This window comes from Natator depressus, chromosome 7, assembly GCF_965152275.1.
Source record: "Natator depressus isolate rNatDep1 chromosome 7, rNatDep2.hap1, whole genome shotgun sequence".
NCBI classification, from domain to species: Eukaryota; Metazoa; Chordata; order Testudines; family Cheloniidae; genus Natator; species Natator depressus.
In genome coordinates this window covers 83,249,090-83,370,985 of record NC_134240.1, presented here as the reverse complement: position 1 = coordinate 83,370,985, position 121,896 = coordinate 83,249,090, and the positions used below count along the sequence as shown (strand labels likewise).

The window sequence follows — 121,896 nt, the reverse complement described above, 5'->3', positions numbered from 1 at the left end:
CAAGGAAAACCATTCCAGTCTTGTCAATTTGAGATACAACTATTTATTAATTTATTTTTAAAATAGGTTTCTAAACCAGTCTATTCTTTGCTATTGATTTGAGATCTTGATTTAGTAAGAGACTGTTTAACAAGCTCTTTACAATGGATCTTTAATGCCCTTCTGCAGGGGTGAGAGACTAGTAGAGGGGTAGGCAACCTATGGTACACATGCCAAAGGCGGCACGCGAGCTGATTTTCAGTGGCACTCACACTGCCCGGGTCCTGGCCACCGGTCCAGGGGGCTCTGCATTTTAATTTAATTTTAAATTAAGCTTCTTAAACATTTTAAAAACCTTATTTACTTTACATACAACAATAGTTTAGTGTTATATTAAAGACTTATAGAAAGAGACCTTCTAAAAAGGTTAAAATGTATTACTGGCACGCGAAACCTTAAATTAGAGTGAATAAATGAAGACTCGGTACACCACTTCTGAAAGGTTGCCGACCCCTGGACTAGCAGTTGGCTGGGGGAGGTAGGGTTGGGAGGAGGGGAGGAGGAAGGGAGAAGTCTTACCATTCGATTTCCTTTACGTGTAGAGTACAAGACTGGAGACAGTTTAAAAGAGAAGTCCATGTAAAACTGATGGTCAGTGAAACTTAGGCTCCAAAGTACTGCATCCATTGGGAGGATGCAGACTGCCAATTGTCAGGGAACTAGGGAACAACATGAAAAGCTCTGCTGAATGGATCAGCAAAACCTACTGAAGTGTTTGAAGAACAGACCTTCATTGGAAGATTTTTTTTTTTTTATTTTCAGCAAAAACTAAAACCTCAGCTAACGTACAGTACTGCTACTGCACAGCACCTTTTGGGTTTTAAATAGGTAATTGCAGGAAGAGCAGAGGTGCTCATCTGCTCTCAGATATGCAGCTACTCGTCCCCAAGCTGCCAGCAGATCTGCCTCTTTATATATAATTGAAGGGTCTTTCAAGTTTAACCTCCTTCTCCTGCTGAACAGGGAGAATAAAAGCATTTTTAAATAGGGCTTGAATAAGCAGGATTTAGCAGAATAGAAAGGGACGTAAGTGTAACTGACACCATAATTGATATTTCAGGATCCTAAAGAATATTTTAAAAATATAATGGGCAATCCTCCTTATCTCTGAGGTATTTTTGTATGATTGACATTTCTCTCCCCCATGAAAGATTTGCATTTATTCTGCTCTCCACTTGATTTTCTTGTGGGCAATTTTTTTTCTTTCAGGTACTTATATCATTGATTATCACTATTTTTTTTTATTATGGGGGCCCAAATAGAGACTTCTTCCAGGGACCTAGCTTTCAGAAAGCACTAAGCACCTATTGTCTGAAACAAATCAGGCCTTTTTCAAAGGGCACCCAATATCATGAGTCACTTTGGAACTCTGGGTTTTGTTAGTTAATTTCTTACTATGAAACCAGCTAAAGGAATATACTGTTTGTGGAGTAGCCCATGGAAAAATGCTTTTTTGAACGTCATAGTAAAGGACTTTTGTATTTATATTTGGTGTGCCACATTTGCTAATGTACACTGTTCCTTTAACTCTAGAAGTCATTTGGACAGTTCATTAGTCCTGCTACAAACAACATGTTGGGGGAATTAGTTGCGAAGATAGGCGTAATTGGAGAGCATGTAAACCGTCATGTCTGTGCATGTTTTACTCTTTTTACATCCCTACTTTTCAGCTGACATGCTACCATCAGCACTGCATTTGTTTACAGCCTGTGCTCTAATCATAAAATCGATCACCCCTTTGAGCTTGATATAATGTTACTTGCTAGGGAGGACATCCTAACAATCATATAAGATGCTCTATCTACCAGTGTAATCTATACTCACTGCGTGCAGATGCACACTCCAGTAACAAACACCAAAGCAGACAGAGAAGTCAGTGCCAGAATCATTTTTCATTTGCCAGTACTCTGTTCTCAAAAGCAGAGCCACAGGCTGGCAGTGCCTCTCATGAACACCATCAGACAGCTGGGGAAAGTGCTGCTCATAGATGACAGGTTATATACGGGGAGAGACCTACCTCCAGCCCTCCCACCCAAGTTTACTGCTGCTTTGGACATTGCCCTTCCCACCTCCCCCACTACCTTCTTCAAATGGAAAAATAGCCTACTTCAGCAGCTCTCAGTCCATACTCCATGGTACTGTATATACCCTAATGTAGGGCACTGTATGGTGATACCGATTTCCTCTCTAAAGTAGAACAAAATAATGGTCATAATTGGACTCCTCATGCTCCAGGCTCAATTAAGTATCCCAAGAATAAAGTTTCAGATAATAATTGTTTAGTCAGCTGCAGTGCATAGTGAAAGCTTGTTATTTTTGTAAATCTACCAAGTTTCTTAAGAGGACAGTTTAGAGATGCACAATAAGAATACTGTATGTCTTTGTTTCAGATAAATTGGTGGCATAGTGGTTAGCATAGATGGTCTTACAATAGATAACATTTTCCACCCAGCTGAGCCTTTCTACCTTTTTAAGAGGAAGGATGGTATTATGTTTAATTGGTTTCAGAGTAGCAGCTGGGTTAGTCTGTATCCGCAAAAAGAACAGGAGTACTTGTGGCACCTTAGAGACTAACAGATGTATTAGAGCATTGGACTGAGTCATAGGAGATATGGGTTTAATTCCCTGCTCTGCCATTTATTTCCTGTATGATTAAGGGCAAATCACTTAATCTGTGACTCAATTCCCCATCTGTAAAATGGGAATAACAAAGCTTCTTTTTCCCCACCTTTTATCTATTAGATTGTAAGCTCTCTAAGGCTGGGACTGCCTTACTGTGTATGCACAGCACCTAGACACGTCTCAGCTGGGATCTCTAGAGATTGCAACATAGTTTTGTAAGTGCTGCTTTAGCTTAGCAGATAGGCCTTCCAGATTCTTCTCTTTTCAGCTTCATAATAAAACTCTTCTCTGCTATCTGTGGCAAATATTGCCATCTTCAAGCCTCCAGGGGATCATTTTAAGCTTCAAGTTCCTTGTGTTTTTACACAAAGGTTCATCTGCCTCTGACAGTTGATGTCTAGTGACTGAACTTCTCATTGGCTGAAGGGCAGCTGGGGGTAAAAAAGAATCGATTACTTTGAAGTAAGAGTTTCCACTCCAAGCGCAACATGCTCCAGGCAATTTCTGAGAGATGGGCAAAACTGGGGAGATTTGGATGTGGGTCACAGTTTTATCTAAACATCCAAGTTCAGGAGGTAAGGGTGTTTTAGGTAGAAGTATTTGTCCCTTTGTATGAAGGATAATGGGCCATGTTTCCTCTCCGAGTAAAAGAGGGAGTTCCTGCAGCCACTTTAAGGCTATGTCTACACTAGCACTTTTGTCAGTAAAACTTTTGTTGGTCGGGGGGGGGTGGGGAAAAAACCACCCCCTCAGACCAACATAGGTTTCACTGACAAAAGCACCGGTGTGGACAGTGCTATGTTGGTGAGAGATGCTCTCCCGCCAACACTGCTGCCACCACTCATTGGGGGTGGTTTAATTATGCCGACAGGAGAACTCTCACTCACTCGCTACATGGAAGACCTTACAGCAGCGCAGCTCTGCAGCGGTACAGCTGTGCCACTGTAAGGTCTGTAGTGTAGACATGGCCTGAGAGAATCAAAGCTCATGTTTTAGCGTGAAAATTAAATTCGAAAAGCTTCAAATGCAGTTACAAAAATCCTTGCTCCCCTGTGTTCTGAAGAATTATGAGAGGCATGAGTCACCAGTCCAACTCCCACTGCATTTTATGTATATTTTCACAATTAAACAGGTTGATAAGATTCACATGAAAGATACAATTTGAAACCACGTTAGGCAGAATCCTTTAAACACCTTTGGTAATTTAAAGAACATCGAGACAACAGTTTACAGGGACAAGATTAAAATAATCAACATAAACATGCTTGTTACCATAAGTGTCTCCTCTTAAAAGTAGCTTGAGCATAAACATTCATTTAATTCAGGAGCTATAGAGTTTGACAAATCCTCATCTGAACTATTGAGACTATTCCCTGTCAGATCTCTTTCCTGTAGCGATACCAGCAACAGCAATTAATCATATATTAAGAATGCGTTCTTCCCTAGTGTTCACCAAAATTTAGCTGAATATGATATCCAATTACATTGATTCTCATCTAAGAAGCATTATCGTCGTCTTCTGTGCGTCATGAGTTATATTTGCTATATTGGGAAATGGGGCCAGTATTATTTGCAGGCTATAGTGCAACCAATTTTGTGGCTCAGAATTTGTGCATTTTTTGAAAAAATAACTAATATTTGGTGATAAATCCCTCAACTAGGTGAAGTGTGTATTTAATCATCACTACATGCCAATACATCTTTAAGCACTAAGACATAAGAACTGCTAAAGTAAATGTAAGGCACAAGCTATGATTATTTTTAAGTATTTATGAAATATTATTCCAATTTCAAACTACAATAGGGAGGAGCCTGTTTTTTCAGCTTCAGTAGCATTGTGACAAGGTGTAAAGGCTCTCTGGCATGTGAGGGGTTACTAGATTCCTGCCTGTCAGATGGTTGATATGGGCAGAGTTATAAAAGGAAAAGGGAAGGTAGGGTAGGGGAAGTTACCATAGGTGTACTTCCTGCCCCAGAGAGCTTGCAGTCTAAGGAACTGGTACTGCAGAAGAGCTCTGCAAGGTTGGCCGCCTTTGGCTCCAGTGAGGCTTGTTGCCATGCAGACTTCATTGCTGGATCAGGGCCTTAAACCAGATGTAAAAAATGTGGTTACCACACAAGAAGAGGAGGGTAACCCTGATATCTGGTCTATAACTACATACTTCTAAGTGTATCAGCGGATAGTTCAAAGTCTCTTAAGGTTTTTTTAACTACAACAAAATCCAACAATTTAACAAAAAGTTCAATCTCAGCAATCCTCACCGGCCATCTACCTAGCAGCAGGTAACCCTAAAAAACCCAAAGACCACTACCTGTCCGAGGGAAAACTGCAAACCTTCTCCTGGCTCTTTTGCTATGGTGAGCTGCAATGAAAACATCTGCTTTCTGCATAGACTATTCCACACACACCAGGTATGTTTAGAAAATGCTGGATTGTTTTGTCACAGTATATTTTATTATGTAATAAAATAGTGATTGCTATGCTGCCTCTTACTATTGGTATTCTGAAATATAGCTTTCCATGTTAGCTCCAGTGATGCTGTATGCTGCAAAATGCTTTCACTGGAAATGGAGCTTTTATGGGAAAAATGAGTCTTGCACACAAAGCTGGATAAAATAGCAGGGATCTATGGTTCTTTTTCCTCTTCTCACTTTAAATTTGGAACTGTCTGCTGCCAGGCCAGCTCAGCTCTGGAGAAGTAGTACTTCCATACTGAAGTTTCCCCTTGCTTCCTGGAAATACACTATTAAAGTGTATATATTAGCACCCTGTGTATAATTAGCTAAGCAATGAAATAGTGGTAGTGTAGTGTCTGTAAGCCAGAACATCATTTACTATGCAGAAAGTAATAGCTAAAAATATCGTTGGCTGTTAAAACCCATTTTCCCTTACTCTTGAGTAGGCCATAGGATCTTTGACAAGAATTAAGCAAAATAAAGCTACCAATTTTGCTCGAGGGTGAGGATGGAATAAGGGTTGACTTAAACATGACATACTGTTTGGTTGTCATTGTTCATATTCCTTTTAAAAACATCTTATTCTAAAATTTGGTAGTACCACTAGAGTTAAGTGTCTATCAGCATTTCTACTACAAACCTCTCTTTTGCAGGTTAACTCAATTAGAAGAGTGGGGGATGTCATGTTCCTCTGAGAGAGTTCAATAAGTTGAGTTTAGCTGTTCTTGAGTTACACCAGTGAGAACTAGAGCAGAAGTTTCATACACTTGTATAACCAGGTGTTAAAAATGAAGTTCCATAATCTGCAGTAGGAATGTGGCCTTAAAGCTAAATTAATTTGGTGTTAATATGATTAAACAATAAAATCATTACTGTCTTCAACTGATCAGAACCCTTAATTTACAAAAATTTCCTCTGACGCCCACCACTACTATTCCTAGCAGAGGATGAGAAGGGAAGATGATGTGAGTTGAAAGACCCAATCTGATATCTTATAGGAATGTGTACCACCTCTGTAGTATTCCCAGCCCATGAGTGGAGAAGAGGTCAGGTTTTTCATTTGTCACTCATGTGACAGGGCATTGCCAAACTAGGCCAGACCTAGTGTTTTACTTTGGAATCTGACCTACTGTTACACTGAGTGTAACATTAGAGACATTCCATCATACTTAGCCCTGGTCTACACTAGGACTTTAGGTCGAATTTAGCAGTGTTAAATCGATGTAAACCTGCACCCATCCACACGATGAAGCCCTTTTTTTCGACTTAAAGGGCTCTTAAAATCGATTTCCTTACTCCACCCCTGATAAGTGGATTAGCGCTTAAATCGGCCTTGCCGGGTCGAATTTGGGGTACTGTGGACACAATTCGACGGTATTGGCCTCCAGGAGCTATTCCAGAGTGCTCCATTGTGACCGCTCTGGACAGCACTCTCAACTCAGATGCACTGGCCAGGTAGACAGGAAAAGAACCGCAAACTTTTGAATCTCATTTCCAGAGACTGCAGGAACTGTGGGATAGCTACCCACAGTGCAACACTCCGGAAGACGACGCTTGCCTCGGTAATGTGGAAGCACTCCGCCGAGTTAATGCACTTAATGCACTTAGAGCATTTTCTGTGGGGGGACACACACTCGAATATATAAAAACGATTTCTAAAAAACCGACTTCTATAAATTCGACCTAATTTCGTAGTGTAGACATACCCTTAGACAAACAGAAAGAAGCAATGATGGTTTGAAGTATTTACTACTAGTGCAGGCAGGCTTATCAGAAACCACATTTTCCAATTTAACAAAGTGTTTTGCAGAGTCAAGCAGGATCATTTGAGAATCTGTTCCCAAAAAGCCACAGATCGCTGACATCACAATATTAGAAATGTGAACACTCATGACTCTTGCCTGCAGTTGGAATGATAAATTTTTTGATAATTTTGATAAGTTTGTACGTTATAGGTAGATTCTGTGGAAAAATTAAACACTTAGCTACTGATATAATAGGACCAAATCACATCCAATTTAATTTGCTTTCTAAACAAGACAAAGATTTTCCTGTGCTAGAGTAAAGAGATCTAAACTACTTCACCCACCACTTACTTTTGGAATAAAACTCCTAGTTGGTATTTCTGTAAAAGACAGATGGCGAGCGCCTCTAAACCAATTAAATGATCTTCTCAGCCAATCACATAATTGCTTCTAGTCAGTTGATGAAGCCTCCTTGCACCAAATACTGCCTCTAGCAGGTGAGGACAGATTGCTGTCCTTAGGCTCTGGCTGATTTGTTGACATGACTGACTGAGGCTATTGTTGCATTTACTCTTCTCAGAACATGGAAGTTTGTGGAATTATGCCAAATTGCATCAGACCAGGAAGAGTATGAGAACTGGATACTCATCACAATGAAATGCCACTTATAGCTGGGGGTGTCTATACAGGATGGCCACTCAGTTAACTTGTAAGAATGAATAATAGAGGTGCAAGAGACCAACTCAAACACCTCTGACCTGACATACTTCTGCACACAGGTGATTACAGCTGTGGAAATCAGCTGTGCCATGTCAGCCACATGACCTGGAACCTGGGTAAGATGCTCTTTCACTGTAAAAATCAGCTTAACTTATTACTTCCAAAAACTCACTTGTGGCTTCTTCTCGCTGGACAGTTTATTACTGTGACTGATTATGGTTGGAATTAGTCTGCAGTGCCAGAGTTGTTAATGTTTGTTTTCATTGTGTGATCAGGAGAGTTTAGAAAAAATGTCTTGATAAGAAGTATTCAAGAAACCATGAGGGTGGAGAGGAGATTCTGATACTGATGACTATTTTTAATAAATGGCAGTGGCAGAAGTCTCTCAATCACTATTCTATAACAATGTGAGCCCAGCTGTCAAGGCGTCATAATTAACAAGGTTCTGAGCTCCATGGTGTTACCACAAAGGATCAAGGGTCCACCCCCATCCACCTATCTAAGTTCCCCTCCCCTTTTCCCCTCAGTTGATACCTTGAATATATAAAAGGTAAACTGGACATAAATGTCAAAAACTGACTGAGGGTCAGATCTTTCTTTACACCTCCCATAGATGCAAAGAACCCTGAACACAGCAGGACCAGTGTGGTTTCATTGTGGGCAAGTGCCCAGAACATGGGGGAGCAAACACAGGAGCCAGAGATTTGCAGGGGATCTTTGTAACCCAGTGTGTACAAGAAGTTTTTTGGGGGGCAGTGCAGATGGAGCCATGACAATGAAAATCCATGGGCAGTTCCACCTGTAGAACGAGTGGCTGTGCTGCTGCCCCCTGATCTATGACCTTCTCAGTTGGTGGCCCGATTACTCAGGCTGGGAGCTGAGAAGATAATTTGGCTGTGTTATTAATTATGGTAGTGCCTAGAGACCTGATTGGGGGGATCAGAGCCCCATTGTTCTATATACTGAACACTCATAATAAAGAGTTCCTGACCTGGAGAGTTTATAATCTATATATGTTTCCATTCTGTCCTGAGAGACTGTGGGAAAGCTTCTTATTGATACGAAGCTTTGAAGAAACCACTGGGAAAAGTTACAGTGCTGCATTTTAAAAGGTGAGAGTGACAAATGTCGCATCATTATAAATTCAGAACCACAGTACAATTTTTGCAACAATCTAAGTGTATGTTTCTAATCACAGTGTTTGTCTCCAGAATCCTGTGCTTTCATGTCAGTGATGTTAATGTCCCCAATACTATCAATAAGAGGATGTGCTTTTATCAGCAGAAAAAAGTTGAAAACTTGAAGTGAGTACAACCTAAAGGCTCAGAAATCAGAAAATAAATACAAAATATCCCCAACTCTATTATTTGAAAAACAAAACTTCATGATCTTTTGAGGGCCTGACTCATGAATTTTGAATGCTTGGGGTTGACAGTGGTAATATTCTCATCAACTGTATAGTAATATAGTGGAAAAAGAGACAATGGCAAAGAGACAAGTAAATCTAAACCCAATTCACTTTCTCCAACATCAATCTACTGCAATTTACATGGCTCATCATGGGCTGACATTTCATTAAATGATGCTCGTTCCTGAGCACCCTGGACAGCTTAAGGTGTTGAACCCTTTTTACTTCTACTTTCATATCTACACTTGATCATTTTGAAAATTTTTACTGTGTGTATATTTTAAAATGCGTTGTCAGTGTTTTACTTCTGTTGTGTTTTTGCACTCGTCAGATTGTCATCTATTTGGAAACCAAAGGCAGAAAATTTATTTGAGAGGAGGTGCATGTGGCTCTAGGAAACTGAGCAGAAATTTTTTTTTTAGCTATTTTTTTTAAAATCAGGAACTAAACTTATACCTGTTTTGTCTTTTCCTGGTACATGACTATAATCTTTAAACCAATTCAGGTCTTAAATTCTGAGGAAATATTAAAATTTATCTTTTTTTTTTTTAATTTCTGGGGACTTTAAATATAAATATTTGAGCTACCTGAATGTTGTATTTGTTTTTAATCCATTTTTGGATGAATTTCATTTCAGCACCTTGAGCAACTCATGAGTCCGGAACTGTGGCACAAGGAGGAAAAACCTAAGTAGAAAGCCTCAACCTTTTTAAAAAGCCACATTTATTGCTGTTTTAATCACCCACCAAATATGGTTACTGAAATAAGTGGAATTCAAACTGCTAATAGCGAAAATAGTTATAATGCTCTGTTTGTTTTTAGTTATAAATCAAACACCAATCAGCTGGAAGATTGTAGTTAAAACAGATTGAGTGTTGTTTGCATTGTTGTGTTAATCAGCCATAGATTTTCATTAGAGGCCTTTTGGTCATCTTAAAAGATTTTATTCCTCCAATTAGAATTAGTCCTACCTAAACTATGGCCATGCTCATGCAAAGACTAACACATTTATTTAACTTTATGTGCTGTAAGTAGTCCCTTTGACTTTGCAGTACATAAAGTTAGTCACAAGCCTAAATGTTTGCAGGATCAGGAGGACCTATATTTGCCTAATCTGAATGCATAACAATTGTGTAAAGAATTAAACTGTAGTCCTGCAACTGGTTTCCTGTGGACAGACGACTCACCAGCACAGAGACCCATTGACCTCAATGTGGTTCCATGTAGTGTGGCAGTCTGTGAGGATAACAACACAGGATCTGAACCATAGGGTGGAGGAGGGAATGAGGAGAAGTTGAGCATCAATGTATCTTGCTCTTATAATCAATTACTCCTTCCTCCTGTCTTCCCCAAGATTGCATAATTACACTGACAAAACAAATAAACTAAATAAGAGGAGAACTGCAGTGTTTTGAGTTAGGTTAGTTGGATTGACTTCATATTGCGAACATTCTATTCTAGATCTGTAGAAACCATTTGCAGTGAACAATTCATTCAAATTAAATATGATCCTTTATCTTTCCTGAATTTGTCACTTTAAATTTAATCTATTACTTGAAATTATTCAGATAACTATATAAATTATATTGCAGATTTTTGTGAATAAATTTCAATCTATGAATTGTTTACAAATATTGTCTGCCCGCGGTGTTCATTAGCACTTTGGTCACATGATATTGTTTTTGTTCCTTGATTGGATAAGTGAAAATGTTATAAAGGGTATATGTTTGTGTGAGATCTAGTCACTGGACCTTTGATTCTCTCAGGAAAATGGGTCAAAGAGGTTCGGAGTATCTGTAGGCCTCACCTGAGATGACACTACGAGGCAATATATTTTAATATTGGCTCATGTTAAACTTAAAACTAATGTTTTCTTGTGGTAGTCAAACAAAATAATTGTGTGTGGTGCCAATTGTAAAGTGGGTGTATGAACTATTTAACTGCATCTGTGCCAGGATCCTAGTTCTGAAGGATGTAATTACATACTCTTGACTTCTCATTTAAATATTAGTGCAAGGGATTTAGCCAACACAGGAAATCCTTAGAGGTCCAGCTCGGCTGACTTTACAGGTTCTTTGTGCTACCAGAGTAGCTCACAGTGGCTGTAGCTGGGCTGGATCAGCCCCCGAGACACACACACTGTAATTTTAGTCAATCAATGTGGAGTAAATTAAAAGGAAATGGGGTTGGTGTGACATATGACACACTCATAATGTATTTTAAAAAGCCAACACATTCCTCACTCACATCTCCTACAGGCTATCATTAGTTGAAGCAAAGGTTGCAATTCCTGTTTGTAATCAGATTGTGGAGCCATGTTTAGCATTGGGAACATGGGGTTGAGGAGTATGCATTATGTTTTGAGAATTATGCCTGGATTTTGTTTACTGATGTCTTAATTGTTGATTCCCATTTTTTTAATGAGTTGGTATTATGCTTAGGTTAGCAACACTAACTTTCTACAGTACTGGTTTTTGTTTTTGAATTATCCTAAACTTGACTTTGACCAACATTTGTTTCTAATTGTAGCCTGAACGATTTGATGCTTGACTGATGTAACTCCAATTGCTTTGTTGTGAGACCTAATGTTTCCCTCAGTAATTACTATTTATTATATATCACAGTAATGGCCAGAGGTGCTAGCTAAAATTATGGCCCCATCATGATAGACACTATATAAACACAGAATAAGAGACAACCTTTGCCCCAAAGAGTTATACAATCTATAGAGATGAGACATCTAAAGGGATGGAGAATCAGACACAGAGAAATAAAGTGACTGGTCCAAGGTCAGTGGCAGAGCCAGGAATAGAACTGGGGTCTCCTGATTCCCAGTCTAGTACCCTTTCCACTATACACTGTTGTGTTTTTTTTTTTAAATCCATCCTTATAGATTGAACAACTGCACATCTTACTGCTTGCCACTTCTCCTTCCCTTTTTTCTCCTATCTTGCCAGATTTATTTTCTCGTTAGAGTGAGCAGGTTACCTCTGATATGGGATCTTGATGTCACCTTCATGATATTCTTCAGCAATCTCAAGCCCCTACATACAATCTCAAAAGAATTGTAGAAGGATCAAGTGTTACTGAAATTTCCAGTTTCAAAATCTTTCTTCTAAACCTTTCTTCTTATAAAAGCATTCTAAAAAGGGAGAGGGGTATTGTGATCCAGGAACCTGTTGGTGCCAGCTGGCAGAGGGAGTGCAGGATTTTAGAGGGATCCCCTGGGTCAGATATATGCATAATAGTTCACCAAAGGGTGACATGTGAGGTCTCTGACAGCCAAGAGCCCACTGGTTGTCATAATCAGAGTGAAATGTATGTTTGGGTAATATTTAAGGAATTATATATCTAAACTAAAAATTACATTAAGGCCTGAGCATTGGTAGCCCCATCTCAACTCTCTATCTTCCTGTTAGCTCTTCAGGGATGTGGAAACAGACAGGAAAGGGCTAAAAGGTGTGGCGCACATGCATATTCTACCAGGCTCAAGAGCTGGGCACAAAAGAAGGAAGTAAGCTGTGGAAGCCTGGGTCGGGACTGACTAGGTAATATAAAGAAAGAGAGAAGGCTGTTCTCCTGCTTGAATCCTAAAAGCAAACCACTTTTATTTGAAAGAGGGTGGATAAAGTCTGAAGAGGGTACTATAGCTATCCACATCATAAAATCCTGGTGAAGGTAAGGGTATTTCTTTGTCAGACTATTCTATCGCACACAACTGAAGGCTAATTTGTTTTCATTTGGGTGTAGACCGCTCACACCTCTGGCGTGTCTGGTGTCTGCCCAGATACTTGCTCTGTTACAACACTCTTCACCTGCCACTAATGTATTTTGTTTTAATCCACCCACTCCAGAACATTCCTAACCTCCGAATTCTGAACAGAGGATGGGGTTTTTGTGCTGCAAGATCATCCCTAACAAACCATTCCATGGTGCCATACAGAGTGGGGTCAGGATGGAGGAACTTTTTTTATTTGATTTAAAAAAAATGATTTAATGAGTATTTATAAAGGTTTCTGAAGTTCATTCCTTCTAGAATTAAATGTGGCTGGTTCACAGCTGTGCCATTACTACCGCAGTACACTCTTATGTCACTATCTACATGCCAAGCTTCAGGCTGGTGTAATCCTGTGGCGGCTGCTTCTGCCATGAAATGATCAGCTGAAAGAGGTAATGAAGATGATTGAGTGAAAAACCCACTCTAGGCACTGGCTGCAGTGGACTACTGACATAGCCTTACACAAGATTGAGTTCTGAGAATGACTTCAGGATTCCGAATTCTAGTGCTGGTTCTTTTTTTCCTGAGAGAGAAGCAGTAAGGAGAGAGGCTTGAGGAGTTTAGGGAATAAGGAGGATGTGAAAAGAGATGTACTTAGAGCGATGTTGTAGCATGTTCAGAGTAAGGCTGCAAAGGATAAGAATGGAAGCCATTGAAGGGATTCAGACTGCCCAGAGTTAGATCAAAGGATGATATGATTGTTATTAGCACTATTATAGTGACATACTAAGGGAACAAGAGGTGAGAGGCAGGGAGCTTGGAGAAGAGGAGGTCACATTAATCAAGCTGTGGGAAAGAATCTAGACCTAGAACAAGAGTTTTAGCAATGACGCTAATAGGGAAAGGGTGGATTTAGGTTAAAATATTAACAGGCTTGTGCAAGAGGCTGGATAAAGAGAAGAGTCGATACTGACAGTAACATGAATGTGGGAGATAGAAAAGAGGTGTTGAGAAGGGTGGGGAGGAGGGAGATTATGGGCCCCCTCCTGAGCTGGGCAGAGAAGCATGGTACAGGTCAGGCATGGTGTATGCACAGTGGCCTTAAGCAACCCTTGTGCTCCCTGTGTATCTATACCAGGCCAGTGCCCTTTCCAATGTCGCTTTAGTGCATTAGTCTAAGTGGGCTGTTGTAAACTGGGCCAGCTGCCTGTAGCCCCCAGAAGCTGTGCCGGCCGCTGGGGCTTGCTGGAGCAGAGCACCCCTGAGGAAAGGTCACTCAGTTGTCACCTAAAAACTTGAACATTTTCAACCAGCTGCAACCCCTGGTAACCTCCAGTCCCCGGCACATCTTCTCCGCACTGGCTGCAGGAAGAAAGGGTAGCCCCCGGGGGCTGCTGTGCTAGGTGAGGAGCCCTTGTGCAGCGAGAACCCTTGGGCGCTGCATAAAGCAGCACTGGGGCTGGCTGCAGGGGAAAAGTGACGCCAACCCACTATCCCCTCAAAGGAAAGCCAGGCTGAGGCGCTGTGGGCTCTGCGCTGTCTTGGGGCGAGGGGCTAAGGGGGGAGCCCCGCAGGGCTGCCTGAGTGTCGTCGGATCAACTCTGCCCCAACAGGGGGCGCTGCGGCCGCCTCCCTGGTGGCGGGCGGCGCCCTGTTCTCTGAGCGATAAGGCAGCGGGGGCCGGGCGAATGGGGCCATTTTCGGGCCGGCAGCGCAGGCGCAGCGAGCGGCGCTGCTCCCAATCTCAGCCCGGCCTGCGCGCCAGGGCCAGCCGCCGCCGCCGCCGAGCCGCAGCGCAGCGCCCGGGTGGGCTGAGCGTGGGGCGGGCCTGGGGAGGAGGCGAATCCCGTCCCGTTCCGAGGGGTCCCTGCGTGGAGCAGCGGCGAAGATGGTGAGCGCCGGCCCTTTCCCCCGGTAGCTGGCGGCGAGGATCGGCGTGAGCCGGCCCGGTGCCGCGGCCGCTCGGGCTGTCACCTGGTCCGGGTCCAGCTGGGCTTTTGAGGGGGTTTCGGGGGCAGCCCCGGCCCGGTGGGTCGTAAGTGTCCGTGTGTCTCTTGCGGCGGTGTGAGCAGCGCCCCCGGGAGAGGGGGCTCTCGGGGGGAGCTGGTGGCGACCGTGGGGTTAGCCTGGCTTCTGAAAGGTGGTAGCGTCTTTCGTTGCTCGGGCACACTAGGAGGTTATGCCGTGAGGTTGTACCAGCCGAGATCTTGTCCAGACATAGAGGTTGTACTGGTTTAGTGGAAATCCGGCTTTCGTGAAATCGGTGCGAGTTTCTGTGTCTATGCACGCTTTTAACGTTGTTTTAAAACCGGATGTATTGGTGTAGCTTACACCTGAAATAAACTGGGCTGAAGCCAGTATAAGTGTTTGCCCATGAAGCTGAATGAGTAGAAATTCACAACTCTTGTTAAACCAGTGCAACTTTGTGTGTAGTTGTGGCCTTAGAAGAGTAATACAGACTCCTCCTTATTTATATTGGACAAAGGCAGTCCTGTCCGGCTGCTCCAGAGTGATTTCATCTTCTGATGAGGGGTGATTACAATCGACCATTCTTGTATATTTCACACAAGGCACAGACAACCTGTGGAACTCTTTCGCAGAGAATATTGTGAAGGCCAAGACTATAACAGGGTTCAAAAAAAGAACTAGATAAATACATGGACAATAGGTCCATACATGGCTATTAGCCAGGATGGGCAGGGATGGTGTCCCTAGCCCAGAAGTGGGGAATGGGCCATGGGATGGATCACTTGACAATTACCTGTTCTGTTCATTCCTTCTGGGGAACCGGTCATTGGTCGCTGTCAGACAGGAAACTGGGCTACATGGACCTTTGGTCTGACCCAGTATGGCCATTCTTATGTTCTTAGATCCAGAAATGGGAAGTTATTGAAACTTCTGGGGCTTGTTAAATGTGTGAATAATTAAGTCATACTTTGTGAAACTACTACCCCCAAAGCACTTCTAGGGTGAGGTCAGTAAGGCAAGAGCACCTATCGGAGAGAATACATCCTGTGTTCAAGTTAATTGGGCTGGGACCCCTGCCATCTTCCTCTCTCTCCAAGGGATTTGCTTCCACGGTGTTTTCCCCCTTAAGTGTGTTTGCCTGTCTAGAGAATTAACACAGAGAAAACTGATCTTTTTCATCCATTGTTCCCCTTCTGTCCCCCACACCAGTATATATCAGTGAAACTGATCTCTTTGAAGATTGGTTCCTCTTTATTTCAGGCACACCTGCACCCTCTTCATATTCTAGTTTTATTTATTAAGTGTTGTGGGATAGTAAGCTGTCATTTGTCTGTCATGCGTTGCTCATTTCTATGGCTTGTTATGTGTGTTGTGAACTTAATTATTTAAAAGGTATAATTATGTAATGTTCCCTTATTGTAGGCTCTATCAATCTGACTGCTCTCTTGGGGCTGTGCTCTGCTGCTATAAAAGTGCTTTTCCTATAGCAACAAACAAAAGGAGTTTTGTGTGGTGGCCTAGGGAGGATCATATAAGATGATATCCAGAGGAGATTACAAGCAGGGCTAGAGTTTGGGGATTGGGGCTGAAGAACAAGCAAGCAGGTTGTTTTATAAACCTGATCGCCAGGAACTCTGTCCTAAAACTCAAAATTCAGTCTTTCTAAAGAAAGCTATTACTACTTGATCGTTACTCTGTTGTAGTTCAACTTATTTTCGCATACTCTCTTATGACTCTGATCTCCTTTTCTGTATATAAGGTAACTATAGTGACTGGCAGACTTGTTTGACATTATGAGTGGGATGGCTGGTTTTACTTCCCCTCAGTTGCCGGGCAGCATCCTTAAATGCAAGTTTTACAATATTCTAGGAAGAGTTTAGTACAGTGATTCCCTTGGGTAGACTGGGGATGGGGAACTCTATGCAGAAAGCAAAGAGCTCAGATGTATGCGTGCGAAGGCACTTGCTACACAAACTACTTACCTTTCAGAGAAGGTTTAAGGATTGTGGAAAAGGGATGTCTGAGAGACAGTGTGGGATTTCCAAACACTTAAATGATTTAGGAGTACATGTCATTTAGGAGTGTTTGAAAATCCAATCAATTGTCAAAAATGCATTGCACGTAGCTGTTCCCTCAGTGCTAGTGTTCTGATTGTACTATACGTATACCAGAGTATTTTGCAATAGCAGTGTCATGGGTATGCATTTAAATACAAGATGCATGACCAAACGTCATCTTAAACCAGGTTACTATGCTCTTATTTTTTAGCCATGGGTCCTTTCAAAGTCGAATATAGAGTATTACAGAAGGTGGAACAAAAGATCTTATAGTGGCTGATATGGTCCTACTTATTCTCTTCTCTCTCCCTCGCCTCGTCTTGTGATTTGATGGTCTGAGCTGCCTAGCAGGAGAGTGTGACTTGTGGTTTCTGTTTACTGTTAAAATTTCAGTGAAGTAATGTCTGGTATTGCCTATATATCCATTTATAGGATATGAGCAATACCACATTATATTGAGGAAACTTTGCAATAGCCAGGGCTGACACAGAAGTCTGGCATGTGCAAGAGATCACTTGACAGAAACAGAACCTATTTTTTTCTTTTGCCAAAAGTGATGGAGCAAGTAACTGCACCGGTTAGGCTGTGTTTGAATCAGGATCTCTGGAAAAATTGCTAGGTGTAGCATATTGCTTGCAGATTGGCGTACATGTCTGACTCTCTTCCGCAGAACTTGCATTCTAACAGCAGAACAGCATTTAACTGTCATGCTAATTTTTTTTTTTTATTTTTTGAACTACATAATCACTTCGCATCTAGACTGGCCCGGTGTTCTAGAAGCCATACTGCATGATCGAAGTCTGTTTGGTCTACGTCCCTTCCTCTAAGAGTGCATTGAGAGTACCTTATCTTAACTTGCTCTTGAAAAAGCGGGACAGAAAGGACAGTAAGGAGCTCATTCGTAATGCCTATGAGCAGATAATAAATGTGGAGGAGGAGCAAACAGAGATGTTGAAGTCCATAATCATGCTACAGCAGAGGTGGGCAAACTACGGCCCGCAGGCCACATGCAGCTTGTGGGACTGTCCTGCCCATCCTGTCAGCTCCCCGCCGGGGAGGCTAGCCCCCGGCTCCTCCCCTGCTGGCCCCCTTCCCCTGCAGCCATGCCGCCGTGAGGGCAGCACTCTGGGCGCCGGGGCTGCATGCTCCGGCTGGGGCCCATGGTGGCCAGACATGCCGCTCTGAGCAGCATGGTAAGGGGGCCGGGGTTGGGGGGTTGGATAAGGAGCAGCGGGTCCCAGGGGGCAGTCAGGGGATGGGAAGCAGGGGGTGGTTGGATGGGGCAGAGGTTCTGGGGAGAGCGGTCAGGGGACTGGGGTGGGGGGGTTGGATAAGCGTGGGAGTCCCAGGGGCCTGTCAGAGGGCAGGGGTGTGGATGGGGGTCAGGGGATGGGGAACGGGATGGTGGTGGGGGTTAGGTAGGTGTCTAACAGGGTGGGGGGCCTGTCAAGGGGCGGGGGTGTAGATAGGGAGCGGGGAGCAGGGGGGTTGGATAGGCATGGGAGTCCTGGGGGGCCTGTTGGGGGCAGGGGTGTGGATAGGGGACAGGGAGTAGGGGGTGGAGTCCTGTGGGGCAGTTAGAGGTGGGGGGTCCCAGGAGGGGGTGGTTAGGGGATAAAGAGCGGGGGGGTTGGATGGGTTGGGGGTTCTGAGGGGGGCAGACGGGGTGGGACGTGGGAGGGGGTGGATAGGGGGCAGGGGCCAGGCTGTTTGGGGGGGGCACAGCCTTTCCTACCTGGCCCTCCATACAGTTTTGCAACCCCAATATGACCCTCGGGCCAAAAAGTTTGCCCACCCCTGTGCTACAGTCAGAACAGATGCATGCTCGCTGCTGCCCCCCTGCACGTGGTAGAAAATTGTTTTGTATTCCCTCCCCAAGCTCCTCCCACACATTCCTTGCAACTTTCCAGAACTTCTTGGTATCCCGTTCACTCCACCCCTTCAGGCAGCTTCCAAGATGATAGTTGGACTTATGCACGGCTATGAGAGCCTCCAGTGCACTGCACTGTTACCTCTCTTCCCACCAAGGTTTGTGTGTGTGTTAATTGGTGTTTAATAAAAACACACTCTCTGAAAGATGACCAATCTTTATTTGTGTACTACACATAGTGATTGCTGCTGGTAGTAAAACATACATGCAGTTTAATCATTTTCTGATTACAGATCCCACTCAGGAATCATCACAAGTTTTAGGCAAAATAAGATAAGTGAAATTAATGCAGCATGGAAGATTTGTCACATTACTGGTGCTCATTATCAAAATGTTGCCTCAAAGCCTCCCTGATTCGAAGTGGGCCCCCTCTGTTGCGCCTCTCTAATAGCCATGGTATAGGTTGCTCAAAATCAGCAGTCAGGGGATCTGTCTCGGCGCTCCACTCCTGGGGAAAATTTTCACCCTTAGCCTCAAAAGATTATGGAGCAAGGAGCAGGCTACTATGACCATGGGAATGTCTTCCTCATTTAGATCTAGCCTGCCATAAAGGCAGTGCCAGTGCGCTTTTAATCTGCCAAATGCACATTCCATGGTCATTCTGCACCCACTCGGCCTATTGTTGAAGCGCTCCTTGCTGCTGTCCAGGTTTTCTGTGTAAGGCTTCATGAGCCATAGGAGTAAAGGGTATGCTGGGTCTCCCAGGATCACTATGGGCATTTCAACATCCCTCACTAGACTCTTCTGATCCGGAAAGAAAGTCCATACCTATGATTTTCTGTACAGGCCAGTGTTCCTGAAAAATGTGTGCGTCATGCATTTCATTAGGGTGGTCTGGGAAGGTGCCCCGGTGGATCAACAAGCACCTACAATACCATGGAGAAGTACCCTTTCTATTGATGTACTCAGTCTCAAGATGGTCCAGAGCCAGAACTGAAATGTGCGTTCCATCTATCGCCCTGCTGCAGTTAGGGAATCCCATTTCGGCAAAGTCATCCACTGTTTCGCGCACATTGCTGAGAGTCATGGTCCTTTGTAGCAGTATGTGATTAATGGCCTTGCATGCTTGCGCTAATGCGGCCCTGTGACGAAGTGGGACTGTTCTTAATGGTTCCTCCGAATATTGTGGGGGTGCCTCGATTTCCCTTATGCAGTTCTTAAGTATCTAGGTGGTGGGGTAAGGGTGTATGATCACTGCAGAGCCCTAGAGGGCAGGTGTGTGCAGGGGTCTGGACACAGAGAATGGCCGACACCCTGTTTCCTGGCAACTGATGGCCTGGACCCTTCCCCCCTGCAAGGTGAGAGCTAAAGGGTTGGAGAGCAAAGGAATCAGGTGACCTCCTGGCCTGGGAAAGGAACAAAGCCCAAAGGAGGGGGGGCTGGAGGGAGTTTCAGTTTGGGGCTGGCTAGGACATGGAGTGAAGGGCAGACGTGGTTGTCTGGCTCACTGCCCTCCAAAATGGACCCAGCTGAGGGGTCCTGTTCTCTGCACCTGCAAGCTCTGTTTTAGACCATGTTCCTGTCGTCTAATAAACCTCTGTTTTACTGGCTGGCTGAGAGTCCCGTCTGACTGCGAAGTTGGGGTGCAGGACCCTCTGGCTTCCCCAGGAGCCCCGCCTGAGCGGTCTCGCTGTGGGAAGCACACGGAGGGGCAGAGGATGCTGAATGCTCCGAGGTCAGACCCAGGAAGGTGGAAGCCGTGTGAGCTGTTTGCCCTGCGGACAGGCTGCTCACCGGAAGGCGACTGCCCCAGAGTCCTGCCTGGCTTCATGGGGAGCAGTTCCAGAGCATCGCCCGGGCACTCCGTGACAGGCCCCAACAGTCGACTTCCTAACTTCAAACTGATTTGTGACTGACGGGTAGCAATCTGGAGTCGCTAGCTTCCACACTGCAATCGCCACGTGCTTCTCCACCGAGACGGCTGCTTTCATTTTGGTGTCCTTGCACCACAGGTCTGGGGTGAGCTCTGCACACAGTTCCAGGGTGGTGGCTTTCCTCATCTGAAAGTTCTGTAGCCATTGCTCATCATCCCAGACCCGCATAATAATGCGATCCCACCACCCTATGCTTGTTTCCTGAGCCCAAAAGCCATGGTCCACTATGTGCAGGTGCTCCACGAATGCCAAAAGTAATCTGGTGTTTCTTTCCATGGCACTCAGTAGTCCAGCAACTCTGATCCCTGTTCATATTGGGAGCTCATGATGTACTTGCATGACGATGCGCAATGTGTTAACGCTTACCACAACAGTAGAGAACATTGCGGGAGCCATCCTTTCACACAGAGATGGCAGGTGCACAGCAAACAGGCTGCTGGAAAATGCTGCGAAAAGCCGTTGGAAATCTATGGAATGCTGGGACAGAAAATAATGCTTCATGAGTTATTGAGCCCGCACCCAGGACGTGCTGCGGTTCACTCCGCCTTCCCACAAGTCCTAGCTGCAGAAGATGGCGAGTAGCACCGTGGGATAGCTACCCACAGAGCGCTGCTCTCACTGCCCATGCGAGAGCACCAACTGTGGATGGGCTCTGCCCACAGACGGGGCATAGTGTGAACATGCATTAACGATGTAATTATGGCACTTTTTGATTGACATAAATTTTGTTGACAACTCTGTGTAGACAAGGCCTTGGTTATTTCAGCCATTACAGGGTGAAAGCAGTGATTCTCACAGGATTATTTTGTTCCTTAGAAAAATCTTTTTTAAATTGTTGAAGTGCTGCAGAACCTAATGAAACCAGCATAGACATCTCCCTTTTCCTCTTACTGCAGATCCTGTTTTGGAAGTAAGACTAATTTAGGAAACTTAATTTAGAAACTTATACAACATAATCTCTCTGAATTCTTATCTGTTTTTCTCCATCTCTTTGTAAATAATAGCATACTCGAACTATTTTAATTCTTTCCCCTTCTCTTAAGAGAGTAAAGAAACACTTTTTTTTTTTTTTTTTTTAAAGTTGCCGGTTCTTTGTTCTAGGGTATTTAATTCCCTGGCTGTTCTTTCTATAGACTAAATGCTCTCTTGGTCTTTCTATCAAATGGGCTCTTTCAAAGAACTATGAGCAACATGTTTTTGCTTTCTTCAGTTTTCTAATGAAATCTGTGGAGTGGGGAAACTGAAATTGAGGCTTCTCAAAATTGGGTGTTTTTTTGAGAAAAGCATATGGCCTGGCCTGTTGGCAGCTGGCATGAGTTTTTTGTAGTGGCTTGGTTTTTTGTTTTTGTTTTTTGTAAAAGAGCAATGAAATTCTTATTTCATAAAATGTGCATGCAAATATAACTTGGAAGTTTTGAATTTTGAGACTGTGTCCCTTCAAGCTGACCAAGAATGATCCATGTACGCAAAATGTCAGTAAGGGCATATGACCTGCAATGAGGTATATTTCAAAACCTCTTGTTGTTCTGACAGTATCAGTATTTAGAAGGGAAGGTGTTTTGATTGTCACAGAGAAGGTGGATCCTTAATGTGTAATAGTTTCATTCATTTAGCGATTATACTAATGGTTTTCCGTAACTGTACAGTATTACCTCAGAATTATGAATACCAGAGTTACAAACTGACCAGTCAACCACACACCTCATTTGGAACCGGAAGTACACAATCCGGCAGCAGCAGAGACCGCACCCCCCACCCCCCCCCCGGCAAATACAGTTTTTTGTTAAAGGCAAACTACTGAAAAAATAAAGGGGAAGCAGCATTTTTCTGCATAGTACAGTTTCAAAGCTGTATTACATCAACATTCAACTGTAAAATTTTTGAAAGAACAACCATAATGTTTTGTTCAGAGTTACAAACAACCTCCATTCCCGAGGTGTTCGTAACTTTGAGGTTCTGCTATATTGGTTAACTGTGCCAGGCCCTGTGCTAGAATTCATCAAAAAAGCACAATTACCATGCTCTAGTCTGCTTTACAATTGTCTACTACTGGATTTCAGTATCTAATGCTGCTGATACCTTTGCATGGTGCTGCATAAATGGTAAAGAGTTTATGCTCTAGAGAGCCATGAGAAAGTACATTATGATCCACAACACACACCGTGCAAACCAAATCAGTCAATGGATTTCTGCAGATAAGTCATAGAAAACAAAACTGAACACACTGGTGTTCTGTATCCGGAGAGTTTTCAGGTCTCTGCTCTTCTGTGAACTGGGAGAATGGGTTCACTTTGGGAATCTCGAGGTAGCCCTTAAATCAATCAAGAGAGTTGGCAGCTCTTACCAATATGAGGCTACCTAGAAACTCATCAATTTCTTCTTAAGAGACTTGGGGTAAAATTTTCAGAACTGCCTAAGTGACTTTGGCTCCTATGTCACTTTTTCAAAAGTGAATTAGGAGCTTTAAAAAATGTTACCGAGTCTGAGAGAGGATGTGCCACCTACAAAATCATTGCCTATCGACATGAAGCTGGGGCTTGTCTACACTACCGTGGTAAGTCGACCTACACTATACAACTCCAGCTATGTGAATAACGTAGCCGGAGTTGACGTACCTTAGGTCGAGTTACCACGAGGTCTACATGAGAAACTCTCCCATCGACTTACCTTACTCTTCTCGTCGGAGGTAGAGTACAGGGGTCGACTGGAGAGTGATCTGCTATCAATTTGGCGGGTCTTCACTAGACCCGCTAAATTGACCGCCAGTGGATCGATCTCTGAGTGTGGATCCTGGTTGCAGTGTAGACCTGCCCTGAGTCCCATTTTCAGAAGTAACTTGGGCTCTGTCCCTTATGTGCTCTTGAAAACTTTACCTCTGAGAAATGTGTGTTTTTTGTAAATACAGTTTATTTTAACAAATTAGCATATACACAGCAATTTGCCTACAATTCAGAGTAAACGCTGTCGCTTTGCAATTGGAGTGTAATTCTTGTTTATCTAAGGCAGTCAATATCTAGTCTCTTGTCAGCTTTCTAGTGGGGACAACTGTAAGGTTTCTGGGGTTTGACTTTTTGATAAAAATCTTTGGTTTGCTTGTGATATCTTAGCCTTTACTTATCTTTGTCTTGCTCTTGGATTCCCTTGGGCACTTCATATAATTACACATTCTTTAGGACTTGCTTAAAGTGGGCCCCTGTCTTGCTTTTAATGGTTTTGTTTTTCCTTTGTAAGGTGGAACTTAGAATTCTTCTGTTTTATTCTTAGTTACTGCTCTGTTTATTCTGCCTCAATATATTTTTGTGCTTGACCTATACTAGGCCTTTGCATAGCCAGTCATCCTGATTTGCCCGGGGCGGTTGGTACGTATGGGTGTTCTTTCAGTTTCTGTACCTTTAGTCTAGCATAGAATTTATCTGGCAGAGAAGTTTTCTTTCTAAATGATAGCTTTTTATATTCATTTCAGTGTAGTAGTTTTTAGAATAAATTTAATGTTCATGTAACTGAATAAGTGTCGGTTATAAAATCTAAGGCCAGAAGAGACCAACAAATGACCTAGGCTGACCTCCTGTATATCACAGGCCACCAATACCACCCAGCACCCACACGCTAAACCAGGGGTGGGCAAACTTTTTGGCACGAGGGCCACATCTGGGTATAGAAATTGTATGGTGGGCCATGAATGCTCTCAAAATTAGGGGTTGGGTTGCGGGGGGAGGGTGAGATCTCCAGCTGGGCGAGCAGGCTCTAAGGTGGGGCTGGGGATGAGGGATTTGGGGTGCAGGAGGGTGCTCCAGCTGGGACCTGGGGGATCAGGGCTGGGGTAGTGGGTTGGTGTGGGGGCTCAGGGGTGCAGGCTCCGGGTGGCACTTACCTCAAGCAGCTCCTGGAAGCAGCGGTATGTTTCCCCTCCAGCTCCTACATGGAGGCATGGCGCTGGCCAGACGGCTGTGCACCCTGCCCCATCTGCAGGTGCCGCCCCTGCAGCTCCCATTGGCCATGGTTCCCAGCCAATGGGAGCTACGGGGGGCAGCATGCAGAACCCCCTGGCTGCTCCTACACATAGGAGCTGGAGCGGGGACATGCCACTGCTTCTGGGAGCCGTGCAAAAAGCCCCCAACCCCACTGCCTGGCAGGAGCTCGAGGGCCAGATTAAAAGTTCTGACGCGCTGGACATGGCCTGCAGGTTGTCCACCCCTGTGCTAAACCCAACAATCAAGACCAAGGTATTACAGCCCACAGGACTGTTCGACTATAGACTATTATGTACCACAGGCAGAGAACAGGAGTGACTGAGGAGCACCACTCGTTTCCCTGCCATTGTGGGATATACCCAGATAATTCTGGCAAGTGACCAGCATCAGCATGCTGCAGAGGAAGGTGAAATATTTCCCAAGGTCACTGTCAGTTTGACCTGGGGGAAGACTCCTTCTAATTTCCAGACTGAATATATTCGTGGCCAGTTTATATCCATTTGTTCTTGTGCCAGCATTCTCCATTAATGTAAATAGCTCTTCATCCTCCCTGGTATTTACCCCCGATGTATTTATAAAGAGCAATCCTATCCCCCCTCCGCCGCCTTTTTGCAAGACTAAACAAGCCAACCTCTTCCATTCTCCTGATCATCCTAGCAGTTGTTCTCTGCATCTGTTTGTTTAAATTCATGTTTCTTGTACACAGCATTCCAACTGAGATTTTACCAGTGCCTTGTATAATGGCATTAATACGTCTCTATCTTTATTGGAAATGCCATGCCTGACACATCCAAGGATCACATTTTCGTTTTTCCCAGCTGCATCATGTTAGTGGCTCATAGTAATCCTGATCGACCCCCACAACCAGGTCTCTCTCCTCCTCTGTTGCTTCCAATTGATTAGCCCCAAGGTGGTAGCAAAGATTCTTATTAGATCCAAAGTGCATGTTCTTGCAGTTTGTACTATTGAATTTCATCCCACGTCTGTCAGCCTAGTCTTCAAGGTCATCCACCTCTTCCTGTATGATGTTCCAATCTCTTTGTATTGATGATGCCTCCCAGCTTAGTATAATCAGCAAACTTTACTAGCGCACACCTACTTTTTGTACCAAAGTCACTAATAATAAGATTGGTCCCAAGACACATCTTTGAGGAACTCCACTGGTAACCTCCCTCCAGATTGATAATTCTCCTTTCAGCACAACCTGTTGTCTTCTCCCCTTACACATCTTGTACTGATCCCCATCTCCTCTAATTTAACTGTTAACTTCCCATGTGGCACCATGTCAAATGCTTTACTGAAGTTCAAGGATATTAATCTTTTGCATTTTCGTTATCTTTAAAAAATCAGTTCTTTTCTCAAAGAAAGAAATCGGGTTAGTCTGGCCTGATCTACCTTTGGCAACCCATGTTGCATTGCATCCCCCTTTACCATTTACTTCTGTGAATTTGATTATTCTTTCCTTCATAATGTGTTCTAAATATCTTAAATATGGGCACAATGTTAGCTAGTCTCCAGTCATATGGCACACTGTTCAGAGTTCGGTGGCACACAAGCATGAAGTGTGCATGCGTTTCCTATCAGAGTTGCTTCATTCCTGGGAAGCTGGGGCCTGACACACCAGTTTTACCTATAGCATGTAGCCCCAGAATTAGAATAATATTACTTCCCTGGTATACTGTACTGGCAAAGCATTCCTACTATGGATGCTGCTTCTATCTTTTGCCAGCATAGCTTATTCCAGGCCTCCCCAGGGCAAAATCAACCATACTGGCAAAACTGCAGTTTTGCTGGTGTAAGCTGTGGCTAAACTCTACGGGCTTTTGCTGGCACAGCTGGTCAGTTGCAAATATCACCCCTGACCAACACAGGTGTGCTGACAAAAACTTGTAATGCAGACATGGGCTTATTTTTTAGCTCTAAATAGAGGTGACCTAGCTAATAGGGTTAATATCTAGGCCAGTATATCTTTTAAATTCTTACTCTGAGTAGTCACATCAGATGCAATGTCTGTCCAAATATCAAGGTTTGTTAAAGTGAGAAAATAAGAGGAACATGATCAACTTAAATCTTAATACTTAAACATAAGAAATGTCTGATCAGATAATATCTAAGCTTGAAAAATAAGTGAATATCATTTAGCCACAGTTTGTGATATAACTACACTGTCTTCAACATTGATCCAGCTCTGTTTGCTGCTACACCCATTAGCAGCAGCAGATGTGTAAACAAGGCTTTCCTACTTGAAAACTATACTCGGAGCATTTAAATTGGAGTTTACAAGTTGACAGGTGAGTAGCATTTTCGTGCCTGTCAAGTGTGAAGAATACATCATAGTTCAAAACAGGCTAGTTTGTAAACACAGTTTAAACTTTTTAAACTGTCATGACCAAAACTATTTATTTCTACACTTGCTGTCTTTAATTTAACCCCGAGGAGCCCAGTGACATTGAACTGAAAGATAATATCACACCAATCAAATAAAGTATACACAAAGTCCTAGGTATTACACATGGTGTAATCAAGTTAGGGCGCAATGTTCAACAAACACTGCTTCATACAACATTCATTAGGTAAAAATGAATGCAAGCTAAGTAATGTTTGTGTTAGCCATAATGTCTATTGAAACATCAGAAAATAGTATTCAGTTCCTGTTTTTCAATGTTTTGAAGAAATATTATTCAATATTTTGAGGAGATTGTAGGAATTATAAATGGGTGCTAAAATGAGATGATTTAAGTATTCTGTGTATGCCAAGCCAGAAAATGTCCTTCCTAAATGCTGAAATTGTCATTCTAATTGTATCTCCTTTTGCTGTCACGTTCTTTGGGATGCGGGTATCTGTAAAATATACAATTTGGACTCTAGAAATGGTTCTAAACATACCCTTAATGATGTAATGAGCACAGGATTTCTCTTGGTACTTAAAATAACCCTATACTTCCTTAAAAAGCTAGTCTTAGTCCTCAAACAATTTTATGTGATCCTACTGGGGGAATCCTGTTTCCTTAAGAGACCTTATTTTTAGCTCTTCCTATAAGTGAATTTAATGTTAGTAAATGCTGTCATTTGGATACCCATGGAGACGTACATTCTAGTTGTTCACTGTGGCAGCGCAGAGCAAGGTTCTCCACATTATCACTTGTGCGGTCTGTTAATCTGGTGCGCAGGGACCTACTGAAGTTTTAAACTTAATTGCCAGGAAAATACTTTTCTAGCACAACTAAGATGTCCAGTCTGGTTAGCTTTGGCTCAGATGTATGATTTTTTTTGATGGATTTTTACTGTGCTGTCTGCATGTAATTCCTTTTGAGGTGGAAGATGGTAACAGTTGTTGACATTAATATGTTTGTGATGGCATGACTGCTATATCTGGAACCAACCCAACCAACTAATGGACTTAGAAGTGGGATCATCAGGATATCTTCCCAATCTTTATTGATAAAACCGCTTCAGTGGCGCAGGCTTCTGAATGCATTTACATTGAAAAAAAAAATGTGAATATTGCAAGTACTAATGATGTAAACAATTGAATGTTTTATCAAATATTTGGATCCTTCTTTCTGGAAGGCAGGGAATAAATGATCTCATGGTGAATTTCTCCTTTAGGGGACTGTTTCAGTCAATTAGAAACATAAGAACTTATCCGTGTGCTCATGAGTTTTGTGTGACTTGGAGTTTTTAAGGCATAAAATCATCACAGAAGTTGACTGACTCACACCCTCAAATATAAGGCCTCTTGTGTTGCTCCCACAACGCGCACATCCAGTTAGAACAGGTTTTTGTGTTTTTCCACAAGGTTCTGTAGTTATATAAAGATTGATTTAAATTCTGTCCAGGCCACTGAGCTTACCCAGCCTGGAGAGTGGGTGATTGACTTCTGTAAAGCTAGAAATATATTCCCTTTAAGCACAGATGGTCAGTAGCTCCAGTGTTGCTGGAGGAAGAAGCAGCAAGAAACTAAATGCAACCTGTCTGTGAACAAGATTACAAGGGATGGGATTGTTATCTCTTGTATTCAGGCAGAGGACTGTGGTTTGCAGGATTTAATCAGTGCATCTCTGTGCCAATGTCCTGAAAATAGCAAATGGTACAGTTGTATCTGAACTTTGACCCTCAGTAAAAGTAGAACTTGATTTATTGCTAAGGATACAATTTAGTCATGGAGGTCATGGCAGTCATGGATTCTGTGACTTTACCAGACCTTTGTGACTTCTTTGGCTGTCAGCAACTGGACTTGGGGCTGGAGCTGTGCACCTCCTTTCCCCTCTGGGGCTGGGGTCGGGGCCATGTGCTCCTGCCCCGTGGGTGCCTGTGCATGCTCTCCCTCTCCCCCTGTGGCTGAGGCTGCTGTGCGAGGGTTGTGTCCCCACCCCATGGCAGTGGGACTCCAGATGTCATTCCTCCCTCTCCCCCCCCCCCCCCCCCCGGCTATTTTTAGTAAAGTCACAGGCAGGTATGGGGTTCCTGTGAATTTTTGTCTATTGCCTGCGACCTGTCTGTGACTTTTACTAAAAATAACCATGACGCAATCTTAACCTTAGTTACTGCATAAAAGACAGAATGGAAGACACCCAGAATCATTGTCCAGGACTTGTGCAAACCTGCCTCCTTGCATGCTCTGCTCAGAGGAAAGTGAGAAATGAGTGGGACTCACCGAGTGTTGCAGAGTGCAAAGAGTTAAATGGGCTGTGTGGATCAAGCTATTTAGCTAGCTTTGCTGTTAGGAAAATGGTGTAGAACTATGTTAAAGTTGAAAACAGCATTGCTACACCGACTTACAAACAATCTTGTGCCAATTAGAATGAATTAGTGTGGACTCCTTTTTTATTTTTTTTATACCGGGTTTTGGTCTTATCCTATTAAACTCTAAAATTAGTGATGCATTCTAATTTGCTGATTACTTTTGGGCAGGGAAGCCCAATATATTATCAGTTGACATGTTAAAAATGTTCAACACTTTACCATCCAAGAAGCTCAGAATTAATGAATAATGCTTGAATTACTTACTCCATATCCAGTCCCTTCCCATCCTGGTCTCCACCTGCCTCGTTGAGGTGGAGTACAGGCATCAATTTTAAAAGCCCTGTAGGGTCATCAGGAAGGGCAATGTAGTTTAGACAAGCATGTTATAAATTCGACCCAATATGGGGAATGTTGATCTAACGACGTAGTGTAGACCAGCCCTCACATTGGCAGTACAAAGCTGCAGGGCTAGAAACTTACTACTTTAAGAATGAAGGCTGAAATCATCATGTAACCCCTTGATTCCAGGAGCTGGGGCTTTAGGAAGACAATTATCAAGAGACTCATGATGAAATTCTGACAGTTGACAACACTGTAAATACTGAATACCTTCCTTTTTAGTAGGAGCTCTACCTACCTGGGACGCAGTTCAATGTCTATTTTAGGAATAACTCTTCTTCAGTGCCCTTATTCATAGTGATTTGAAAAGGTGTGGGGCGGGTTTACCTTCTGTAATATGTGTGTTTTTGTTTTTTCCCAGGACACTTTTGTTCCCTATAAGGAAATCATCCTCATGTATTTAGAAAAAGCAAGGAGCTTTGTGAATGGACAGTGTGCTGGGATTGAACCCTGGCAACTGATTGGCTCGACATTTGCTTCTACTCTGGTGGTGGTGTGGCTGCACAGTATCCTCTTCCAACCAGAGAGTGAGTACCTTGGCATGTCTCTCTGGAGTTGAGTTTCCTAGTGTGCTTGTGGGGGCAGGGTTATTTCTCATGTAAATATTTTTCTGTTTATACATTTGTGACTGGGATCTCAGTGGGGGCCAGCTGAGGTCACTCAATTAGGATGTACTGCAAAGAATGGGGCAGACAATCCCAAAGCTGGTGGATATTTCAATACTTAGATTTACCAAGCCAGCACAAAACAGCTTCTTTACTACCTCACTGGTTGCCCAGAAACTAACAACACAGTTTCCTTAAAGTGACTCGGCCTCAGGCCTCCATCTAGGTACCCAAGTAAAATCTAATGAAGATTTTCCGAAAATCTTATTTCATCATATAAAAGAAAAGGTTCTACCAATCCCAAAGGATCAGACACATTACCTCCCAGGTTAATGAATATTCCAGATATTACCCAAATACATGCTTACAGCCAATTATTATTAACTAAACTAAAATTTATTAAAGGGAAGGAGAGCGAGTATGGTTAAAAGATCAATATACATACAGACATGAGTTCAATTCTTGAGGTTCAGATACATAGCAGAGATGGTGAGCTTTGTAGTTGCAAAGAGTTCTTTTAGAATTTAGTCCATAGGTTATACAGGCAGTCCTCGGACTTATGACACAGATGGTTCCTCAAAATTGCGTTGTAAGTCAAAATGCCATAACTCGGAACCACAACGCACTCCACTGCGGGACCGAGCATCGTAAAGTCAAAACCAATTGTCCGAAGTCGAATCAGGGTGTCAATTCAGAAACGTCGTAAGTGCTGTTTATCGTAAGTTGAACGTCAAGTCGAGGACTGCCTGCCTGCTGCCCAATGTTATATTCAGGGTGTTTCCAGCTGAACTGGGACCTCAATCTTGAAAACCAAACTTCCTCTGATGAAGCTTAAGCAGATCTGAGATAAAAAGGATTGGGACCCAAGGATCTTTTGTACAATTTCAGGCTTTCTTTGACAGAGTTGAAGTCCCTCGGGGAACAATAGGGCCTCATTTCCTAAGCATAGTTGTTAATTATTCACAGAGATTAGCATACGACAATGGCTGGTTTCTCCACCATTCACAGATGATTTGCTATACATTACAAAGAGATGAATACAGTGATATCCCATGTTTACAATTAATTTAAATGCTAGGATGTTCTTTTGATCTCTGAAGTATCAGAATACAGCATAGACAGGGACTGTTGATTTACATTGTTGACCACTACCCATATTTATGTAAATACACTAAAACACAAACATTATCTCCCCATATGTCTTTAAGGGTTGAATTTAAGTCCTTCATCCTGCAGGATGTTTAACCCTTTCTGGCCATGCATCACAACATTATAAACAGGCTTCTGCCGTAACCCAGAATGTACCAGTAAAATCTCTCCTTATCATATTAAGGACAAGACGTGGCGACGTTTCAGTAGCTAAACCATTCCATATTGGGGAGTGGTGGAAGACAGTCTAGAGTGTGCCTGTGTGATGCGGAAAAGTTGATCTGCTCTTCCCCTCCCATTGGACTTTTGGTTAAACACTCATTTGCTGGTCATTCCTGTGGATCAAAAGTCAGAAACAGTCACCTTTGAGTTCTGTGCTCTGGTGAGGTTCATTATGGGGAATCATGACACAATAGCAAAACACCAGGAATGGAGGATTGTGCGGAACACCTCTTGGGCTGAAGAAGGGGGCTTCCTTTCCTTTCCGTTAATCATACACATTTACTGTCTGAGAGTCAGTTATTTAAGGTACATACCCACGTTTTCATCTGTTCTGAGTCTTTTTTTCCTTGTTTTGAAGTGTAAAAAATTAAATTGGATCTCTTGGTCTATTGCCATGCATTCTTCTTTATTGTGGCAAGGTGGTACTAAAGATCACTGGACCTGTCCGAGAGAGGAGGCTGTAGTTCCTTGTGAGTCCCATAGGAGTATGTAGTAATTTCTAGTGGCTGTTGTTAGGAGTAACAGCGTATTAATTTGATGTTTAATTTTGTGCTTTCCCACAGTTTCCCAGGGGAGGGAAAAGTACATTTGAATTGCTAAAAGCACTCTTTTTAGCAAGAATAAACAGATTTCTTTGGCTCTGAGTTTTAAGCTCACACAGTACTAGTACCTGATTTTATTTTTAATTGTTTTTTAAATACTAGCATAGTATTGGGAAATCTTAGATTAAACATCTTGAATTTTATGTAAGTATATAGTAAAAATTTGAAGAAACTTGCACACCTAGGAAAAAACAACAAACAAAAAGCAGATTATCAACAAAGTGTGTAATACAAATTCTTTCCAAAATCTAAGCTATTAAGTATTTACTGCAGAACATTAGTGCTAAAGTTAGCTGAGTTTGTATTCTCCTGTTGGTGTCTCAAGATGAAAAAAGAAGCAAAGCAAAGAAGTCATATTAGTATCAAAGATAAAGATTGTGAAATCTTTAGAGTGAGATTTCAAGATCGTTTCAGATGTTTCTTCATGAAAGTGTTATCTGTAGCTGCCAATGTTTACCTAAAAGGGTGTATAAAGTACAATGTCTTTAATTCCTCTGATCTGATCTAACCTTAAATCACTTTTCTGTGGCTAAAGGATCCATGGCATCCCTCTGCTGGATTAAATCCCGATAGCTGTCAAGAGATTGTCTTCTTCCAAAGATAGGGTTAGCTATGCTCAATACCATCATTGCTTCTCCAGCAAAGGTCAGAAACAGAATCTGGATTTCAATGAGATTTCTACATAACCCAGATGGAAAATTGGATATGTGTGGCACAAATCAGGTGACTGCCCACACCAAAAAGGAGACAGTAGTTTAGCCAGAACACGTGTCCAGTATTCTCCTGGTACCTGGCCACTTGCTCTGACCATTGACAACACAATCTCTGCTTTTTGTTGCAGAGTGCAATCACTGGCCAGTAATATTCTGCATATGAGATGGAAAAATGCTCTCAATAAGCATCTACTTCTTTCTCTACTGAATAGTGGTCCTCCTCATAGAAGTGAGGTCCCCCATAGTATTTAGAACTCTACAGACAGGTGATGCAGGCTGGTGCTATTCATGTTTGTTCTCCTCCTGTCTCACCTAAAACATGCTGGACACCTGAGGTGAAATTATGACTCCACTGAAGTCAAGAGAGAAACTGCCATTGATTTTAATAGAGCCAGAATTTCACCTCTGGTATTCCTCTTACAGCTTTCCTGTCCAGAATGCCAAATAATGCGAGAATATATGTATATGGTGAGTTAGACAAATGTCTACTAATGACTAAACAAGGCTCTTAAATCACCTTTGCATGTAATCTGAGTCAGATTTGAATTTCCTTCTCCAGTGTATTACATCTCTGCACCTCAATCCCTTCTTCATTGTTTCATTTAGCCAAGAATTCCTGCCATATATCAGCAATACTAAACTCGAGGAGGTTTTTTTGGTTTATTAGCTCAGAGCAGGTTGCTCAATTTTGATTTTTGTTTCTTGTTTATCTCAGGTTTAACATCACGAAGTAAAAAATGGTTCTTTAAAACTCTAAGAAAACTGCCTTTTCTTGGCGCCATAGTAAGTATCTGACGAGCTTTCCTCAACATTCAGCCAGCTCTGTCTTTTTGTCCTATTTGTATTGCAATGATGCCCAGGAGACTTTTGTGCAAGGCGCTGGACAAACATGAAGTCCCTGCCCCAAAGAGCTTACAGTCCAGGTAATCTTTCTGTAGCAGTATTGGCTTCAGAAAAGGGAGACGACATTTTCATTACCAGTAATACCAAGTGGCTGAGTTTCCCCAACCCCTTTCTGTATATTATCAGACTTTCTGAAAATAGCCTCAGCTGGTGGGTGAAGGCCACAGAGTTTACTCTGGGTTATTTCTCTACCTAATTTATCATTCTGTTTGTGTCATCAGTATGTAGTTAACTGAACGAATGTGGTAACTGAACCTTGTGTTATGCAAGAGGAAGAGGTTATTTTCCTTGTCTTGGATTGGTTTAGAACTCGTATCTGTGTTAGGAATGGCTTGGACATACAAGGTACAGCCCCTGCCCTGAGGACATTGGTCACAATAGAAAGACTAAATAAAACGAAGGATTCAGGGGCCAGGTTTGTCTTAAGTTTGTCTTTTGATGTAACAGATTTATGGTTTAGCACTGTGGTTTTCAACTTTTTTTTTTTTTTTTTTCATTTGCAGACCCCTACAAATTTTTTTTTTTGAATGGAGGTGCAGACCCCTTTGGAAATCTTAAACATAGTCTGCGAACCCCCAGGGGACTGGGGACCACAGGTTGAAAACCACTGGCTTAGCATGATAAAGAATGCTTTCTCTTCCAGATCTTCTCTTGGCATTATTACTGATGCATGGAACTAGTTTTAAAGCTTTTATCCAGCTCTTATAAGCTACAAGTATCTCCCTTTTTAAAGGGGTTGATGTGCTTATGCTGAAGTCCTGACCAACACATTCTGCCATCATTTGACCTGGTTGTCGTAGCCAATGAGCTGGGTCAGATGAATTCATAACTCCATATTATATTCCATTTATGTCTGTCCCTTGCTTACTGGCAAAGGAGACACAAAGTAGTTCTGGGCTCCCTACAACTGTTCCTTATTTGTATATGACCCAAACTTTCAGGATAGTGCTAGTGAGATGTTGGCCCATTGCAAAGAAATGTGTTAGTGTCTCATTTGCCAAGCACGTCCACTGATCAGTAGAGTCTGACACATAAACCTATCGTGTTGCTTACAAGAGACCTTGATGTCCGGGCATTCCAATGTTCAAAAGTCTCTATTACTGTTGCTATCTCAACAGCTATATTAGATAATGCTTCTGGGAGAGAGATCTGTGCTGCTGTGAAGGCAAGTCTGGGCCTTCAAACTGTAGACTCGGGGAGAAGTTAGTGTCTCAGTCTTATCTGTATGTTCTTTCATTGTGTTATGTTGTTGTGCAATACAGATATCTTTTATAGAGTTTCTAAATGTATATCTGATTTCTGAAGTGAGATGGTCCTAAAGTAATCCATCTTGAAACTGTAACTGGTATAAAATCAGCTTTTATATTGTCATGGGCTTCAACACCATAAAAAGGCTGAGGTAGAGGGAAGTCCAATATCTTTCTTTGCTACATTTGACAAACAAAATTATTTTCAAGACCCTAAATAGGCATTAAAGGAGGAAATTAACATGCACAGTATTTGACAGTATCCGTTTAAGAGGTTAACACAGTTCAGTGTTGAGCTTATTGTTCCAGTCAGTAGCACTGAATGTTCTGTGTACAATAAAATGTATGCACCCTGTTGTTGAAGGTATTTCATTTTCTTTTTAGATACAGAAGCAGTTTAACAAGGCCTTGGATGATGTAGCCTCTGGTTTGCACTTCCTGAATGATGGAAAGGGTTATATCAAAGCATTGCCAGCGCAAGGCATGAGCCAACCTGTACTACTAGAGAAGATGAAGGAGTACAGCTCTATGGGTATGACAGTGAGCATATACTGGTGTATATATGCAAGCAGAGGCGCTGCCTTTCTGAATTCCTGGGGAGTGCTCGACCCCCCCCCCCGCCCCCCGGCCATGCCCCTACTCCATCCCTTCCCACAAGCACCCCCCCGCCTCTTCCCGATCCCTTCCCTGAGTGTGTCCCACCCTTGCTCCTCCTCTTTCCCTCCCCTCCTCCCCAGCACCTCCTGCCTGCTGTTGAACAGCTGATCCGTGGGAGGCTCTGGGAGGGAGGGGGAGGAGCTGATCGTGGGGCCTGAGCACCCACTGTTTTGTCCAGGAGTGCTCCAGCCCCTGAGCATCCACCGAGTTGGCGCCTATGTATGCAGGTCTACTTCATAGGCCTAATATTAGAATTATGCTATATGTTTACACACCTATAAAGGTAAAATGGACCCTGGTGACTGCTACAAATAGCTTCAGCTTAAATATTTTTCTTGGTGTTCATCAAATGTTAGTTGATGCTGTCCTGTAAATGACTAATACCAATTTTCATGTTTTTGATTAACTACAATTATTAACTAATACTCAGGCATCCCATAAAAAAACTCAGGTGCCTGGTGTTCTAATGCTGAAGGTAATGGAAAAGTAATTCTGTTCCTATCATGGTGGTGAAATATAATGCAGACAATCTGGGTTTGAGGGTAATGGTTACAAAGGAAATCGGAAAGTTTTTATTCTGTTTCACTGACCAGTCTGTCACAGTAAGGAGGAAAGGATAGTCTCCTGGTTGTCTGAGGTGGGGATGGGCCAATTTGACCACTACTCTTCTTGGGATCTTTTTTCCAAAACACATATATCAATGCACTTTCCTCCCTTCTCCTCCACCTCCAATCCTAAGGGAAATAAATCGGCAGCAGCAGTTCAGCTCTAATGGGCAACCCCACGGAAACAAATCAGTGATGGGGGGCGAGGGGACACTTTAACTGCCCTTATTGAAAGAGTGAGGTCTCTCTTTAAACTGGTGCAGTGTCCTGACACTAAGTCTTTGGCCCAGAAAAGCAGGACAATTTCTTCTTGACTGACACTCGTAACTTGGAAAATATTTTGGAGTCAGGTTTGAACATGCTTCAGAGCAACCCAATGCTAGGCTCTTGCCAGAAGCATGGTTTGTTTGTTTTGTAAAGCAAAGTACAAAACATTGCTTACATGGAATTTTTCACTTATCTCCGTCACTGTGACTTGTAGTTTGTTTTATGCCATAGTGTTTCCTTGGCTTGGTTCCACGTAGACAGCATCTGAAACTTCACTGTTGAGTCGCTTCTGTCGTATGAAATCTCTACTCCAGTTAATGTACCTGCCACATTCTAATCAGAAAACTTAGGGGAATTTACAACTTCCTAAAGAGTCTGATTGGGAGGGCTGGCTAATATTGTACCTTTCCTGGCTTCGGGACTTTCTTCATGAAACAGTTTGACACCGCTAAACCTGAAATAAACAATATTGCATGTACGAAAATTTCAGTAAAACCAATCTTACAATTTTCCTATTCTCCACACTTCTTCTAGAGCTTGCTGTGTCCTCTTTTTCCATGTCTGTTTTCTATGCCCTCAATTTTCTATATATTTTCAAAATGCTTTTTTCATCTGACGCCCTCAAAGGTGCCCCACCCTCCTCCCAGTCTGTTTTTACCCTTATCGTTCACTTCTACGTTCTCCAACAGCTATTTGGGAGGGAGGCTCGGACCTGAGTCCTATGTATGCAGGTGAAGTTGACACTCCCTGAGTTATGAAAGTTTCCCCTTCCAAGTGGAAGAGGAACTTTTTTTTTAAGGGTTTTGAAAGGAGGAAGATGGTATTGGGTAAAGCGGTGAACTGAATCCTATTGAAAACGTTCCCTGAAATGGTACATTTATGTTACAGCTTTATTTTAGTGCTAGAAGGTTACCCAGTTAAAACACTTGGATGACGGACAGCGTGTGGAGGTGCTTATTGGTAAGGGCGCAGCCCTTGCTCTGCCAGACATACCCGCTATGTTCTGAAGTTGCAGTAATTTGCATGTACTTTTAGGTGAAAACAGGAACTGGAGTTTGCCTTGCATATTTTACCAGTACAGATTGGTTTGAATTGTTTTTCAAATATCTTGTAACATGGTTGAATGTTCTGTTTTTGTATAGTTATCACCTTCAGCAAATAGAATCCAGCAGTGTGGACAGGTTTTTGGAACTTGAATGGGAATTATTGCAAACTTGTTTACATATATTCTCTTGTAGTTACACATTGCTCAACTATTGCATCTTTTATAGCAATTGCATTCAGTAAAAAGTGATGGAACACTTATGGCTTCTAATTTATTACTATGAAATTTGTTTTGTGCTAATCTAATAGTGCTAATGTTTCGTGCTAATACTAGGGAAATAGGAAATATGCTATAGGAAGGGTTTAGCATTTTACATTCTGAATACTTCCATCCAAGTATAGTCTGGAAGTAACATACTAACCACAGCTCTTTTTTTTTTTTTTTTTTTTTTCCAAAGCTCTTTTATATTATGAGCCAGTTGTAGACAATCAACAGGAGGAAAAAAAAAACTTGACTTAAACATCTGCAAAATTTAGACAAACCTACATAGGACTTGCCAATCCTTAGAAGCTGCTAGTCAGTCAGGCACTCCAGTTAAGTTACTTTCTTTGCCATGATTTTAAAAAGTAAGTGTTTCCTCATGTTATTCTGAGCTATTTTAATGGTAGTATGGAGGGAATTGTTAATGCTAATCAGTAACTGAGAGGATCACACTTGTGGTATGCATTGCTACTAGGATAGATGCTATTTTTGGCACTTTTGGGTAACTTTCATATTAGGATGGCTGCTTATGCAAACGTATGCTGTTTATGCTTTTTATTTTTCAGGTAAAGTACATTGGGAGGATGGGAAAGTCTCTGGGACAGTATACAGCGGGGAAGAGAAACTCACTCACTTGCTAGTGAAGGTAAATAAGTGTTCAAGAGGTATAATTTATGTGTGAGTCACACAAATACCTTTTTGTGGGATGAATATCCATAAACACCTTAATTCCCTATTTATAATTCCTATTTATCTTGTCTTGGAAGATGGTAGAACAAAAAACATTGGTCTGAAGCCAAGGGAAAAAATTGAGATAGATATGGCTGAAGGAGGGAGAGTCCTAGCAAAACATTTGTGCCATAGAATAGATGACCAAAGGCTATGGCTGTCAAAGCACCGTCACTGTAGATATTCAAGAATTCAGAATGGGTAAAACATTTAGAATGATAAAGCAAGTAACAAGTTACGAGGGAATGGATAAACTGACATTGGCTGACTACACCTTGAATCTTGCCTGCAGCTACCTATTCCAGGATTAGGCTTCTGTGGAAGTTCTGACTGGGACAGCCTGTTAAGCTGGGCCCTGCAGCCAAGGCAAATGAAAACTTGTAACAAACTGTATAGTGCAGCCAATATTCAGACGGTGGTAGAATCAGAAGGCTGGCTTGCTTCAGCCAAGTCCCTGTTGTGTCATAGCCAGAAACTTCTCTCCTTGGGAAGGTTGAAAGAGTTCTAAACAGCCCAAAGACCTGTTAGGTTGCCTAGATCAGAAATTCTTCTCCCAGGAAGAAAGAACGTCTCTCCCTTAGTCAGCCCTGTCTTCTGGGGCTTTCTTTTATAGTAATTGTAATGAGCTCCATTTGGGTACTTAACTCAGTGTTTTATTCCTATTGCCTGTTAATTTTCCCTGCTTTCAGGTGCTTGAGTGTATAAACCCCATCACAGCTTTTCTTCAGGAAATCTTGCTAAATTCTTTGGTTCTAGATATGTGGACACTTGTTCTGTATTTTGGCTGATGATGCTGTCACTGACTTCAGCAGAATTGCTTCTGGTTCTGGCAAGTGGAGAACAGAATCAGGCCCACACTAGCTTTTGCTTGTCGTGTAAAGCCATGGTTGCAAAATACTTTGGTATGAAATGGTAGCTTTTGAGAACAGTTTTGATGCATATCAGGTGGACAGTCTTACTGCTTCAAAGAGTTTGTTTTCCCAGCTGAACTATCTGCCTGTAGTTATTCCAGAATTCTCCTCTGGCCACAAACTTGTCTGTTACTGTTGTAGATCTTGTTCTAAAGTTAATTATTCAAAGAAACGTATCAACTGCTTCTTGTACTAACGAGAGTTTTAGTCGCTTTTTTTTTTTTTAAAGAATAAAAGCTGGTACTTGTAAAAGTTGATCTTGTAAAGCAGCCATTTGTTTTCTTTTAATAGAGGTAAGCTGAGAACAGGTGTGTTTGCACCTTATAACTTATTTAAACAACATTTGTTACTAAAATAGGCCATTCCTCATGTCTTGGTTGTTGTTGCATAATTGTATCACAGGCCAGATGTGCCCCAGGGTAATTCTGGAGTTAGCGACAGTGGGTAGACCACGTGAGTGTCTCCATCACATCTATAGCTTCAGTTACTACTACATCTAAAGGCTGCAAAACACTGCTTTGGGCTGCCTAAGACCTGCTGCTGCTGCTCCTTGCTACTGTGGCTAAAAATAGCTCATTGAATTAGCTCACTTCTAAGGCGGTCTGTATTGCCATCTTTTGATTCCCACTGCAGAACTTGTTAAACAGTAACCTCGATCTTGTTCTGCAATATATCATTTATAGGTTTATGAGGAGTTTGCATGGAGTAATCCCCTTCATCCAGATGTGTTTCCAGGCCTGAGGAAGATGGAAGCGGAGGTGGTGAGGATGGCCTGCACACTCTTCAATGGGGGACCTAATTCCTGTGGAGTAGTAAGTAATCTAGAAGCTAAATCAGAGTCCCCCTTAAACATATGAACTTTCCTAACTGGACGCTGCACACTTCCTTTTCTACTAGCTGTGCTAAGATTATTCCTGTATGTCGCATTAGGCTTTTTCTACACTAGAAAGAATTTGCTGGCATAGCTACACTGGTAAAGCCTCCTAATGGAGACTCAGTTTATACCAGCAGAATTGTTTTATCAATATAGTTTTATACCAGTTCCCTGAAAGAAAGAAATTACTCTGGCATAGCCACATAGCTATGTCTTAATAGGCATGTGTCTTCTGACAAGGCTATACTGGCAAAATATTGTAAGCGTAGACCAGGCCTTAGATGGGGGAAGGACACGACCAACTCTAAAATGTAACTGGCTTGGGGTGGGGTGTTTGAGGGCGGGTAGCCTTTTTTCTTTAATTTTGCTCTAATCTAGAAATCCATCAGCATGCCAAAACTAGGACTGCAAACAATTCCGGCTGGTTGGCTTGGAGACCACGAAGAAGCAGTTGAGGGTATTAAATGGCTTGGATCAACAAGGTGTGGTACATATTGTCCTTGTCCAACTTGTAAGCTGTCTGGACAAGTTAGCTTGCATGGTTTTAAAGCTCACAGGCACTGAAATTAACAATTTGAAAGCATTGGCTGAATTAGTTACTTGCAAAACAAGTTTTAGTCCATTTCCCTCATTTCATACTTTTTAAACAGTCACACTTTTTGTTGTACTAACAAATGGATCCTTCCCATAAAAAGACAGCACTTATTTTCTTGTCTCAAAGTTAGATTGTAAATTTATCAGGGCAGGGACTATTTTTTTTTTTTTTTTAAATTTTGTTTTGTAGTTGGGTTTGTGCAGTGCCGAGCACAGTGGCATCCAGTCAGTAATTGATGTCTCTTGGCGCTACTGCAGTACAAGAAAGAAGTAGGCTGTGTTTGTAAGTTGTAGAGAACTAAATATATCGTGGGCAAGGTATTGGTGGCAAATTATGAATTAAGTTGTCGGCACCTGCCATGCAATTGCTGCTGGTGACTCTGCAACCCATGTGCTGGTTTACTGTATGGCCAGTTGAAGGTTTAAAAAAAAAAATTCTGTGACTGAAAGACACTTACTTAACCCCACCTCTTATCCATACTGACTTGCAGTTGCATAGAACATTGACTAAATTATCTGAGAAAGGTAGCTAGGATCATAGAGATCTCTCTCTACAATTGTGGTGTTAATTGGTCTCTAATAGTTGTCATGTACTTAGCAGAATTTTGCAGCACTTCTCTCGCGTTTGGAGAACTTCACTCACAAACTTTCAACACTTAAAATGGTTGGTTTTTTTAATTTTTTTTTATTGTTCATGATAGCTTTAAAAAGTGTCTAGCTTTTGGTCTAAGTGCTATTACCTAAATGAAAATACAAACCACATGTAAGGTAAATAAAAGATTCGCCAGCTGCTTCTATTCATAACTAGAAAATTATAAAAATGACATTAAACCCTCCAAATGCCCCCTAACAAAAATACCAGCACTCGTCCTTCCCCCTTCCCTAAAGCCTGAGTAGTTAAACGGGCCTTGCAGCATGCCCTGAAGCTCTGCAAATTGTGGTATAAGGCATTAGTCCCTGACTGCTTGGCTTAGGCTTCTGCTTGAATCTCAGCAGGAAGTGTAAAAACTTGGTGTGGAAGTTGCATACTACCTTGTTGAACAGTTACCCAATACGCAAGGCCAGTGGGAGAGTTAGTGGCTAGCCAGAAACTACTAAAATTGACCTAACCCTGTAATTAACTTCCTGAAACTAGTCTTGCAGGTATTGAATTCTCACAGTGTACAAGATAGATGCTTTGAAACAGCAGATTTCAAAAATGGAACTAGCAGGTTGTGACCAAGGGACTTCTTGGATCCTCACGGTCCTGGGGAAGTGTCACAGAGCTAAAGGAAGGCCCTGGAGAAGTGATGTGGAGGCCAGATGTTGTTTTGAGCAGTGAGTGTGACAGACTGTCTCAAAGGGTCAGAAGTGGGCCATGATTTTAAAACAGTAACGTCTAGGTAAGGTTTTGTACCTAAAATATTTCATCAAAGTTTCTGATGGCTCAGTCATTCCAGAGAGTTGTGCCAAACAGTTAACGGAATATTTCTTCTGAGACTTTTCAGACTTGCATGTTTCCCCCCAACCTTCTGTGGTTCAAATTAACACCTACGATCATGGTCTCTGAAGGGCCAGAGAAAAGGCATTTTTATCTGTGCTTTCACTTTGTTTCTTCATGTATTTGACACTGTTGAGCTTGTATGGGGCAGTCAGCTTTCCCTCTGCATGGCTCTTTCAAACTTAAAAGACACACATTTGAGGCGGGGTGTGAGGCAACAAAATGAGGCAGACCGTGGACAGCTGTAGTGCTTGAATCTACTTCTGTTGTTTTTTTAAACAAACTTGAGTAGTCTGAAAGTTGTTGTCCTTTTTTAATGTATAAAGTCTGATTTACTTTTATTCCACCTACAGTCTTGTAGTTTAAAATATACATTTGCTCCTGAAATTGTTGGCCATAACTGCTGTTTCTGAGACATATAGTCTGGCCATGTCTGGAGACATTACTGTCTGGTTTCTTCCATTCTGGAGGAGGTGACAACAGTTGTTACTAATCTGAAGTAGGGAATTGGGACTGCTAATACAATTTCAGTGATGCCCCCTCAGTGGTCTATTAAAGCAGGTGGAGGATGTTGGATAAACATAGTAAAAATTCAGTGGCCAGGGTGCCTTTGAAAACATAGGAAACTGTTTCTGTAACTGCTTTCCATTGAGGTCAAATCTGTTTCCTTGTTACTCTAAGAAATAAGAACTCCTGAGAGAAATCCAGTTCTAATCATGTATGACTGCTTGCATTACTTTGAATGATAGTGATGCCTTGGACGAGTGTAAAAACAAAATAGAATAAATTATCAGTGTAGTGAATGTTAAATTAGACGCACAACTTCCATTATTTATGGGAGTCTTCTTCATTCTGGACACGTTCCTAAAACTGTTTCCCCTTATGTTTTAAATACTACTATTGCTAATCCCTTGTAGGAGTTTTCAACTCACCTTTTTTCCCCGAATTACTTTTTAAGATGATGCTCATCTTTCTGGAAATATTTCAAGCTAGTCTTTTCGAACAGGAAAATGTGTTTCCAGTTTTTTCTTAATCAGTTCTCTTTTTTGCGGCACTTACTGCACCCTAAAATTAACAAGAAGACTCCAGATGGAGGCTTACAATCAGTTCTGAATCATTTAATGTTCACTTCATAGTCTGGGGATTTCTTTCTCCTATGATGCGGGGTTGGATTCTCAACAGCAAGCTTTCTCTTTTTGTAGAGGTTCTTTTGAGAATGTTTATGGATTTCCCCTGTAATTCCAGTGAAAAGGGTTTTTTCCATGTAACCTCTGTTAATGAATTTCCTCCCCCCCCCCCCCCCCCCGTTAGTCTTTAAAATGTCATGGATTTTGCTAACACTTGGTTTGGGTGCCGTGTCATTGAGGAGAATGGACCACTTTAAAAAAAACAAACCAAAACTGTCTCCGTTCCTGTCTCCCTCATGCCCAGCCTGTCCTCAGCTGGAGACAAGCAGTCAACTTAGAGCTCTTTTGCTGACTTCTGTGTGCACATGTTTTTGCTACCATAAAGTCCTGGTGTTGTTTTTCTCTTTTTTTAAAGCTTTGCCTGTGTCTTAAGTTATTTGCTTAAAGTCTGTACATGAGGCAGAAAGAGGAAGGAAAATGAGTCACCCCTGTATCTTCTCTAAAACTTGGCATGTTTGTTCCTTCTGCCATTCTCTCCAAATTCCAGTGCTTTGAACTTTTTGTCAGGTAACAGCCGTGTTAGTCTGTATTCGCAAAAAGAAAAGGAGTACTTGTGGCACCTTAGAGACTAACCAATTTATTTGAGCATAAGCTTTCGTGAGCTACAGCTCACTTCATCGGATGCATACTGTGGAAAGTATAGAAGATCTTTTTATACACACAAAGCATGAAAAAATGGGTGTTAACCACTACAAAAGGTTTTCTCTCCCCCCGACCCCACACTCCTGCTAGTAATAGCTTATCTAAAGTGATCACTCTCCTTACAATGTGTATGACAATCAAGTTGGGCCATTTCCAGCACAAATCCAGGGTTTAACAAGAACATCGGGTGGCGGGAGGGGGGGTAGGAAAAAACAAGGGGAAATAGGTTACCTTGCATAATGACTTAGCCACTCCCAGTCTCTATTCAAGCCTAAGTTAATTGTATCCAATTTGCAAATGAATTCCAATTCAACAGTCTCTCGCTGGAGTCTGGTTTTGAAGTTTTTTTGTTGTAATATCGCAACTTTCATGTCTGTAATCGCGTGACCAGAGAGATTGAAGTGTTCTCCGACTGGTTTATGAATGTTATAATTCTTGACATCTGATTTGTGTCCATTTATTCTTTTACGTAGAGACTGTCCAGTTTGACCAATGTACACGGCAGAGGGGCATTGCTGGCACATGATGGCGTATATCACATTGGTGGATGTGCAGGTGAACGAGCCTCTGATAGTGTGGCTGATGTTATTAGGCCCTGTGATGGTGTCCCCTGAATAGATATGTGGGCACAGTTGGCAACGGGCTTTGTTGCAAGGATAGGTTCCTGGGTTAGTGGTTCTGTTGTGTGGTATGTGGTTGCTGGTGAGTATTTGCTTCAGGTTGGGGGGCTGTCTGTAGGCAAGGACTGGCCTGTCTCCCAAGATTTGTGAGAGTGTTGGGTCATCCTTCAGGATAGGTTGTAGATCCTTAATAATGCGTTGGAGGGGTTTTAGTTGGGGGCTGAAGGTGACGGCTAGTGGCGTTCTGTTATTTTCTTTGTTAGGCCTGTCCTGTAGTAGGTGACTTCTGGGAACTCTTCTGGCTCTATCAATCTGTTTCTTCACTTCCGCAGGTGGGTATTGTAGTTGTAAGAATGCTTGATAGAGATCTTGTAGGTGTTTGTCTCTGTCTGAGGGGTTGGAGCAAATGCGGTTGTATCGCAGAGCTTGGCTGTAGACAATGGATCGTGTGGTGTGGTCAGGGTGAAAGCTGGAGGCATGTAGGTAGGAATAGCGATCAGTAGGTTTCCGGTATAGGGTGATGTTTATGTGACCATCGTTTTATTAACACTGTAGTGTCCAGGAAGTGGATCTCTTGTGTGAACTGGACCAGGCTGAAGTTGATGGTGGGATGGAAATTGTTGAAATCATGGTGGAATTCCAGAAGTCACCTACTACAGGACAGGCCTAACAAATTAAAAAATAACAGAACGCCACTAGCCATCACCTTCAGCCCCCAACTAAAACCCCTCCGGGGGGTGGGGGGGAGAACCTGGATTTGTGCTGGAAATGGCCCACCTTGATTATCATACACATTGTAAGGAGAGTGATCACTTTAGATAAGCTATTACCAGCAGGAGAGTGGGGTGGGGGGACAGAAAACCTTTTGTAGCGGTAAACACCCATTTTTTCATGGTTTGTATGTATAAGAACATCTTCTGTATTTTCCACAGTATGCATCCGATGAAGTGAGCTGTAGCTCACGAAAGCTTATGCTCAAATAAATTGGTTAGTCTCTAAGGTGCCACAAGTATTCCTTTTCTTTTTGTCAGGTAGTTAGCTTCCTGTTGGAAATTGGCTTTTAAAAGTGTAAAGTGAGCACTGTTCTTGTGGACTTATCTAAGGCTTGCCCGTCTGCAAATCTGTGAGGTTTGATCTACCAACGATGAGGCTGGATCACCTTGTGAAGTGTAAGTAGTGGGATTGACAGGAGGTTGGCTTTTAGCAGCCTTGTGTGATGCTGCCCACATGGAATAGCTGCACTGGACCTTGGTGTACATGCTTCCCCAGCAACAAACTACAATTTGTTGATATCGTTCATAGGGCTAGTACAACCTGGAAAATCTTGAGGATTTTTTGCCAGCTTTGTCTCCCATCTCCAAAGGTTTTATTTCCTAATCAACAATTAAACTCTGGAACCCACAATTCTGTGAAAGGCCTTAAAATAGGGGTCAGATGGGGGGTTTCTTTTTAATGCAGAGGTAAATGAAGAGGGATATGTTTAGGGTGGTAGTTCATGGTAACTTGTAAGGACCCGTAAGCTTTCCTTCCCTTGAAAATGGGACAGGGATAGAGTCTAACTCTGGTTAAACATCACAGTTTCACTTTTAAACGCTAACTTCACATGTATAAAGAGGTATTTGCTTTTGAAGTTCTGAGGCAATGGGTAAGGGAACAAATGACACATTTTAGAAAGGGTGGTGGGATTCTGTTCTTTCTTATCCTCTATTTCCCAAAACACACTCCTGTTCTTGATTTTTGCATGTGCTTTTCTGCACTAACTTCTGAAACTAGAGTACTCAGGTAGGACAAACACAAAAGCAGTGTCTGATTTTAATCCTTTCATACTGGACAACTTCTGTTACTGTAGAAGACTTTGCTTTGAAGGGAGCAGAGAGAAATATCTAAGAAGGCTGTGAGCTGGTGCTGAATCACCTTGCATTGGCCAATTGTCTAGCTCACCACAGACACTAGAAGAAGAGAGATCCTATGACGTGATTCAGGTCTTGTGTACACAAGAAACAGTCTGCCAGTATAGCTATATACTGGCAAATCCTCCTAATCAAGCCACAGCTTAGACCAGCGCAAAAGTGCTTTTGCTGATGTAGTTTATAACAGTTCCCCAAACAAAATAAGCTTTAATGGCAAGAGGACATTCTCACTGGTATATCTGCATCTTCCCTAGGGCTTTTGCTGGTCCGTTAGAATCATAGGAAACCTTTAACACCCATATCTGACTATAGGTATGCTGACAGAAATCTTAGGGACTCTGCGGCCTGGCATATACTTTGGTATGTGGCACAAACTGTACATGCAGGCAACTGTCCAGTGCAACAAGCTAAACTTCACAGCAAATAAGTATCTACTCAATTTGTCTATGGGGGTGTCCTCCCGAAGGTGAAGGAGAGACGGAAGCAAGATTGGGAGTTCCTCAGCGAAGTCTGAGAGGACAGATATGGAAGACTAGGGTTGTAAGCTCAGTTTGAAGGGTAAGGGAATTGTTTGTGTAAGTGGGCAGAAGCCCCCCCTAAGGACCTGATAGGGTAAACCACCTTGCATCTAATAGTATAAATGGAAGATAGTGGTAAATAAGTAGCAGAATGTAGTTGTTTCAATAAATAAGTCATGTTCATTTAAATACCACCAATTAATAATAAAGAGGAACAATTTTGTTAGTATTATACTACATTTAAGTAGGGAGGTCTCCAAATGTGACAGCAGTCTGTCCCCCCCCCCCCCCCAAAAAAAAAAAAATTAGGGAGCTTGCAGAAGAATTTGGGAATGACTGATGTGGCTTATAAAACAGCATGTTTATAATATTCCTGCCACCACCTGCTTGGTTAACAATAAACACAGTTGTTTCCCCCTCCCAGTTTGTAGCTTTGTTACCTCAAGCCTTTCAGTTGCTGCTTTTGCAAACTACGAAGAGCACAGTTTGTTTTCAGACCCCTGGTGTGGATACTGCCTGAAGCAGCTGTTGCTGGTTGGCACGGAGAGCAGCAGGAATAAATACAGGGGGATTTTTTGTTTCTGTGACCTTTGTTCCTGATATCTGTATGTGTTTACTCACTGTCGCATTTCCATTTAGTTTTGCAGATGTTACTTTTGGGATTTTGTAGCAGACCAGCAATACATCTTAAGGCATGAAAACATTGACTGTTACCTTTTTTCTGATTTACCTTCCATTAGTGTTGCTTGGATCGGCAAGCAGGGCTGGTGATCAAAAAGTAAAGATTTCCAAAGGCAAATTGGATGCCCCCTTCACCTTTAATTATGAACATCTAGCCCAGTTAATTGGAACCTTTAGGCCACCCCGACCCAGGGTAGCAGTAACTTTTATATGCAGCAGGTGGTCAGCAAATAACAGCTTACAGTCTGAGATGACTAATATGAAAATTAAATGATCCGTTTTTCCCACAAGAGCACCCTGGAATGTTCTCTTTAAAGCTTTGTCTATGCTTTTTCTCCCTTATACCTATTCCTCTATGCTCCAAAGTTAATGGAGGCAGAATCAACTGTATAGGTAGCTGTAGTTACACAACGATTACTGGTCTGTATTAAACAGTTTTCCCATATGATTAGCTCTTTCTCCTTTTTAGAGTGCTTCAGTTAAAGCTCTTTGTGGCACTGGTGTGCGGTGATATGAAGATCAGAAGTCTGTAGATTTTTTTTTTTTTTTAATTTTTTTTTCTATATTGTGATCGAAAAAGCACCATTCAGGTGCTCTATTGCCCTTTGTAGTTTCATTTGTGGTAAAACCATCTCTAACAATTTGTGAATGAGCAACAATTCTGCCGCCTGTCTTCCGAATGAAGACCACTTGCGTTTTTAGATACACATTTTGTGTTGTGATGGTCCCCAAGCTACTGTAATCTTTTCTTTGGTTTCTAGTTCACTTGTAGAACTGAGCCTTTCTTATGATGCTCTGGCCTGAAACCTCACTCAGAGCATCGGCATGTTCATAACCTCTCAACTCCTCCCTTCCCCTCCCACCTGCATTTCTGCAAATGCACTTAGTGTTTCATTTGTTTCTTCTATTCACAATAGACGACCTCTGGTGGGACTGAGAGCATTTTGATGGCCTGTAAAGCCTACAGGGATCTAGCCTATGAGAGAGGAATCAAGCACCCAGAAATGTATGTAGTACCTCCATGGCTTGTTTTTTCTTTCAAAGATTGGTCTGATTTTATTGTTCCTGAAAAATGATTGCCTCACAGCCCTGGCTTGGGGCAGGTGGTATGCTGCACTTTTCTCTCATTTCTCTTAATCTCTTACTCAACCCCCACTCCCCCCATTCATCTGTCAACTTTTGATGGCCAAACCTAGGACAAAAACCCAAACTGAAAGAAATAATGCAAAATAGAACAGCAAGCTTTCAACAGTATGAGATGACGTTGACGTTAACACGAACAGCATTGCTCATGATTCATCACTCCTAATTTGAATTTGAGTGCATATGTTCAGAGCATAGGTACACTTGAATCTAAAATTAGAGATAGGTGAGAAGCATCTCCACTTCCAACCCCCAAAAGCTTTGCCAATACCTAAATGCTCATGTAACCCACACACCTTCTGGGTGTGGTGTTCTGTCTAGTGGCACCAAGACCACTTAGAGAGAGAGATAAATGAGTCTGCTCTACATCCTTAACTAAGAGGCAGTTGGCTTTTGGCTCATGCACTAAGCTCCAGAGGTCCCCGGTTTGATCCCGCCCGCGGACGACCAGGGTCTGTCGGCGTTACACTCGCCTACAAAACCCAGACCGTTTCAGCTTTGGACCTCCCTGGAGCAGAGTTTGTCACCACTTTAAAGTGTGTTGGAGTTTTGATTTGCTCAAATAGAGGGGCTAGACTAAGATTACCAAAATACTTCTTGCATATGATTTTGAGCTTGAATTTTAAAGGCTATTGTATTGAGCACTACATCATCAAGCCCCAGTGATTTCTTCTTCATACAGTGCATAATCTTTTAAAGCTTGTGAAGCGACAGTAAGCGCTCCTTTGGTAGATTGCTTATGGAGGAAATATTATAATAGAGATAAGAACAGTGTTCTTTTGTCTTCTTCCAAATTTGTAATCCTGAAGGAAGGAGCTCTCTTCCTGACATTGTTGCAGACCACTAAACAACTGCAAAGTATCATGAATCCAGGTTAATCCATTTTTGGTTAATATTTTTGAGCCTTCAGTCACTGCCATCTATTGGACTTACTATAGATTGCAGGGTCAGCAATCTGGGTGCTCTCCCCCTCCCGGAAGGCCTGGGCCACCCGCTGCCACAGGAAGGCGCCCAGGTCCCGGCCCCGTACCAGCGGTTTCTGAAGCTCTGTGAGGAGTGGCTGGTGGAGGAGACCAAGTGGGGCCGGGACCTGGGCGCCTTCCTGCGGCAGCGGGTGGCCCAGGCCTTCCGGGAGGGGGAGAGCACCCAGGTTGCTGACCCTGCAAACTGTGACCAAATGTATGACAGTTTAGTCAGAATACACACCAATTTCTATAGATTGCATGTTACTTTCCTTTGGTGTACTTGCATCCCCACATTTGTATTTTGATGTGCTCCTGCAGAGCAAACCTCAGTGACATTGCACAATTTTCAACACTTCTTATAAGCAGGACTTCATTTTGGAAGAGGTGAGAACTTTATTTTAAAGAGAATTATGAGTTTTGTATTTACTTCATATAAGTCCATAAAAAGAGAGAGAGAGAGTCCTTTTTGAAGCAGTTTCCTCTAACTATCCCTTTAAAGTTTGAAGTGAATGGTGGAACATTGTATATTTTAGTTCAGAAAAGCACAGGGCCTGCGTGCCCAAAATAATCTTTGGCCCACATTTCCTGGTTTTTTTAAATCATGCCAATAGGCTGACTATCCTGCCTGCAAGGGGTCAGGTATAAAAATGCCTGCTGTATGAATTTTGGCTTATACCTGGACAGGTATTCAAATTCAACCTAAACATACCTTGGTTGAAGTATTGCCTTTCCTTCTTTTCAGACTGGTTCCAGTAAGTGTTCATGCAGCATTCGATAAAGCAGCTCATTATTTTGGACTGAAGATTGTGCACATACCGTTGACCAAGACCATGCAAGTGGATGTTCAGGTATTGCTCTTAGACAGCACTAGATACCTCTTCTGTGGAAAACTTTCAATAATGTTCCTGAAATAGCAGTCTTCTGCCTATTAGGGATGGGTTGATAGGTAGAGATGGTGGTGATGAACAGTGCTTATCAGAAACAAAAAATAAAACTGCAGCAAAAATAATTGTTGCTGCATTCTACACTGGGCCATGCTGTAAACCAGTGTTTCCCAAAATTGGGATGCCGCTTGTGCAGGGAAAGCCCCTGGCGGGCCGGGCCGGTTTGTTTACCTGCCGCGTCCACAGGTTCAGCCGATCGCGGCTCCCACTGGCCGCGGTTTGCCGTTCCAGGCCAATGGGGGCTGTGGGAAGCGGCGCGGGCTGAGGGACGTACCGGCTGCCGCTTCCTGCAGCCCCCATTGGCCTGCAGCGGCGAACCGCGGTCAGTGGGAGCCGCGTTCTGCCAAACTTGCGGATGTGGGAGGTAAACAAACGGGCCCAGCCCGCCAGGGGCTTTCCCTGAACAAGTGGTGTCCCAAGTTTGGGAAACACTGCTGTAAAAAGTTTTAGATTTAAACTATTCCTTTGACCTAGCACACTAATTTAGAATTGAATATATCCTTGTGTCTAGGCATTGCAAAAGCACTTTCAATTGGGTTTCAGACAAAATATTAGAAAACCTGGGATATAATCTTGAACTTGCAGGGGCTGGGTTAATTGACCTAATTGGTCTCTTATGTCTGTAATGGAAGTGCTGAGTGTGCTACTTCATTACAACTGCTATGAAATTGAAGTGACAGGATACAGACTACTGTAGTTAGTTACAGTAATTTAAAGTTTTTACAGAAAGCAGAAATGAACACCCCTCTACAGCCTGTGCACAAAGGTCCTCCTATATACACTGTTCATAGGCTCTTGTGTTTTGGTTTATCTTAAATCTAGTAGCTTCATTTTTTGGCAGGGTGGACAATGGCATGTGATTATCTTCTCTCTTTAAATCTTCAGGCAATGAGAAGGGCTATTTCGAAGAACACTGCAATGCTGGTCTGTTCCGCTCCCCAGTTCCCCCATGGAGTTATGGACCCAATTGAGGAGGTGGCAAAGGTAGAGTGCCCCTTGAAATATGAGGCTGGAAGGGAAGAGGGGTTAAATAAGACTTGACTATCCTGGGCAAGTGTTTTCTTTGTAGAAAAGAATGTAAATACAGAATTGTCATAATTGAATGAATCTGGTAGAAGGAGGAACAAGCTAGTGGGAAATATAGCAACTGTTTTCAAGCAGATCAGCTACTAATGAACAGTGATGAGGCTGGGAAGGGGTGGGGAGTATAGGATTGTTAGGTTTTGGTATAATTTATTACATAGGCATTTAAAACTTGCCCAGGAGTGCAGGATTTAAGTATTTGAAATGACAACTGGACATTGTTGTAAAACTGGCTATTCGGTGTTCTTTAAAACTTGAGCTGTTTCATACAGTGATATGTCATGCTGATGAGGATTCTTGCAAAATGGCAAATTTAAAATGCATGCTTCTGCCTTCAAAAGTGTATTCCACTTTTGTATTTTCCTTCTTCTGTTCCTGAAGATGCTTTGTCATAGGCTATTTCACAATTGTTTGACTTCTTCACTGCAGGACCAAGTCTGGGGAGAGCAGCAGGAGGATGAGCTGGGGTGGGGAGGTGGAGGAGAAACAGTTTCATTTAAACAAATATGGTTAGAAAGCTACTTGGGGAAAATCAAAGGGTTTAGAAATACCTTTAAGTGGGCTCATAGCTGGAGTGGTGGGAGGAGAGAATAATGAGATATATTTTTTATTTATATTTCACTTCATTTTTTATGTTACAAATCAGGGGGACTCTATCTTTTTATTCTTAATGTGGAAGACGCCTTAATAGTGTATCATGGACACCTCCTCCCATTTCAAGTCACGTTACATTCTGTGTCAATAAAAGGACATGTAATACCTTTTTAGCAGTCTCTCATAATGGATTTTTTAAATCTAGAAGCAAGAAGGAACAACATCATATGATCAGCCAGATCTTCTGCACCCTCTTCCTCCTCTTCCCCCCCGCCCCCGCCCCACCAAGTGCTCCACTGCTTGAGAATTGATGTGGTAATGCTTTCTGAACCCTTCTGGAGATTCCAAACACTGTCTCAAATGTGAAATGCAAAATTAACTCCGCTGTCCCAAGAACTCTATTAAATTCACCTCTTTAGTTTTGCTTGAGTAACTAACTAGAACCTCTTGTCTGTGTTTAGCTGGCACTGAAGTATAGAATCCCCTTCCATGTGGATGCCTGTCTGGGTGGCTTCCTCATTGCTTTCATGGAGAAGGCAGGGTTTCCACTACAGCGTCCATTTGACTTCCGTGTGGAAGGCGTGACTAGCATTTCTGCAGACACCCACAAGGTGAGAAGGGGAAATGGTTGGGGGTATCTATCTAATTAAATGGTACTGCTTGCACCGGATCCACTTTCTCTAGGCAGTTATAAGAGACGCTTACTGTTTAAAAGTGGAGTAGCCAGGCCTGCCATAATGGACATTCAAGGAAGAGTTCTAATGTCAACCCTGTCTGTAGCATTCCTAAAGCACTTTGTATTACTTCTTCTATTGCATTCCACTAGAATTGAGCTAAGAGGAGGATGTGGCAGAAGTACAACAGGAATAAAATTGCATGTGGCTGTGGGAACTGCTAGGGAACCAATGCACATGAATGAGCACCTTAGTGCTCTATATTCTTGCTGGCATTAGGGGTTGATCTTAGGAGTCTGGAGTAACATTTTTCTGCCTGGGTGTGGTCCAGTCATACTGTATTGCAACAGTATGTATTTAAATGTCCCCTTTTTCTTATGGACCCAAGTTCCAAAGCAGGTAAGAACATCTCAGATTCACTGCTGCAGTTCAGAAAAGATGTGCTTCATGATGGGTACAGTAAGTATTGTTTAGCCCCCTTTTCAGCCCTGTTCTTTAACACAAAAAGAAACCATCAGTGAAAATAAAGGGCAGTCCATTTAGGACATAAGAACGGCCATACTGGATCAGACCAAAGGCCCGTCAAGCCAAGTATCCTGTCTATCGACAGTGGCCAATGGCAGGTGCCCTAAAGGGAACAAAGAGACAGGTTATCAAGTGATTCATGCCCTGTCACCCAATCCCAGCCTCTGGCAAACAGAGGCTAGGGACAACATACTGCATCAAGCAGTATTTCATCATTCAGTGTACTTTGTGTTGAAGTTGGATTTGAACTCTTCTTTGTCTGAAAAACATATATCTAGTACTTACAAGTAGTATATTTTTATATATTTTTCTTTTCATATCTTGTAAGTTCAACAGGTAGAATGAGAATGGACAATTTTATGACCACGTAATACTATAGCTGTGTACTAAATAAGGGCAATGTACAACATCGTGGTTCAGAGAATAAGTTGATTCCTTCCTGCTATGCTTTGGCATTACTCCCCAGGTAGACCAAGTGATTGGATCTCTGCCAGAGTTTGTCAGATTTTTTTCTGGTGCCACCACTGTACCATAAAGTAGCACTGATATCCAGGAAAGGCAGGGGAAGGGGAGGTGTTAAAATGAACTATTTCTATACTTCAAAACATGAGAGGGGGTGGGAATGTGGATCCCAGCAGTGCTTATCTAATGTGAGCTCGAATTTATCTGTAGTCTTTTACCTGTGTACGTGCTCAAACATACCCATTACCTGTCGTTGTGTGTGTCTCTTGCAGTATGGCTATGCCCCGAAAGGCTCTTCAGTGGTATTGTACAGTGACAAGAAATACAGGCACTATCAGTTCTTTGTTGCACCTGACTGGCAAGGGGGCATTTATGCCTCCCCAACCATTGCTGGCTCCAGGCCTGGTGGCATCATTGCAGCTTGCTGGGCAACCATGATGTACATGGGAGAAGACGGTTACGTTGAGGCTACTAAGAAGGTCATTAGTACGGCACGGTTCATTGAATCAGGGTATGTTTTTTTGGCTTTATTTTTGTCATCCCTCTTGACCCTTTCTGGAGCTTGAACATAGAACCCCTCCCAAAATCCCTTAGCTCCTACCCTTCAGACTGAGGAAGCTAGAGCCCAAAGTCCAGTGTTACTCAATATGCTGTGGGCTTATCCAAACGCAGAATAGCCATAAGTTCGTGCAAAGGATGAGGGTGAGGAGGGGACTGGATCTCTGACAGCAAAGTTAGCAATAATGCCGTGGTTCAAACCCAACCCTTCCCTGCAACTTAGTTTGGTAGAAATTCTTACACCTTTTCCCCTCTCCCCATCCCAAACTGTTGTCCCTGAACCTTGCTTTGGGGGGTGTCGTCTTTTGTATCAGCCACTAGCTAATGGGTTATGAAATGTGAAACTTGCCACTCCCCTGGCTGAAAGAAGGAGCAACTGTTCTCTCCAAGACCAACCTTGGTACTTTGTGGCCTCAAAGGGCTAGTGCTCTTTGCTTCCCCACTCTCTTCACAGCCTCTATTTGTTTGAGCGCTCTTGATCATTGGTCTCGTAGCTTTCCTGAGTGGTTAGCAGCTGCAGCAGTGTGATTCTAGACAGTGTTGCTGCTCCCATAGGATTTGTGCTGATGATTTTGGCAGAGTGATGAACAACGATAACAGGCATTAAAGCTGTCTGTAGACTTACAACAGGAAAGTAACATGGCACCTTTGTTCATCAGGTTGCTGTTAAGCATTTGAGCTAAACTTTTTTTAAATGAAAGGTTTAAATTTTCCAGAAATTAATGTCTTGTACCAATAAAGCATCCCCTGGGCCTCTAGTGAGTGACCAAGTTGTTCCTGACTCACCCTAACATGTAACTTCCATAGTGAATTGGCTCCCCTGATAAGAAAGCTTGAGGGGGGGGAATGCCTGCCCTTCAGTAAACATCGTAAATACACAAGTTCATTTCCCCCACAAGAAGTGGCAGGGAGATAGTGAGTCGTCATCCTTATGTACCTGAGACTCTTGGGAGACGTGATTGTTTTGAATAAGGTGGGATTTGGATAATCTTGGTTCTATTCTAATGGATTTATTAGCAGCACGTGATGATGTGAATCACTAAATCAATCCATGGCCACACAAGGTAAAGTTTTTAGGCTAACTGGCTGTGTCCTAGGTACATACTGACTCCCTGAACTGTTACTCATCGCCGAGGGATTTTGATGCCATGGATGCAGTCTGTCTTTCACTCTCTGGCTCCAGCGCTATGGAATTCCCTCCCTCTGGGCCTGAGAAGGCCCACAAAATAGCTATCTTCTATTACTATTGAGAAAATAAATCACTTTTAACTGTTTCAAGGTTGCGGAAAATTGACAACATACAAATCTTTGGGAAACCTGAGGTGTCTGTCATCTCTGTCGGATCAGATGTTTTTGACATCTATCGGCTGTCAAATTTGTTAAGCACTAGAGGATGGAACTTAAATGTCCTGCAGTTCCCGTCAAGGTGAGTTGACTGCCAAAATGGGAACTGTTAATTTAGGCCAATTGTAGCCTAGAAGATGGGACAAATACAACTGTGGTCAAGAAATGCCTTTAGATCCAGGAAGAGCAACTTTACAGCACTTCTTACAGCCAGTTCTCCCAACATCCCTGTGCAGGAGGTAGTTAAGTAGCACCCTCACATGGAGAGGAATCAAGTCAGAGAGGTTATGTGGCTACCCAAGGCCACACAGTTAGTCAATGGCAGTCTGGATTAGAATTTCAGAGTTCCTGAAACCCAGTCACATGTATGTGTCTCTGCACCATGTTGACTATCTGTCGAGATAGATCTCTGGTTTTCAGGAGTTTGTAGTTGTCTGCAGTCCTTAGCCAAGTGTCTCTGAAAGCAGACTTCTAAAATGTGTTCATAAAAAAACAAGCACAACCAAACAAACTGCACAACACGGAGAAAAAAACCCACTGAGGTGCAAAGTTGTAGGGGAACCTAAATTATGCTAGGTCCTAGAGTTTTCTGGAAGCCTAGAAAGTTGTAAAATTTTAGGGGTTTCTACAATATGTAAATGTTCCCGTTTGCGCTGTCTGCATAGCCTAACAAAAAGCAACCATTTTGCTTAATGTTCTTTGTATGAAGTGGCCCCCCCTTGCTTTGTCAAGAGTTGGTTATGCACATCTGCTAACAACTTACATTTAGGCCTTGTCCTCGCTGCTCATCAAAGCATGGACATTAAAATCCTAAGAAGACAAGGCAGTTCATAGCTTGAACATGAGTTAGGTCAAGGCAAATGCTGGGCTTCCCACTCATAGTCTCTACCTCAACCTGCTAATGTGTGGAAAACTACACACTGCCTTGTCCTTACTAGTATTGTATCTCATGTTAGTTAACGTGTTGGCTAACACAAGGCAAGTACACACTTCCTAGTGAAAATGCCCACTAATTACAGAGCCTTTGAGGGAGCTTGTGTTAAAAGTTGACCACATACAACAATCTGCTAGAACTTGGTGAGTATTTCCCAAAGGGTGGGACCCATGCCCCTTGAGGATGTGAAGCAGTAACTGAGGGGGAGGCAAGGACAGAGCTTCCTTGTTCTCCAGATTCTCAGTTTGCAATTAAAAAAAAAAATTCACTGTGATTGCAAAGAAACCCTTCAAAACATGAAGCTACGGTAGAGGTGAGTATGTAGAGAAGCTGAAACAGTAGTTCTGAGGTGCGAGCGGCCCCATTAATTTCAATGGGTGCTAGCTCAGATACTAATAATAGTTGACATTTTAAAATATTTCAAAGCATGTAACAAAGTGGAGGGAAGGATATTATGAAGATCCACACAAGCATTTCCTAAAGTGTGTGTGTTGAGGGAAAGGATGAAAGATTAGCTGGGGAAAGGTGGGATGGAGTAGTTACATCTGTTAAGATGCGTGGTCTTCAACATGTGGTGAGGTTGCAGAGGGAGGTGTGACTGCCATTTCTGTAATGAAGGGCTCAGCTTTCAAAAGTTCGGGAAACCCTGTTTAATGTGTGTTCTCCCTGGATTTATTGTATTTGAAGGGGGCAATAGCAGTGAGTGACCTGCTTTTCCTTTCTGAAAATCAATAAACCTGATTTTGCTCTTTAGAATATCTAAGTGCGGGTGCTGGCAGGCCTAACAGGTTATACCTTAAGTTTTCAAAGGGGCCTCATCAGTCAAGGGGAGCGGCATGACTTAAACCCTCGTAGTTACTCTGAAAATGTAGGGAATAGTTTTCTGCCCTTTCCATTGTGAAATGGCTTATCTTTCCTCTCCCCTTTGCCTGTAGCATCCATCTCTGCATTACGCTGTTGCACACAAAACCTGGCATTGCAGAACAATTCTTGGAGGATGTCCAAGACTGTGTCTTAGAGATCATGAAGGACCCTAAAGCCAAGACCACTGGCATGGTAAGGAGACAGTGTACAACAAGGGTGAAGTTGGATTGAAATGATTAAATCTCTAAATTCACACACCCCTGTAGGGATAGAGTTTTCCTGTGTAATTATTATTATTATTTATTATTATTTATTATTTTTAAACCATAGGGTGCCATCTATGGAATGGCGCAGTCCATCCCGGACAGGAAGATGGTATCAGAGATTTCTCATGCATACTTGGACTGCCTCTATAGCACAGACGTCCCTTCTAGTGACAAACACATGAACGGTTCTCCTGGACACTCCTGAATGTAGTAACTGGTACTTTGCCAGCCAGCTCTGAGGTGGTATTCTGAATTCCTGGAGGAAGATGATCATACTAAGCTACTGTCTTTGATCAGATCAGGCAGCAGCTTTATCTACAGAACTTTCCTCCCCTTTCTCTTTGTCTCATCCCTCTACTTTCTGAAATCAACTTTTGAGTAATTTCCACTGTCTTTGTCACTTCTCAATAGTTGGTTTAGTTTTAATTTTTCTGTTGTATCACCTTGGTTAGCTACCAAGACTAGTCCCAAAAGTCTTGGATGGAATGGCATTGTTATGGCAATTGAATGTCCATTCCACAACCCCCTGACTCCTCAGGTATTCTGTCTTTGTTTATTCTGTACCGTTTCTTTTCCTGGAAGAAAAGCTGTGGATCTTTTACTTAGTGAATGCCCCACTAGGATTTGGGTTTTTTGTAATTGTCTGAAACATAGAGACACTGAAGCAACCTCCCCAGAAGTTGGAGGTAGAAAGTGAATTGAACACAAGTATTCAGTGACTCTTCCAACTGTACTGCTACCTACTGTAGGAAACCGTGTTTAACAAATTGCGTGATGGGGGATTATATCTTGCTAACTCTGAACATGATCGTCTTTCCTTTATTGATTCCCCAGTCCAGTCTTTTTGAATTCTTTACATATGGAGATCCAGTTAGACACAGTTGTCAATTTATAGATAGTAATTTCTTTGGATGACTTTCTTAATGTAAGCAACTCTTCCTGAGTCTTGTATAAATTGCAGTAGAAGTAGAAAATTAATTTTAAACCAAATGGGTAGGATAGGGGAAAGAGTCTGAAGGTACTCCTCAAGAACCACTCTTAATACAGTATCATTGCTTTCCTGCCTCTTGTTCTAGAACTTTTACATTACCACCCATAATGCTGTTGTATCTTGCACAACTCCAGAGGAGAGCAAAATGATTATTTTATTATATGTAACTTGAAGGTTTTGCACTATCCTAAAATGCTGCAGTGAAGTCAGTTGAGCCTTGCTCTGTGTAATGGCTGGGGATTTATGTGCAAACATGGCACCAAAGTTAATTTTTTTTTTTTTACACCATCTTTTAATATGAAGTGGTGAGTTTTGTACAAGAAAGTAGTGGTTTCTGTCTGCTCTTTGCACTGACTCTTTTAAGGCACATTTTCAAAGGGCATTCACGGTGTGCCTTAACACTGCTCCAGCTTTTCCTGAGACTTCAGGAAGAGTATGTTGGATCAGCTGCTGACTGTGATGTTGCCATGGTCATCTCCTTATGGTACTATATTGAAAATAATCTGTAGCAAATTGGACTCAGGTACAGTACACTCCACCCTCAATGTAATAGTCTTATTGGGCCAACTGTTTTCAGTGTTACAAAGGTGTTGATATAGTGCTGAGCGTGAAGTGTTAAGGTGGGATCTAATTAATATTGAAAGTATGAAGGCCTTGGATTCTAAGGAGGGGGTCTCTCTCAAGAATTATCCCCACCTTCCCTACTTTTTTGCATCACTTTGTCCTTTATGCAGACTGCATTGAGCAGCCTTGTAAAATGGTTGCAGCCCCCTAAACAAACTAGAAAAGCTTTTGATGCTAATCATTGGTGTGGTTAGCCCGGTAGAGCTTTATAATTAGGGTGGAGTGCATTTTCCAATACTCGATCTTTTGATCCATTTCTGCATACTACTAGACACTTCAAATGCAAACAGCTCTCACAGGAGGTGGTTGCATTATGCAGTGCTTTCTGGGGGGGGGAGTGCTGTAAATCTTAAAGGTGGGCTCCCCCTCAGCCACAGTACTGTATTTGCTTGCATCCAAATTGCTTCTGAGTGACTCAACATGTCTGAAACGCACATTTGTACAGTAGCTATGCAAAGTGAGAGTGAATTATGAGCCATTGCTAAAGCAACCTTAGTGCTGGGTTCAAAGTCTGTGGACAAGGATATTCTTTTTAAAATATATCTAGTATTCTGTACTCTGAGTCAATACAGCTTAGCCATCTTATAGACTTCAGTAAGATAAGGTGGGCACATGTCTACTTACTCCGAGAATTCTTTTCAGCCCTCTTCTTGAAGCATTGAATTCAAATTGCCAGATACTTAATTTGTGTCTTGCTGACTTAGTCAACATGTATTGGACCTAATAATTAGCATCCTGCCATCTGAGGATCACTACATCTCTCACAGTATACTGTGCTTTGGAAAGGGATCTTCTATATAAATACCCAGCTATTTTGACAGTTGACTTCCAACCCAGACCTAAAAAAAGGGAAAAACCGTTCTAAAAAACCCTCCCGAATCCTCCTCATCTTCTTCCCCAGGAATTACATGGGGCTAACAAATCAGTGTTTCAATTCACGTTTGTTTTTTTTTGATGTACTTGAAGAGGTATTTGTCTCTGTGTACTCCATTCTGGGCTTCATGTACTGTTAATGGTTGTGACTCTTTGATTATGTTTTATGTACATTTGATCTATACTGTAAATGTAATCTGTTCTGTACACTGTATTTTACTATTATGCAGTCTTTATTTGCCTTTGTCATTTAATATAGAATCTGTATCTGCTTTATCATGCATACTGTTTTTAGAAAAATGGCAACATTAATACATTATTTACTGGCTTTTAAACTCTACAGTGTGGATTGTAATCTGAAACTTGATGGTACTTTCTAGGGGCAGGAAGTTCCCAAAATATCAAATTCTATCTTCCTGTAATAGTTTTTCAAACAAGGTATATAAACACTGGCAATGTTTCAGGGTAGAGAGGAATTACTGTGCCTGTGAGGGGCTCATAAGGAAGGTAGCTGCTTGCAGATGTTTGAACTTTATTTGCCAAATGGAACACTGTATCCTATGTAAAGTGTCAGGGTGCAGTCGATACTGCTGAGCCATTGATTCCATTTCTGCTTTCTTGATGCTTTCAAAAAGATTAAAATACATACAATGAGAATATGACTATATTAAATATGCACCCATTGTTTTTAAGGGGCCTCCAGGGCAGGATTTGCTCTGATGGTGATATTCTGTAACATTCACTCCCGCTTATTACTGGTTAAAACTCTGTAGGCTGAAATTATTGAAGAGATGGTAAAATGCTGTAGTGGAGAGCCCTTTTTGTATTAAAATGGTTCACTTAATTATCCAAGCCCCCTGTATCCGTTCTTATTGAAGAAGGGTTTTCTAAACCACTAGCCTGAATCCTTGGTGATCCTGCCATGATTTTGCAGGGAGGTGGTGTCTTTTTTTTTTTTTTTTTCCAGTGCTGATACATAGCCTAGGCCACTGCTCCCTGGCTTGTGCGTTCGGTGTGGTTTCCTGTTCATTAATGGTGAATTACAGCTTTGCAACTGCTTTTCTTCCTGCTGCCCAGATAAGGGCATTGACTCTGACTGCTCTTCACATGTGGTGTTTAAGGATATTAAAGGAAGGCTATATTAAGGAGCGGTGGATTTTCTATAGAGAATTCTGGTGTTAGACAAATATAAGGGTTAGACCTGAGTCAGCCACTTGTAGAGCTCCTCTTAGAATTTTGGTCTTGTGGTTTGGCAACGTCAAATACCCATATTATTGCATCCATGAGAGGTGACAGTACTACAGTGCCAAAATAGCTTTTAGGGCAGAGGTGGGCAAACTTTTTGGCCCAAGGGTCACCAGCGGGGTTGCAAAACGGTATGGAGGGCCAGATAGGGCAGACTGCGCCTCCACAAACAGCCTGGCGTCCGCCCCATCCCACTTCCCACCCCGTGACTGCCCACCTCAGAACTCCCGACCCATCCAACCACCCCCACTCCTTGTCCCCTGACCACGCTGTCACCAGACACCTGTTCCTAACTGCCCTCCCCCAGGACCTGACCCCCCCCCCCCCCCAGCCCCAGGATCCAACCCTCCACTCCCTGTCTCCTGACCGCCTCTGCCCCCTTATCCAACCCTCCCCTCTCCCCGCTCCCTTACCATGCCACTCAGAGCGGCAGGACAGGCTTACTGGAAAGCGTGAGAGGTGTAAGCGTAAGCCGCACTGCCCATGTGGTGGCATGACTGCGGGGAAGGGAGGGACAATGGGGCGGGGGCTAGCTCCCTGGCCAGGAGCTCAGGGGCCAGGCAGGACAGTCCCGTGGGCTGTAGTTTGCCCTTCTCTGTTTTCGGGGAAGTCTATGCTGGAATAAAAGACTCTTCCCCCACTCACAGGGTCCCAGAGCTCGGGCAGCAGCACCTGAACGCAAATGTCTACACAGCAGTTTTGCAGCCCTGCAGCCTGAGCCCCACCAGCCTGAGTCAGCTGAGCCGGGCCAGCCATGGGATTTAATTGCTGTGTAGACATACCCGTAGAGTCCAACTGCTTTCATCCCACTTTGGCTTAAAGGCAGTGTGCCTTTATACTTAACACTGCACTATGCTCTTTTACATGTTCTCCTGTTTTTCAAAGTCCTACCCCACCTACGGTACAATCTTGAATACTGACTCTTCAAACCCTGTGAGCCAAAGCTACCTTTCCCTACTTAGAATTGTTAGATATTTATTACTACTAGCTTTACCAGCTCCATTTCATGGATGTCCCCCTCTGGAGCCTGTTTTTTGTAGTTTTTTGACCACTTCACTTTGAGGCACATGCAACTGCTCCAGAAGTTATTTATGCCTCAGGAAGGCTTCCCCATGTAATGACCTGGAGACGTGTGGAGTGAATTATATGGGGAATGGGAGGAGAGAGTAAATATGAATAACTTGCTTAGTTTTTTCAACTTAGTTTCTTCAGTCAAAACTATGCAGTGAATGGTCCCTTCAAACTGACAACTGGTATGTTATAAGAACTTTTATTGCAAACACTTAAATATTTTCAGCTGACATTCCTGGCTCCCATCTCTGTAATATGGCCAGTTGCAACACAGGTAACCCCACATACTTGCTATAATACTATTTGAGCAAAGCTTACAAATGTAACCAAACTGCACATCCCAGATACTGGTCTGCTAACAGAAGAGACCAGGGGACATAGGCTTAACTGTAGACAAAACAGTATAATTGTAAAGTAAGAAGCAAGCACACAACTGTCTGGGTAACAATAAACTCAAACTGCTTGCACTGTATAATATTACTTTCTTCCGCTAAAGGCCAGATATGCCAAAAGTGCCAGAGGTCAAGCAATTTTACACTGGTACTCACTGGACTAAAAAAGAAGGCAACTTTCCTCCTGGTAACTGAGAAGTAGGAGGTATTTTTACGCTAGGGCAGCTTATTCCCTCTGAAACTTTGAGCTGTGGTGGAAGAGGAGCTGAGCTGAGCATAGCATTGTCTTCTGCTTGGATCGGGAACTGCGTGGAACCGGCAAATGGTTCTAACTACATTTTTAAGAATGAGAGAGGAGACGGTGGCTGCTCAGCCAATTCAGGCTTATGTACGCCCAGCCTCGTTCAAGACAGAGAAGCTGCAACTTGCTCTATGAAACTGGCCAAATTGATATCCCGCTCGGATAAGCCTGCACATTCGTGTGTGCTCAGGATAATGTGAACCTAAAACAAAACAAAAAAACTTGCAGTTGGTGGAAAGAGCAGCTATATTCTAAACTTGTTACAACATTTGTAAATGGTGGTCTGTCTGAAGTAGTGTTCGTTACTTTTTCCCCAGCAGTACCCATAAAATCTCTAATAGTGGGACAGCAGAAACGAGATGGGTGCAAATTTCATGGCACTCCAACTTTTGTGAGTTGGATGAACTACTAGAGCTTCATTGTGACGCTACAATACTATTACTGAGGCTAGGCATGATTTATACAATGGTCTGACATAGTGAGGCAAGACATTTTTGTACTACATGTAAACAACCTCCTCCCTCTTAACAGAAGGAACTGCTAAGTGTTATTTATTTGTGTTATCATAGCACCTAGGGGCCTGAGTCATGGCCCAGCATCCCATTGTCCTAAGCGCCCTACAAACAGAAAACATTATACTGTTTATCCATTGTTTAAACCTGAAACACCTTCCATGTTAAGAGATCTAATCGCTCACTGCTATCCTTTACCTTGCTGTAAACATTGAACCATTCAGGGTGGTGGTCCAGTTTTTCTGCTTGCAAAGCTACTCTGGTCATGAACCCAAAGGCCTGCCCAGAAGGAACAAAAGATAAGTTAGTTGTAAGCCAACTCTAGTGTTGGCTCACACTTATTTATGGTTGGCATGTCCTTGATGGAATTAACTTCCTTTCCTTTTTGGGAATCGAGGTAAACACAAAACTTGCCTAATGCTACATTGCCTTTGCCTAAGATTTCCACAGATGTCCACCTGTTTGTGTGGGAAAAGTTCTGCAAAAAACACTGGCTGACTGGTTGAGTAGTTGGATGTCTTCAATAATCGATGCTGTAGCTCAGCCAGAAGCTTATGAACTGGATGCAGGAATTACTGGGTTAGATTCTATGGCCTGTGTTATGCAAGTGTTCAGAACAGATGAGAATGGTCCTTTCTGGTTTAAACATCTATGAACAGAGGGAAACAGTTTAAATAAAATTAAGCATTAACTTTCTGGGTGGGATCCCTAAACTGAAATGCAGACCACTTGCAGTATGGACGTAGGTGTCAGTTTCTGTACCCGACTGAAGTCCTTGAAATGGAACTCTTTGAAGATGGCATCTCTCCCTTCCACCTCATTCCACCCTACAGCTTTCAGGTTTGGCAACAGTTGCTCCCTCTCATCAGTGCTCAACCTGTGGGCTTTTCCTGCCTAGGAGAGAAATAAAAAGTAGAAGAATGGACCAAGAAGACACCGGCTATTGACATTTGCTTGAGCAGAGGTAAGACTTCCTTTCCCAGAGTAAATAGAAAGTAGGCGCTCAAATCAGCGAGGCACAGATAATGTATACATGCAGTGAGGCTTTCCTGACTTCCGTCATGAGCTGCAGCACCCACCTAGAAACTGTAAAATGGCTTAAGGGGCTTAAGTTATCAATGCATGTTGGTCACAACCTGCAGCACTCCTGTCATTTCAGGGCTGAGCCTGCCTTCACCGTGTACTACAACAGGAGTTCCCAAACTTGTTCCGCCACTTGTGCGGGGAAAGCCCCTGGCGGGCTGGGCCGGTTTGTTTATGGCCGCCGCTTCCAGCAGCTCCCGCTGGCCTGGAGCTGCGAACTGCGGCCACTGGGAGCCGCGATCGGCTGGACCTGCGCACGCGGCAGGTAAACAAACCGGCCCGGCCCACCAGGGGCTTTCCCCGCACAAGCGGCGGAACAAGTTTTGGGAACCCCTGTACTACAGACTGGGCTAAAATGAGTGGTGGCTGTCTGATGTGAACCATCTCTGTTATGCACTACTGAGAGGCTCCCAAACAAGTATACTTTAAACTTCAACTAATGCTAGAACTAAACTATCCAGAGGGATAGATATTTACGAGTTCTGTGTAACTGAACAGTTTTCAGAAGGGAAGAAAAGGCAGTCCAGCACTCTTCACAAAAGGATCTATCCAGACTGCAGCTTTGGTATGGAATGCCCCTTTCAAAGTTAGGGGAGGGAATCCTCAAATTAACCAAGTTTTATTTACTTTGAAAGCTGGCTGCAATATGCCATCCTACCCACACTGCAGTGTTTTCCTTCCAGGAGGGTATAGGGAAAGTTGCATGAATGGAAAAACCATTTCATGGTAACAGATTTATTGCTCTGTTAATGTTTAAGCAATTGCTTTCCCCACTCTGCTCTCCCTGGATGTCTTTGGATCCTGGGAGGAATATTTTGTGATTGGTCAGATTAAACCAGTGCTTAAACTTTTCCATATTATGCTTGTACATTACAGCAGAAATTTCAGAATGCCTCTTCCATCTAACCACTAAATAAAGGGAGGCTATTTGTGACCAACAATTGGAAGGGAAGAGTGGTTCTTTTGCATTGTCTTTCATTATTGTTGGCTGGAGCTGTTGCTGTTAGTTTTTTTTCGAATAATACGTGCTTGGGTGGAGTAATTCAGCCCAGATAAATTGGGGCATGCTCCAGTTTAATGTGAGCATAAATGGGGGTTGGCCAATAGCACCTATCCTGGGCTTATTGAAGAGGGCAGGAGCAATAGGTGAGCTGGTGTCAGAGCCAACAGTCATAGGTAGAGGATTATGCCTTATTTCAGCAACCAAATCCTTGTAGATTAGATGATGATCTGTTTTATAATGAGCCTTTTAAAAATCCTAGCTTCACTGGGGCTGAAGTTTGATGTATTTTTTTGGAATTGCATACACATTTACGTAAGATGAGGAATCTTAAATGGTGAATAGCCAGGATGCCTTGGGAGAATCTCAAACGTTTGATAGCTGCTTAAAATGGAGCATGTTGTGTGTGCTACTTTGAGCATATTATTCAAACTAAACTCCCCTCTGTCATCTTAGTCTTTGGTCAGTTACACTTGTATTTATTTTATGAATCATCTGCACAAAGAAATAGAACGCTGGCTTTCTCTGATTCAGGTAGTCTGAGGATGCAGAGCCCAAAAGGCTGGTCACTGAGCAGATACTATTTCTCTAGTGTTGTGGGTTTCTCTTTTTGTGTGTGTGTTTGGGGTTTTTTTGTGCTCCACAAGCCATTCAGTATCGATACTCTTTGAATGCCCATGTTTAAGCACACTGGACTATAATTACACATGTAGGCAAAGGCACACTATACTCCTCTGCTAGATCGGATTTATGATAAATCTACCTACTAACCAGTAATGATGAGGTACAGGTATGTGCCCTATAGTGACACCCAAACTTAAGTTCAAACCAGTGGCTGGGCTGTGGATAAACTGTATCAGAGAAAATGCAAGATGAAACACTACATTAAATGTGATGCTACTGAATTGATTTTGTAACTTCTCTTGAGATACAGATCAATGTCAGGTATCCTTTAAGGTGTGCGATTCATTCAAAATGTATTTTGTGAAAGCATTCCTTGTACCTGCCTACCAACAAGCTAATTATAAGCACCCTCCCTGCTCACAGAAGCATTACTTTTTAATGGTATCCCTGTTGCCGACTTCAGCCCTATACCCCATCTGGCTGCTTTGTTGCGTGATCTGAGTCAGAGATTTTTTTTATTTTTATTGAAGATGCAGTGTAAACACTGATCAGCACGGTAAAACCTCAGTCAATGCCCTTTGTGTGATCCTAGATAAGCTTATGCTAGGTATCTTAGCAACCAGGATAAAGCAGGGTGGAAGCTGACTTACCAGAACGCCATCAGAACCAGCACTTTCTCCTGTGCTGCACAGACACTAGCTAGAAGGGAAAAGCTGTTAACGTACCCCATATGCTGTATGTTTGTGCGTGAGGCAGGGGGAGAATCACTTTGCTTATTTCAACACTTCTTGAAATGTTTTCTGGCTGCCGGGTAATCTGCATGACAGCCTGGAGTGCTAACCTCTAGGAGTTCAAGTACGATTCCTCCAGTCTGACCTGCAACAGCTGAGGAAGAACAGTCTGGCCAGAGTGTGGCTCTGATTGGGTTATTGCTTTCCTCTTTGTTTGCTATAAACTAGCTAGACCCACCTGAATGCCTGAACAGCTGCGAACAGGTTAATAATAGTCGAGCCACTCTGTCACTATGGAGGTGCGTCAGGCTTCTAGGCAAGAATTACAGTGGGGAGGGACTGTGACGAAAGCAAGATAAGCTAGGGCTGACTAAGCAGGGTACAGTTGTACTTTCCCCTTTATTATGGGAACATGACCCTTATGGTCTCACCCATGCTTCCCCTCCCCCCCCACCCCCCCCGCCCATTTGCAATGGTCTCTTACAAAACAGCAGCTGTTGTAACAGATACTGGATCACCGTAAACTGCACTGTGGTGGCTGTAGGATGACAGGTCCTCAGTTCTGCAGGTATGTCCTTGCCCACTATACTGAAATCAACCGTGTTCCTATTCCAGTTCTTAATGAGTATTCCCTCCCCCCTTCACCTGTGACTCTGGATCCAGCTGCTTCTGCACTGAGCTTTACTTTCCTATTGAATTAAGGGTGTAATGAAGCTATGGGATTTTCTAAATCCTAGCTTCACCATTGGGAGTACCCCAGACACAATTGCATGTCCGAGTAACTCAAAGCCAGGGTGAGGGGCCATGGCAAGTTTGGGCAAAGAGGCAAAACAGTAAAGCCAGTCTCCCTCATCAAGGCTTGAACTTGCTATAGGATAAGGCATAGCCTTGTATTGGTCCCAATAATCTTTAGCTTCTGAATCCTCTTGCTGCCTCCCCTCATGACAAGTACACAAACTTGCCCTCCTCCTAGTTACCAAAGCTGCCTGAGTTCTCTAAACCCAAATGCTCCTATACAGCCTCCTCTCCCCCTTGGACAGTATTAGAAGTGTCCTAGTTTTCTGTCCTGAAGTCTGGCCCTACAAGGCTGCTTCTTTGTCAGTACTGCCAGCTAATGCCTTCCACATGCTCTCACTGGTTAAAACATGTTTCCCATTACAACTAATTTAATAAATCTTAAAATGTTTTGCTGGATTTTTCCAGCAGCCATGTTGTTTGTTCTTGTCTGAAACAGCAGACTTGCCACACAATGGTGCACAGAAACCAACTTGACTTGTCTTTGCAATTTCACGTGAACCTTAAAAAAAAAAAAAAAAAAAAACCCCCACAAAAAACGCACCAAAATCGCTGTACACAAATCCAGCAATTTCCTTTTAGAGTTTGCTTGTTGCTTATGAAAGTGAGAAGCCACTATTACTGATTAGAGATAGATATATTGCAAGCAGGGCTGCAAATGACCAACGTGACCAAAGCAGTGCATCTCAAACCTGACATGTAGCATCCTCTGCTCTTGTAGTGCTCCTCCCGTTCCCCTTAGCCCTGGTCTGCAATTTCTGTTATTCTAAGGCTGGGATCCCATGGAGCTCTGTTAATAAGATACGAGTCCAGCCTGCAGCATCCCTGCTTTAGCTGTACCAGAGCCCTGGCCCTATGCAGCTGGAAAAAAAATACAAAGGTTTTCTATGCAAGAGTCAGTGGGACTGTATATAAGCTCAGTAAGCGGTGTTATAAATCTGTACTAATGTGGTTCACAAGAGAAAGTGATTGCAGTGGATGTTGCATCTTTGATGGAGTGTTAATGGGGACTAGTCATATTTGCAACTCCCTTTGCAGAAAGGGAAGCCCAACAACACCCCCCCAGAGAGATTCCCATTGGTGAAAACCCACTTAGTACCGGAGTAGCTGCCTATAGGTTTGCCAGGGTTAGTCATTACTGAAGAATAAAGCTTAGTTCTTTTCTCCCTCCTCTTGTACAACAGAGCAGCCGGCTTAAACCTTTCTGCCTTTCCAAATAGCATAGCTGTTACTTGCAAAGCAAAGTCTGCCTTCAAAGCCGTGACTTACCATGGCTGTAGATTGCCTGTGGACTCAGTAACTGGTATTCAGATGCAGCAAATGCATGTGTGTGTATATACGAAAGACCAGATGAGCAACAGGCAGAGGCACAGCTCGTCTGAGCTCTTCTTGCAGATGGGGAGGGGGGAGAGGAGGCGTGGCAAGTGTGTTAAATCCACCCACTACAAACAGCTGCAACTGCTGCCCCGGTCCTAATGAGTTATCAATAGCAGAATCAAAGGGCAGAGAGTGCCTGTTTTCTGCTGCACTCTATCATGGACACAGCAGGACCTATTGGCTGTCTATTGTGGTATGCTAAAATTGCCCTGTGTTTTCATCCGTTTTATGTAGAAGCATCAATGGTCTGTGTCCACCTTTCCTTTCTCAGACAGAGACTAACTATTTCTGCTGTCACAGGCACCTTGCTGAAGCAAGAACAGGATAATGATTAAAACAGAAAGCTTACATGTACAGTTGCTGGCGGGGATACATTTGATTACATAAGAAGGTGGTATGACTAATCACGAGATGGTGTGATAACATCTTATTTACCCTTCCCTCCTGGGATTGCATAATACAGTTTCTGAAAATTAGCACAAATGAAAACTTCAGGGGGGACAGGTCAGATGGCAATAGGAGCCAGCCTATCCAACCTCTTTAAAAACACGTAAATAAGGGAAGAGTCTGCAGAGTTAATGGCACACATCCATAAGGCATTCACTTTCATCACCAACAGAGACTGAAATTATATGCACTCAGCTTCATCCAACTAGTGATCTGACCAGATCCTTCATGGCAACCTCAAATGCTCTTGTTTCGGCAGATCCACACACAAGAGTCTCATGGGCTGTTCATTTGGAAAGTTATTCTAACTCAATGTTGCTGAAGCCACTGAGGCTCTAATGAAATACAAATAAAAATAACAGACTTGGAGCATTACATACAGCTCTGTGTACACTTACTGCACAGTTTCTCTAAAACAACATGCTTGGACAACTTAAAACACTTCCTTTCCCCGCAAGTAAACTGTGTGTGTGTTGGAAAAAGTAGAGCTTGAGTTAATCATTACATCACCCACTCCTGAATGCAGGTATTTCTGGTGTCAAACACTTGCAGCATTATACTGGACAAAGTGATGTTATATGATGATGTAGGCAGGAAGTAAAGAATACAATATCCTATTATATGGTAGATAGAATTTATTGAAACAAAATGGAATTGTTCACACTTAGATTTGACCAAGGCTAAAATCTGACTCTTGTGAAAAATGCAAAGGAACTTCTGACAAAGATCAGTTGGAGCATCTGTGGGTATGTCAGGGTTAGTGAGACTCTCAAGTCTGCAGACTCTGAGTTTGTAAGCCCAGGGCTGGAGCATCTACATTCATTGGTGACCAAAGGTTTACAGTTTCTGGACTTGGCCCCCAAAACCTGGGCTCCAGCATCCCCATGCAGATCCAAATCAAATTACCATATCCCAGGCTTCCTAGCATCCTTTCCATCTCTGGCCGCAGTAGTCTTTGGCTCGTGGTTCAGTGTAGGAAAACTTGACTCTCCATCCCGCATGTTACAGGAAATTGTTGCAAGCTGCCAAGACATCCTGCTGAACCCTCTTGAGTCTGCACGTTCGTGGCTACCAGAGCCAGTAGCCAGTGAAGAAGTCACAACTTGGAGACCTTCTCTTGCTTGGGCTTTCCACTTCTGTTTCAGGAAATGGACAGATCATCCATGAGATGCTGGTGGACGTTCCAGTGGCCTTCTCTGATCTACCAAAGGTACCTGACAGAGGAGGAGGATAATACAGGCATGGAAGACTCTAACTGGCTGATGCTGTTTGTAACTCTTGGTATAACTGCCGATGCCCCCGATGTAGACTGGTGCTTCTGTAGCAGAGCCACAAGCACAGACTGGTGGGATCACATCATCATGTGGACCTGGGGCGACCAGCAGTGGCTCCAAAACTTTTGCATGAAGAAAGCCACATTCCTGGACCTTTGTGACCAGCTTGCCCTGACTTTCCAGCATCAGGACACACATGAGGGCAGCCGTATCGGTCCAGAAGTGGGGTGCTATCATTGTCTAGAAGTTGTCTTCCCTGGACTGTGAAGGGTGTCTTGCTAACAAGTTTGGCATTGGAAAGTCAGCTGTGGGGGAGGTTTCTCAGGCAATCGGGTGTGTGATTCCACCAAAGATGGTGGGCATAAACAATATCCTTGAAGTAACTGCTGGTTTTGAGAGAATGGGATTTCCAAACTGCACCAGAGCACCAGTACATAAACCACACATGGCACTATTCCATTGTTATACACAGGTTCATTTATGGACACCAGTGTAGGCTGCACTGGAAAAGTTCATGATGCTAGGGGCTTTCTGATGATTGGGAGTCTACATTCATAGGTGGGGACGCTTCCCACCATAGGACCTTGTCATAAACGGAGTTACTGTCCCCATTGTTATTCTGAGGGACCTCGTGTACCTCCTTTCACATTGGCTTATGAAACCATATCCTGATCTCAGAGGTGCAATTACACTCTCTGTAGGTTCAAAATGGCGCTGTTTATGGACTCATTTGGATTGGTGTCATCAGTGCCGTCTGTATTATTGTGGCTTGCTGTGCTCTTTGTGAATCCAAAAGTGAGCAATTTGCCCCTGAATGGAGCTATGACAGCAAAGGATTGCTGAACCAGTATGCTCAGCCAGAAAGTACACCTGTCATTAGGGTGACCAGATAGCATCTGTGAAAAAAACGGGACAGGGGGTGGGGGGCAATAGGCGCCTGTATAAGAATAAGTCCCCAAAAATGGGACTGTCCCTTTAAAAATGGGACATCTGGTCACCCTACCTATCATAGCTGGGACAGGATGCACCTGAGCAACATAAATTGGGGATGCTCTGTACTCCCACGTTATGGAGTTGCATGGGCCAATAGTAGAGGGAGAATACTATGTTCATGATTGTTACTGCAATGTTTACAGTAAATGGGGCCACATCATGCAATAAAATAGGTGGGGAGAGTTGATTGCCATGCATTATACCTATGGATGACATGACTGCTTATAAACATGAGTGTGTGTGTCTTGGCGGGGGCTCATTGCCATCCATTGTAGTTATGGATAACATGATCACTTATGCAGTGGGGAGGAGGACATGTGGCAAAAACTGTGGATTTACACTATTGATTGTAGATAAAAGTACTCAGAACTTGTTTGGCTATTTCTTCCCAGTTGTCCCTTACCATATGTTTCTTTATTATTTGAAATACACATTGTGATATGATGATAATAAACATCCTTTATAAAATAAGTCTTTATTTGTGAACATGGGTGTATTACAAACAAAACCCCCAATATTAAACCATTGCCAGGTAGGCCAGCTACCGTTCCCACACCAAAACATCAGTAAGAAACCAACATCAAAACCATTAATAAAACAAAGTGCATAAATCAAACATTGAAAAGTGCCCACAAATACATCCCCCTAATGTTTGCGTGCCCCTGTTCTCCTTTCTCTTCATTGCAAGTTGGTTGTAAATAGTGCCACTCCACAGGCATGAGGGCCTGCCCTGGGCTTGAGGTATGGGGTATATTTGCCCTGTCCAGCTGCTAAGTCTCCGTTGCATAGGCCACCCAACCAGGGAATTGTTCAGTGTGTTCCTGGGCTGCAGCCCATGGTGCCGTGGTTGGGAGTCAGGCCACGGTGTGGGTGCAGTAGGAGCCAGAACGCTGGCACCAGAAGCAGCTTCTCAAACAGGTCTTTCTGCTGCACTTTATCTTCTCTCTCACCCGATGTTCCTGCTCCAGAAACTGCACTACAAGCCTCCCCTCGTGTGCGGCAATTCCATCTTCTTCCTCTGCAGCCTGTTTTGTGCCTTTCCACATGCCGTGAATCCTTCTCCCTCAGGTATTGCACCTGCTTGTTGGCCCTGTCCAGAATGTCCTTCAGAAATTCAGCATGGAAACAATTCTACTTGGACCGGTTCATAACCGTTCTGAATGGAACTGCTGGAGTGTGCCGATGCTGCTGAGGTCAAAGGGCCTAAATGCAGACGTCCAACGGTGCATTAGTGTCTCAATTACTTCAAAACAGGTCTGTGCATCTGCAGACAAAAGTGCCTTGGGGAATCTCAGGGCCAAAATATGATACCATAAAACTGAGCTTCAGTGTATTCTGAGAGGATGCTTCAGTTCCCAGCAGCTCTGTGGATGAACCAGAGTTAATCACAGTGAAAAGAATGCACAAAAAATATTAAGTTTAAAATTTATTGTTGCTTTTTGTTTTAAAATTGCAGACCAGCTTTGCTGTGGGGGAGGGAATCTCTTGGCAGGGGCAAACTTATTACCAAAGCCTTCTCCATATTTTCAAAAAGAAAAGGAGTACTTGTGAGCTGTAGCTCATGAAAGCTTATGCTCAAATAAATTTGTTGGTCTCGAAGGTGCCACAAGTACTCCTTTTCTTTTTGCGAATACAGACTAACACGGCTGCTACTCTGAAACCTGTCCATATTTTCAGGCATTCCACATTCTGGAGGACATGGCCATTCAGGAACCTTAAAATTGTTATGGCACATTTTACTCCAGGCTTCCAGTGGCAAACCACCCACATGTGCCACAGAGGTTTTCAAACTTACTGTGAGTGGAGCGGGCTGGTGCCCCATAGAGGTTTTTAGTCTTTGTCTGCAGCATGAGGAACAGACCACATGCAGGTTTAAACTAATGTAAATGGTAGATTCTCTGTAACTTGAAGTTTTTAAATCATGATTTGAGGACTTCTGTAAGTCAGCCAGAGGTTGTGGGTCTATTACAGGAGTGGGTGGGTGAAGTTCTGTGGCCTGCAGTGTGCAGGAGGTCAGACTAGATGATCATGATGGTCCCTTCTGGCCTTAAAGTCTGAATCTATGAGATGGGCTTGGAAAATACACCCTTACCTGAAGTGTGACTACCTATCTGGAGTTTTTCTATGTGAAAAGTTTGTGGCTGCCAGCACCTGGGAGTGGGAAAAAAATTATGGGGAAATCAATGGGATGTTGAGTTAGTGTCCACATGGATTATTGTCTCCCTACAGCTCCTGACACAGACTGCTCTGAATACATCTATGTAGAACGCATCTACATACAAACACATGATAATACAGACTCTCAAGAAACACACAGTCATCCCCCACCCCCAGCACATTTCTGGACTACATACAACTCCCGAGCCATTCTTCAGACACTGATTTAGTCACCCTGGACTACATTTAACCTTCTTCCTTCTTTCCAACCCTCCCCCACCCCTCTTGAACAATGTACTGTTTAGAGGAGGCTCATTAATTTGTCGATTTGTACTGCATGGTGTACTAAAAGAGAAGGCAATATAAGGGTCTTACTTTTAACACCTTGGCACGTCTTTGTAAGTGAGCAAGGTGGTTTTTTGTTTTTTTTTTTTTTAAATGTTTGTTTCACTATTGTTTGTGCTTCCTGGTCTCCATTTTGAATTCCTGGGGGTGGTGAGGTGATGCTGAGACACTGGAGTGCAATCTGATATTAGCAGATTCACACTGCTATCTGTGGGTTGTAATAAATTTTGCAGTGGGTCATAAACCGGAAATCCCTCCTATATTAATTACAAATGTGGATCATGAAATTTACAAACACAGGAGAAGGTTCACACTGCTTGTAGCTCAGGGGTCAGAATAAAATGGAAGAGTTAAGGGCAGAGCAGCTGCACTTGAATCGGGTGGCTACTTCCTTTTCTTGGGAGTCAGTTGGCCAGTCTTGGGATAGAAAGGACACCATCCCATGGGATTGTGGGATAGTATTGATGGACTCTCAGGACTCAAGCCTAGGGGGCCCTGGCCCCAGCTGAGTCCACACTGCAAAATGATGACGTTTGGGCCTGAGTCCTGCAGGACTTGGCTTCAACCCCCACCCCCTGCAGCGTCCTGCAGCACAGGCCAAGAAGGCTTGCAGGCCCAAGCCAGACAGAAGTGTGTGTAGACGGAATGGGGGTTGGTCTTGAGCCTGAGGTCAGGTTTACATTACAGTGTGGATATGGCCTGTGCAACGTCTCATCCAAATGACAGCACTTCTACTGCAACAGCACTCTATTGACCCCATTGATTTAGATGGGGGGACAAAGAAATTTACTTAATCAAATTACCGCTTCCTGCACTACTCTAGGCTTTCCTTGGGGGCTTCTTGGCCAGCACTGACTAGCACTGCTTACCTTGTGGGAGCTATTCAGAAACAGGGAAACCCAATTCACGTCTATCTCAGCTCATTAAGGTGAGGTTTTTGTGGGCTGAGCAGATATTCCAAAGTGGTGCAATATGAACAAAGCAATTCATTGTTGTGTCTAGTGCTTTCAGTTGCATATGGTTCCCTTCTAATGCCATTTTCTCTTTGTCACTGCTTTGTTATAATTTAACCCTTAACCAGCGGTAGATACATGGAAGATAAGCATGTCTCAATGGGAGCAGTATGTATATAAAATCACAATGTGAATGACTGCTTAGGCACAGTAGAGGATTTGTTATAGATTTTAAAGCCAGAAGGGTCCTTTGTGATCATCTATTCTAACCTCCTGTATAACACAGGCCATAGGATTTCCCTACATTAATTCTGGTTTGAACTAGAACACATCTTTTCGAAAAAGTCAATCTCAATTTTAAAAGTACCAGTGATGGAGAATGCACTACAATCCCTGGGAAGTTGTTCTAATGGTTAATTACCCTAATTGTTTACCAAAAAAAAAGTGTGCCTTATTTCTATTCTGAATTTGTCTAGCTTTGACTTTCAGCTAGTGGGTCTCATTGTACCTTTGTCTGCTAGCCCTCTGTCAAAATGTCTGGTCCCCATATAGGTATTTTTAGACTGTGAGCAAGTCATCTCTTAACCTTCTCTTTGTAAGCTAAAGAAATTGAGCTCCTGGAGTCTATCACTATAAGGCATGTTTTCCAGTTCTTTAATCATTCTGGGGGCTTGAATCGGAACCCTCTCCAATTTATCAACATCCTTCTCAAATTGTGGACACCAGAACTGGACACAGGAGCGCTAGAAGCTCCCTAGAAGTGGGAGGGGCCATGAGCGCCAGAACAGGGGCCCTGCCTCCCCTCCTCTGCCTCTTCTCCTGAGCCCACTCCACCCCTTCCCCCTAAGGTCCTGTACCCACCATGCCTCTTTCCCTGAGGCCCCACCGATTCCTCTCTGCCCCTTACCTCCCATCGCTTGCCATTAAGGCAGGTAAACCATGATGAAACCATGGCCCCCTGCCCTCCTCCCCGTTCCAACACCCCTGACTGGATACAGTACTCCAGTAGTGGTCACACCAGTGACAAATACAGAGCTAAAATAACCTTTCTACTCAATGTTCCCCTGTTTATACATCCAGGGATCACACTAGCCCTTTTGGCCACAGCATTGTGTTGGGAATCTAAGTTAGGGTGGCAAGACCTATTTGCCATAAACGCATGCTGAAAGGGATTAATTATATTACCCTTCTTTAATTATTGACTGTGATGGTGTGTATGTCCACACTGACACTGAAAGGGTTAAAGGAAGCTGGCATGCTCAGTTAGGGCACCTGGTGGCAGAGGTGAAAGTAAGCCCATACGCCCTGGTATGGCAACCAGCAAGAGCCGGTGCACCGTACTGGGGCAGCCCGGCTTCCCCAGGCAGGGCCGGCTCTAGGCACCAGCAAAACAAGCAGGTGCTTGGGGCAGCATTCCGGCGCTGGCCACGGTGCCCCTAGAAATGTGCCCGTGCCGCCGCCGCTCCGCTTCTCCCCCCCGCCTGCCCAGGCTTGCCGTGCGCCAAACAGCTGTTTGGTGCGGCAAGCCTGGGAGGGAGGGAGGAGAAGCTGAGCGGCGGTGTGCTCGGGGAGGTGGCGGGGGTGGAGCGGAAGTGAGCTGGGGCGGGGAGCGGTTCCTCTACCCCCCCCCCCCCCGTTATTTCCTGCGCTCTCCCCCCACCCTCGCTCCCCTCCGCTCCGCCTCAACATGCTGCCTCTCCCTTGCCTGAGAGGGAGGGGGAGAAGCGGAGTAGTGGCGTGTTCAGGGGAGAACGCGGAGCAGAGGTGAGCTAGGGTGCGGGGTTGCGGGCGGGGGGAGCCGCAGGAAGCAATGGTGGTGGGGGAATGTGGCACACCCAGGGGAGGAGGTGGGGAAGGGGCAGAGTTGGGTCAGAGCCAGGGGCACAAAAAAAAGCAGGGGCGGCCAAAAATTTTTTTGCTTGGGGCAGGAAAAATCCTAAAGCCGGCCCTGTCCCCAGGGGGCAATTTAAAGGGCCTGGGGCTCCCAGCGGTGGCTGGAGCCCCAGGCCCTTTAAATTGCTTCCAGAGCCCCACTGCTGGAGCTCTGGGGTAGCGGCTGCGGGGCTCCGGTGGCTATTTAAAGGGCCCAGGTCTCCCCTGCTTCTACCGCCCCGGCCCTTTTAAATAGCCCCCGGAGCCCCGCAGCTGCTACTCCATGACTCCGGGGGCTATTTAAAGGACCAGGGTGGTAGAAGCAGGGGAGCCGCAGGCCTTTTAAATAGCCCCCAGAGTCCTGGGGTAGCGGGAGTCTCCAGGGGCTATTTAAAAGGCCGGGTCTCCAGCTGCCTCTGCCGTCCTGGTCCTTTAAATAGCCGCTGGAGCCCCGCTGCTTCCCCAGGGCTCCGGTGACTAATTAAAGGATGGGGCAGTAGAAGCAGGGGAGCCCCGGGCTGCTGCTGCTACCCCGGTGGGGGGGGAGAAGGAGAAGGAGGGGGGCACTTACCTAACAGGGTGGGCTGGGGCTGGTTCTGATCCTCTCAGCCCCGCCCCTTCCGCCCTAGGCCCTGTCCCTTTCGGGGGCCAGAGCTGGCCCCAGCGTACCGGTAAGTCACTCGACTTACTTTCACCCCTGCCTGGTGGTAACTACAGGGCATGTCAGGCTCAACTAAGAATGAGACCCAGCTGAGGAAGAGCTGGGTAGCTAAGGGTATGTCTACACTATCGGCAGGGGTCGATTTATCGCGTCTAGTCTAGACTCGATAAGTCGATCCCTGAGCGCTCTCCCATCGACTCCTGTCCTCCACTGCCGTGAGAGGCGCAGGCAGAGTCAACGGGGGAGTGGCAGCAGTCGACTCACTGTAGTGAAGACCCGACGGTGAGTAGGTCTAAGTATGTCGGCTTCAGCTATGTTAATCACGTAGCTGAAGTTGTGTAACTTAGATCGATTCCCCGCCACTTCCCTTCCCCCCACCCTCCCCCGCCAGTGTAGACCAGGGCTAATATAAAGGAAGGGCTTCAAGACAGAAAGAAGCAGGAAGTTCAAGGGAGAGCAGGGTTAGGGATGCTCTCCCAAGAGGGGAACCCTGGTAAAAGTTTAGGAGAATAGGGGTAGAGTAAGCTCCTGGAGTGAACCTTGATTAAAAAGTCAGGAACTGGTTCTCCAGGAAGAAAGTCCTGGGCAATGGTGCTTGCAGCAAGATCCCACAAAGGGACTAGGGACAAAGCTAGGTAGGAAGTAGTCCAGCAAAGAATCTGAGGAAACGGATCTTAGCTACTCGTCCCTGCACTGGGAACCTGAGTAGAGGGAGGGCTTGGCTTCCCCTAATGGCCACTGAGGAGGGTGGTGTGAAACACCTTGTTACAAGGGGTAAGGACTATTGAAAGCGCAGAGACAAGGGGATGTAAGGATGACTGGGTCCAGAGTTGAGGGCTGAAGACCTGGTGTAAGATCACTGGACTATAATTCAGGAGACCCGGTCCCCTCAGAAGGGGTGGGAGTAGGGTGACCAGACAGCAAGTGTGAAAAAAGGGATGGGAGAGGGGAATAATAGGAGCCTATATAAGAAAAAGACCCCAAAATTGGGACTGTCCCTATAAAATTGGGACATCTGGTCACTCTAGGTGGGAGTGAATGTGACCTGGATGGAGGGTTGCGTCATGAGAAGAAGCAGAACACTGGAGGGACTGCTCACGGGGTGTTGGAGGATAGCCTGCTATGTCATACCCAGCTATGAGGTGAATTACACTCCTACGGAGTCCTATAGCAGCTGTTGTATCATTTTGCCTGGGATTGGTGTCAGGTTGACAAGTCTATAATTACCTAGGTCATGCTATCTTACCCTTTTAAAATACTGGTACAATATTAGCTTTTGTCCAGTTCTCTGGAACTTCCCTGGCATTCCAAGACTTATTGAAAATCCAGACTAGTTGTCTGAAGTGCTCCTTGGCCAGCTTTTTTAAAAAAAACTTTTGACGGCAAGTTATCTGGACCTGCTGTCTAACTTCAGTTGCTGCTGTTTAATATCTCCCTGAGTTACTCTTGGAATGGAAAGTATTTCATCACGTGATAGGAATACATCTGCCTTTTTCCCAAGCACAGAACAGAAATATTTATCGAACATGCCTGCCTCTTCTGCATTATTACTGAGAATTCCATCAAGTATCTACCAGTACCTTCATGGCTGGAGAGCCAAAGGAAAGGTTGATGCACAATACCTCCCAGAGCTTCCCCTGGCATCCAACAAGTCTGCCCCTTTGTCTGGCATAACATAGTCCCAAGTGCTGATGAAAATAGCAATTTTCACTAGTTTAAACCCTAAGTAATGTACAATTGATGCTGCTGTTGTTATAGGGATAGAACTTCTGCCAGTTTCCCACAGGATCCCCTCCTTTGATGATGTAACATGGTCCGTACTCACTGATGTTGACATCTGCCAGACCTGAAGGGGTGAATGAGTTACTGTGAACATCAATACCCCTGAATATTTCACACTGCATTTCAATGAAGCGCCGAACAGGGGAAGGACGGTATGTCATACAAGTTGAGCTCAGCTCCCCATTGTGAAAGCTCCCAAGGTAAGGTGACGTGCACTTTTCACTGTGGATGAACTGTAAATTGTATTTGAAATCGAATACTTCAATTAAAATGGATATGCCTGGCTCACCTCTCTTCCTGGAAAATGACATTATTTGTGACTCCCACAGGAAAGAGGTCCCAATATTTAAGATTATCAGTTACCCACTTTCCATCTGTAATCCTGGTTTAAGAATCACATGGAGAATTTTGCTGTTCATATTTGAATAAACTGTTATCCTTGTTTGAACAGTATCATTCTTTTCCTAGTAGATTGTGTGTGTTTGACTACTGAGAGTGCCCAAATTTGCACAGTAAAGGAGATCTGACTTTCACTTTGATTCAAGACGCACCTTTAGCTCACTGGTGCAGCTGTCACGCTGGTGTCTTACCAGAGCCCCCTTCAAATTCCCTCCATTTTGTGAGGTGGAATAATATCACACTTTGCTTCAATCACTGGCCTTGAGCTAGCGGAGGCAGTGAGACTAGTCTCTGTGCACAGAGGGGGAACGCGTTGCTGGGTGGGAAGAAAGAGTTGGTGTTTAGGACTCTATTCTGCCCTTGGTTTGTCCATTTGAGGAACTGCAGCTCACATGTTGAGGGGAGAAGAGAGCTTTTAGTCAGGGGGATAAACAACCTCTACTAGAGTCTCAAGAACTATATGTACGCACGCATGCATTTTCAAAACTTAATTCTACATTAGGACCTTTGAATATTCAATCAATGTCTGTATAACGGAATTAAGGCCATCAGAGTTAAGGCACAGCATAGGCAGAAAAGATGCAAGCTTCCTCAGACTACCCCCCTAATATACCTCAATACCAACTTGGAGGGGCTACCATTGGAGGGATGTGGGTAGCTTAGTCTCCAGGTGCATTTACCTTTGACCCCTCTGCTTGTGTTTGTAACTGGGATATAATAGGTTTAATTGGAGGACTTCTTTAGCTTTGGGGATTTATGGGAATTGTGACAACTTTACATTGACCCGGGGCCAGATAAATAAAGATGAATTGTTAATTTTCCCTGTGAGGCAGTCTTTTGTCAAATCACTTCACCAAAGTCATTGAGGACTCAGAATTCATGTCACAGCAATGAATAAAACAGATTGGAGACCCATATGAACTGGGACTTCTCTAGTCAACTCACACAATGTGTGTGTTAATTTCAGATGGGGGAGCTTGGCAGTGCAGGGGTTTCTCTTTCCCCTTGGGAAAACTAGATTTAATATATTGCGTTAAAGGGGAATACAGCTGCAAGTGTGTAGAGGACGTTAACACCAAGGGTGGAGAGGAATTGATTAGGGCTGTAAAAGGGATATAATAAAGAGTAAGTAGATGAAATGAAGCCAAGGAATCGAGACTGAACATTGGGGGGTGAAGAAGGCGAACTGCTTTTCGATGGTGGAGTAGTTTTCCAAAGGAAGTGGTGAAAGTACCATTCCAGGACACCTGCAACTATACTGTAAGGGCCATTCCTACCCAGGCAGGGTATGGATAACGTGCTCCAATGGGTCTTTTCTAGAACACCCATATTTCCAAGACTTGGAGTGAGAATGAGTTTGGTGCCCTCGATTCAGTCTTTGCTGCCCACAAAATGCCACTCAGAGTTTGGTATACTTTCTGTTTTGTACAAAAGATATTTGTAAAATTAGGGTGTATTATCCCCATCTTCCCCCTTTTGGGATCCATTGATCAACATGCGAATGCAGGTGGAGCTGGTGTTTGGCTATCATTAGGGATTTCCCAAAGGTAAAGTGAGTTGTGTAGGAATGCCTGTTGGTGAGATCACGAGGTCTGCCTTCCTCTCCCACCTCCTCTAGATAACTCTGGCTCACAGAATAGCCAGGGTGTTGCTGTCTTAGACTCAGAAAATTTAGTTTTGAAATCTTATGAGAATGAGCCAAGCCAGAGTAAATGCCCACTAGGTCATATAGTTCATCTTTATTCCCTGGACTGAAGAAAAATTTGTCTGGTTTTAAATGATTCAAATGACAAGACTTCTGCTTCCCTTGTGAGACAGCAACACAATCTAATAGATCCCACTGTTAGGAAGACTTTTCTGATATTCAGCTTTCGCTTTCTTTGCTTAATGTCAGGGTGTTCTCTGTGGAGATCATAGATTATAGGAACACAGTTTGTGAGGATAGCACTTGTCTGAGTGCTGGGATTTAGTATGTCTACTCACTCCATCTGTAAAGGTAAATATGAGTAGCAAAATAGAAGAAGTGTAGCTCGCTTTGTTGTGAAAAGTTTCATTTAGGTGTTGTAATGCCCTCTTCCTGTCACGAGGGGTCAGAAAAACACTAAGAAGTTTGAGAACTCCCTGAAATTGTAGTGTTTGTGTGCAGAGAGGGGCAGTTTTAAGAAACGGAGTGCAGCTTTAATGTTAAAAGTGACAGCTAACTCTATCAGTCCAGCTAAGAATTTAAAGAGTAGTTATGCTCAGAAAACTGACTCTGTGTGACAACAGCACCTTGTTACTGCCCAGATCTGCTTCCAATGTGTCTTCTGAGTCATATCTGTTTTGGTGGCTGATAGATTTAAATTTTTTTTTTAAACTACTATCAGCACTGTGGAGACAATAGAGCTGTAGTAACGCAAAAATGAGTTCTAATCTGCCTTGCCATATCATCTTTCTGTAAATTCTACTTTCCAAATCTTTATTGCTGGAGACTGATGTAGGATGCAGAAAGAATCCAGCTTGAGTTCTTCCAAATGTCAGGCTGACCTTGAGGTGCCTGCTGTTAGTAACAATGACAGCTTGCGGTCCCATGTTTATTTCCCTGACCTCAACTACTTCCAGCTCCAAAGCCGATTCTCTGGCTTGCTGAGATTGTGTGGCAAAGCAGGAAGGGGTGGCGTGAAGGAGGAGCTGGTTATGGTTCTTTAATTCTCTGTCCGGTAGGTAAGAGCAGCCCGGGAGCTGCTCTGATTTGTTCCAGTTGGCAATAGTCCCCAAGGGAATGCCCAGTAGCTGAATATAACTCCATTTCTACCTTGTTCTGGTGAGTTTACACTGCATTTTACAAACTCAGTATGTTGACCACACTGCCTCCATTGTTTGTCCAAAGCAGGGTAAAAGTAAATTGGAAAATACATATGGTAACGCTAAGAACACAAAATACCAGTATGGCTTTCCTGTAAGGGGTTGTAGAGTAAATAAATAGTGACTGATGTCAGACCTGTAGAAGGACCTGTTTGTCCCCATGATCTGACAAGATGGGAGGAATTAGAAACTGTACCCTGGACACCTGCCAGTGGCAACAGAGGAGTCGTAGTATTGATTCTCTGGATGGACTGGGAAATGTGCTTACCCTCTACAGCACAGTGGTGCTGTGCTAGTTTCTAGAGATTTAAGGTACCCCCTCCCTTCCTGTTACCATAGTATCTGAGTGCCTCACAATTTTTCATGCATTTCTCGTCAACATCCCTGTGAGGCAGGGAAATACTATTTTCCCCATTTTACAGATAGGAAAATGAAGCACAGAGGGGGACTAAGAGCCTTGTCCGAGGCCAGACAGGAAGGCTGTGACAAGTTCCAACCCAGGGAATTGAACCCAGTTCTCCCGAGTCCTACGCCAGAGCCCCAATCACTGGGCAATCCTGAGCAGCATCAGTGGAGACTAGAGCTTGTCAGGGCTTGTAAATGTGTATGAAAGCCCTGGTTGTTTTACTGTATGATGAGTTTACTGTGTTATGAATTAATAGTAGAAACTTATTTTGGATAGCTTGAACTAAGGTCCTTACCAAGTTAAACTATTCAGATGGGTAGTGGTGGTTGCTGCAGGAGTTAACTAGGCAGCACTAGATCCTCCCATATTGTTGTCTCTATACTAATGAGACTTTGGGAGTATAATCTTGGTTATTGGTTTGAAGGTCTTGCTGTAAATAAATAGTTTTTGCTGTATGTTACTGCAGCTTTGTCCATATACAATACAAGCCAAGACCCCGGGGAAAGTGTTAGAATCCATACTTCTGGCAAACATTGTCTCCCCAGTCACAAAGAGGTGACTCCCTGAGTGGTTCGCTCCGTGCTGAAGGAGGTGAAATTCCAAGGGCCCTTTGGAATAGAAACTGCTGAAAGGATGTAGGGATAAGTAGCATTTTTAGGAAGAGAACTTTCCTAACTGCTAAGTAGTTTTCTGTGGCTATCCACCCTGGCAGGCCCTCAGGTTGAGGAATCAGATGATGTACCTAGTGCAGAGGGTGCAGTGTGGGCCAACCAGGTTATTGGACATCTTAGGAAGTCATGGATTGAGCAGTTAGTGTCTGAAAGGGGAGAAGGTTGGTGCCGAATTTCTTCCATTGGTTCTTTGCTGCCTGACTGACACCAGAGGAATAGAATCACATCCTTACTAGTTTGCTAAGCACCCCCAAACCCAACAGCAGATGAGAAATATGGTTTACTATCATCTTGGGAACTCTGTCACATACAGAGTATGTCTACATTACAAAATTCTGTTGACCTAAATTATGGCAACATACAGCCACTACAGAAATTAAATTGCTTTTGCATGTCTGCACTATGCTGTGTGTGTCAGCAGTGCACATCCTCACCAGGAGTGCTTGCACCAATTTAACTGCCAGTGTGGGGCATCATGGGACAGCTTCTGAAAGGCAGCTACAGTCAATGTGAGCAATGCAGTGTCTATACTGACACTGCGTTGACCTAGCTACATCAACACTGACTCTCTGCCTCTTGCGCAGGTGGAGTTATTATGTCAGTGTAGTGGGCGAGTTACATCAGCAGAAGCAACATTTTAGCATAGATGCTTAGTTAGGTCAACATAAGCTTCCTTACATTGAAGTAACTCTGTAGTCTAGACCAGGCCACAGACTGCCAACCTCCCTAGAGAGGCACAAGGCATAGTCCTGACAGGTTGTGAAAGAAAGGGTGGGTATTTGTGCCTAATACAACTTCACTTACTCTTCTCCACATAAGAGTCAGCAGTGGGACCAGGAGATCAAAGGAAGGCATGCCTTGGAGGTGGGCTTCATGGAGCTCCTGGGGAGGCCAGGAGCAGTAATATGAGATGCTGGTGGGGAAAAGGAAGGATCACTGAGCTAAAGGAGTGGGGCGCCTGATAATGAGATATTATACACCCTTGGAGCAGCTACCGGCACAGATCTAGGAAAGCAGCGAGTCCAGGATGGAGATGCTGGCATACTAGCAGTTCCAGCTTAACTGGGAGATTCATGGTATCTGAAATAATAGTAATGGCATTTCTGAGCAAGCTCTTCACATTTTAGCAATGTTAATGACCACCTCTCTTTTGTCAGGGTCATCATTCAATAAACAGAGTGGAAGCTCCCACTCCTGTCTGCCTGGAGTATCTGTCTTCAGTATGCAGCTGTTGATCGATAATCTACAGTAGGTCAGTAGAAAAAGTAAATGAAATAGATATTGATGAAATGTCTGTCTGTACCCATCTATCTATGTCCATAAAACCATGTGTTGTACAACATTTCAGCCTTTGCTTTCAACATGTGATCAAGCTTGCAAAGTTGATTTCAGTTTAGAGTGATCATTACAATTGTCAGTTTAAGTAATTAATTTGTGGGTCATTAGCTCCTTTGAGACAGGTCCTCAGTTTTGCAGCTGAATTTTCTCTGTGTGCCCCGAAACTGAAATTTGACCTAGGATCCCCATGTTCTATATGCAGCAGCTCCACTGGTGCTAAGCTGGAAGTAACTCTTTCAAAGTTTATTCTTGGCATACAGACTATAGCATAAAACTAGCATGGATCCTTCAAAGTGTCTGGAGCTAGGTAAAGAGATGCTATTGAATTTCACATCCCTTTTGCTCTTGTAAAGCAGTGTCAGATTTTCAAGGTGCAGTTAAGTTCAGCAGATTCCAAGCTATAGGATCTGGATAAATGAATGGCAAATGGGATCCCTTAGGGAGATACGGGGACTGTCATGCCCATAGTGTCAGAACCTATATATATAAGATGAAGTCTAGGCTCTAAATGGTTTCTCACTGACCCTTGATCTGGGATTAGGGCTTAATAAAACTGATTGCTCTGCCAAATTGTTTCTTGACCTCCAAAGTGTAGGTGACACTGAATTTATTATGCTCATTTTAGGAATTAAAACTGAATGTATTAAAACTTTGAAAAGCTTTCATTAGTGCCATAAGGGTTGGATACATCAGTGGGTCACATTTTACATGCAACTTGTTGAAAACAAAGGATTCCTACCAAAGATGAATTTGAGTTCTGTTCTGGTACAGCAACCCAATTAAATTAAGAGGAGGAAATCAGTAGTGTAGTTGAAAGTAAACACTGGTGAACTCTGTTTATCCACTTCTCATTTGGGGACTATGGAATTTAGTTTGCCTGATAGCTCACAAGCCATCATCACTAGAAATAAGTTAGTGTACCAGTGGAATGCTGAGGATATATCAGTTGTAAGGAGGTTTGCATGTCACTCCCCTTCTGACAGGGCAGGAGGCCGCAGCCCCTCGCTGCTTCTCAAGCAGGGCACAGCGCACAGCTAGAGAATCCACCTGGTGATTAATCCAATTAGCAGTTAGTCCTTCTGCCCAACCCCTCAATCAGAGCAGTGAGCACTTAGCAGGCCTGGCCGACAATCAGCCCAGGCCTTAATTAGCCTTTCTGCCCCAGTCCCTCAATCAGGGCGGTTCACAGTTTATACCTCAGGCTGAGTCCGTGCAATACAGCCCATCAGTTCAGGGTGGGGAATTCACTCCCAACTTGGAGCAACAGCAAATGAACCCGGCGCACTAGCTCCAGCGGGCACCAGACCAATTCAGGCCTCCTGGCCTATTAGTGAGGAGGTAGCCACCCTTCACAGGTGGGGTACCTGGGGTAGGGGGACACAGGCCCTCCCACTCCTTTGCATCCCAGCCCAGGGCCCTATTAGGGGCAGGGTATTGCACCACTAGGTCAGCATGGATCTGCCCACAACACGCTGGCCAGTTCACAATAACACCACAGCTGAACCCTATTCGGCATCCCTGGGCTCCTTCCTACCCTTCCCAGTTTGGGGTACCTGGGTCATCCTCAGACTCCCCAGGGTAAACAGCCAACAGCAGTCCCAGCAATTCATCAACATTGCTAGTCTCCAGTAATTCAGGTAGCGCCTCTGGTCAGGCAGCTGTCTCCTTCAGCTCTGATCCCCAACAGCAAGGATGGCTCCTCTGGTGGCCCTTTTCCTACTGAGCTAGGAGGCTGGCCTTTTATAGTGCAGCTTCCTGTCCCACCCCTCTGCTTGGAGCTGCTGCAGGTGGCCTGGTTCTGCCCATGAGGAGGTGATCTCGGGTCTCTACCCTTCTGACAGGGCGGGAGGCCACACTCCCTCACTACACAGTTTTCTGTTGCCATATTGCACTGAATTCTGGCCTATGCATCAGTGAGACATCAGACCTTGAATCTGACTGGCCCGGTCCATCAGACCAGCAGGTTGATTTTAGCACTGGTCCAGGATTAAATACAGCAAGTCCTAAATCTTGGGCCAATACCATTTTCAGTGCTTGGAAATAGCCCAGTAATACTTTTTATTGATGTGCAGGTCCCTGACTTCCCATCTGTGTGGTCTTTGTTTTAACAAGCAAGCACGTGTGTGTGTATATATAACATAGACATTTTGTTGTTTGTTTGTTCTCCTAGGGATGCTCATCTTAGATACAGCGCCCCTTTCTCAGGAATTCAGTTTCATTGTTTGTTTGTATTGCAGTAGCATATAGAGGCTCCAGTGGAGAGCAGGGCCCTGTTGTTCTAGGCTCTGTACATAAACAAAAAAAAGTTCCTGCCCCAAGGAGCGTATAATCTAAATAGACAAATCAGAGTAGAAAAAGAAGTGTTAATTGTCCAGAGTTTACAGGTGGGGAGCTGACACAGAGATTGTCTCACATAGGGCCCAAGTTTATAGGCAGAGCTAGACACCAAACCCACGTCTCCTGGTCCCCAGTCAGGTACCTTAGCCACAAGACCACTTCTCCGCAAACTTTCAGTTTGCTTTTATCCAATTTACCAGCAGAGTCAGAACGCAGTTGAGTGCTTAAACCTAGAGCATCCAGGGATGCCCCCAGCATCGAAACTGGGCACTCAGCCCTTTCCTCTAAGCACTTGACCATATAGCTTCCCAGATCCAAATTCCACATTAGTTGCAGGGGAGGCAGCAATTTATCCTGGGCACATCACTTTAAAGGAGGAGGTCAGAGAGATACAGACCTGTAGCCTTTGTTACTCATAGAGAAGGTGAGCTGTGATCCTGCAGTTACATCCTCCTCATCTTTATTGCTATGCTATCTGACTCTATTAGTAGTAGTTGGGGTACCATTAGATTCTGTCTCCTCCCTTCCTTTGCTAATTAATCAATTCTCCCAATGACAGCTCTTGACCATTAAATAATTTTCATTAGTATCCAGGGACCAACATCTTGGATGAGTCCATCTGTCTTCATTAACTCTGATTTCAGCACCAGGAAGAGTGACCTGAATGACAGCAACAAGTCAGCCTCTTTCCTTGTCCCTTCCCCTTCCTTGTTTCTTTCTTAATGAACATTGACCATTCTGATGGGGGTTTTTATTGTATGTTTTAAGAAGGAGACAGGGGGTAAGTAACTCTACCTTCTCCCTCTTTCCCCAAAGAACTTCAGTGTACAGCCTTAAGAAGAAAGAACAGCATCTTTTTTAAAAGTAGATAAATAATGCATAATTGCCCTCATTTTGTCAGTAACCTAAGAATGTCTGTCCAGGTCAAGAAGGAAGAAAGGAAGATCAATCTTTATTATGTTCCTCCAGACTAAAAATTAACTTCTTCTGTTGCTTATCAGAATCCGCCTTGTAGGCTGGCAGATCCTGGTGCACATTGCCCGTCCAGGGAAGGAGCAGTTGGATTTCTTGGACAGTATGGCTACCTTTCCCTCAACAATGCTAAATGAATGATGGGAACAGATTTGCATGTATTTGATGTAACAATATAGTCTGAGAGGACATTAGTGGCCTCACACATCACTGTTTGGTATAGCAAACACTCAATTATGGCAATTGGGCATGACCTTGGCTACCAAATACTTTTGCAGCAGGTGGAGGAAGCAGTCTATTCTGCTCACTTGTTCAGTCACTTCTGGAAGGCATGCAGTTTCTCTCCTTCCAGTTGGAATAGCATTGATACAGGTTCTTCCTCTCCCGAGAGTGAGTGCTTTGTATGCAAGGACTTTGAAAGGAGGCTCTTAAAAGAGCTCTAAAATGAAGAGACAAATTAACATCTAGTGGATGGTGGTCTTATGTGTACAGCTACATCACAGATGGAAGGAAGATGTGGTGGGCTAGTAAAGGAAACAAGAGTGACCGAAAACTGGAGTGGGAAAAGCAGTCATCCCTTTTTTATTGACTGCCTTGTGTGAAGGGAGAGGTTGGACAGACTTTTTAGAATTGCTCTGAGGGTAAGAACTGTTTGCTTGAGAGAGATTGACATGACATAGGGAGCAGAAGCATGGCCTTTACCAAGAAGAAGAGCAGGAGCTAACTGTTGGGCAGTAAAACATAGAAAGGCCTGCTTGCCCACATGGAGAACATGTCTGGGGATCAGGTAGTAGAACCATGCGACATTGTAGCCCCCAGGTCATGACCCTGTGAAGGAGCCCAGGTCTACCATTCACCAGGTCTACCCCTTCACCCTCTTCCCCTCCCCACTTCCCCGTGCACACACACTTCCAGCCCCAGACACCTGTTCATCTCACAGTAGGAGCACTGATGTGTGTAGTAGGCCGCCTACTCTGGGCGAAAGAACTCTGTGTACCACTGTGCTGCTGCTCTGCTTGAAGAGCTGACAGGTTTTGAGACTGAGCTAGGTTATCGCTCCCAAGTTGTCCCCTCTCTTGGACTTCTGACTTCAGGGGAAATTTACACTCCATTATAGGATCCCACTCTCCTAACGTGGGGGAACTGGTGGGACAATCCCACCCCATGAGAGACTTGGGAGGCTAGGGCTAGCCTTATTGGGATCCAGGAATAAAGGATCCCCCCCCCCAGGCTAAGAGGGGGGTCCACAGGACCTGGAAAACCAAATAATTACGAGGGGCTAGGGCTAGTAGTAGGCAGATTTAGTGGCGACTTTAGTCTTAGAGCTACCCATGTTCCTTCCTCCTTTGGCTTCTGTGCTCCATGCAGAACACCAGTGGAACACAGAATCTGACATCCTGTGCGTGTTCAGTGCCCAATCTTCTCACAGTACTTTATTGACGAGAGCAGGTTTTTATATTATTCTTTTCTCTTTGGTTCTGCAGTGCTAACCAGAGTAATGTCATGCTGGAAGAGTGAGCTGGAATCTAGTCTCTCTGCTGCATAACCAACAGGATTGTTAAAGAAACTCTGATTGCAGAATCTTGTTTACAGTGACAGTGGCTGAAATAGAACAGAACTTGACCCCTCCAGCTATCAGGCTGTGTTTGCAGGTCTGGCAGTCATGTGTGGAGACAGGGAACATTTTACAGCTGGGTAAACAAGCATAGAGAAGCTTAGGTCAAAAGAAACCTATCCGGTACAAAAGAAACCTAGCCGGTATCAAGTGGAGTGCCCCAAGGGTTGATCCTGGGGCCGGTTTTGTTCAATATCTTCATAAATGATCTGGAGGATGGTGTGGATTGCACTCTCAGCAAATTTGTGGATGATATTAAACTAGGAGGAGTGGTAGATATGCTGGAGGGCAGGGATAGGATACAGAGGGACCTAGAGAAATTGGAGGATTGGGCCAAAAGAAATCTGATGGGGTTCAACAAGGATAAGTGCAGGGTCCTGCACTTAGGACGGAAGAACCCAATGCACTGCTACAGACTAGGGACCGAATGGCTAGGCAGCAGTTCTGCAGAAAAGGACTTAGGGGTTACAGTGGACGAGAAGCTGGATATGAGTCAACAGTGTGCCCTTGTTGCCAAGAAGGCCAATGGCATTTTGGGATGTATAAGTAGGGGCATAGCCAGCAGATCGAGGGACGTGATCGTTCCCCTCTATTCGACATTGGTGAGGCCTCATCTGGAGTACTGTGTCCAGTTTTGGGCCCCGCACTACAAGAAGGATGTGGATAAATTGGAGAGAGTCCAGCGAAGGGCAACAAAAATGATTAGGGGTCTGGAACACATGACTTATGAGGAGAGGCTGAGGGAACTGGGATTGTTTAGTCTGCGGAAGAGAAGAATGAGGGGGGATTTGATAGCTGCTTTCAACTACCTGAGAGGTGGTTCCAAAGAGGATGGTTCTAGACTATTCTCAGTGGTAGAAGAGGACAGGACAAGGAGTAATGATCTCAAGTTGCAGTGGGGGAGGTTTAGGTTGGATATTAGGAAAAACGTTTTCACTAGAAGGGTGGTGAAACACTGGAATGCGTTACCTAGGGAGGTGGTAGAATCTCCTTCCTTAGAAGTTTTTAAGGTCAGGCTTGACAAAGCCCTGGCTGGAATGATTTAATTGGGGATCGGTCCTGCTTTGAGCAGGGGGTTGGACTCGATGACCTCCTGAGGTCCCTTCCAACCCTGATATTCTATGATTCTATGATTCTATGAAACCATTGGATTTTTTGGCACTCAATTTGAGACAAGGGGCTAAATACTCTCATTCAACTCTATTGACTTCAGTGGTGAGTTTGGCCCAAGGGGCACACAAACTGAGACTCCTAGAAGAAGTCACCAATTCTGAAAATGACCTAAAGTGGTTGGCCCAAGCTTGCAAGGCAGGTCTGTGGCAGAGCTGTGAGAAGAACCCAGGATTCCTGGTTCCCAATTCCCAGCTTTCAGCAGAGGCTCACATTCTTTACTAAACTTCTAGCCTGTGTGTTTGTTTATGGAATTTTCTCTTGCTTTAACAATTCTGGGAAGCAGAGGGAAGGAAAGAGGATCTGAGATGGATGGAGAGGGGTAATAATAGGAAAAGAGGTAATACAAGTAAGAAGCACAGGAACCGGGGGGAGGGGAGGGGAATGAGGAGGAAAAAGTGTAGTGAATAGCTATGAGACTGACTCTCCGGGGAAAATGGTGTATGTTCTGTAAGAGGTATGCAGCTGTCTGGGTCATAGGGTCTGTGCCCCTGCCTGACCCTCGTCAGCGCTAATAATGTATTATCAAGTGCTCGACTGCTCACTGCAGCTTGTTAATTGATTGACAGAGTAAAAAGGAAAACGACAGTGGTTACCTGAAGTGAAACTGAACTTTAATTGTCATCCTGTCCCTTGGAAACATCTACCCTCCTCCTCATTTGTAATGTTTATTGCCCTCTCCTTCAGGCTGTCCCTGCTGTTCCATCTGCCCATAAACTGTAAGTTAATAGACACTGAAGTCAGTTCTTTGGCCCTTAGTTTAAAGAACTTGAAATTGGGAGTCCATCTAACAGGACCCTGCTTGTGTGAAGGGTGAGACCTGTGGTGAATATGTGCCAGGAAGAACTACTTCCTGCCCTCACTGCAGGTCTAGCAGGGTCTGCTGTCCAAGTATGTGCTGTAATTAGATAATTAAGATCAGTGGTGCTGGAACAATTTTTATAGTGGGGGTGCTAAGGGCAGAAACCATGTATATGAGTTGTTGTTACGACTTCAAGCCAGGGGATGTAGCAGCACCACCAGCACTTATGATCCTTCTGAATGTTCCCTCCTCCCTCTTGTAAAACAAGAATTTGTTAGACTTTCCTGTGGCTGAATCTTATCTGGTGGTAACTTCTAATTTAAAATCTACCTTTGTGCAAGTGGTGGGATTAGCACATGCCTCCATCATCCCACCTGTCTCATCATCCCACTCAGGGGTAGTTTTCTCCTGGGTTTAAGCGGGGAATTAGTACTTGACTGTGTACCACTGCTGGGTGCCATGACTACATAATTCTACACCACCTTGCTCAGTATTCCATGATACAGCACAGGGAAAACAAGTAGTTTGCTTGTTTTGTTATCTAGAACAATGTCCCTGGTGGATGTTTCCTGATGCACCATGCAAAGGAGTATGTGCTGTCTGTAAAGTTCAGGGCACATACTCAGCATGGGGAGCAGGTGACCAGCCCTCTGTGGAGAAAGAAGTGGTTCAGGACTATTCAGAAAAGCTGGACGAGCACAAGTCCATGGGGCCGGATGTGTTGCATCCGAGAGTGCTAAAGGAGTTGGCGGATGTGATTGCAGAGCCATTGGCCATTATCTTTGAAAATTCATGGCGATCGGGGGAAGTCCCGGACGACTGGAAAAAGGCTAATGTAGTGCCCATCTTTAAAAAAGGGAAGAAGGAGGATCCTGGGAACTACAGGCCAGTCAGCCTCACCTCAGTCCCTGGAAAAATCATGGAGCAGGTCCTCAAGGAATCAATTCTGAAGCACTTAGAGGAGAGGAAAGTGATAAGGAACAGTCAGCATGGATTCACCAAGGGCAAGTCATGCTGACTAATCTAATTGCCTTCTATGACGAGATAACTGGTTCTGTGAATGAAGGGAAAGCAGTGGATGTGTTGTTCCTTGACTTTAGCAAAGCTTTTGACACTGTCTCCCACAGTATTCTTGCCAGCAAGTTAAAGAAGTACGGGCTGGATGAATGGACTATAAGGTGGATAGAAAGCAGGCTAGATTGTCGGGCTCAACGGGTAGTGATCAATGGCTCCATGTCTAGTTGGCAGCCGGTATCAAGTGGAGTGCCCCAAGGGTCGGTCCTGGGGCCGGTTTTGTTCAATATCTTCATAAATGATCTGGAGGATGGTGTGGCTTGCACCCTCAGCAAATTTGCAGATGACACTAAACTGGGAGGAGAGGTAGATATGCTGGAGGGTAGGGATAGGATACAGAGGGACCTAGAGAAATTGGAGGATTGGGCCAAAAGAAATCTGATGAGGTTCAAGAAAGACAAGTGCAGAGTCCTGCACTTAGGACGGAAGAATCCAATGCACCGCTACAGACTAGGGACCGAATGGCTCGGCAGCAGTTCTGCAGAAAAGGACCTAGGGGTTACAGTGGACGAGAAGCTGGATATGAGTCAACAGTGTGCCCTTGTTGCCAAGAAGGCCAATGGCATTTTGGGATGTATAAGTAGGGGCATTGCCAGCAGATCGAGGGACGTGATTGTTCCCCTCTATTCGACACTGGTGAGGCCTCATCTGGAGTACTGTGTCCAGTTTTGGGCCCCACACTACAAGAAGGATGTGGAAAAATTGGAAAGAGTCCAGCGGAGGGCAACAAAAATGATTAGGGGACTGGAACACATGAGTTATGAGGAGAGGCTGGGGAACTGGGGATGTTTAGTCTATGGAAGAGAAGAATGAGGGGGGATTTGATAGCTGCTTTCAACAACCTGAAAGGGGGTTCCAAAGAGGATGGCTCTAGACTGTTCTCAGTGGTAGCAGATGACAGAACAAGGAGTAATGGTCTCAAGTTGCAGTGGGGGAGATTTAGGTTGGATATTAGGAAAAACTTTTTAACTCGGAAGGTGGTGAAACACTGGAATGCGTTACCTAGGGAGGTGGTGGAATCTCCTTCCTTAGAAGTTTTTAAGGTCAGGCTTGACAAAGCCCTGGCTGGGATGATTTAATTGGGGATCGGTCCTGCTTTGAGTAGGGGGTTGGACTAGATGACCTCCTGAGGTCCCTTCCAACCCTGATATTCTATCTATCTCTGAATATATTGTATTTAATTCAGCCCCACTTCTTCACTTGTTTTACAAAATAAAAAAACCAATCACTCAGCTCTCGAATTAGTGAGTAAGTTCTGAAAAGGTGTTATTTAGTTGTAATAAATCACAGAATGGAACCATGCATCATAAAACATTTTATGCATCCATACATCAATATTTCAACATGGAACACAGACATCAACATTTCATTTTAACTACATTGCAGATCTCCCTGTCAGGGAAGAAAGTTGAAATCTTCAAGCCAGCCCAAGACAATCTCCAACTCCCATTCTCCCATGGGGTCATGGTGACATCATATTAGCAGTTCCTTCCATGCATTCTTCTAATGATATGTGAGACACCAGGCCTGCCTTCAGCCTAGTGAATCTCCATTGCAGACCATGGAGTTATGCAGGGAAAACCTGGCCAAGTTTTGTCCTTGTATAAACTTCTCTTTCCACAGGCTAAAGGGAGGTCTAAAAGCCACGGATGAAAATATGCCTATGGGGGAAATGTTCCATTAAAAATCTCCAGTGTATAGGGGGAAAGAGCTCAGGAAGATCTAGCAAAAACAGGTGTCTAGAGATGGGCCATGACAATGATTAGAGGCAAGGGAAGACTTCCATCCTACAGTGACTGCACTATAATAAAACCTAAGAAAGGACAGATTTAAAAGATACTAAGATTATTTTATTGAGAGACTAGAAGAACAAGGGGGCAAGACAGAGGTACAGAAGCTAATGAATGATTATAGGTGAGGTTAATCAGCATCCCTGTTAATCCTTTTTATAATATAAGAACAAGGACACATCCGATTAAATTTTAAAGGCAACAGCTTTAAAAATGATAAGAGGAAATGTTTTTATATAATTATCTTGTGGCAAGGAGTTCCACAAGTTGTCACTGAGTGTAAGAATATCTGAAAAAATAACAAGAACATCTGTAGTTACATCAAATAGGGTAAAAAATACAAGGGACATAAACCTTCAACTTCAGGGAATAAGGAAGAAATTTACCTAGTGGTTAAGTTTCACCATAATTGACACTTATGGGGGTTTTGTACTTTCCTTTGTAGCATCTGTTGTTTACTATTATGTGTATTATTGTAGCACCTAATGGCCTTAGCTGTACGCCTGGACACCATTGCACTAAGCACTGAACAAATATCTGGTAATAGGTATTATAGGCAGGATACTGGAGTAGGTGGACATCAGTCTAATTCAATATAACAATTTCTATGTTCTTAATATGGGGAGAAAATATCACTTTTGATATTTTTAATATTACAGGAGTAAAGTGAGCTTTTCAGAGTTGATCAAGTTACCTTGATCAGTGGTAAATGTAGATGGTGGACACTTTCGTAATCGTTTCAATGATACTTAAAAAAATCATCTTAAATCATTTCTCCTTTTAAGCACATAGCTGTGAAAGAGATTGAAGGGATTCTAAACAACCCAGGAATCGTTATAGAACCAAAAAAAAAAAGTAAAAGTGAATTGTGGGTGACGTCTACTGGAAAAAATGTGCAAGGTTTAGGTCACCAGCAAGTTTTTCAGCTGATTTCCTCTCTCGTGCCTATCATATCACAGGTTCTGGGATTCGTATCTACAAGGACAGGGCAAGGAAAGGCTAAGGCAAAGCTGGTTTCCTTTTGCTGTTTACATAAAGTGAGAGAAGTCTGCATGGGTGTTCAGACCAAACTATTCTCCCTGACTGTTGAAGAAGCTGAAATATTGATTCATTGGAGTTACACAAAGAGAATTCAAGTTACTGAGAATGTACTGACCTATGATATTTTCCCCTTTACCTGGAAGCTACTACTAAGTATATGTGAAAACATTTTCTTCTCCCAGAATCGTCAGTCCTCATCAAGGCACAGTTGTCTTTGAAAGAGGACACATTAGAAATCAGTGATAATCTCCTGGGGATTTTTATTCAGACAATAGAGTAGAATAAAATCTGGTTTTAAAAGGTACAGTGTCTTTGTGATATCTTGAGTTTGAAAGTACTTTACAAACCATGAGTACTAATGGGCAGTGACCACTCAGTAATAGCTCCAACAGAAAAGTGGGAATGAGGAAAATTGTCCAGGACACCAAAATGATCATCTGTTTTTTACAAAGGTCTTGTCTTGGCATGGTATCTTTAGCTCTGCAACCCCTTCCAAATCTGTACTGCAGTAACAGCATTTGCATATGATCCCAGCTTGTGACATGGAATTTTGAACTACAGCTTGCCCCACCAACAAGAGATCTGTCAAGGGAGACTGATGGTATCAGATGAACCATCGTGGATTTCTGGGCATGGAGGAGGCTTGTATGTCTTTGTTTTGTTTTGATAGGTCCTCAGAGTCCCGTTTCATTCTTCAAGTGCATTTCCCATTGATATAACTCTCAAAGTAGAATTACAGCCATTACATTTGCTGCATAGGTTAAAAAATACAGCATGTATGTAACCTCTATGAGATCTATATTAAATAGTAATGGTGAGGGAGAAATACCATTATCTCTAGGTAAAGACTAGGAGTAACTCAAGACTAGGAGTGTGATGTTCTCTATATAGTTGCTAATGATGGTCATATCTTGAAAACAGCAAACGTAGGGTGTGAGAGGCACCTACCAAACAAAAAGAAATGGTAAGTGGGAGGGAAGGAAGCATTCTTTCCTTGTTAGCACATCAAAATGTAGTTGTGTTAATATATGAAACTTAACTGCTCTGCTTCAGGAAAATGTCCTTAAAAGCATGTAACCAAATTAAAACAATACATATCAAATAATTCTATATTACTGTATATGCATTGGCCGCAAACTCAACATTTCCTCCAAACAGTCTTTTTAAAGACATTAGGAGGCCACTTGTCCATTTGGGTGGTGAAGTAAATTTCTCTTTGTTAGTGATAGCAACAGCTGCATTAGCCAGGAAGTTGTGAGGCCATGTCAGCTGGGGGAAAACCCCTTCCATAATTAGAGGGGCCAAGAAGAGAGCTCCTCTTGGATGAAAGCATTAACACCTCCATGTTAAAATAATTCAAATCTACTCAATCCCAAAGAAAAAGAGAAGTCATTGTTTTAGTGTCTAGCACCTTGTTTTGATTTCCCTGAATGCTGCAATTGTGGATTCCATAATGGAGAGTTACAGACTTCAGACTGTATTAGGGTATGTCTACACTACGAAATTAGGTCGAATTTATAGAAGTCGGTTTTTTAGAAAGCGGTTTTATATATTTGAGTGTGTGTGTCCCCACAGAAAATGCTCTAAGTGCATTAAGTGCATTAACTCGGCGGAGTGCTTCCACAGTACCGAGGCTAGAGTCGACTTCTGGAGTGTTGCACTGTGGGTAGCTATCCCACAGTTCCCGCAGTCTCCGCTGCCCATTGGAATTCTAGGTTGAGATCCCAATGCCTGATGGGGCTAAAACATCGTCGCGGGTGGTTCTGGGTACATATCATCAGGCCCCCGTTCCCTCCCTCCCTCCGTGAAAGCAGCAGCAGACAATCGTTTCGCGCCTTTTTTCTTGAGTTACCTGTGCAGACGCCATACCACGGAAAGCCTGGAGCCCACTCAGGTAACCGTCACCGTATGTCTCCTGGGTGCTGGCAGACGTGGTACTGCATTGCTACACAGCAGCATCAACCCAGTGCCTTGTGGCAGCAGACGGTACAGTACAACTGGTAGCCGTCATCGTCATGTCTGAGGTGCTCCTGGCCACGTCGGCCAGGAGCGCCTGGGCAGACATGGGAGCAGGGACTAAATTTGGAGTGACTTGACCAGGTCATTCTCTTTAGTCCTGCAGTCAGTCCTATTGAACCATCTTATGGTGAGCAGGCAGGCAATACGGATTGCTAGCAGTCCTACTGTACCATCTGCTGCCAGGCAGGCAAGAGATGAGGATGGCTAGCAGTCCCACTGCACCGTCTTCTGCCGAGCAGCCATGAAATGTGGATGGCTTACAGTCCTTCTGCACCGTCTGCTGCCAGCCAAAGATGTAAAAGATAGATGGAGTGGATCAAAACAAGAAATAGACCAGATTTGTTTTGTACTCCATTTGCTCCCCCCCCCCCCCCGTCTAGGGGACTCATTCCTCTAGGTCACACTGCAGTCACTCACAGAGAAGGTGCAGCGAGGTAAATCTAGCCATGTATCAATCAGAGGCCAGACCAACCTGCTTGTTCCAATAAGAACAATTACTTAGGTGCACCATTTCTTATTGGAACCCTCCATGAAGTCCTGCCTGAAATACTCATTGATGTAAAGCCACCCTCTTTGTTGATTTTAATTCCCTGTAAGCCAACCCTGTAAGCCATGTTGTCAGTCGCCCCTCCCTCCGTCAGAGCAACGGCAGACAATCGTTCCGCGCCTTTTTATTGTGTGGGCGCCATACCAAGGCAAGCATGGAGGCTGCTCAGCTCACTTGGGCAATTAGGAGCACATTAAACACCACACGCATTATCCAGCAGTATATGCAGCACCAGAACCTGGCAGAGCGATACCGGGTGAGGAAGCGACGTCAGCGCGGTCACGTGAGTGATCAGGACATGGACATATGGAACCAGGCCATTAATGACACAACCCTGAATCATTCCTTTACAATTTACATAGTTTTCTCTCTTGGTAATGCCCTTTTTAGGAGTCATGCTTGTTGAGTATTCTATGGAGCTGTTTTTATGAGGGTGTGTGAGGGGGTGGAGTTGTGGCCCCTTGCTGGAGGCCTCAGGATCCTGCCACACCCATCCCAGGAAAGAAACAGTGGAGCAGTCCTCCAAGTGGGTTAGAGTGGCTGAAGGGGAAGCAGCCAATCAGAGAGGCTGCAGGGAGCAGCCAGTGAGGGCTCAGGAGGCTCATATAAAAGGAGCTGCAGGACCAGCGTGAGTGTAGTCTGTTTGTAGGGACTGGGGGAGTAAGAGGTGTTCCTTGCTGGCTGCAGGTGTAGAAAGGGCCTGGCTAGATCAGTCTGTTAGCAGGGACTGAGGGAGCAAGAGGTAGGTAGTTGCTGGCAGGGACCAGGGAAGCAAGGGAATAGCTTCTGGGCTGCCAGGACTCACTTAAGACAGGCCCAGGGAAGGGACTATCTGTGGAACTATAACCCTTGGGAAGGGGCTGATCTAGACTGACCCAGCTGGAGACCTGAGGTCAGAGAACTAAAGGACAGGTAAAGAAGCTTCCAGAGAGGAATACCTGAGGGTGCTGCTTCACCCCAGAGTGGGAACCTTCATATGTTAGCTGGCCAGCTATGATACTGAGATAGGCCCTGTTGGTCAGACTGAGGACTGGAGCCCGGGGAGGACTACAGGACATTATTGAGGGCTTTGAGATAGACTTGGTTAGACAGTGTACCTTGGAAAGGGAGAATGTGTAGGCGACTTGCTCAGAGGACTGAATCACTGAAAACCTGCTGAGATCCGTCGGCTGGAGGTGGGTGCCATCCCACTGAAAAGAACTGAGAGATTGCAGGCACTATTGATCAGAGAAAGGGGGCACTTGTGAGAGGCAGGTGCTAACCCTGGTAAAGGCTGATAATTTATAATTGAGTTTAATGCATCTAAAAGCCAAGTTATATACATCATAGACCATTATACCTGCCAACAGGAACCCTTAGAAAGAGAAGTGGGAGAACAGATCACATCAGAAAGTTTGAGCTCTGAGCTGGTCTGTCTTTGGAGATCAAAGCTGAGACTGAACTTTCTAGGCAGACTCAGCTTTGTGATTATACATTGACTGGCCCCTCTTTATTAATTCATACATCTAATCAACAGACCTGCTTCCATAACTGTAATATCCTAAATAAAGCTAGACTTGAGACTAAAGCACCACTCTATTTCACTCTCCTATACAGGGCCAGGTCCTTGGGTCTGGCTGCACTGTACTTGGTGCAGGATCTCAAAGGGGTGTGTGTGTGTAAAGAACAGGTGGTTTAAGCCACCTTTCTGCTTGTTGGCACAAAGAGAGGACTGAGCTGTTCTAAGTTGTGCTAAGGGCCAGTTAAGGAACCCCTTAGGATCACCCTGCTTGCCAGAGATCACTGGAGTTCATAAGTGACTGATTCTACCCTTTCCCAGCTAGTCCCTCTCTCCACTCGGGAAGGCAGCCTACACCAGGGAGAAGCAGATGGCTGACAGCTGATTAAGATAGCTAAACATTGTTAGGAGAATCTTCAACAGCTGTGGTAGGAGACCACCCCATGGCCTCTGTGCTGCCAGATTGGCAAAAAGGGATTGGAGTTTGGGGCCAAGACCTGGTTCCAGGAGGCTTGTAAACCTGAGCTCTCTAAATGAGAGAGGAAAGAATGCAAAAGAAAGTCCAGTTTAAGCAAAAGTCCTGACTCTAACATGACCCATGCTACACTTCTCTCTTCAGTCACAGTGATTTCTGTTACAGCCCAGCCTCCCCTTGTATTTTGTCTAAGTAGGCTGTGAATGCTTTGGAGCAGGGCCCTTTATTCTTCTATTCTACAATGAGCCTACAGTATTATACCATGGGTACTAAATAAATGATAATAGCAATACCTCATGGGGAGGGGGGAAAGGGGAGAAAAAAAAAGACCTCTGTGCTTTCTTCTCCCATAAATGAATCTATTTATATGGCTACAGATCTATTCTATCCCTATCCTATAAAACACACTGCATCCACGGTTAGTTTGAAATAAACTAGGGAGTCATTTGTCTAAAGGGTGTTGGTACTACCGCAAAGCGGGACGTGTTCCTGCCTTTGCCTTCTCCGGCAGATATCACATTTCATTACTTTGATGAGACCAAGCAAATTCTTCCAGTTGTGCTAATTTGCCCCCAAGCCAGTTTGTGTCATGTTTGCAAGAAGTCTGTGTGACATTTTTTAGCCTTCTCTGTCCCTCCTGGTTTTGAGACCTAAAATAATAATTACAGCACATCCCATTTCACTGTATCGTTTCTGAAGTGGAAGAAGAGTTGGCATGTGGAGAACAAGGCCCTCTGATGTAGTGTAATATAACTTGCAGTGGTAGCAACCCACCAGGACCCTGAAGAGACTTTCCCTCTGGTCACATGGGAAATCAGATGTGCCCACCAGTGGGATGGGTGAGCAGCAACACACTAGTACAGAGTGTGTGGCTCTTTCCTCTCCAGGCTGAGTGGCATATTTCTCATTCTTGACAGAAAGGTCACTATGTAGAAGAGCCCTTTGGGGGATGGCAACTAGGGGATGAGTCTTTTGAATGACTTTGATCTCCCCAGTCAGCAGACGATGCAGTGGAATAAGTTGGGGGGGAATGCTGCTGTCTTCACTGGCAAAGCCTACTGTTCCCAAGTTGCCCACTGCTATGATATTCACGATTCCTGCATGAATATATATTGACAAGAGACTATTTATGGATTTGTTAGTACTTCCTTGGTGCTCTAGGTCAGTGGTTCACAACCTTTCTAGACTACTGTACCCCTTTCAGGACTCTGATGTGTCTTGCATACCCCCAAGTTTCACCTTACTTAAAAACTACTTGCTTACAGAATCAGACATAAAAATACAAATGTATCAAGCACACTATTACTGAAAAAGTGCCTACTTTCTCATTTTTAGCATATAATTATATAATAAATTTATTGGAATATAAATACTGTATTTACATTTCAGTGTATAGTATATAGAGCAGTATAAACAAGTCATTGTATGAAAGTTTAGTTTGTACTGACTTTGCTAGTGCTTTTTATGTAGTCTGTTGTAAAACTAGGCAAATATCTAGATGAGCTGATGTACCCTCTGGAAGACCTCTGTGTACCCCTGGCTGAGAACCACTGCTCTAGATGCATGGTTTGTGAAGCACAATGGAATCCGTAGAAGGTGCTAAATGCAAAAGGTTATTCTCTCTGTGTGAGACAGTCACTGCCCAAATGCTCCCAATTTGTGTCTGTGTTTCATATTAATGACATGTTTCATAGTGCATATGAAGCCAAGGCTGAGTTAGTACGTTGAGCTAACAATGAACATCACTAAGAATATAAGGATGGGGGCAGATGAGAAATAGTTATTTGTATCCTGAGCCTGTTGCATTCTCCGCCTCCCCTCTGCCCCACCCCGCCCTTCAGTTTCATAGTTTATATTTCTGACTACATTGGTTGTGGGTGAGACTTGGAACTATTTTCCAAAATTTTAGTACCATGCCGTTACGTAGGATGAGCTTTCACCTATAGTCTTAAGTTTGTTTGTATTTTATTAAAGCTTTTAAAAATAAACGATAATCCTGCTTTTCTTCAATCAGCATTTTTGCAAAGGAAAAATCTGTCTCAGTAGTTGCATCCCAGTCTTTAACAAATGGTTTTTGTGCTAAGGACAGGTATGAATAGAACAAGGAGTCACACTAGGTATGCTAGGAGAGAGAGCATTAGACACTGATTATTTTTAGGAGAATTGAAAATGTATTTTCAAAATACTTCTACCATGAGAATGACACCCATCATTGGCCAGGGGGCGGGGAGAGAGAATATCCTAGGAAAGAAAGCCAACAGGCTTTGGGAGAATTAGATATGATTTATGGCCTTTATTGAAATATGCCTTTTCTATAATGATTGCTTTCCCTATTTATATATCAAGAGAGGTATGGCTCAAACATAATTTTGAATGTGGGGAAATGCTTCAGACTGAACACAAAAGTGCCTTGATTGCACACAGGAGTCTTACATTGGACATAGAAGACTCTTAGGCCATGTTTACACTACCCACCGGATTGGCGGGTAGCGATCGATCTATTGGGGATCGATTTATCGCGTCTGGTGTAGACGCGATAAATCGATCCATGATCGCTCTGCCGTCGACTCCGGAACTCCACCACGGCGAGAGGCGTAAGCAGAGTCAACAGGGGAGCGGCGGCCATCGATCCCGCGCCGCGAGGACGCGAAGTAAGTGATTCTAAGTCGATCTAAGATATGTTGACTTCAGCTACGCTATTCTCGTAGCTGAAGTTGTGTATCTTAGATTGATCCCCCCCCCCCAGTGTAGACCAGGCCTTAGACTGATTTGAAGAAGTACCTCAAGCTAAACATGAAGAGGACTAAGGGCTTGTCTACACTGGCAATTTACAGCACTGCAACTTTCTCGCTCAGGGATGTGAAAAAACACTGCCCGGAGCGCAGCAAGTTTCAGTGCTGTAAAGCCCCAATGTAAACAGTGCACCAGCACTGGGAGCCACGCCTCTCATGGAGGTGGTTTTTTTAGAGGGCTAGGAAAGCTCTCTCCCAGCACTCTGCCGTGACTACACAAGCCATGTTAAAGGGCTGCCAGTGTAGACTAGCCCTTAAAAATGAACTTGGATGTATCACAGACTGATCGGGATGGGGAGGGTTCTTAGACAAAGCACAAATAGCCTTAGACTGGACATGAATATGTGTGAAATCAAGCAGGAGGGGTCATTGCTTGAACATACACAGATCTCACAAGCAGTGGACTAGAAGAATCAGAATGTAGAAATTCTGAGGCAGGAGGAAATGATAAATAGTACCTTAAGGTTTTGGACTCCGTTTGCTAAAGTGCTTTAAATTTAGATCAGATGAAGAAGTAACAACTTTTGTATGCTTAACTCAGTCATACTCGACAGACGAGAATTTAGCTGTGGTATGCTTCCATCCAGGGCAGTCCTGCAGATTTGTGTCCTGTCTTAGAAAAGAGTATGTTGAAATCAGGTGAGACAATGCCTATGATTATGTGGCTGAACACTGCCAATCCTCCTTTTACTCCTCCTTTGTGGTGCATAAGCAAAACCTTTGGCATTCCCAAGTAATCTGGCATCTAAGGGTAAACACAGGAGTCTCCTTGAAACCAACTGTGATGAACTGGAAATAATAATTTTTTTATGACTACAGTTCAGGCCTCTGTGTGTTTCTGATGGGTTACTTGCTATGGAGTTAGATGAAAAGGGATTGTTAGAGGAATGAAGCAGGAAAGGCAAAACAATGAGAGAGATCAGAGTGGGGGGAAGCTGTTTATTGGGAAGTACACCCTACCTGGCTCCATCTAGGCTGGAATAGTTTATTCTTCCCAAGGGTAAGCCTAGGATCAAAGGAGGCTCCTGCACCATGAAAGGATCCTGGGTCTAGAAAAGGGATGGGGGTTTGAGTGAGTAGCGAGAGGCTGCTCAGGGAGTGTTATGAGAGCTGACAGGCGTGCAAGGAGACCCAGAGTATGCCTACACTACAATCAATGGGGGTGATTGCAGCTCATATAGACACACCCAACTTAGTTTCAGTCTAGCTAGCTCTGGTAATGCAGTAGTGAAGCTGCAGCTGCATGTGCTTCAGCCCGGACTGTGCAAGCCCACCCAGAACCTTGCCTAATTACTCGCAGGACTAGTCTGCAGTGAAGTGTCTGCTGCTGCGGCTTCCCTCCTCTGTATCTGAGCTAGCTAGATAAAACTGCCTTGGGTGTCTCTACATGAGCTGCAGTGGCACCTTCAATTGCTGCGTAGACATATCCACAGAAAGAGAGAGAGACAGCAGCTGGGCACCATTTGCTTCTCCCAGCCCAGAGATAGAGGTGGACCTTTGTACCCTTTGCTCTGTGTGCTTTGTACCTCTGGGTGAATGAATAAACAATGCCTTGTTTTGAAGATGCTGTCTTTGAGTCACTTTAATCAACTTTCTGTTCACAAAAAGAAAAGGAGAACTTGTGGCACCTTAGAGACTAACAAATTTATTTGAGCATAAGCTTTTGTGAGCTACAGCTCACTTCATCGGATGCATGCAGTGGAAAATACAGTGGGGAGATTTATATACACAGAGAACATGAAACAATGGGTGTTACCATACACACTGTAAGGAGAGTGATCACTTAAGGTGAGCTATTACCAGCAGGGGGGTGGGTGGGAACTTTTTGCAGTGATAATCAAGGTGGGCCATTTCTAGCAGTTGACAAGAACATCTGAGGAACAGCAGGGGGAGGGGAATAAACATGGGGAAATAGTTTTACTTTGTGTAATGACCCATCCACTCCCAGTCTTTATTCAAGCCGAAGTTAATTGTATCCAGTTTGCAAATTAATTCCAATTCAACAGTCTCTTGTTGGAGTCTGTTTTTGAAGTTTTTTTGTTGAAGAATTGCACTTTTAGGTCTGTAATTGAGTGACCAGAGAGATTGAAGTGTTCTCCGACTGGTTTTTTTAATGTTATAATTCTTGATGTCTGATTTGTGTCCATTTATTCTTTTACGTAGAGACTGTCCAGTTTGACCAATGTACATAGCAGAGGGGCATTGCTGGCACATGATGGCATATATCACATTGGTAGATGTGCAGGTGAACGAGCCTCTGATAGTGTGGCTGATGTGATTAGGCCCTATGATGGTGTCCCCTGAATAGATATGTGGACACAGTTGGCAACGGGCTTTGTTGCAAGGATAGGTTCTTGGGTTAGTGGTTCTGTTGTGTGGTGTGTGATTGCTGGTGAGTATTTGCTTCAGGTTGGGGGGCTGTCTGTAAGCAAGGACTGGCCTGTCTCCCAAGATCTGTGAGAGTGATGGGTCGTCCTTCAGGATAGGTTGTAGATCCTTGATGATGCGTTGGAGAGGTTTTAGTTGGGGGCTGAAGGTGATGGCTAGTGGCGTTCTGTTATTTTCTTTGTTGGGCCTGTCCTGTAGTAGGTAACTTCTGGGTACTCTTCTGGCTCTGTCAATCTGTTTCTTCACTTCAGCAGGTGGGTATTGTAGTTGTAAGAATGCTTGATAGAGATCTTGTAGGTGTTTGTCTCTGTCTGAGGGGTTGGAGCAAATGCGGTTGTATCGTAGAGCTTGGCTGTAGACAATGGATCGTGTGGTGTGGTCTGGATGAAAGCTGGAGGCATGTAGGTAGGAATAGCGGTCAGTAGGTTTCTGGTGTTTATGTTTATGGTGGTAGGGTGGTGTTTATGTGACCATCGCTTATTATCACCGTAGTGTCCAGGAAGTGGATCTCTTGTGTGGACTGGTCCAGGCTGAGGTTGATGTTGGGATGGAAATTGTTGAAATCATGGTGGAATTCCTCAGGGCTTCTTTTCCATGGGTCCAGATAATGAAGATGTCATCAATGTAGCACAAGTAGAGTAGCGGCATTAGGAGACGAGAGCTGAGGAAGCGTTGTTCTAAGTCAGCCATAAAAATGTTGGCATACTGTGGGGCCATGCAGGTACCCATAGCAGTGCCGCTGATTTGAAGGTATACATTGTCCCCAAATGTGAAATAATTCTTACAACTACAATACCCACCTGCTGAAATGAAGAAACAGATTGACAGAAGACAGGAGGAGTTGACCTGGACTGTGAATTCAGAAAAACGGCCAAGCTGAGGGCTGCCGTGAAGCTCCAAGGCGAGCAAATCCGCCAATAAGCACAAGACTCACCGAGGTAGAGCAGGAACATTTGTCACAGTATATAAATCTCCCCAATGTATTTTCCACTGCATGCATCCAATGAAGTGAGCTGTAGCTCACGAAAGCTTATGCTCAAATAAATTTGTTAGTCTCTAAGGTGCCACAAGTCCTCCTTTTCTTTTTGCGGATACAGACTAATACGGCTGCTACTCTGAAACCTTTCTGTTCACAGTTCCCTGGAGGTGCCACCCAAAGATCCAGCCCTAGAGTGGTAGAACCACATGGTTCTGCCAAGGGGAGGACTAAAAGGAGTCTACAAGGCAGTTTGCCCTATAACTACGACACCAGTACATATGTAATCACTACATAGATGGGGTTGGAAGGTGTGAACCCCAATTTGAATCTCATGGATGCTGCTTATCTCTTAACTCTCTAATGCTGAGGAGAAACTGCTTCAGTGATTTCTAGTCCGAGAGACGTATCTTCTGCCAGCATCACTACACAGCACTTCCTATATACTGAAATGATAACTCCCTGTGTGAAGAAGAGCTTGTTAAATAAGCCTGGTTCAGTTTTGCTTAAAACAAAGAAGTTGATTTAATGGATCTATAGAATGGCCAGGTACCTGTGTTATTTAAGAGTATTGGGACTTTGGAGGTTGAGTAGTAAAAGCATTTCATTTTTATTTGAGCTGTTAATTGAAAATCAGTTGATTTGCGCTGTTCATTCAGCAGCTCCTCTCCTTCTCCTTGTCTCTTCTTGCCCGCCCTCCCCCATACAGATACAATAACAGCTGTTAATGCAACATCCTGAACATGTTTGTAAAAATGTGGCCTGGGGCCAGATTTTCACTTGTGGTTTATTGATTTAATTAACCATGGTCTTTCAAGTACTCTGGAAGTCTGATATCTTTGATGAAGCAGAGATGAGAGAATGTAACATCTCATGGGCTGGATCCTCTGGCAGTCTTTAGGCACCAGCCGTAAAACTGGGGTCATATGATTAATTTTGGCTACATAAAATCGTGTTTTGGAGTCACATGATCAGCCACCTTGTGAGTTGCCTTCTTTTTCTCTTTTTCTTTCATTTCTTTCCCCTCTCCCTTGCAATAACAGACAGCAGCTGATGAACCAGGGAATAGGCTTATTAAAAAGCTGCTGATCTCTCATGGAAAAACTTTCTACTTAGAATGAATTTTCTTTCCACATTTCCATTATTCAGTTCTGTCTTTTACATACACAAATGTTTGCATGAAAATAACAACTTAGGAGTTGCTTAAAGGTGACCCTAACCTAAGGTTACCCCAAATAGCTGGGGTAAGTGGGGCATTCGTTAATAGATCTTAATTTTAAAAGTCTTCCTGTGTGCCACCTCAGGATGTCATCTTGTCAGTGCTGGTGAGCTAAGCAGCGTCAGGCCTGGTTTATCCTTGGGTAGGATGCTTCCAACAAAAGGCAAGGGTGCTGCTAGAATTGGCGTTTGGTGACTTACTGTCGTCTTCCCTCTGAATCACTTCTGAAGTGAAGGTCCATCATGATACTAGCAGGCACTGTTCTGTTGAAGGCATGATGTAGTATTTTGGATGGGACATAAAATAGAAGCCCTGACCACTTGTAGTTATTAAATACGCTGTGGCATCTGTTTAAAATAAATCGTATGGTACTTTTCACAGGAAGAGAGAGGCATTGACTCCAGTGTCCTGGACAAATGCTTTATGGGCGGAGATTTTCAAAACCACCTAGATGATTCATCTGGATGACTTAGGTGGTTTCAAAAACCTCAGCCCTGTTGTAATTACATTCCCAAATGCCACTGTGGGGTACAGACAGTTAACCTATTTGTTTCCTCAAGAAGTTACAATGAGATTCTTTACTCTTCTCTACCTCTCTTGCTAAAATGATATCTAGTCTCATTGCATGCCTTCACAGAGTTCCTGAGATCTGCCTCAGCGGAGACTGTTTTACTGGCAGGTGAAGCGATTCCTCTGCATAGTTTGTAGTGGCCTTCAGGGTCAAAGGTGGTACATTAATTAATGCCGGATTTCACTGAAGATTATCATTGTAACTTATCACTATTTTGTTTCAGTTCTCCTGAAGTCATAGACTGGCAGCTCCTGCTCCAAGCATTCACTATTGTAACAGCTGTATGGAAATTCTCTGGAACACGGACTTCGCCTTTTGGGGGATGGGAGGGCCTGGTCTGGTAAATGCCATTGTTTACCATAACTTTCAGTTTTACAATGATGTTTAATTATTATTTTTTAAAGCAAAGGGCAGTGGCTCATTGTGGTATTCTATTGGTAGTCTGGTAAAACAGTCATCATCTTTTGCCCACCGCCATCAATAGTGTGACCCCTAGAAGTCAATGGGTGAATCGGAAGGGAAGATGGCTGGAGCAACCATGATGGAAGGTTAGTTCCAAGCTTGACTGACTATGGTATAAAGTATGGTTGAAATCTGAACCGGTGGCTGTGTAGGAGATGAAGAAAGGTTTCTTCTCCCCTACCACAGCGTCTGTGAAATTTCAGTCTGCAGAGCTGCCTGGACGATGAATAATCCAGTTAGTGAAGGCTCTTTATATTTGGTAACAGGGCCTGATCCAGAGGTGTCTAAGTCTAGATGGAATCTAAGAGTAAATTACATCACTTTCCTGCTGATCCACTCACCTCCCCTACGTGTATGATGCCCCTGGATTCTCTCACTCAGATTCACACCCACCTGCCGACAGCTTTAGACACAGCTTTCCATCTCCAGAGCAACAGAGCCATGTTTAGGGAACGAACATAGTAGTCTCTTCTTGATTTTCATCCGTGGCTGTCATTAAAGTTCTGAGATGCTAGGAGAAGTTTGGTTTATGACTTGTGATTCAGTGAAGAAATATAGGCTACCTTATCTAAGATGAGATGAGCATTATTGTCAGATGAGCATGCAGTTGGTGCAGCTGAATGATTTATCCAGTGCCTGTGGATTGGATGAGGACTAGCTGGTTGAGACTCAATTCAGACATGACTGAAATAATGCTTATTTGCTGGTGGGAAACAAGCAGAAGAATTGGATTCCTTTGTTGGGGGTTTGGATGCCATTTGTGAGACAGGTTTGGCAAAGAAGGCTTGGCTACCAAGTAGCAGCCTTTTCTTTATTGGCATGCACTCTACATGACACTATATCTGAAAGTCATTTAGAAACTTCAGCCAGTATACAATTTGGCAGCCCATGTGAGTGGCACTTTTTTCTGAATGAAGTACACTGAAGCTCTGTTGTGATCTGCATTGGTGCAATTTCCAGGTGCAATATTTCCAGGTGCAATTTAAGATATTGAATTAATACAGTTCTAAATAGTTTGGGACCTAGCTATCCTAGGAGATCACCTTTCTCCTTGTATAATACTTCAGATCAGCTAAAGTACTTGAGCGGCCAGTCCCTTAGTTTAAACACAAGGGGCTTGTGGGAAAGGGCATTTTATATACATAGGGCCACTTGTTTAGAACTTGCTTTCCCTTCTCAGTCCAATGGAGTCTGCTAACCTCTGCCATACAGCAAATTCTATCTGTTTTTGCAAGCTTTTAAGGAAAGGGCAAGTACAAGAAGGGGTATTTGTGATAGTTCATAATCGGTAAGTGTAAGACTTGTTCTTCTTCTTAAGGTGCAGGCAGATAGGGAGGAGGGATAAGTATATTTTTAGAATCCCAAATAATCAAACCATTAAAAAAGTCACTTTCCTTCTCCTTAATAAAGACAGCTCCTTGGCTCGAGGGAGTCATAATGACACCAGATTAATGCATCCAGGAGTGCCATTCTGAACAGCATCTGGAGATCTAGGCAGTTAGGGTACCTAACATGAAAAGAAAATATTTGCAGTAGGTTATGTGCTGCATTCTCCTTGTAACCCAGCAACCTGGGATGTTCACATATAACTATAATTAAATTAAAAATATATTGCAAGTCACCCATAAGAAACCCTTAAGATGCTATTTTCATGCAAATGTTCCTGTATACTAAAGTGAGTTTAAGAACCACAGAAAATACACTACATGTGGGGAGAATTCTTTCTAAATGTAAAAGTTTTCCCATGAGATGTCAGCAGCTCTTTAAGAAGTGTATTACCCAGTTCTTTCAGCAGCTTCTCTTTGTGATTGCTGGGGAAAATACAACATTTACCAAAACTGAAAAGATTCTAAGTAGTTGTTGCACTGAAGAACAACTCTGGAGAAATGATAATGGAACAATGACATTCTACTGTCCTCCTTTTTGGGTTTGATTATAATCAAGATGACAACAATATCTGAACTATTTTTCTGGCTCCAAAATAAGACCAACCCCCCGCCTCCCATCTAAATGGAATGTTTCATAAACCAGAGTGAGCCACTTCTCCATACCACATAGAGTGTTCACATGATACCTTTTTCCACTGGCAATTGAGTTTTAAATGTAAGTGATTTATCCCTTGGAAATAGAGATGGTCAATATTTTTTCAATTTCAAAGACATTTTGAAATTAATAAAATAAACAGGAACATGTTCTGGGAATTTCACCATTTACTTCAGTGGGCCCAGGCTTTCACCCATTGGAAATCCTTTTAGAATTTTAATTTTGTTTTTTCTAAAGTTGCTTAGAAAACCTGGGCACTGAACACAACATGTAGAAAACTCAACTGCAGTGGAGTACCTGACAGGTGCCATTAGCATATCCACAAATGTAGCCACGATGAAGAACTTCCCAAACAGGTGTAAAATTGATCATTGTTAGCCATTTTACCACATGAATTCCTACTCCTTAGATATTTTTATCCATTGAAATGAATTTGGGACATTTACAGCTGCATCTTTTTCTAGCACCATGTGATCTGTATTTTTATGTGGAAAATCTATTTAGTCCTCTGATGGATGAGGTGAGAAACTCAGGTGAGCCTCATTCTATTGTTGGATATTCAGCTTGCCATTAAAAATATTACTCTTTTCCAGAATATTGGCTGTAAAACTGTGCCTTGTTAAAGTTACAATCAGAGGGTGCAATAAATGGGTGATTCAAGCATATATTATTCAGTGTAATGCTTGTCTCAGGGCACTTGCCTCTTTGACTCTGCTGCAGTATGTGCAGCCCAGCAATCCCACAGCTGCTGCTGTGGTGGAAAATACACAGTCCCTCACTTAAATAATATATCCCCTCCTGCTCCAGCTCTCCTTTGGTACAAAGACAGTCCCTTTAAAATTTAATCAGTAGCTTTATCATTGCCTGCAGGCAAATGGTACCATGCAAAAGTAGCAGAGAAATCTAATGGAATTGTACCCTCCCTCCCTTTCACCTTTTCATTTAATCTTCATAAAAATTATAAGAAATAGTACCAAAGAAAGGGAGGGGAACTAGAATGCTACTGTCATAGCTGAGTTCTACTTCTCTGGTGAACGTGTCTCAGTAATAGCAGAGTTCTTAGCACTTCTGCTGCGAGTACAGATTGGGCAAAACTCAAGCCGTCTGCCACAGACAATTTGTGAAGAAACAGGCACTGCTCTTTGCCCCAGAAATGCAAGATCTGGTTGACTGAGAATGCACCCTCTTGTGTGTGTGCATGTATGTTTTTATAACTAGCACAAACCAAACCATTTCTGAAATTTCAAAATGGCATTTTTAAACCATTACATAAAGATATTCCTGGAAGATAACCAGGTGCAAGGTATGTATGTGGGAAAAGGTTTGGAGCAAAAGTTGGAAGGTGGGAGTTTAATGAACAGTCTTCCGCTGGTAGTTGTGTACTTTATTCAAAAGTCCATTGTTACCTTTGAATTGTTTCTCAGAGCAGAATTCAGCCAGCCACAGGCAAATGACCGTAATCAAGCACACCATGAATATAACAGTGGTGGGAAATGGGGTTGGGTGTGGGTCACAGCATAGAAGACCCTGGGCCAAAATCACTGGAAGAACCTGGGATGGATAAGAAAAAAGTTAATTTCCAGGAGTGGTGTTTGGCCTAGAGCAGTGGTTCTCAAACTTCTTTTTTCGCAGACCACTTAAAAATTACTGAGGGTCTCGGTGGACCACTTAATGATTGTTACAAATGTTGCTTGTACCGTTAGCTAACTATTGTAAAGCACTTTGGATTAAAGTGCTACATTAAAAAAAACAGAATAATTAACATTTTTTTGTTCTACAAATAAAAGCACACAACTCATATTTTAATATCAGTAGTCTGACCTTTCTAATGTGATGGATGTGCCCTCTCTCCCCTGCCGCGGCAGCCTCCAAACTGGGGCTGGGAAGGAGGGGGGTCTCTTCCTCTCTTCCCCCACCACAGCAGCCTCCGAGCTGGGGCTGGGAAAGAGGGGGGGTCTCTCCCGCACCGTAGCAGCCCCCAAGCTGGGGCTGGGAAGGAGGAGGGTCTCTTCTTCTCTCCCCCACCAGGGCAGCCCTCGAGCTGGGGCTGGGAAGGAGGGGGGTCTCTCCCCCACTGCGGCAGCCCCCGAGCTGGGGAAAGTTGCCTCTTTCACATGCCTGCACATCCCAAATTCCCCTCACTCCCTCTTCTCACCTCACTGCCCCCTCCCACCTATCCCATATTCCCCCCAAGGCCACCACCTCACCTTACATGTATATCTTCTCCAGGGTCCAGGCACCTAATTAATGGAGCCATGCCTGCGTGGCTCCACTAATTAGGTGGGTGGCCCTTCATGCTTTTGTGCGAGGCTGTCCAGGTATGCACCTTAGAGGGAACTATCTGCAGGCCGCCTGACTGGAGCTCACAGACCACTGGTGGTCCACGGACCACAGTTTGAGAACCTCTGGCCTAGAGCTTACCTTGCTATTCAAAGACTGTAGGCATTAATTCTTGCTTCTTGAATGATATTTTGCCATTTAGGAAAAAAGTATAATTTTGTGAGTGCATCCTCTTCAGGTTCCTCTCGGATTTCTATTCACATGATGGACATAAGAGGCTTGTGATTCTATAATGCATATACCTACCACTGTATAATCCCAGACAAAGACAGACAGACATACACAAGGTAGGAGGACCAAATTCTGCTGGCCGTTACATGGATGTGGCTCTCCTTGAAATCAACTCAAACAGTCAGTCACTCCTACCCCTATATGTGCATATACAAACACATTCATACAGGTAAACATGGTCACTCACCATACATGCATGTAGGCTTCCATTACTTTCCTTCAAGACACCTGCATCCACAAAGCCTGAAATATAGAAGGCAAGCTTTTCCTAATTTCCTGTATGACTAGCACTCTTTGAATAGATCCCCCAGAGGCTCTGGGACTGTGCCATTTGGGGAAATCATTTGAGGACAAGTGAATGTCATTCATCCGTTTGGGATTTGGGAAATGCAAATAGTCTATTGAGAATACTGTTGGTTATAGCCAATATGTACTAATGCACAATGTTTTGTTGCCACTCTTGTAACTTTTTTTTTTTTTTTTTTTTAGTTTTTGCTTTTCTAGTAAATGTTTATTAGTTTGATTGGTACTATCTATACTGTGGATCTGTCCTTTCATGATGTGCAGGCTGAAAAAAAATACCGCTTTTCTACTTGGAGACACACAAAAATGATAGTTTAATAGTCAGAGTTGTGGGGCACCTCTAGTCCTCTCATATGTGTTACTATATTTTCCTATTGTTTTTTTCAAACTGTTGGTGCTTTACAGGCAGACATGCAAGTCAAAACTGATACGCATATAAAAGACACAGGTGTATATATACAGGTTTGAGGTAGGATAGTTGTGATGGGATATACAAACTCACCCTGGCTCAGTCAGGCCTACCCCACTCCATCTGCAATAGGTGCCAGGCTCAGTGGGAAGAGTTAAAAGGGGAGAGCTCAGCTGAGAGCTAGCTGGGAAGAAGAGCAGACCTCTGGTTGTCACTGAGAGAAGCCTGGCTAGGAACCAGAAGTGACTAGAGGCTGTTGCCTTCCTGAGAGGAGGCCAGCATGAGGTGGGACTATTATTTGATTTGCTACCAGTGACCTACCTGGTGGTGCTGAGTAAGACAGCTGCAGGTGGTGCCTTGCCTGAATACAGACCTCTTTGTCTTTTGCACCTGACCAGCAACACAGCAGTGGTTTGCTGGGAACTCAGTCACAGTATTATTATATACAGGTCAGAAAACATGTATTTGGTGGAATAGGTTGATAGAGCTACAAATAGCTAGTGTAGAGTTTTTATACATAGACAGGTACATAGATACCTGCACACTAAGCCACATATAAAAGTTCTGCACCAAACGCCTAAGTATCTAAAAGAGATTGACATCTTTATAGCTCTATTACAATATAGTATTAACTTGAGGTTGTTATTGTTCATCTTTTCTTGCATGTTACAAGCAGCTATTGGTTCAGACCCAGAGCTCCTCACACTGGCTTAGGGAGTATCTGAACCATGCTCTGATGTCTTCTATCTCACATACGTATCAGATTTGTTTAGCCTCATTTTAACTGCGGGGTTTTCTCTTGAGTGCTGTAATGTGAGAATTCATTTCCTTGCTGCTGCTGTTACCAGTATGAAAAACTTCCATTGTGGTTGTGCAGATTTGAGGACATATGTTTGAGAATATAACAGCCCTTTAAAAAATCCAGTTGTATGTCAGATTTTCTGTCAGCTTTTATATACATATGTCCAAAATGTTTGCAACTGCCGGTAGTCTCAGAAAACATGCATATGGTGACCCACTTGCCCACATCTACGAGAGTGTTTGGGGCTATTTGAGTTCTCTTTGCTGGTGGCTACAAGGATTTAGAAATCTGTGATTAGTTCATTGGAGTTCTCTGGGGAGGAGGTAACATTATGTGCATATTGCAGGGCGTCTGCTCAAGAGCTGTGACCTATGGCTCTTTGAAATTCTCATTGCCATGTTGATGTGCTGCAACATCTATTTAAGCAGGATTCAGAGTTTCATCGAGGTAAACTTGTCTGAGATATAAAACACTCGCTGTGTTAAGTGTGTCTGGTGGAGTTGTCTCTTTCTGGTTTACACCAGTGATTTAAAAAAAAAAAACTTAACTGAATGTTCTTCTAGCTTCCCCCTCTACCTGTGATAAAGCTTGAAAATCCTTCCACAGTTGTCCTGACTTTACTTCTCAACCTTCATGGCCTCAATTGCATCTCCCTTTCTTCCAGCCAAAGAATAAGTGATGGGACTCTCTTCAGCTCCTGTTAACAATGCCACCTGTTTGACTGGAGGGGTTGCTGAGAACAATTTAAAATGTTTCTTCTTTCCTTCAACCCACTGGCTGAGCCTGCTGTCTAAATTATGCCAGGGGCTCCTGGGTAGCCCAGGATCAGAAGGGCACATAAGTGACTTTATTTAGCTTCCCCCCCTACCAGGCTGTGAGTTCACCCTTTGCATTTTTCATATTCTGTGTGGAATGCTTTTTCTGTTATAAAGAGAGGAACCTGCCGCCATAACATGAAGATTGCTTTTTCAGGTCATCATATGGTCATAGAATTCCCGTCCCCTCTGTGCTGCAGGTGCATCACCAGAGTCCATTCTAGATGAGCACAGAATTCCAGCTCAGACCTTCCCTCCTCTCAAGAACTGTATCAGAGTCAATTCCAGATTAGCACATAGATACTTTCAGAAAGTGAGTTCAGGGGGAACATGACTGGCATGGATGCTGGGCAAATAACTTGTATCATTAATTTATTTGATTAATTTAATCTCTTTATGTGGGTGAACATGGCAATCATGATGTCATCAAATATTTGCTGTACAATTTCTGCAAATAATTCTTGGGCTGTAGGTGGTTTGCAAACTGCTAACTGGGTGTATTTGCTATTCAAAACTTGTAGTTTGAAACATTTGTTAGTTTGATAGGACACATTGATTCTGTGTTCCCTTATTTGAGAAGAGTAACTTTGTTAGAATCAGGTTTATAGCATGAAAACCCACTTTCATAATTCGCTCTGTGAAGATTCTTCAACTTTTCCTTTAAAATTCACTGTTTCAGTAAATATTCTTTTTCTAGAGCATTCACAGACATTGAACACAAAAGGGAAACAAACCGTCAAAGTGAAAAAATTTTTAAAACCAAGCCCCTGAAGGTATATTTGTGAAAACTGTGTTCAGCATTCACCCAGCTCTGGGGAGGAAATGCTTACTGTACTAGGTGTTACAGATATGGCAATTTCCTTGGGAGAGCTTATAGAATTAAGTTTAAGTATCTTTGGGGTCCGTTGTCTTAAATGAATGGTTTATGTATTGTGGGTTGGGATTGTATGTAACCTTTCGAGGGGAGAGATGGGAGATCTGGAGGCTCAAAGAACTATATTAAACCATGTGCCAGACAACAATGCACACTTGAAACAAAATGCATGAAGTGGCTTTCCTGGGGAATATCCATGGGGCAGTTAATGCAAATTCCTCACCCCCACATTTTTGAAGCTGTGCCCTGAGGAGTGGGTCACTGGCTGCTGATCATCTGTTACATGAGGCCAAGACTAAGACCCAAGCTGTATAAAGGAAGAGATTGTGGTAACTTATAATTGTGGGCCATTACACTATTAATAGCCTTAGATCAGAAAACAAAGCACAGAGGCTGGCCTAGTTAGGCAGTCTGGCTTGCTGGGAATATCACAGTGTAGGCAGCAAACTGTGGAGCTTGGAGAAAACCTCTGGTCAGGAGGGAGAGAGATATGGGTCTTGGCCAAGGAGAGATGAGAGCTGAGGAGCCAGGAGCCTAGGCTGGGTCCCTTAGTGTATCATGGAGGGGGAATACAGGTGCAGCTGCCCTGAACTGAGACCCAAGTGTATGGGGCAGCGCTGCATTTTACACCATGCACCTGGTATGGCAGGCAGCTCTGCGAAGTAAAGTTCTTTTTGTGGGTGGAGTCTGAAGGTAAATCTGGTGAACATGGAAATCTGCTTCATTTTCTTCTCTTCTGAAGGCTGCACAGAAAGGCCCATCTGCATACAGGAACTGTGAATTTGTTACTGAATTAAGAGACATCGATGTCAGCTGCTCTTAAATCAAGATAAGTGTCTTCCCAAAGGCCTTGCAATTCTTTAAGTAAATTGAACTAGTTAAATTGGTAGAATGTCAGTGTGGAGATCAGCCCAAAGGCCATTTGATATGGACAAAAACTCAACCCAGGATCCTCTCCTCACTTCCACTGACTAAGGGATCCCTCTCCCTGTCTGACACTAATTCACATGCCCTTATCTAACATTAAATCCCAACCTGGAGCTCTGAGCCCTTCTGTTTGTTCCAGCTGTGGTGTTAGTTCCTACCAGCAGAGTGTCTCCCACACTGAGAAATAACTGCTTAGCACAAAGTAGCACTGATATGCAGGAACATGATCAGGACACAGGTAAATATAAGATTCCAGCTATTCCACTGTCAGAATAAAAGTGCTGAGTCTTGAGAAAGGTAGGGGTGGAAGTTGGTTGGGGGTGGATAATGTATTCCAAAACAAGATACAGAGGGTGGGGGTTACTCTCACCACAATCCGTGGACACAAGAATATAGTGTGGCCAGTCTGGAAATGGGGTAGTTGCTTACATAGGGATTGATCCGACAGTCTGATGCTCACAGACTGACCCTTATGCCAGCATAAAGTCCCACTGAAGTCACTGAGGCTCACATTGGGGTAGGAATCAGCTTGTGTGAATCAGATTGCAACATCTGGCACATAGTCCCCATTGAAATTGTTTCAGACATGGAGGGAACTCCAGAAGTGAAGTATGAGGCTAAACCAGAACAAGGGTTGGATTCCTGTGCCCACCAGAACTCTATTCTCTTTCTGCCCCAGAGGCATGTTCTGTACAGTACCTGAAGAAGGGCTACCTTGCGGACAAAGCAATGCAAGTCGAAAGATCTAGGTTTCATTTCCATCTCTGCCACTGACTCACTGAAGCAGGTGACTTAACCCTCCTGTGCTGCCTTTTCTGCATGTGTGCAATGGGGATACCTCCCTCCCTCAAGGGAATGTGTGTAACTTTATTCATTAATGATCATAAGGTATTCTGAGATCTTCAGAGGTAAAGTATTATTATTACTCATGGGTGTGAATACAAACTACGGTGTAACCCTGGCATTGTGCCCTCAGTCCATGTGTTTACAGCTACATTCTGGGCTGTACTGCTCAGCGGGATGGGACAGAAGGCACAGCAGAGTAGGAGGTGGGGATGAAAACTGGAGGTAAGCCATTTTTGTGCCTTCCAGATTCTTCCTGTTTAGAGACCAGCAGTTTAGGCTCCCAACATATATTAGAGCAACTCCAGGGTCTGCTGTAATTTATGGCAGCATCTCCCACAGCTGCTTATGGGTTCTCTATGACACAGAATAGCCAGAGTGTATACAGCCATAATGCTAGTGGTGGTTACGGTATTTGGGCTGTATACGCAGCCCTATGCTGATCCTGCACTTAGGAAATTCTCCTTGGGGGCTGTTGCAGCTTCTATACAGCCCTTGTTTACCAGTAGAACAGTGTTCAGAAGCTGGAGCAGTCACATCTAGCCATCGGTCACTTTGTCTGTTGCAGTTGGGACATAGTTTATATAAATAAGAAAGTCTTCCCTTTCAATTCATAGATTTCAAGGCCAGAAGGGACCATTGTCATCATCTAGTTTGAACTCCTGTATAACACATGCCAGAGAAGTTTCCCAAAATAACTCCTAAAGCAGATCTTTGAGAAAAACATCCAGTCTTGATTTAAAAATCAGCAGTGACGGATAATCCGCCTGAGGCATCGAGTTGCTTCTATTAATCCTAAAATTTACCATAACCCCCAACTCCCCTCCCCGTCCCCCAATTCTGAGTAATGGAAGCTAACAATTATCTTTGCTTTCACACACAATTCTTTCCCATTTAAAGTGATTGGAGGAGATGGGGTGGGACCGTGGGATAATAGATTGGAGGGATAGCAGGCTGGTGGGGAGTGGAATTAGAGGGCAGGAGTCAGAGACAGACATGAAGTGAAAAGCTACTCTGTAAACTGCTGACCTAGTGTTTGGATCTTATGCTGAACTCTTTGGCAGGCCTCCCACCAGGGTCTGGTTTAAAATAAATTCTTGGTTCCATGACAAAACTATAGTTCCAATCAAACAGCTTAGCTAAATCAACTGATTTGTTTCCCTTCCCACCCCACCCCATTCCTACAAATATCTATCTTTTTCAGGGATGTGGAGAAAGAGAGGGAACTGTATAGTATTTTTTATAAATAACCTGAGGGGCATGTGATATCTGTTTGATATTAACTTGCCTGAATGCCACCAATTAAATCAAAGGGAGCTGAAAAGGTGGAAACACAGGAATTGAAACAAAGGCCGAGGCAGGACAGCCTCAGGTACACACCTTCAAAGCCTCTAAGAACAACGCGGGCTATTGCTGGCACCTGCAAGTAGCATCTCCCAGTAAAGTTAGCATGACTTGTGTTGCCAAGGCTGAGATCATAAATTTCCTAACCAATTAAAAAGGTTCCTTTGGCAGAAGGGAATGGGGGAAGTGGTCATCAGGCTGGGAGACTGACACACAGGAGAGGAGTAGAAACTGCAGGAGGGGTAGTGAATCTGTCTCCCAGCCAGAGATGTAGTTGGTTGGCCTGAGGGGAACTTACAAAGATGTAAGTAATACCAATGCTTGTAGGCATTCTATTCTGTTTACTCTTTGCTCTATACACTTTGTACCTTTTGAGGAAGGAAGTAATAATGCTTTGTTACAAAGGTGCTGTTTGTGTCCCTGCAAATGTATGCTGTCCCAGGCTCCCAAATGGAAACTCTTACCCATGTCAAAACTGAGTTGTAACTGTGTGGTTGAGGACCCAGGGATCTCAAAGATCCAATCTAAATGGCTGGACTACCTGGTTCTACCCAGAGCAAGGTGCAGGAAGCCAGGCCTGTCACTAGTGGGGTGCACTTAGGGGGACTAAAAGGAGTCTAAGGCATAGTCCTCCCTCTGTCGGTGGCAGGACTAATACACCTAACAAAGTACTTATTTCACGTCTCTACCCAGGCAGTCCATCCACCCATGCCCAGAGCTGAGGTTCTCCATGAATTCCCTTCCCCCTGATTTTTTGAGCTAAGAGCATGGGTTTGTTAGCTCAGTAAACATTTTTCAGCAGTAAATGATATGAATAAACCCATTTCCTCTCCTCCATCTAGTTCATTATTTAGGGGGAGCAGATGATTAAATCTAGTACAGCTGTTTTTAATTTTCTGTCAGGCAGGACGAATGCAGCCAAGCAGGATCTGTCAAGCCTCGGTGTTTGTATTTATCAGCATCTTGTGGGAAACAGAGAAGCCAGCTGCATGGAAACATCTGTCTTCTCCTGCTTCACTTTCCC

The 121,896-nt window shown here is 43.6% G+C and overlaps 2 protein-coding genes across 4 annotated transcripts; one reads left to right on the top strand and one right to left on the bottom strand.

Moving 5' to 3' along the window:
• The first annotated feature begins 14,478 nt into the window (after positions 1–14,478).
• SGPL1 (sphingosine-1-phosphate lyase 1) lies at positions 14,479–61,756 on the top strand. Its single transcript, XM_074958938.1, has 14 exons — positions 14,479–14,600; positions 30,016–30,181; positions 33,661–33,728; positions 35,480–35,627; positions 38,497–38,576; positions 40,254–40,382; positions 48,994–49,082; positions 50,927–51,032; positions 52,014–52,112; positions 53,267–53,416; positions 54,739–54,977; positions 56,304–56,450; positions 58,238–58,358; positions 58,497–61,756. Exons 1-14 carry the CDS (start codon positions 14,598–14,600, stop codon positions 58,635–58,637), a joined length of 1,686 nt encoding a protein of 561 aa, XP_074815039.1. The 5' UTR covers positions 14,479–14,597; the 3' UTR covers positions 58,638–61,756.
• Positions 61,757–63,466: 1,710 nt separating this feature from the next.
• Positions 63,467–70,081, bottom strand: PCBD1 (pterin-4 alpha-carbinolamine dehydratase 1). 3 transcript variants are annotated; one of them, XM_074959966.1, is made up of 4 exons: positions 69,944–70,081; positions 65,204–65,335; positions 64,640–64,720; positions 63,467–64,131 (listed from the first exon to the last, which is right to left on the bottom strand). In XM_074959966.1, the coding sequence occupies exons 1-4, from the start codon at positions 69,944–69,946 to the stop codon at positions 64,033–64,035; spliced, it is 315 nt and encodes a 104-aa protein (XP_074816067.1). In that variant the 5' UTR covers positions 69,947–70,081; the 3' UTR covers positions 63,467–64,032. The 3 variants fall into 3 exon arrangements, with proteins under 3 accessions (XP_074816067.1, XP_074816068.1, XP_074816069.1); XM_074959967.1 differs by lacking the exon at positions 65,204–65,335 and having other exon boundaries at positions 69,944–70,075; XM_074959968.1 differs by lacking the exons at positions 65,204–65,335; positions 69,944–70,081 and adding an exon at positions 64,856–65,194.
• Between the last annotated feature and the right edge of the window lie 51,815 nt (positions 70,082–121,896).

Excerpts from the sequence above, each read along its gene's own strand:
- SGPL1 (XM_074958938.1), top strand. Across the intron at positions 30,182-33,660 it reads TATCCTCTTCCAACCAGAGA|GTTTAACATCACGAAGTAAA; the intron begins GTGAGTACCTTG and ends TGTTTATCTCAG. Across the intron at positions 38,577-40,253 it reads TCACTCACTTGCTAGTGAAG|GTTTATGAGGAGTTTGCATG; the intron begins GTAAATAAGTGT and ends TATCATTTATAG.
- PCBD1 (XM_074959966.1), bottom strand. Across the intron at positions 64,721-65,203 it reads ATTTCAAGGACTTCAGTCGG|GCCTTTGGGTTCATGACCAG; the intron begins GTACAGAAACTG and ends CCTTCTGGGCAG. Across the intron at positions 64,132-64,639 it reads GGTTCAATGTTTACAGCAAG|GTTCACATTATCCTGAGCAC; the intron begins GTAAAGGATAGC and ends GTTTTGTTTTAG.